Raw genomic sequence first — 105195 nt, 5'->3', positions numbered from 1 at the left:
CACGTCTCTTGCATCTCCTGCACTGGCAGGTAGGGGTTCTTGAGTTTAGCCATTATTATATATCTATTTTTTGTATCCACCTTCTAATTTGTTTTTTTCATAGATACTAGTAAAATAGCTGTTTATAATGAGAGTTCTGTAAAAACTTACCAATTTAGAAGTTTCTCCAGTTTCAAGGATCCACTGTCTAGCCACTGATGAGTCGCATGTTAGCAACTCAAAGCATAAAATTCAAGATGTGTCCCCACAAGAGAGTACAAAGAATGCAGCCTTCACAAGAGCCAGAAAGTTTACTCGTCAAAATAGTTTAAGTAAAGACCTTCATTGTATTTGTTCAGTCACTCAGTCGTTTCTGACTCTTTGTGACCCCATTATATAGACAGGCACAACAAAGGTTGAGATGACAAAGCCTCTTATGGTCAGGGGCCATTTGTGACAAATTTGCTGGCACAGCCAAATGAAACAGCTACTCAGAATCCCAGGCTATTTGACTGGCTGCCAAATGTATATCATATGTATATATTCTGAATGGCAGAGATCAAGCTCTCAAAATACACTAAAAATGCCTAAAATCAGGTAGAAAAATTTACATTTCAAAGGACCAGGGAGAGAAACGCAAGTTTCTCCTGGAAAGCCTTTTGTTTCTTTAAGGTCAAAATTCTGAAAATATGTTTTATCCAATTAGCTTTCTCTAACCAGTTTTGGACAGAGTCCATTTTCAGGGTGAGATTTCCTTTAATTCTCAATTAAGCAATAACTTGTAAGTATAAATTCTGTATGTATATAAATCATAGTAGTAGTAGTGTTAGTCGTTCAGTCATATCCGACTCTACGATCCCATGGACTATAGCCTGCCAGGCTTCTTTGTCCATGGCATTCTCCAGGCAAGAAAACTGGAGTGGACTGCCATTCCCTTCTACAGAGGATCTTCCTGACCCAGGGATCAAACCCGGGTCTCCTGCATTTGCAGGCAGATTCTGGGAAGACCCTATATTAACTGGCAGTTCAGTTCAGTCGCTCAGTCTGTCCAACTCTTTGCAACCCCATGGACTGCAGCACACCAGGCTTCCTTGTCCATCACCATCTCCCGGAGTTTGCTCAAACTCATGTCCATCGAGTCGGTGATGCCATCCAACCATCTCATCCTCTGTCATCCCCCTTCAATCTTTCCCAGCATCAGGGTCTTTTCAAATGAGTCAGTTCTTCGCATCGGATGGCCAAAGTATTGGAGTTTCAGCTTCAGCATCAGTCCTTCCAATGAATATTCAGGACTGATTTCCTTTAGGATGAACTGGTTGGATCTCCTTGCAGTCCAAGGGACTCTCAAGAGTCTTCTCCAACACCACAGTTCAAAAGCATCAATTCTTCAGTGGTCAGCTTTCTTTATAGTCCAGCTCTCACATCCATACGTGACTACTGGAAAAACCATAGCTTTGACTAGACGGACCTTGGTTGACAAACCGTACTGGGGTATTATTAGCAGTTTGGAGGTTGGCAATCTGTCACTCCTTTTTCTGTTATTTTGAAAGTTGTTTCCTATTCAGATATCAGTTTGCCAAGCTAAAACTGCTAATGACAATTTTATGGTGAACCACTGTGCTCTTGTGAGGTTAACGTGTCTAGGTGTCACCCTAGAGTCATCTCCGCTCTCTCGTTTCTCAGTTCCTCCCTCTGGCAGTCTAAAACCACTGTGACTGCTTGGACCACTGAGTGACCAGCTCTCATACGTAATCCCTGGATGAGGAAGTTTCCCCACTCCCTTTTTTTTCCCCCCACACCGCTCGGCTTGTGGTATATTAGTTCTCCGATGGGGGATTGAACCCAGGCCTTTGGCAGTAAAAGGGCCAAGTCCTAACCAGCGAATGATCTGGGAATTCCCACATTTTTTAAGTTAAGTGAGTAAGCTTCCTATGGGATCACTACATAGTATATGAGGATTTACCTCCACCTGTCTTGCAAGTTTCTCAGTTGCCTGAGGAAGCCATTGCTGGCTGCAAGGAGATGTGTCCTTCTTTGGAGCTGAAAGCTCTCATGTGATATTTTCACTTTTATTCTGACAAATTCTATTAAAGGAGCCAATTCAAGGAAGAATGACAGGCCAGTTTCTTACCACTCAGCCAAATGAGTTTTGGCTTTTACTCAATGAGTAAAATTGCCCCAGTATTTTTCAACAGAAGTAACTAAGGTACCTTTTTTTGAAACTAAGTTCAAGGAAATCACGTGGCTTTTGTCTTTTCGTGTGTGTGTGTTTTTTTTCTTCTTTTATTGATGTGGTGTGTCACAGCGATTGATTTTCATATGTTAAAACATTCTTGTGACCCTGGAATTAATCAAACTTTATCTTGGTATGTGGTCTTCTCTATTTATTGTTGGACTCAGTTTACTAGTATTTTGTTTAGGATTTTTACATCTCTGTCAAAGATATTGGCCTGTAATTTTCTTCTATTGTAGTGTCTTTGTTTGGTTTTCCCTCAGGGTTGACCAAAGGGCCGCTGTAATGTGACAAATTGATGGCTGCAACATTCTTTGTTTATTGTTATGGCAGGAAACATCTTTTCATTAATAAAGGAAGGAGGGTGAGGAAGGGAAGGCTTCCAGAAGATGGTATTTATTAATTGAGGGGCTGCGTGGCATTCGAGAACTTAGTTCCTTGATCAAGGATCAAGCCCGTGCCCACTACAGTGGAAGTGCAGAGTCTTACCCACTGGACCATCAGGGAAGTCACTGAAGAAGGGAGTATTTAAGCTACAGTAGTTCCCCCTTATCTACAGGGACAATTTCCCAGACCCCAGTGGATACTGAAACTGAGGATAGCATAGAACCTTATATATGCAATCTTCCCTACACATATCAGGGGAGCAAAATTTGTCACCCCAAAATGTCTCTTTGGCACACGAGTTAGGGGAAACACACTAACTGAAACTGCCCACCCTGGCCAGGCACCATATAACCATTTGTGTGAGTGATTTTTACAGCAGGAAGCCCTGGGAAGGAACATGGAACCACAAGGCACCACCAATCAGAAGAGTTTGGGAAAGGTCAAAAGGAGATGCCGTGTGTCCTTCCACCTCCCAGAATCCTCCTCGCTGGCATCCATCTCGGTCAAGCATTGTATGCGCTGCCAGGAAGCACCCTGAGTCAGAAGGATTGGCCAGAGACAACCTGGAAACTAACCCCATCACCATAAACCTGGAGACTGCGAGCCACGTGGCAGAGCAGTTCTCCTGGGCTTCCTCGCCCTCCTGCTCTCTGCCCAGGGGGCCCCTTCCCAATAACACCTTTTGCTTTGTCAGCACGTGTGCCTCCTCGGACAATTCATTTCTGAGTGTTAGACAAGAGCCCCTTTTCCAGCCCTGAAAGGGGTCCCCCCTTCCTGCAACACATGGATTAATTCAAACGGGAAACAATCAGTTTCCAGAGGACTCAAGAAGACGATTTGTCCTACCTGCCTAAAAGAATTTAGATAGAGGACCTTTTCTCTTCATGTGAATTGCCTTCCTCCCAGTTGAAGTCCCAAACCACTACCCCCAATATCCTCTTTAGTCTTTAGCTGAAGATGGTTTTTAAGGTAAGGGTTTCAGCCATTCTGGAAAGTTACTGAAGTTTCCTGGGTCTCTCTCATGTATACACGTTATTAAACTTTATTAGATTTTCTCCTGCTAATCTATCTCATGTCAGTTCTTTGGCCATCCAGAAAAGCCTAGAAGGGCTTTTAAAGTTTAATGCCTAGAAGGGCTGATAAAGTTTAATTTATAAATTAGGCACAGTAAGAGATTAACAATAGCTAATAATAAAATAGAACAATTATAACAGTATACTATAATAAAAATTATGTGAATGTGGACTCTCTCAAAATGTCTTATTGAACAAATTTAATACTTTTTCAACTTATCACATACTGTGGCTGTAACTTTTGCAGTTCAAGGTGCGACAGCAAAGGCAGCACAAATTTTTTTTCCTTTTTCACAATTTCGCACATAGAAGTTTCAATCTTACTGTAGATCTTAGCAACCCCAGCAAAGGATTTTTTTCTTTCCCTTATTAAGTCTAGAACTTTTACCTTTTCACTTAATGGAAGCACTTCTTGTGCTCTGGGGCCATTATCAAATAAGGGTTACTTAAACACCGTGATACTGAGATAGTTGGTCTGTTAATCAAGTCAGCTACCAGGAGACTACTGGGCAGCATACGCTGGACAAAGGGACGGATGATTCATGTCCCAGGCAGGATGGAGCAAGACAGGGTGAGATGTCATCATGCTATTCAGAGCACTGCAAAATTTTAAATTTATTATTAATTGCTTATTTCTGGAATTTTCTTTTTTTTTCAGTTATTTTTATTAGTTGGAGGCTAATTACTTCACAACATTGCAGTGGGTTTTGTCATACATTGACATGAATCAGCCATGGAGTTACATGTATTCCCCATCCCGATCCGCCCCTTCCACCTCCCTCTCCACCCGATTCCTCTGGGTCTTCCCAGTGCACCAGGCCCGAGCACTTGTCTCATGTATCCCACCTGGGCTGGTGATCTTGGAATTTTCTATTTAATATTTTCAGGCTATGGTTGACCACAAGTAACTGAAACTACGAATAGTGAAACTGTGGATTGGGGTGGGGGGACTACTGTAAAGTTAAAGCTGGCCAAGTGAACAGAATAAGGTGGAAGGTGGGTGGTGACAGAATAAGGCAGAAAACCACAAATAGTTGAGGAAGTAATGGGGACTGAAATGAGGTTAGAAAAGTTAAGTATATTGTACACAACCAGGCATCATTTACTATTTGTTTATCTCCTATGATTCATCTTCAGTTCAGTTCAGTCGCTCAGTCTCTCCGACTCTTTGCAACCCCATGGACTGCAGCACACCAGGCTTCCTTGTCCATCACCATCTCCCGGAGTTTGCTCAAACTCATGTCCATCGAGTCGGTGATGCCATCCAACCATCTCATCCTCTGTCATCCCCCTTCAATCTTTCCCAGCATCAGGGTCTTTTCAAATGAGTCAGTTCTTCGCATCGGATGGCCAAAGTATTGGAGTTTCAGCTTCAGCATCAGTCCTTCCAATGAATATTCAGGACTGATTTCCTTTAGGATGAACTGGTTGGATCTCCTTGCAGTCCAAGGGACTCTCAAGAGTCTTCTCCAACACCACAGTTCAAAAGCATCAATTCTTCAGTTCTCAGTTTTCTTTATGGTTCAACTCTCACATCTACACATGACTACTGGAAAAATCTTAGGTTGAACCAAGAAAAGATTGGCGCTGTATCTGTAGCCTTTTACTTGGGCTGCCAGGTGTTGGGAGATCATTTTCCATACACAAGTCTCTCACATTTCTGCAGTTTTGTGCCAGAGGGACCAAAAGCTTTTGTTCCAGGCTATCTCTTCAAGGGTATTTATATTATCACGGGTCTTGGTAGATAGAGATAATGTCCCCACCGAATCAAAGGGAGGGTTTATTTCCGGTCCAGTATAATAAAGAGAATGTCTTCCAGCAGGCAAAGACTGGCTCTCTTGACCTTAGTGGTCTTTAGCCGTGAGGCAGAATGTGTGTGTGTGTCATCTAGCTAAACAGCTCCATAGTGTCCTGCGGATTTTAGAAAAGGGAAGATGGAGGGGAGGGCAAGAGGAATCAGCAGGTGTGTGAGGTTTGTGCTACTTGCCGAGCTCCAAATAACAAGTCCTTTGCCTCAGAACTAGGAGCCTTATGTTTTCTGTCAACGCCCATGAAACTGTGGCAGGCTAACCCTTCACAGCTCCTGACACTACTAGGTGTTTGCCTTCTTGAAAAGCAAAAGCTTAGGTTTGGGCCTGTTTTTTTTTTTTTTTTTTTTACATGCCCTCAGATCTGATGGATCTTATTCATACTGTGCCCTGGTGCAGTGTTAGCTGAGGTAGGGTTGTAGGCCAGTTGCCTGGTTCATCCCCCTTCAATATTAAAATCCTTTGGCTTATGAATCTGAGCTTTCTATGGAGGCAAAGGGCAGCCAAATAAAAGGTGAATATTTCACTGATATAAAGACAAATGCCAAGAAACAGCTGTGGTCCAGGCCAGGCAGTGCTCAGCTTGCCATATGAAATAGGCTCTTAATAGAAATCGAATAGCAATTAACTCAAACTACTATACGGAGCATAAGCCAGGATAAAAATTTGAAAATTAGTCTGCTATCCAAACATCAGTGAAAGACAGGCCACCCTAGCCAAATAGGATCTGACCATGAGATGATTTAAGCAATGCCCACTTGGGGTGGGCAATGATACACAGACCACCAGTCTCCTGTGAAACCTGTATGCAGTTAAATCCAGACAAGGAACAACTGACTGGTTCAAAATTAGGAAAGGAGTACCACAAGGCTGTATATTGTGGCCCTCCTTATTTAACCTATGTGCAGAGTGCATCATGCGAAATGCTAGGTTGGATGAATCAAAAAATGAAATGAAGATTGCTGAGAGAAATATCAAGAACCTCAAATATATACCACTCTAATGGCAGAAAGTGAAAAGAAACTAAAGAGCCTCTTGATGAGGGCAAAAGAAGAGAATGAAAAAGCTGGCTTAAATCTCAACATTCAAAAAACTAAGATCATGGCATCTGGTCCCCTCACTTCATGGAAAAATAGAAGGGGAAAAAGCGGAAGCAGTGACAAATTTTATTTTCTTGGGCTCCAAAATCACTGCAGACAGTGACTTGCAGCCATGAAATTAAGAGACACTTGCTCCTTAGGGGGAAAGCTATGATAAACCTAGGCAGCATATTAAAAAGCAGAGGCATCACTTTGCTGACAAAAATCTGTATAGGTCAAGCTATGGTTTTCCAGGAGTCATGTACAGATGTGAGAAAGCTGAGTGCCAAAGAATTGATGCTTTTGAACTGTGGTGCTGGAGAAGACTCTTGAGAGTCCCTTGGAGTCAAACCTAAAGGAAATCAACCCTGAATATTCATTGGAAGGACTGATGCTAAAGCTGAAGCTCCAATACTTTGGCCATCTGATGAGAAGAGATGACTCACTGGAAAAGATCCTGATGATGGGAAAGATTAAGGGCAGGAGGAGAAGGGGTTGACAGAGACTGAGATGGTTGGATAACATCACCAACTCAGTGGACCTGAATCTGAGAAAACTCCAGGAGACAGTAAAGGACAGGGAAGCCTGGAGTGCTGCAGTCCATGGGGTTGAAAAGTCAGACATGACTTAGCAGCAACTGAACAACAACAGCAATGATATACAACAGAAGCCTCTATAGGAATCTTCTATTACCTTCTCAAGTATGTACTTATTCAAATTATCAAAATCATTGCTCTAACAGAGCAAGGTAATATAAGTAATCAATAGAAGCAAATGTTAACTTTGGGAAACTTTAGCCTTCAACTTGATTGGTGTGGTTGGTCAACATATTCCACTGATTTGCAGAAACAATATAAACTTTGGGTGTGGGAAGAAGGATAAATTAGGGGCTGGAATTAATATATATATACTACTATTTATACTATGTATAAATATAAATAGATAATCAACAAGGGCCTTCTGTATAACACAGGGAACTATACTCAATATTACGTAATAACCTGTAAAGGTGAAGAATCCTAGAAAAGTATATATATATACATATATATATATGTATGTTTTATGCATGTTTGAATTGCTATGCAGTACGTCTGAAACTTACATAATATTATAAATTAACCATGCTGTTTGTTGTTTAGTCACTAAGTCATGTCCCACATTTTCTCAGTCCCATGGACTGTAACGTGCCAGACTCTCCTCTGTCCAGGGGATTTCCCAGACAAGAATATTGGAGTGGGTTGCCATTTCCTTCTAAATTAAAAAATACAAAACAAAACCTTTTTTTAAAAATAATTAATAAAAGTAAAACACTTGTAACTCTAAAAAAAAGAAATAATATAAACTATTTGAACATTTTAAATTAGTAAAGAGAAGATCACTGTGAAGTGAATGTTTAGGTCATCCATCTCTGAAAGTATCTTTAATAACTCAAATCCTCTCTTCAAAACATTTAAGTCTAAATGATGGAAGGCAGTGAAGATGTAATACATTTTGTGTGGCTCAATGGTTTCTTGATGATCTAATGAATAGTTTTCTTTGGCTTCTCTTATAATTAATATTTGTAAATAATTTAGACGGATATTGAAGAAGGATCAAAGAGATTGTGTTTCTATGTGTCTTCATAGATGGACTTTATCCAAATATGGCATTATCTGAAAAATAAAAGAATAAGCATCTATTACATATCTTATAATACATTTCATAGTTCCAAAATAACCCTGAAGGCAGAGGAGAAGTACTGTTTCATGCTGCTGCTGCTGCTAAGTCACTTCAGTCGTGTCCGACTCTGTGCGACCCCATAGACGTCAGCCCACCAGGCTCCCCCGTCTCTGGGATTCTCCAGGCAAGAACACTGGAGTGGGTTGCCATTTCCTTCTCCGATGAGTGAAAGTGAAAAGTGAAAGTCAAGTCGCTCAGTCGTGTCCGACTCTTAGCGACCCCATGGACTGCAGCCCACCAGGCTCCTCCGTCCATGGGATTTTCCAGGCAAGAGCACTGGAGTGGGCGCCATTGCCACTGTTTCATAGATACAAGGAATAAGGCTTAGAGACACTAAAGGACTAAAAGCATGAGACCACTCAATCACAGAAGCAGAACTTGAACCCAAGTGCAATGGGCTGAATGTTTGTGCTTCTCCAAATTCTTATGCTGAAACTCTAATCCCAATGGGATGGTATTTGGAGGTGGGGCCTTTGGGAGGTAATTAAGTCAAGAGAGTGGAGTCCTCATGAAAGGGATTCATGCCCTTGCAGGAAGAGCCCAAAAAACTAGCCAGCTGTTTCTATTGTGTAACAATACAGCAAGAAAACAGCTCTCTGAAAACTAGGAAAATGGAACTCCCAGAACCCAGTCATGCTGGCACCCTGACTCAGACTTCCAGCCACCAGAACTGTGAGAAATAAAGTTAGTTTTTTAAGCCACTCAGTCTATAGTAACTTGTTAGAGCAGCCCAAACTGAGTAAGACACCAAGTCTTCCATTTTTAAGGCATGGTTAAGTAAGACTCTCCCTCTTTTGACTGACATATCTCCAAACAGAAAATTAAAGAGAGAGCTTCAAAATATCTGTGAGTCTGTTTCTGTTCATTTGAGTTTTATTTTGGATTCCACGTATAAGTGATGTCGTATGGTATTTGTCTTTCTTTTTCTGACTTACTTCACTTAGTAATCTCTATGTCCACCCATGTTGCTGCAAATGGCATTATTTCTTCTTTTTTTGTGGTTGAGGTTGTGCAGGTTCTCTTAGAATTGTGGTGGTTCAGTCACTAAGTCGTGTCTGACTCTTGAGATGCCATGGACTGTAGCTCGCAAAGTGCCTCTGTTAATGGGATTTCCCTGGCAAGAATACAGGAGTGGGTTGCCATTTCCTTCTCCAACGGATCTTCCTGACCCGGGGAAAGAACCCTGGTCTCCTGCATTGCAGGTGGATTCTTTACCAACTGAGCTACCAGGGAAGTGGAATACTTCCTCCTTGTAAAAGAGTTATATTTTGAGCAAAGTTAACATATGACTATTACAGATCAACTTTAAAACACAATGGAGAATCTCAGGTTTCCAGGCCACACTGCATCACCCTCTCTGCCCTGTTTATGAACCGCAGTGGGTCAGGTGTATAGTCACAGCCTTGACATCAAAGAAGTTAAATTTCCAATATGGCAATTATTTTGTTTGTGATCTAACTTAATCATTTGTTGGTTATGTTTATTTTTTTCAAAATAAATGGAAAAATAACATCAGTTGCTTGTCTTGACTTAGAAACAAGTATTTAACAATTAAAGTATTTACCAGCAGTTCTTCTTCCTCCCCACCTGCAAAATAATACCACCAACACCACTCGCCACCTCACCCTAAACTTCCTCCACATTTTATTATTGTGTCTCAGGTTTTTTTGTTTGATATTTGTCATCAAAATAATTTCCACTGTATCTCAATTTTGCATATGACATTTTTGCAGACGTAACAGAAATTGATGAACAAGGAGGCCTCCAGACCCTTCTCAAAATATGGTTCTTAAGCCATCAGGCTCAGTATCACCTCTGCCTGCCTGAGAATGCATATTCCAGTACCCAAACTAGAGCCTATTGAATGAGCCAGTGTGGAGATGATCCTTCAAATCCTGTAAACAGGAGGAAATGAGGATCTCTGGTCTATAGTAGATCTTACTAGCCTAGTTTACGTCAACTAGCCTAGTATACTGATGCTTTTAACTTCAAACAGACTGCCTTTTAACTATCCCAGAGCAATATGTATGAACCTGTTTCAATCCTAGAAATAACTCCTAAGTTTACTTATAGATCCCTCCTGTCAACTGAGTAGGAATCCTACTGCAGCATCTTACTTTTTGGTGGAAAGTGCCTTTTCTCCTTGTGAACGAAGAGACTCAGTTTGACCCAAGAGCTCCTGTCACTGTCGGGAACAGTTTCTTTGACCTGGTCATGAGTAAGGGACTTGTAGGCACCGTGGAAATGCCTCTTTTGAACTCTCAATAAGCTGACTTGATTGCTTCTTTCCACCAGGCAGTTGGATTCTCGCCTTTCGTTTATGTCCTCCAGGAGACGTTTGTCTGTTTTAAGTTTTTTAATTATTTCACTCTTTCTGTTTACAGATGCCATTATGCTGAAAGACTAATCATCAAGTGATTCTTGCTGTCCTGCAAACAAATGCAGAAAAAAAAACACAAAACTATCAATTGCTTGCTTGACCTCAAACCCAATATTCACAATCAGGTATTCACCAGCATCTCCAGTTACTTTATCAAGTGATTACCTCATGTTAGGTATTTCCCCTCCTGCAGATACCACCACCACTGTGCCCCTCCCACAACCTCCCTGTATCTCTTACTATTGCTTTCTAAGGTCTTGATATTTCCTGAGGAGAAAGAAAAGACCAGAGAAAGAGGATACAGTGAGAGAATATATTTTGGTTTTTAAAGCGATACTATGCATTGATTTTTGCTTTTAGGAACTTTCATTGCTTATTCTGATTATAAAGATAATATGAATTTATTATAGGAAATGAAGAAAACACAGCAAAGTAAAAGGTAGAAAAGCTAAAATCACTTGTAATCCAGAAACAGCCAAATTCACATTTTGGATGTTTCTTTACTAATAAATATCCAAAGATATTTCATTATAAAAAGTACAAGGGGGCTCATTGGACGCACCGGCAGCATCCCAGATTGCTGATTTCTTCAGCAGAGCCGGCCCTACGCTTTTACAACCATGTCTAAGGGACCTGCAGTTGGCATTGATCTTGGCACCACCTATTCTTGTGTGGGTGTCTTCCAGCACGGAAAGGTGGAAATAATTGCCAGTGATCAGGGGAACCGAACCACCCCAAGCTATGTCGCCTTTACTGATACCGAACGATTGATCGGTGATGCTGCAAAGAACCAGGTCGCAATGAATCCCACCAACACGGTTTTTGATGCCAAACGACTTATTGGACGAAGATTTGATGATGCTGTTGTCCAGTCTGATATGAAACATTGGCCCTTCATGGTTGTGAATGATGCTGGCAGGCCTAAGGTTCAAGTAGAATACAAGGGAGAGACAAAGAGTTTTTATCCAGAGGAGGTGTCATCCATGGTCCTGACCAAGATGAAGGAAATCGCAGAAGCCTACCTTGGGAAGACTGGTACCAACGCTGTTGTCACAGTACCTGCCTACTTTAATGACTCTCAGCGTCAGGCTACCAAAGATGCTGGAACTATTGCTGGTCTCAACGTACTTCGAATCATCAATGAGCCAACTGCTGCTGCTATTGCCTATGGCTTAGACAAAAAGGTTGGAGCAGAAAGAAATGTGCTGATCTTTGATCTAGGTGGTGGCACTTTTGATGTGTCAATCCTCACTATTGAGGATGGAATCTTTGAGGTCAAATCTACAGCTGGAGATACTAACTTGGGTGGAGAAGACTTTGACAACCGCATGGTCAACCATTTTATTGCAGAATTCAAGCGCAAACACAAGAAGGATATCAGTGAGAACAAGAGGGCTGTCCGTCGTCTCCGTACTGCTTGTGAGCGTGCTGAGTGCACACTCTCTTCCAGCACCCAGGCCAGTATTGAGATTGATTCCCTCTATGAAGGAATCGACTTCTATACCTCTATTACCCGTGCCCGATTTGAAGAATTGAATGCTGACTTGTTCCGTGGCACCCTGGACCCTGTGGAGAAAGCCCTTCGGGATGCCAAGCTGGACAAGTCCCAGATCCACAATATTGTCTTGGTTGGTGGCTCAACCCGCATCCCCAAGATTCAGAAACTTCTCCAGGACTTCTTCAACGGGAAAGAACTGAATAAGAGCATCAACCCTGATGAGGCTGTTGCGTACGGTGCAGCTGTTCAGGCAGCCATTTTGTCTGGAGACAAATATGAAAATGTTCAAGACTTACTGCTGTTGGATGTCACTCCTCTTTCCCTTGGAATTGAAACTGCTGGTGGAGTCATGACTGTCCTCATCAAGCGCAATACCACCATTCCTACCAAGCAGACGCAGACTTTCACCACCTACTCTGACAACCAGCCTGGTGTGCTCATTCAGGTTTATGAAGGTGAGCGTGCCATGACCAAGGATAACAACCTGCTTGGCAAGTTTGAACTCACAGGCATACCTCCTGCCCCACGTGGTGTTCCTCAGATTGAAGTCACTTTTGATATTGATGCCAATGACATTCTCAATGTCTCTGCTGTGGATAAAAGCACAGGTAAAGAGAACAAGATTACCATCACTAATGACAAGGGCCGCTTGAGCAAGGAAGACATTGAACGCATGGTTCAAGAAGCAGAGAAGTACAAAGCTGAAGATGAGAAGCAGCGGGATAAGGTGTCATCAAAGAATTCGCTTGAATCCTATGCCTTCAACATGAAAGCTACTGTTGAGGATGAGAAACTTCAGGGCAAGATTAATGATGAAGACAAACAGAAGATTCTTGACAAGTGTAATGAAATAATCAACTGGCTGGATAAGAACCAGACTGCAGAGAAGGAGGAATTTGAACATCAGCAGAAGGAGCTGGAAAAAGTCTGCAACCCCATCATTACCAAGCTATATCAGAGCGCAGGAGGCATGCCTGGAGGAATGCCAGGAGGAATGCCTGGGGGCTTCCTTGGTGGTGGAGCTCCTCCATCAGGTGGTGCCTCCTCTGGGCCCACTATTGAAGAGGTTGATTAGGCAAGCCTAGCATAGATCTAGCATTGTTCCACACAAAACACGGAAGGACCCAAATTTGTAGCAAATCCCGTGGCAGTTATGAAGTTGAGCTGCTATAGTAAATAACTGGGCATTCTTGATACTTGAACATGGAATGTGTGTGCACATGGAAAAACATTGCACTTTACAAGCACTGTATTGTAAGTGGAAAAATGCAATGTCTTAAATAAAACTGTATTTAAAATTGGCACCAAAAAAAAAAAAAAAAAAAAAAGTACAAGGGGTTCCCTGGCTGTCTAGTGGTCAGAACTCTGAGATTCCACTGGCGAGGCTGCGTTGGATCCCTGCTCAGGGAACTAAGATCCCTCAGGCTTAGCGCTACAGCCAAAAATTAAAAAAACAAATACAGAAGAAGACATCAAACTGATTATACTAAAACACAAATTTTAAACATATGTTTTTAACTATTTAGGAAGATTTTGCTTGTTAGGCCTGTAAATTTGTCTTTTCAAGGATTTGAAGTACTTAAAAATCAGATATGCTAAATTTACAAAGGAAATTTAAAATATTTAAAGGATTTGTATTAACTAAGTTTGTAAATATACTACTCAAGGTGTTTAGTCTTTTCAACTTGGGTTAACTGAATATTAATTTCAGAAAAAAAATAAGGATGATCATTCACACAAAAATAAACTCAATTTAGGGAATTTTCTGGCAATCCAGAGGTTAGCACGTCATGTTTTTACAGCCAGGGGCAGTGGTCTTTCAGTCTCTTGTTGAAGGACTAAGATGTCACAAGCCATGTGGCATAGCCAAATTAAAAAAAAAAAATCTACAATTTATAAATAGAATACAACTCATGTTGATATTAACACTTTCATTTTAGAAAATCAGTATTATCAGCCCCAAAGTCCTACCAACCCAAATGTCCATCAACAGCTGAGTGGATAAATAAATCATGGTATATCCACACAATGGATACTATGCAATTATTAAGAAAAAAAAAAGATAGTCCTATTGATATGCATAATAACATGGCTGACTCTCAGAATAATTGGGTTGAGTAAAGAAAAGTCAGACCCAAAACAGTGGTATTATATGATTCTACTCATAAAATTCTATGAAATGTGAACTATTCTATAGTGACCGAAAGCAGAGAAGTCATTGTCTGGAAATGAGGAGGGGTTAAGGACAATGGCAGCAGGCAGGATTGTAAAGTAATACAAAGTATGAGTAAGATTTTAGTGGTGATGAATATGTTTGTTATCTGGATTGTGGTGATGGTTTCATGTTTTTGCACTTATCAAAGCTAATCAAATTGTATACAGATCATCCTTGATTTAGGGTGGGGTTTCAACCTGATAAACCCATTGTTTATTGAAAATATATTAACTTGAAAATGCATTTCATACACCTAACCTACTAAACATGATAGCTCAGCCTCCCCTCCTTTAATGTGCTAAGACCATGTACATTGGCTTTCAGTTGGGCAAAATCATCTAACACTTATTATAAAACTTATTTTGTAATAAAGTGCTGATTATCAAATGTAGTTAATTGAACATTATACTGAAACTGAAAAACAGAATGGTTGTAATCGTATCAGTCATTTTCACTTTTGATCACATGGCTGACTGGGAGCTGGGAGTGTTGTTCCACGAGTCACTAGCCTGGGAAAAGATCAAAGTTCAAAATTTGAAGTATTTGAAATATGGTTTCTACTGAATACATATTGCTTTTGCACCATCATAAAGCTGAAAAGTTGCACATCAAATCATTGTAAGTTAGGGACCGTCTGCACTTTACACAGACAGTTTATTGTATGTCAATTATAACACAATAAAGCTGTGGAATAAAATTAGGATTAACACTGAGAACATTGCATAAAGCAAGTGGTTAATAAATACTTGTTGAATGAATAAAAAGTATATTATTTATCAGATAATTTCTATTCACTTAACATTGTGAGAAGTTTTCATGTTACTATATGTGTCTTTCGTAATAAAAAAGGTACTCTCTGATGACAGTAGTCTATCATATGGATGTATAATAATTAATTGATTAGTCCCTTTACTGTTAGACTTTTAGATCATTTACCCTTTAACCCTTTCAAGTGCCAAAAATTTTGCAAACTTACAGTGTTTTAGGAAACCCACAAGACATCAGTTTTCCATTCCTAAATACACAAGAGGATAAGAGGTATAATTTCAGAGTTCTCTGGGCTAACAAATAAATCTTACAAGAAAAAAGTCACTTGTAGGAAATAGTTGCTCGGAACAAAAGGAAATGCTTTAACAGAGAATAAAATCCCTGACTTTTTTTCCTCCCTCTGTCCAGAGCCATGAGGAAGACACGGATATTCTGAACAATTGCAAAGAATTGTCTTAGGAAGTTATTGCCATGATAATGATGCAAAACTCAGAGGCATGCAACAATTAACATTTATTCCCCTGCTCAGTGGTGGATTGTTTCGATTCAGGCGAATTTGGTTGGGACTGTCTCCCAGCTGAGGGCTGAGCTCCCACGATTTTAGGACTAAGAGAAACAAGTAAAGCTATTTTTCTCTAATCCAATATCTCAGATGGGATCTAACTCTCCTATACTCATTTCATTTCTGGGAATTTTAAGAACATAAACTCTTTTTCAAGAATATGAGAAGAAAAGCTTTTTTACTGAACGGCAATTGTATTGCACCATCTCTGGCATGTACAGCCTTTCTGCTTTATCTTTCTCTTTCCTGTCTCCCTTGGAAAATCCTTGATTTCAGGCATCATATTATTTACAATAATACAGAGTTGGAGCTCAGTATAATGTAGGAGCTCAATAAAAAGCAGTTGACTTTCCTAAAAGTATAAATCCAGTAATGTTAGCTCACAAACATAAAAGATGTACAACCCACCAAGAAATGATCCCTTGGTTTTCAAGTAAGCAATTCTTTAGGCAAGATGTCAGTTGCAGAAGTGAACAGAGGAGAGAGAAGATACCTTTTCAACAACAGATCTAGCAAGTTTAAACTGAAGGAAGATAAAACATTTTATGCACTCAACACTAAATAATTAAATTGGCCTCAATCTTGCTAACTCTGTTTCGATCACCCAATAATTATCCAAAGTAGTAAAAACAAGATGTGAATGAAATAAATCTACAAATAGCTCCCATCTCATTTTTATCATTAATTTCAAGTTACCTTTACTAGAGATACTAATTTGGTGGAAATTAAACTCCTTGAATTCTGTCTCCTTTACCACTTTTACTGTTTATCATCCTCTCTGCAGGATGTTCAAATGAAAAACAAGGGGGGACATGACTAAAGGAAGTAGAAAATAAGGTCATTGTCTCATGTACTTTTGAGCTAATTTATATTTTGTTAAAAGTCCATTATGTAGATTTGCTGCGAATGAAATATAGATGTCTTAGTCACAAATTCACTAAGAAGATCACAGAATTCAAACTTTTTTACTAATAGACTAATTTATTTGATATCACTGTGCATCCTCACCCTAATGCGTTTTATTTTATTATTTTTAAACTAATTTTTATTGGAGTACAGTTTCTTTATAGTGTGTTAGTTTCTACTGTCCGGCAAAATGAACCAGACATACACACACATCTCTCCTCTCCCCTTTGGACTTCCTTACCATCCAGGTCACTACAGTGCATTAGGAAACAGTCAATCAAGTCCAGGAAGCCCTAGTCCCATACAGGATAAACCCAAGGAGAAACACGCCGAGACACATATTAATAATCAAACTAACAAAAATTAAATACAAAGAAAAATGATTAAAAGCAGCCTGGGAAAATAAAACTCATTACAGATCACACGAACACAGAAGCCAGCTAAAATTAGACATAGCAAGAGTCTAACGGTAAGAGCATGGAATCTGAAGTCAAAAAGATTTGACTCCTGTTCAAGCTATGCTAATTGTGTGGCCTCAGTTAACTTACCTTCTCTGGGCTTCAGTTACCTTACATGTTTAATGGAAATAATACCCAAATCACAGAGAACTATAAGGATTAAATGAACTAATACATTATCAAGAACTTAATAAAACCAAAACTCAATAAATGGTAACTTTAAAATATTTATTAGTCACGGTGAAAACATTTTTGTTCAATTGGATAAATAAATAGTATTTTTGTCCCCTCAGTTATTAATCTGTTTAGTTACTATGTGATCAGGTTCAGCTACATAAGTTGTGGTGGCCAGAGCAAAATGAAAAGGCAAGGGCCCTTGTTGAAAAATCCCTGAGAATTTTAAGATGGTGGCAGAACAGAATTCAACCAAGTGGGCTCCTTCTTAGGGATGGGGGCTTGCGTGACAGTAGAGAGGTGTCACATGTCTATGAAACTGGCTACATGTGTGACATAGGAAAAGTCAGTTCCTATGCTTCAATCACCTAGTTTTAGTGTCTTAAATGGTGATAATTAATGTGCCTAACCTATGACTTTTTAAAGGCATGTATTTTTAAGCATGCATACACAGTCAGTCACTTCAGTCGCTCAGTCGTGTTGACTCTTTGTGACTCCATGGACTGCAGCATGCCAGGCTTCCCTGTCCATCACCAACTCCCGGGGCTTATTCAAACTCACGTCCATCGAGTCGGTGATGCCATCCAACCATCTCATTCTCTGTTGTCCCCTTCTCCTCCTGTCTTCAATCTTTCCCAGCATCAGGGTCTTTTCAGTTCGTCATATCAGGTGGCCAAGTATTGGAGTTTCAGCTTCAACATCAGTCCTTCCAATGAATATTCAGGACTGATCTCCTTTAGGATGGACTGGTTGGATCTCCTTGCAGTACAAGGCACTCTCAAGAGTCTTCTCCAACACCACAATTCAAAAGCATCAATTCTTTGGCGCTCAGCTTTCTTTATGATCCAACTCTCACATCCATACATGACTACTGGAAAAACCATAGCTTTGACTAGATGGACCTTTGTTGGCAAAGTAATGTCTCTGCTTTTTAATATGCTGTTTGGTTTGTCAAGCTATGGTTTGTCATAGTGTTTCTTCCAAGGAGCAAGCGTCATTTAATTTCATGACTACAGTCACCATCTGCAGTGATTTTGGAGCCCAAGAAAATAAAGTCTCTCACTGTTTCCTTTGTTTCCCCATCTATTTGCCATGAAGTGGTGAGACCAGATGCTGTGATCTTAGTTTTCTGAATGTTGAGTTTTAAGTCAACTTTTTCACGCTCCTCTTTCATTTTCATCAATCTTTAGTTCTTCTTCACTTTCTGTCATAAGGGTGGTATCATATGCATATCTGAGGTTAATGATATTTCTCCCAGCAATCTTGATTCCAGTTTATGCTTCATCCAGCCCAGCATTTCACATGATGTACTCTGCATATAAGTTAAATAAGCACGGTGACAATATACAGCCTTGACGTACTCCTTTCCCGATTTGTAACCAGTCTGTTGTTCCATGTCCAGTTCTAACTGTTGCTTCCTGACGTGCATACAGATTTCTCAGGAGGCAGGTCAGGTGGTCTGGTATACCCATTTCCTTAAGAATTTTCCACAGTTTGTTGTGATCCACACAGTCAAAGGCTTTGGCATAGTCAGTAAAGCAGAAGTAGATGTTTTTCTGGAACTCTTGCTTTTTTGATGATCCAGCAGATGTTGGGAATTTGATGTCTGGTTCCTCTGCCTTTTCTAGATCCAGCTTGAACATCTGGAAGTTCACAGTTCACGAACTGTTGAAGCCTGGCTTGGAGAATTTTGATCATTACTTTGCCAGCATGTGAGATAAGTGCAACTGTGCAGTAGTTTGAACATTCTTTGGCTTTGCCTTTCTTTGGGATTGGAATGAAAACTGACCTTTTCCAGTCCTGTGACCACTGCTGAGTTTTCCAAATTTGCTGGCATATTGAGTGCAGCACTTTCACAGCATCATCTTTTAGAATTTGATATAACTCAACTGGAATTCCATCACCTCCACTAGCTTTGTTCGTGGTGATGCTTCCTAAGGCCCACATGACTTCACATTCCAGGATGTCTGGCTCTAGGTGAGTGATCACACCATTGTGATTATCTGGATCATGAAGACCTTTTTTGTATAGTTCTTCTGTGTATTCTTGCCACCTTTTCTTAGTATCTTCTGCTTCTGTTAGCTCCACACCATTTCTGTCCTTTATTGAGCCCATCTTTGCATGAAATGTTCCCTTGGTATCTCTAATTTTCTTGAAGAAATCTCTAGTCTTTCCCATTCTATTGTTTTCCTCTATTTCTTTGCATTGATCACTGAGGAAGGCTTTCTTATCTCTCCTTGTTATTCTTTGGAACTCTGCATTCAAATGGGTATCTCTTTCCTTTTCTTCTTTGCCTTTAGCTTCTTTTTCTCAGCTATTTGTAAGGCCTTCTCAGACAACCATTTTGCCTTTTTGCCTTTTTCTTGGGGATGGTCTTGATCGCTGCTTCCTGTACAATGTCACAAACCTCTGTGCATAGTTCTTCAGGCACTCTATCAGCTCTAATCACTTGAATCTGTTTGTCACTTTCACTGTATAATGTTACACTTTCACTGTAAAAGGGGTTTGATTTAGGTCATACCCAAATCATGCATATATGGTGGATCCTCTGTAGGTTCCACTCTAGGAACCCTCCAGGTCCCACTCGTGGACTCCGTATTTGAAAATTTACCTACTCACTAAAATTTGCTATCCGACAATCAATACTGTGGCGCTTTCACAGTCACCCCCAAACATGCACATAGCAGTGAAAAACCTGGGTCTCCTTGTGTGCACACCACCAGCTAAGGTAGAGCAAGGCTCTCTCTCTGCCTTCTTGTTTCAGCTCTCATATCACAAGGGTGTCGTTGTCCTCATCTTTTTAGGGTCAAATGTGGTGTTTCTTGCATTTTTGTGCTTGGCATTGATTTCACTGTTTAAAATGCCCATCAACTTTCATGCTAAAGTACCGTCTGGTGTTCCTAGATGGCAAGAAGGCTGTGATGTGCCTTATGTGTGTTAGATCAACCTTGTTTAAGAATGAGTTATAGTGCTGTCAACTGTGCATTCAACATCAATGAATCAACAACATATTTTGGGTCTCTAAATTGAAACACTCTTTAAAAAAACTGTACATTGATTGGTTGACAAAATTGCTGTGACCAGAGGCTCTGGTCACAAAGCCACTGTATTTCCTCTAAGAGCCATGGCTCAGTATTTGCTAATTCAATGTTCAGGGCACTTTATAGAATATAATTACCAAAATACCAAGAATCAAATATGTATATATTGAAAGCATATTACTATCTCTGCAGGTATATTGGGTTTTCCAGGTGGCTCAGTGGTAAAGAATCTGCCTGCCAATACAGGAGATGTGGGTTCAATCCCTGGGTCAGGAAGATCCCCTAGAGAAGGAAATGGTAACCCACCCCAGTATTCTTGCCTGGAAAATCCCATGGACAGAGGAGCCTGTTGGGCTACAGTCCACGGGGTTGCATGGGGTCGCGTGTGATTTAGTGACTAAACAACAACAGGTATATTATTATAAATTACCTTCAACATACAGCAACTCAGAGCCTATTGGAAGTCCACTGGTGTGGCTCAGCCTACTGATATGCCTACTGGCAATGGAATATTACGATTTGTGCCATTCTGGCTTTGTTCAGGTCATAGAATCCTGGTTAAGAGAAGTTTTAAAGTCAGAGAGACCATTTAGTTATCAGCCCTTAGTCCCTGAATAAATTACTCAATCTCTCTTAATATCAGTTTCTCCATCTGTAAAATAAGATAAAGATATCTATATCATGAAGCTGTGTTTATGTGTATGTGGTCGAAAGAGAGAGGAGTTGGAATTGTTAAAAAAAAAACAAACCACAAAAAACAGACCTTACATGGCGTCACTTGTGCTAAAGCCCATGATGCCAAACCTAGATTTAATCTCTAATGTAATTGCAGTTTCCACCCCTATCAGACATGCAATTAAAAATCAACTCGTCTGGAATTTTCAGTAAAGTGAACTGCCATGGGGGTGCTCTCCATCCCCCAGAGGAGGAAAAGATAACCCTTGCTTTTCTCTCCCCTCATTCTCCTGATTTAAGCAATCTTTTTTTTCCTTTTGCTAATAGCTCCCTTTCCCACCTTCCTTCCTATGAAAGCCTTCTATTTTATACAGCCCCCCAAGTGCCCTTCTAGTTGCTAGATGGACTGCTTCCCAGTTCATGAATTGCCTAATAAAGCCAATTTCATCTTCAGATTTGCTTGGCTAAGTTTTGTTTTTTAACAGAGTTAAATGAGATATGCATATGAAGCTCTTTTCAATGTGCCCAGCATCAACTTATTACATGCACTGACATTTCTTGAGCACCTTCTCTGGGTCTCTTGCTGATCTGTGCAGAGGGCAAGTATGTACCTGCCCCCAAGGAGCTTATAGTCCAACGGTTTGTGGTAAGTACTTAGTAAATTGTTGCTATTTTTTTATTGATTTTATTAAAACTTCATGTTTCACTTGGGTAATTATTTTATTTGTATGCTTTTTCTAAGAGGACGTCTCCAGCTTCTAAAAAAAAAAAACTTCAGAAATACAAAAAAAATTTTTTTTGTTTTTTTTAATTGACATATAGTTGATTCTCAATATTGTGCCAATCTCTGCTATAAGCAAAGTGACTCAGTTATATGCACGCATTCTTTTTTTGTATTCTTTTCCATTACAGGGTGTTGAATATAATTCCTGTGCTATACATTAAGACCTTGTTGTTTACCCATTCGAAAGATAGGAGTTTGTATCTACCAACTCCACACTTCCAGTCCATCCCTGTCCCCCAACCCCAATCCCTTTGGCAACCACGAGTCTGATCTCTATGAGTCTGTTGCTGTTTTGTAAATAGGTTCATTTGTGCCATGTTTTAGAGTCCACATGTAAGTGATATCATATGGTATTTATCTTTCTCTTTCTGACTTTCTTCACTTAGTATGATAATCTCTAGTTGCATTCATGTTGCTGCAAATGGCATCATTTGTTCATTTTTATGGCCCAGTATATTCCCTTGTACATATGTACCACAACTTCTTTATCCATTCATCTGTCAGTGGACATTTAAGATGTCTCCATGTTTTGGTTATTATGAGTAGAGCCACTAAGAACATCTTTTTTAATTAGTTTTGTCCAGGTATATTCCTAGGAGTGGGGATTGCTGGATCATATGGTAACTCTATTTTTAGTCTGCTGAGGAAGCTCCACACTGTTTTCCACAGTGGCAGTACCAAGAGTGTAGGAGGGTTCCCCTTCCTCCACACCCTTTCCAGCATTTGTTATTTGCAGGCCAAAAGCCATTATTTCTTCACCTGTTCACAGAAATTAGTGATAGAAGAAAGACGGGCGTTGAAGACACCAGTTCACAATGCCAGAGAAGTTAATTCCTTAAAGAATTATATCAAGGGTCAGCAAAAGAAACTAAATCACCTAACTCTAATGAGACTAGAGTACAAAAATCATTAAGACCAACACAGGGCATTTGCTAAAGATAAGAAAGTGTTTTTGTTTTTTTCATTTTTTTAAAACAAAGCTCCCAGATATGCAAAAGACTTATCAAGAGATCTCACCAGTTGGGCACAATCCTGGTACCTGAGGGCAGGGGCTATATTCAAATCCTCCCTTCTCAGAGTGCAACCTGGAGGTAGATTTCTACGTCTTTGAACTTCAACTTCCTTAGTTGTTAAGTGGGGTGGATGTCAGTATTATGAGGATTAAACAACAGATGAAAGGACTTACAAACTATAAAGTACAATCCAAACATTTTGAGTCCTTCTAAAATGTAAAATAGATTAGATTTTTAATTCATAAAGTTATGTATGCTGTGTCCAAGAGTAACATTTTATCTACAACGCGGTTATTTGTAACATAAGAAACCCAACTGGGGACTTCCTTAATGGTAGAGTGGATAGGAATCCCCCTGCCAATGCAGGGGACATGGGTTCCATCCCAGGTCTGGGAAGATTACACATGCCCCAGGGCATCTAAAGCCCGTATGGGTAACTTCTGAAGCCACATGCCCTAGAGTCTGTGCTCCCACAACATCACAACATGAGAAGCCACCACAATGAGAAGCCCGTGCACCACAACAAAAAATAGCAACCCCCATCCCTCCTCCCTGGCTCATCTCAACTGGAGAAACCCTGTGCATATCGACAAGGACCCAGCACAACCAAAAATATTTTTTTTTTTTAAAAAAAGGAAAGAAACCCAATTGAAATAATTCTTTTTTTCTTTTGTCTGTACCACATGACATGTGGATTCTTAGTTACCCAGCCAGGGATCGAACTTGCATCCCCTGCATTGGAAGGCAGGCTCTAAACCACTGGATCACCAGGGAAGTCCCTGGAATAATTCTTAAGCCAACACATTTTCCTTGCTCAAAGATTACTCTTCCAGCAAGTTTCAGGATATATTCTAGAGTATCCCATTTTTATTTTCTTAGACTTGCTAGGGTTGGCTGCCCTCTTTAAGCGGTCAAACTAAATAAACTTGGAAGGAAATAATCAAGAAAAACAGGGTTTATTTGAGATCAAAGAATTGCAATTTGGGACACACAGTTTCAGGTAGCAACCCAAACAGTATCCCATGCGGAGTAAAAGTCAGTGGCTTTTAAAGGTAAAGGGGGTAGGTTTGTATTAGTGATTTTTCTCTCTAATTATTTCCTGAGGCTATTACCAGAGGGAGGTAAAAGTCCTTTACCGTCATGTTTCAGGTCCTCTTGCAGAGTCCTTTGAGTATGTGTGGTTTGACTCAGTTCAGGGTGTGACTGGGTAAGGATGTGCATAAGATCCACCTCCCTAATGGCCTCTTGGCTCCATTAAAAAACCCCTTGAAACTCTCTTACACTGTTAGTGGGAATGCAAACTAGTACAGCCACTATGGAGAACAGTGTGGAGATTCCTTAAAAAAAAAACTGGAAATAGAACTGCCATATGACCCAGCAATCACACTCCTGGGCATACACACCGAGGAAACCAGATCTGAGAGACACATGTACCCCAATGTTCATCACAGCACTGTTTATAATAGCCAGGACATGGAAGCAACCTAGATGCCCATCAGCAGACGAATGGTTAAGAAAGCTGTGGTACATATACACAATGGAATATTACTCAGCCTTTAAAAAGAATGCATATGAATCAGTCCTAATGAGGTGGATGAAACTTCACTTACAGAGTGAAGTAAGCCGGAAAGAAAAACACCAATACAGGATACTAACGCATATATATGGAATTTAGAAAGATGGTAACGATAACCCTATATACAAGACAGAAAAAGAGACACAGATGTATAGAACAGATTTTTGGAGTCTGTGGGAGAAGGTGAGGGTGGGATGATCTGAGAGAATAGCATTGAAACATGTATATTATCAATTCTGAAACAGATCGCCAGTCCAGGTTGGATGCATGAGACAAGTGCTCAGGGCTGGTGCACTAGGAAGACCCAGAGGGAAGGGATGGGGAGGGAGGTGCGGGGGGGGGGGGTTCAGGATGGGGAACACATGTACATCCATGGCTGATTCATGTCAATGTATGGCAAAAACCACTACAATATTGTAATTAGCCTCCAACTAATATAAATAAATGAAAAAAATAAAAAATAAAAACCCCTTGACATAAATAAATGCATTTTATTTCACATTTTATATTTTCCCCTTTTGATCCAGACTTGTCTCTGAAAGCATCACTGACTTCTAGATCCGCTTTGCCTCATATCACTGGGATGGATCTCTCCCAGAAAATTAGATCCCATGCCAGGGGGAATTTTTAATTTCTGCTGGCTATTCCAGAGAGTCAGTGTCATAAGGATTAGGCCACATCTGACCAACAGGGAAGCATTCAGGAAAAGACTTGGGCAGTTTCATCATCCAGAAATTTCATTGTTACCTGAATGTTCAAGTGAATAAGCCTTTAGTTCAGTTCAGAAACTCAGTCATGTCCGACTCTTTGCAACACCATGGACTACAGCATGTCAGGCCTCCCTGTCCATCACCAACTCCCCAAGATTGCTCAAACACATGTCCACTGAGTCAGTGATGCCATCCAATCATCTCATCCTCTATCATCCCCTTCTCCTCCTCCCTCAATCTTTCCCAGCATCAGGATCTTTTCCAATGAGTCAGTTCTTCACATCAGGTGGCCAGAGTATTGGAGCTTCAGCTTCAGCATCAGTTCTTCCTGTGGTTGATTTCCTTAAGGATTTACTAGTTTGATCTCCTTGCAGTCCAAGGGACTCTCCAGAGTCGTCTTCAACACCACACTTCAAAAGCATCAATTCTTTGGTGCTCAGCTTTCCTTATGGTCCAACTCTCACATCTATACATGACTACTGGAAAAACTATAGCTTTGACTAGATGAACCTTTGTTGGGAAAGTAATGTCTCTGCTTTTTAATATGCTGTCTAGGTTGGTCATAACTTTTCTTCCAAGGAGCAAGTGTCTTTTAATTTCAGGGCTGCAGTCACCATCTGCAGTGACTTTGGAGCCCAAGAATAAATAAATAAATAAAGTCTGTCACTGATTCCACTGTTTCCCCATCTATTTGCCATGAAGTGATGGGACCAGATGCCATAAACCTTACTATCACTTCAATCCACTGAGAGACCACAGTCTTGGTGTTTATAGAAGCTTTGGAGCAGGTCTGAGTGAGGAGCAGCATAAGTCTACCTACAAGCACACATAGCAAAATTCTAATAATCATAAATAATATTTGAAGTCCTGATCTTATCTAAGTGCCCAGAGCTGAAAACAGCCAGCTAAAAATGTGGATAGGGAACAGAGAAGCTTTGTGCTATTTTTCTAAAGTTTCAAGTTTTACTTCAGATTCACCAGAAAGTTTCTGTGTGTGTGTGTATGTGTTTAATAGTTATTTATTTGGCTGCACCAGGTCTTAGGGGTGGCCCTTGGGATCTTTACTTGAGGCATGCGAACTCTTAGTTGCAGCTGTGGGACCTAGTTCCCTGACCAGGGATAGAACCTGGGCCTCCTAGGTTCTATCATGCTCCTTGGGAGCATGGAGTCTTAGCCACTGGATCACCAGGGAAGTCCCGAAATTCACTGCAAGTGCTAATCTAGGCGCAGCAGGAGGTGTTGGCTAGGGCATTCTATCAACGGCTGCCCCATGCTGCAAGGAGATAATGAAGCCCTATTTGATTATCTAATACAACCCTCACTGGGGAATCCAGGGATTCCCATTTTTGTTAAGCTAAGCCTCAAGTGGTAGATTTTGTTAATTTAGCCATGGTCCAACAGGTCAGTATGGACTGTACCAGTTCAAGGAACAAATCCTTTCACATGTTAATCAATGGATAGTATGTGAGGGTGTAAAAAGCGGGCAGCCGAGTCTCATCTCGACCAATGAGATTTTGGCTGGATTTCTTTCTCTAACAAGAACTTGAAGTTAAGTGAAATGTTATGGTATAAAAAGGCATTATCCTGTCACATACCAGCTGTGTAAACATTCATAAGCCCATGGTTCTCCTTTGTAATCACATACAAAGGTGGACCCCGAAGGAGTAACATAGTCTCCAGTCAGGAGTGTGATTATTCACATTTCCATTGACAGGTTATGAACTTAGGGATACCTTCTAGCCATGGATCATGTAGTCATTACAGCCAACAACCATCTGGCCCTGGTGCAGCAAAATGCTTAACACAGACTTGTGAGGTTACATTTCTTACAAATTTTGGTCAGCCATTTGCTTCTTGACAGAGGTAAAAGAGAAAAGAAGATCCAAGCAGGTGAAATGTTAGAGGAATAGGACTTAGAGAAATGTTTTGTAACAGTGTCAAACAGAAACAGTAGAGACCATGATCTTATCGTTTTACCCTGTAGACAACTTTAAGGGCTAAGTGCTTAAAATCTAGCAGACCATTGGGAACTAAGGAGAAATTGGTGATCAGGTGTAACCAGGCTTCCCTGGTGGCTCGGACGGTGAAGAATCTACCTGCAAAGCAAGAGACCTGAGTTCAACTCCTGTGTTGGGAAGATCCCCTGGAGAAGAGAATGGCAACCCACTCCAGCATTCTTGCCTGGAGAATTCCATGGACAGAGGAGCCTGGTGGGATGCAGTCCATTGTGTTGGAAAGGGTTGGACATGACTAAGTGACTAACACACATAAGTAGACTGTCCTTAAATCTGGAAGACTCAGGTCATGGAAACATATCCCACCCTCAGAGAGACGTCCTCCAGCCTCTATAGTTTGAGAATGGATCACTGGAAGAATATCTCCCCATTTGCCAGAAAAGTGCCCTCAAGGAAGGTAAAAAATTCAGCTAACATTAAACAAATTCCAACAAAATGCTGACCGGTCACCATCTTGGACATAGTAAAGTCACTAAGTGATATTCTGACACCACCAGCCAATTGAACAGGCCTTCTTTAGCAAGGATATTGAAGTAGGATCATTAAACTCAGTAAATTTATCAGTACAGTAGAGCAGCCCTATTATGAAAAGGATCAGTAATGAGGTTAGAGTAGTGTGTATGTCCCTGGAGAAGGAAATGGCAACCCACTCCAGTATTCTTGCCTAGAGAATTCCCTGAACAGTGGAGCCTGGTGGGCTCCACTATATATAGTCCGTGGCATCACAGAGTCAGACACGACTGAGAGACTAACTTTTCACTTTAGTGTGAATATATATACCAGCCTGGTTCTGAATATTGGGAAAGCTGTGAGCATCAGACATTATCTGCTTTGCTTTCTAGTTAGTTTTCATTTTATTTCTCCAGTCACTTCACAAGTCCAGTTGGGCACTGGAGCCTTTTTAAGTTGAGAAACATGGGAATTCCCAGTGGTTAGGACTCCATGCTTCCAGTGCCAGGGCCCGGGTTCAATACCTGGTTGGTGAACTGAGATTCCCACAAGGTGTGTGGTGTAGCCAGAAAAAAATAGAAACATGAATCCAAAAATTAACACCTTCCAGCGTTGTAGGACAAGAGTTAGTTAAGAGTGCCTCTTATGGTTCTTTTCATCTGGGATGTAAAGAATCTTTTTGAAAAAAATTGTTTTTACTTTAAAAAAAAAAAACAACCTTTTTGAAGGTTTTCCAGTTTTGAAAAAAATTGTTTTTACTTTAAAAAAAAAAAACAACCTTTTTGAAGGTTTTCCAAAACCACCTGCTTATAGAATGTGAATGTGATGTGTGTTGACTCATCTCCCAGGAGCACCCTGTGGAAAGATTGTGCTACGAGGGTATGTTTTTTTTAATCTAAGGCTCTGATTAGTTCTTTGCAGTAATGAAGCATGTCTCCTTTAATTAGTTTAATATGTTGAGAGAAGAAAGAGACAAACGCGTAGGTCTGCTGGTAATGATTTCGAGTGGTGACAGACTGCTTCCCAAAGGAAGTGTAGATTAGACCAAACCCCACAGACTTGCTTCATAATATGGCCAGTAGAATGTATTCCCTGGTCACCATGCAGTTCTGAGGAAACACCCCATGTGGGTGTAATCTTTTCTCTTTTTAAAAAAAAATGTTTATTTATTCATTTATTTTTGGTTGCCCTGGGTCTTTGTTGCTACACTTGGGCTTTCTGCAGTTTCAGAAAGCAAAGCAGGGGCTACTCTCTAGCTGTGAATGGGCTTCTCGTGGCGGCAGCTTCTCTTGTGGAGCACGGGCTCTGGGCGTGCGGGCTTCGGTCGTTATGGTGCACCAGGTTCATTGCTCCGAGGCAGCAGAATCTTCCCAGACCAGGGATCGAACCCATGTTCTCTACATAGACAGGTGGATTCTTATCCACTGTACTACTGGAGAAGTGCCTAACCTTTTCTTACAATATTTCTACAATATTGAAAAAACAATATTTCTTCAATCCAATGAGGAAACATACATATCATAACAAGCACAAGTTTATAACCTTGGGAAGAAGACAATGGAATTAAATCCATGTGCCATATCTTAAAAGGCCCTTTGTGGTGGTGGTGGTTTAGTTGCTAAGTGGTGTCCAACTCTTGCCACTGCACAGACCACCAGGCTCCTATTTCCATGGGATTTTCCCAGGCAAGAATATTGGAGTGGTTGCCATTTCCTACTCCAGAGGATCTTCCAGACCCAGGATCAAACCCATGGACCTACATCTCCTGAATCTGCATTCAGGCAGATTCTTTACCCCTGAGCCACTGGGGAACAAATCAAAACATCCAGGGACAGTTTGGATAGTTTTCCCTGTTTTTTTTTTTTTAAAGGGTGTACAGCACAAGCTAATTTTGCCTCCTTCAAGGCTTTAAAAATACTTCTTGGGACTTCCCTGGTGATGCAGTAGATAAGAATCTGTCTGCCAATGCAGGGGACACAATTTCAACCTTTGATCCGGGAAGATCCCATATGCCGCAGAGCAATTAAACCTGGGTATCACAACTAAAGAGCCTGTACTCTAGAGCCCGAGTGCTGCAACTACTGAAGCCCATGTGCCTAGAAGCCTGTGCTCTGCAACAAGAGAAGCCACAGCAGTGAGAAGCCCTCCCACTGCAACAAAGAGTAGCCCCTGCTTGCCAAAACTAGAGAAAGTCCACGCAGAAAGCAACAAAGACATGGCGCAACCAACAGTAAATAAATAAAATAAAATAACTAATCAAAAAAATTTTCCCAACAGTATTGTCTCATTTATCACAGCCCAGTGAGTAATCTGATGAGTCATTGCCATCAGGACATGGACTCTGGCAAGACAGGTCTTCTTCCGGGGCCATACCATAGATTAGTTAATCGGCTAAAAATACAGCTATCATCAGCCCAATAAAACCTTTGTGCACTGCCTTCAGTGGGGCTTCTTTGATCACTTCCATTAGATCCTCTTTGAGAATGTAGACAAAACTTAATAAAACCTTTCAGGTTGGGTGGCTCATAGGTGGCTGTTCTTGCAGCCTGATCAACCAGATTATTTCCTTTGGTTTCATCTGAATTTAATTTGAATGTCCAGGCACCTTCATGATGACCAGGACAGATGGAAGTTGGATTGATTCCAACAATTCATTCACCCAATTTTCATTCTCAATCTGGTTTCCTAGAATCTTTGTTTCCAAAGTGCCAAGGTTAGAAACTACCACAAAGTGACTGTCTGTATAGATATTCACAGTTTTACCTTCTTTTTGGGTGTGCAAGCTCAGTTAGAGCTTGGAGCCCTGCTTGCTGGGCTGAAGCAGCAGTGGTCAGTGGTGCTTCTTCAATTACTTCAAAGAAGGAAGTGATTGCACACAATGTTTTCCTTTGCCATTGTTCATATAAGAAACATCAGTAAACTTAAACTTAAGTAAACTTAAATTTCAGTGTTAGCTAGGTATTTCTTGTAAGTCAGCTCCAGGGCCAGATAGTGATGAGGAGTCTGGTCAGTAGGTAAAGGGGGAAGGTTTGTAGGGTTAAGGTTGTCGCCCTGGGAAAGGGTTTTGTGAGAAGTTAGTAACAGCATTTCATGTGAGGTAATATGGCTTACAGAAAGGCATTGAGTGTGATAAGAACTGAGAAAAGTTTCTATTGCTCGGGGAACATAGGTGATGAGTGGACAGCCCATAACCATTTCCTGAGTTGATTTTGTAGAGCTGCTTTTGAAATAGCTCTTAGGCACGGGGGAAGACCTCTGGCTACAGGGTCTAATTATTGACCGCAATGACCAAGGACTCAGTGTTGACCTCTCTGCCTTTTTGTAAACACTCCTAAGGCATTCTCCTCCCTTCCCTACACAAAGAAGGGGAAAGGGAAGCTGGTAACTAGGAAGGCCTAGAACAGATACTCTGAGGATTTCCCTGGTGGTACAGTGATTAAGAATCTGCCTGCCAATTCAGGGGACATGGGTTCGATCCCTGGTACGGGAAGATTCCACATGCGTCAGAGCAATTAAGTCCATGCACTACAACTACTGAACCTGCTCTCTAGAGCCTGAGAGCCGCAACTACTAGAGCCCGCATGCTCTAGGGCCCTCGAGCCACAGCTTATGAGCCCCTGTAACCCAACCACTGAAGCCTTTGAGCCTAAAATCTGTGCCCTGCAACAAGAAAAGCCACCGAAAAGGGAAGCCTGCACACTGCAAAGAGTGGCCCCTGCTTACTGCAACTGGAGAAAGTCCAGAACAACCAAAAATAAAGTAAATAAATAAGTAAAATTTAAATATAAAGCAGGTGGTTTGAGAAGTCTGATATTCAGGATCTGAAGAGTCATACAGGTGTTTTCTTTCCAATTTAAAGGATCTAGTCCTTCAGCTTTGAGCAACATATAGAGTGGGCTATTAAGGAGAATCAGGTATCCAGTTCCCATAGTATCCAGCCAGGCTCCAGAATCCTTGATGTTGTCTTTTGGTCTGTGGCTACTGGAAATTTAAGACACTGAATCCTACTGGGTCTAAAAGGAGTCCTTGATCTGAGATCAGGTATCCCAGGTATTTGACCGGCATTTGAACAACTTGTAATTTCTCTTTAGAAACCTAATGAACTATAGTTGCTAATGGCTTGAGGAGACTGATGTCGTTTTGCTTACTTGTTTCCTTAGAAAAGGAACAGAGAAGAAGCTTATCAACATGTTGTAAGAGCGTAGATAGACCCTTGTGGAAAAAATGACATCTACTAAATCGCTGTCCAGGATCTGTGAAAAGTAGGAAGGCTTTCAGTCTAGCTAGGTGTATTGTTGTTCTTCCCTCATGAAAGCTAATAAAAATTGACTTTCAGAATCCACAGAGATGCTGCAAAAGCCACCACAGAGGTCTGGTGCAGGGCCTGTGGGACCTTGTGTCTCATATTCCCTTGTGATTGGTTTGAAGTGAAGTGAAAGTTGCTCAGTCATGTCCAGCTCTTTGCAACCCCATGGACTATACAGTCCATGGAATTCTCCAGGCCAGAATACTGGAGTGGGAAGCCTTTCCCTTCTCCAGGTGATCTTCCCAACCCAGGGATCAAACCCAGGTCTCCTGCATTGCAGGTGGGTTCTTTACCAGCTGAGCCACGAGGGAAATTCCTGCCCAGGCCTCATGGATATTGATTAATGCTTGGAAGAAGTTTACCAGGATCAATTTGAATTTGAATTGGGGGAACTGGATGAATCCACGCAATGTCCGTTGTGAATTTTGCCCAGCATTTCTCAGGGACTTCTTTGAGGAGTGTTAACTTTCTGTTCTTTCAAGCTCGTCCTAAGGGCAGAAACTGCTAATAATAGAACTGAGGAGCTGGAATGCCAGGAGTTGTCCAGGGAACTGAATCAATCTTGAGAATAATTTCCCATTTTAAGAAAAAGAGATGACAGTGTGATACTGTTGCAACAAAAAGGAAAAAAAAAAAAAAAAAAGAGGAATGAGGCTTTTTTCTTTCCCTTTCCTGAGAACAAAGAAGATAAAGAGAATAGTGAGCAGGCCTGAACCCTCCTATTTTTTTTTTTTTTTTTTTTACTTTAACTGCTCCTAACTCTGCATGTCTGTAACTAAGTTTGCTTTTCTGCCCTCTAACTCTGCAGGATCTACACTTTGCACCTACTTCCTTTTGACTCTAGGCTAACTACATCCTGTATCTGTGTTTTCCCTTAAAACACCCTTTGCCTTGTAGTTACATATCAAAAAGGCCACAGAACTACCGAACTGCCAGACTCATCACTGGATTACTGATGCCAGTCTGTGACTGTCTTTGTAAAGGGCAAGAGGAAGAAATCAAGATCTGAACACTTTTGTTACTCATCACCAACTCCTGACTGCGAGCCCTCGTCTTATATGAGCCCCCAGACTCCTTGGGGAAGCAGGAGAGGGAGGAATAGTTCTTAAGGCACGAACCTACTGTGTTCCCCCTCTCCGCCAGCTGAGAAATAAAGCCACCTTTCTATTTCCTCCAAACTCTGTTTCTGCACTTTTTATTCAGCTTCACTGAGCAGAAAAAGCCAAGATTCTGGCCAGCAACAAAGAAAAAAGGTTTCTTTCTGGGAAGTTGACAGGAGCAGAACTGACCAGAGGTAAGGAATGATTGTCCTGGAGGGAGCCCAGTTGGAAAAGGAAGGGAGGGGACTTGTAAACTATGGAGGGTTTTCAGGATATTCTCACTGTTTGAATTATCTCAGTGCAGGGAGGAAAGGGTTGTTTGAGACTGGTGGCGTTGAACACAGAAAGTGTGGCTCCAGTGTCAGTGAAGACAAGAAGGAGCTCACTTCCAATGGTAAGTGAATTGTCACTCTGTTCTTAGAGCAAGCACAGTCCATAAGAAGAACTAAAGGTTTAACTTGGGAGGATTGTTTAAGTGTTTTAGTTTAAGGCAATCCTTTTTCCAATGGCCAGGTTTCTTATTCAAATGTCAGACATTTTTAGAGTTTGAAGGCTTTGATTTGGTTTGTTGAAGCCTCTGGGAGGAGTCTGATAGCTGTTGAACCAGTAAATTTATGATTTTAGTGGTCTTTAGTTTATTTGAATTGTGAACGAAAAAAGTGAAAATGTTAGTTGCTTAGTCGTGTCCTACTCTTTGAGACCCCATGGAGCCCACACCAGGCTCCTCTGTCTATGGAATTCTCCAGGCAAGAATACTGGAGTGTGTAGCCATTTCCTTCTCCAGGGGCTCTTCCTGACCCAAGAATACAATTTTAGTCTCCCGCATTGCAGGCAGAGTCCAATAGGTTTGCTAAATTAACCAAATCAGGAGTTGCCATGGTTTTTCAATTAAGTTAGGCTTATTTTGCCCAAATTGAGATCTTCACCTGGGCCATTTAGGAACATGGAGTTAAAGACTCCATTATCTAAAAGGAGTCCAGGGTTTTCCTTAGAAACAATGTCAAGTCTGTTGTAATGTCATGCACAGGTTTGTTAGTCCTTGAGTGCATGCTGTGATTTTATTCCAATCAACAGGTTTTAGGAAGGCCTGAGAAATAGCTTCATATAAAATTTTGCTATTTCTTGGGCTTTAGGGCTATCAGGTGGCAGGATACAATGCAGATCCTCTAAAGGAGGATTCCAGTCAGCTTTAGCCATGACCCCCCAACAAAACTGATAAAGATCAGGAAACAAAGGCTCATAGATTTGAATGACAATGTTAAATTCCTTTGTAAAATGGTGAGGGCCCACAGTTACCTCGGAAAGTTCTTTGACTATAGCTAGCAACTCTTAGTCCAAAGTATATAACGTACATTTTAAAAGGTGCCCTCATTACTGGGTTTCAATTTAAATGTAAGGGGTTTTCTATTTATTTTTCAGCCGCGCTACACAGCTTGCAGGATCTTAGTTCTCTGCCCAGGGATGCAACCCGTGCCCCCTGCAGTGGAAGTGGGGAGTCCTAACCACTGGACTGCCAGGGAATTCCCTAAACGTTGAGTTTGAATTGGTTGAATGAAGGAGATTGGGGGTGGAGGCTGAAGAAGGGGGCCTCAAGGTTTTGGGGTAAAATGGGAGTTCAGCAAGAGAAGAAGAAAAGGAGGGAGATGGGGTAGATGTGGAGGACAGACTTGAGGAGCAGGAACGGGTGACAGATTATAACTCTTTTGTAATTGAGAAACCTTTTCACAAAGTTTAGAACTTGTATCTTGGAAGGAAGTTGTTTTGCTGTATCTCACTGTTCACTGAACCCAGGGTAGGCAAGGCACGAGCGGGGAAGCTGGAAGAAAACTCAAGGAGCTGCAGACATTTATTCTCTTCTGACTGGTAGAGCAGCCATAGCAGCAGAACGCTGTACTCTCGCCGCTTGTGGTTGACCCAGCAGACGCAGCCATAATGCACCCTCAAGGGCGTTTCAGGTGGAGCTTATATAAGCACGCAGAACAAACGTGGCCCCGGGCCAAGCGGGGGGGGGGTCATCGTGGCACGCATGCGCAGTGCTACAAATGCGCTCAGCCATTACATAATCATTATTTACCAAACGTGTGGCGAGAGCGAGAGGCTGTGGGGTGAGAGCCTGACCGCCGCCATCTTGGCTAGCTGGGTCTTTCCCTACAGATTGGATTTCCCTACAGATTGGGATTTCCCTGATAGCTCAGTTGGTAAAGAATCCGCCTGCAGTGCAGGAGACCCCGGTTTGATTCCTGGGTCGGGAAGACCCCGTGGAGAAGGGATAGGCGACCCACTCCAGTATTCTGGCCTGAAGAACTCCATGGACTGTATAGTCCACAGGGCCGCAAAGAGTCAGACATGACTGAGGGACTCTCACTTCACAGAATTGATTGGGGAGTTGAAGAATTGCAGTTAAGGTCGCATAGATTCTGGTAGCAACCCAAACAGTGTCCTGCTGGGAAGTAAAAGTCAGGAGCTCTTAAAGGCAAGGAAAGAAGGTTCGTATTACCAAGACTTTTAAGTGGAATTGGAGGCAGAAGCTAGGCTAAACAGGTTTGGGTGCCAGGGCTGACACTAGCGGGCAGGGAAAGCTCACCTCCTGACTGTGACAGGTTTCAGGTGTTCTGGCAGTGGTTTGGCCCAGTTCAAAGGTCATAGTTCCATCCTTGTGTGAGGTTCACCTAGTTAATGGCCTCCAGGCTCCATTTTAAAACACCTTGCTATCAGTGAATTCATTTTCTTTCACATGAGAAATGGAACATTTCCTGCCGTATCAGTAAACAAGGATGTCACAGTCATCAGCAATTGCAGTCCTCCACAGTGAGCTAGTCATCCCCAAAGGAACTCAGGAAGGAGAGTAATACCTGCCATCTAGCAGCCATTAGGCTGCAGCCATTCCCTACAGTGAGCCCTGAGGAACTCAGGATGTGAAAAACACTAGATGCTGGCCCCAAATAGCTGAGGTGCATGTCAAAGGAATGGTTTCAATGAGCCCAGACTCTTGCATTCCCATACACAGAAATGCGCTAAATTCCTTAACCTGGGTTATCTGGTTTTCTTTAATTTACAAAAAAACTTCTGATTTCAGACTACCTGTCCGTTGTTGCAAAACATCTATATAACCTGGCTCTCCCGCAACACACACACACACCTCCCTCCCCCATCTTCCTGCATACCCCCCCTTCCCCACCGCTGCCTTCTCAGAGTCACTCTCTCAGGATCACTGAAGATGCTACCTCTAAAAATTTTCGCCAAATTAAACATAACTTTCAGGTTGCGGTATTTTTTCAGTTGACACACATTTCACAAAACCTTACCAAGTTTATTCCCACTCTAAGGTTATAGGATACAGTACTAGGCATGTGGCCAACTATGTAAAATTAAACTGTTTTAGTTACATTTCAGAAGGGGAAGAGGACATGATTTTTTTTTCAGGACATGATTTATCATGTAATACAGATCAAATTTTAAAATTGAGGTTCATATGACCCACTCCTTGGTTTTGATTAACTTGCTGGAACAGCTCACAGAACTCAGGCACACAATCTACTTACTATCTACTGGTTTATTGCAAAAGAATAAGATAAAGGATACAGATGAACATCAAGATGGAATAGATGCATAGGGCAGGGTATGTGGGGAAGGATGTGGATTTTCCATGCTTTCTCAGGAGCACCACTCTTCCACACCTTCAGGTGTTTGCCTGGTGTTAAAGAAACTCTCCTAATCCAGTACCTTTGGGATTTTGTATAGAGGCTCCAAAATCACTGCAGATGGTGATTGCAGCCATGAAATTAAAAGACGCTTACTCCTTGGAAGGAAAGTTATGTGTTAGAAAAAACGCCGCGGGAGGAAAAAAGCCGCCTCTAATGACCGGTGGTAAAGGCCTTTATTGAGCGGTCGCTCCTGAGCAGAACTCCAGGGTGCGGGTGAGTGAGGAGACAAAGGGAGTCTGCGAGGTATGAGGGGGTGGGGAGGGGTTTTATAGCCAGGGCCAGCGTCCAAGCCAGGTCTTTTCATATAAGGAAGAAAGCGCGGGCTACAGTGGCGGTCAGTGTCCGAGGGCTCCGGGTCGGTACCTGATTGGACCAGGCTGCAGGGGGTCGGTCCCGGAAGTTTAGCCAGCCTCCAGAATTTGCCTTGTGGCACTTTCCCGGGGCATGCCCCGACCTTTCATTATGATCAACCTAGACAGCATATTAAAAAGCAGAGACATTACTTTGCCAACAAAGGCTATGGTTTTCCAGTGGTCATGTATGGATGTGAGAGTTGGACTATAAAGAAGGCTGAGCATTGAAGAATGAATCCTTTTGAACTGTGGTGTTGGAGAAGACTCTTGAGAGTCCCTTGGACTGCAAGGAGATCCAACCAGTGCATCCTGAAGGAGATCAATCCTGGGTGTTCATTGGAAGGACTGACACTGAAGCTGAAACTCCAATACTTTGGCCACCTGATGCGAAGAACTAACTCATTGGAAAAGACCCTGATGCTGGGAAAGATTGAGGGCAGAGGAAGCGGACGACAGATGATAACATGGTTGAATGGCATCACCGACTCAATGGACATGGGTTTGGGTGGACTCCGGGAGCTGGTGATGGACAGGGAGGCCTGGCATGCTGCGGTTCATGGGGTGGCAAAGAGTCGGACACAACCGAGTGACTGAACTGAACTGAACTGATGGAGGCTTTCTCATATAGGCATGATTGATCATTTCATTTCTATCCCCTCTCTCCTGTCTGGAGAATAGGAGGTGAGGCTGAAAATTCCAAGCTTCTTATCATGGCTTGGTCTTTCTGGTGACCAGTCCTGCGAGGGGCCCACCAAGAGTTGCCTCATTAGAAGTGACTAGTGACACTGCTGTTACCCAGGAAATTCCAAGGGATTTATCAACTTTGTGTTAGGAACCAGGGACAAGGACCAAATATTAAAACAAAGATGTTCCTAGTGCTCTTACCACTTAGGAAATTATAAGAATTTTAGGAGATCTGTGTCAAGAACAGTGTGTGCAGCAGGGTGGTGACAGAGACTGATACGTATTTTATGATCCCACAGCTATAAAACAGTTTCTTTGCAAGCAGTATTTTACTGTTTAAGGAAATTTGTTTTAACCAAAAGTTTCAGACTTACTAAGTTTGTAAGTCGTGTTTAAAATGCTTTAAATGATCTGTCTTGTTAGACTTTTAGCATTGGTGCCTGGGTAGATGTAGCATTTGCTACTTTAATTGTGTGAGTACTCCCATTATGGTCAATTTCAAGCTACCTACATGATGTCACTGAAGCTGAGGTAGAAATCTGATATTAGCCGGAGAAGGCAATGGCATTGCACTCCAGTACTCTTGCCTGGAAAATCCCATGGATGGAAGAGCCTGGTAGGCTGCAGTCCACGGGGTCGCTAAGAGTCGGACACGACTGAGTGACTTCACTTTCACTTTTCACTTTCATGCATTGGAGAGGGAAATGGCAACCCACTCCAGTGTTCTTGCCTGGAGAATCCCAAGGACGGGGGAGCCTGGTGGGCTGCTGTCTGTGGGGTCGCACAGAGTCGAACACGACTGAAGTGACTTAGCAGCAGCAGCAACCACTTTTTGTTTTTCTGAGCACAAAATCCTCCCTCACCATTAAAAAACAAACAAAATAAATTCAAATGAATACAGCTGGAGTAGGGGAGCAGTCAGTCAGAGATAAATGTGTGAATGGAAAACTTTAAATTTGTTGTTCTCACCATCTTTAAAACCAACATGCCAACTAGAAATCTGATAAATTCATTTAGGTAAACGAAATAGGAACAAGATGTAACATGGACAATTTACTGTGATTTGACATTGGTTATACTTAAATCACTCAATAGCTAAATTTTAAGCGAGATAGGAAAGGCAGGACCAAATTTAGCAAATCTGTGGGAGGTTTTAGGGCAGGATGTTCTTCCCACTGCAGCACTGAATTCCTAGCACACCTACACAAAAAGGTACACGTAGTTTCCACCATCCTCCAATGCCACTACAATGGTATGCATGAATTACTTGGCTGATGCTCTCAAGAGCATCAGCAATGTCAAGGAGACCCAAATGCCAAATTCTTATCAGGCATTGCTTCAAAGTCATTGCCCAGTTTCTAACTGATGCTGAAGTATGGTTACATTGGTCAATTTTAAGTCATTAATGGTCACAGAGCTGGGAAAATTGTGAACGTTATGGGTGGTTAAACAAATGTGGAGTGATCAGTCCTAGATTTGGTGTGCAACTCAAAGATCTAGAAATATGGCAGAATAATCTGCTCTATCCTGTCTGTTTGGTATCATTGTACACTAAGTCCCCTACATACAAACAAGTTCCATTTCGAGAGCACGTTCATAGGTCTAATTGGTTTATAAGTCAAACAAATTAGCCTAAGTACCCAGCTAACACAGTCATCTATATAGTACTGTACTGTAACAGATTTATAATACTTTTCATACTAATAATGCATAAAAACAAACACAAAAAATAAAGAAAACATTTTTAATCTTATGGGACAATACCTTGAAAAACACAGTAGTACAGTTAGCATTCAGGGGCTGGCACTAAGCAAGAAGAGTTTCTGACTGGAGGAGGGAGTGGAGATAGGAGATGGTAAAATTGAAGGATTATCAGCAATAGGAGGTGGAGGGCAAGCTGCAATTTCATTCATGTCTGATGCCTCTTTGAAAGTTCACAGCTTGATGTTTCATATGTAGGGGACCTCCAGTACTGATGGACTCAACTGGTACCATGGATGAAGAAAAAAATGAAAACACACAGAAGGGAAAACCCTAGGATTCTTTTTCTAGGAAGGTAGCCTATACATACAGATAAGTCACTTCAATGGGGCAGGGAGGGGTACATTTCAATGGGGGAAAGTACATCTGGGAGGATTCTAATTTCCAGCTTTCTCCACCTCTTTATTCCCAACTTAACCTTTCTACAGAATAGAACAGCATTGCCTTGGCTACTCAGGGAAACACATGGTAACAGTGGTTCCAACGAAAACAGTGCTGCTAAAATCTACCCCTGCTCCATGACACGTGGATTTGACATCTAGTGACTTTGTTCTGGTTTGTAACATACCCTCTTAGTCTTCAGGAAACCTTTGCTCAGGAACAGCCACATCACTCTTAATAGTATCTTGGACCTTGGCTCCTGGGTATCATTCAGATCTCACATTGCTGAACTATTACGTATTCAGATCTATCTCAGACTCGGCATTCCACATCCATAAAGTGGCTCAATCTCCTCTTGACTCCCAACCAAGTGATGGTCTCAGTACTGTCCTCTCTGGCAGAGATGAAGGTTTGTGTCATGTTATATATCCAAACATGTGATACTGTATAAAGTATGATTCATACCTAACCTGGTTAATAAGTACCTACCACTGAAGCCTCAAGAGAGAGGAGGCAAGGGTTAAGAGATTAGAATGATAATACAGAGAGATACTACTGAGTTTTCTCCTTTCTGTACCTCGTTCGTTACTTTCTGGAACTTTGTTGAAAGAACATATGAATTTTGTCAAATCCTTTCATAGGAAATATCTTACTTTTCATAAATGAAAGAAATTTAAAGTCAGAAGAAATCTTAAATCTCACATAGCTCACTTTTCCCTGGAGTTTGGAAATTCTATCCACGACATACCTAGTCCAACACAGATTGCCTCTAACTCTTGTCTAGATATGTCACATGTTGTCTAGATATGTCAACTCTTGTCTAGGTATGTCAACTGTTGGCTTCCTCCTATGAGGTAAGTGTAATTAGTATATGCCATTGCATGCTACCCTTTAGGGACATCCTCAGATCATCTTCCAGGGAGGAGGTCTACCACTATAAATTCGGTCTAAAGATCCTGTTATACAGAGTGAAGTAAGTCAGAAAGAGAAAACAAATATTGTATATTAACACATATATATGGAATCTAGAAAAATGGTACTGATGAACCAGTACCAATGATAACTGATGAATATTTGCAGGCAGACATAGAGAACGGACTTGTGGACACAGCAGGGGAAGGAGAGGGTGGGATGAATTGAGAGAGTAGTGCTGAAACATATGTATTACCACATATAAAATAGCTAGCTAGTGGGAAGTTGCTGTCTAACATAAGGAGCTCAAAACAGTGCTCTGTAACAACCTAGAGGGGTAAGATGGCATGGGGCGGGGGGGCAGGTGGGAGGTTCAAGAAGGAGGGCAGATTCACAGCCATAAGTGTGAGTTGTGGCAAAAATTGTTGTGTGGCAGAAACCAATACAACATTGTAAAGCAATTATCCTCCAAGTATAAAAACAATAATAATTAAAAAAAAAAGAATTCACCTTCTAATACAAGGGGTATGGGTTTGACCCCTGACTGGGGCGCTAAGATCCCACATGCCTCACCACCAAAAAACAAAACGTAATATTGTAACTAATTCAATAAAGACTTTAAAAATGGTCCACGTTAAAAAAAAAAAAAAAGACAAGATGGGATCAAATCTAAGAACACATGAGAATGAGCTATGACTTTGAGGAGACATGAGCTGATAATAATGGCTCTGGACAACATTTTACTGAGTATTACTATATATCAGGGGTCAAGACAAATTTAAGTTCTTTATATTTATTAGCCATTTATTTCTCACAACAATCTTATGAAGAATATTGTCCCCCCCTTTCCCTGTGGAAACTGAGGCACAGAGTAACTAATCCAGTCATGCAACTAGTAAGTCCAACAGCTAGGGTTTGAGTCCAGTTCGTTTGGCTCTGGAGCCTGGGCCCTCAAGTGTGTGCCCATGTTACTTCGCTTCAGTCATGTCCCATTCTTTGCGATCCTATGGACTGTAGCCCGCCAGGCTCCTCTGTCCATGGGATTCTCCAGGCAAGAATACTGGAGTGGGTTGCCATGCCCTCCTCCAGGGGATCCTCCTAACCCAGGGATCGAACCCACGTCTCTCATATCTCCTGCATTGGCAGGCAGGTTCTTTACCCCTAGCACCACCTGGGAAACCTATAGTAGACTATCTCAATAACTGTAACTAAGAATACCTAAATCATGTGCCAGGTGTTCTCTCCTCACTTAATGCTCATATTAACAGTCTTATAAGGCATGTACTATTACAGATCAGCTCAGTGAACTTGCCCAAGTTCACACAGTTATGTGAATACTGAAGCTGAAATTCAACTCCAAGTAGCCAGGCTTGAGGTCTGATACTCTTCTTTACTATTCTAAATCCTCTTGCTGCTATGCTCCATTATGATGACAGAGTCAGATACAGAATTTCGTTAAGTGCAGGGAAGGCAAAAGATAAGGTGGGCAAGAATAAGACAGGCTCGAGCTGGTGATAGTGTGTAAGGCAATTTTTTATTTTGCTGGCCAGGCTGCATGGCACGGAGAATCTTAGTTCCCCAGCCAGGGATCAAACCTGTGCTCCCTGCAGTGGAACCGTGGTGTCTTAACCACTGGATTGCCAGGGAATTCCACCATGGAGGGAAATTAGATACCATGCTAACTGGTGTCCAGGACACTCAGAGGACTCCCAATCCCATTCCTTCTTGCTAAGGACCATAGAAAATACAAGTTATTTTTAAACAGATGGAGCCTCAACAATCAGAGAGAAGCACCTCCCTGCAGGGCATTCTGGAAGCTGCCTCTGTGCTGAAAGGAGAGTTATCTTTCCAATCTGGCAGAAGACAATCTCCAACCTTCACTGGATAATGGGGAAATAGAGCCTTCACTGGATAATGGAGAAAATGGGGCCCTAATGTATTTTGCTACTTTTTGATTTCAAGAAGGGGGTGAGAAGTTTGTAGATACCTGACTGTTTACTGTGAACATGTGGATTGGAGGTACTAATGGGGCAAGTAAAGAAAGGTGCATTTAAAATTCTACCCATTGCTGGGGATCATTTTGAAATGTATAGAAATATGGAAAAAGGAAAACACTATATTGTGCACCTGGAATTAACATGTTGTAGGTCATTATACTTCAAAAAAAAAAAAGATCTAAAATTAAATTCTATACACCAGATTCACTTTCTGAACAATTGGTTTTTTGTTTTTTTGGTGAACTATGTAGAAGGTTTCCTAGTACATGAAGGTATGTAAAAAGCCTCAGAATAATGAATAGTAAGTTGTGCTGAATATTATGCAAAGCAATTAGTTCGTTTCTCAGAAATCCATAAAATAGACTTTTTAACAGAATGAAGTCCTTTGGATTTAGTTATTCGTTTGTTCACTCGGGGACATCACTAAGTTATCTAAAATAATATCTAAATCAAAGTTTAGAAAATCATATTTGTAGAAGAAATTTGCAAGTTTTTTAAAAAAAGAAATAGATTCACTTACAAAGTAAGTAATTATTTAAAATATACAAAGCTTGTTAGTTGCAATCATTCAGTACATATTTATTGAAAACCTACTGGTAGGTACTGGTCCAAGTTCTCAGTAAGCAGCAACAGCATCAATGTAACAAACTTTCAGCCCTGCCTTCAAGGAACTTACATTTTAGTGGGGAAGGAGGAAATAACCAAAAAAAGAAAAGAAATGTAAAATAAAGGACATTTTAGAGTGTGCTAAGCATTAAGGAGAAAAATAAAGCAGGGGAGGCAGTTAGGGTGGAGTGTGCAATTTACGTAGGATGACTAAGGAAGACATTAAAATTCCTTAAGGTTTAGGATTATGTAGTTTTCACCTTCACTGAGAAGTATCTGATAATAGATTTATATGCTACCAAAATAATGATGTTAAGAAGCAATAAAAAGAAAGTGTATCAGGTTTTAGCATTCTCGGTAGCAACACTTTTTAATATTAAATCCATTGTGAAATACCCCTAGTTTCAATTTCCCTTTAATAATGAATACGTGTCTAGAAAAATGGTCCATAGATAGATAGTGGGAAGCTGGTGTACGCACAGGGAGCTCAGCTAGGTGCTCTGTGATGACCTAGAGCCCTGTGATGGGGAGCTGCCCATAGGCTCAAAACAGAGGGGATATATACATACATATTGCTGCAGTCCATGGGGTCCCAAAGGGTCAGACACAACTGAGTGACTGAACAACAACAAATAGGTGATTCACATTGTTGTATAGCATAAATAAACAAAACACTGTAAAGCAATCACACTCCAACTAGAACAAATAAATAATGTGAAAGTGAAAGTCGTTCAGTCCACTCCGACTCACTCTGATCCCATGGACTGTAGCAGGCTAAGCTCCTCTGTCCATGGAATTCCCCAGGCAAGAATACTGGAGTTGATACCCATTCCCTTTTTCAGGTCTCTTCCTGACCCAAGGATCAACCCCAGGTCTCCCTCATCCCAGGCAGATTCTTTACCAGGGAAGCCACTTGGAGTCTTTTCCTTTTTTCTTCAAATTTAGTTTCCCAAGAAGTAGCAGGGCTGAGATTTTCTGTTGTCCAAAAAGACTTACAAGGCCACGTGCTCTCTTTAGAGCAGGGAATATGTCTGCTTTCTATTTTTTTATTCCCCAGAGCCCATGATGGTGTGGGGAACATTCCTTTCAAAGCAAGTTTGGCACCTGGAAGCCAAAGAATGAGTTCAGTTAACTACTAACTGCAAGTGTTGGTGCAAGCGAGACCGTTAAGCAACTGGGCCTGCTCAGACACAACACATCCCCAGGAAATTCCAATTTCACAAGAGCAGATTTCTGAAGAAATCTCTTTACTCGGAACAGAATGCTTTCTTGCGTTTTTCCAATGCCGAGATAGTACGAATCATGAAACCTGGTCCAGTCTGCTCTCCAGGCAGGGTCTGATATCGACAGACAGCTGCACTGGGCTAAGGAGGCCAAGTTCGTCCTCTGCCAGCATCAGACTTGGCGCTAGGGGAGCCCCTCTAAGCGGAGAGACTGATGGCCGCCTCTTTGTCTCTGCCCTGTCTCCTACCCCCTCGCTCCCCTCCCAAGTTACTCGATCCAAGGGTCGCCTCTCGCCCGTCCGTCCGCCCATCCCCGAGTCTGAGGACTTCTGCCCACGGCATCCTTCACGGGGGCGATCACCCAGCCGCGCGACCTCCAGCGTGGCCTTCCTCCTCCGCCACCCGGCAAAATCTGCCCCGCCCTGCCCCTCAGGACGCGCTCCGATTGGCTCTCGTGGGCGAGGGCGCTCGCTGATTGGCCCGCGAGCCGTCACCTCGCGGTGACGCTGCGTTCGACTACCCGGCCTGGCACCCGGGGGGACGCACGCCCGGGCCGCGAGTGGGGACCAGGACCTCGCCTGCGGACTCAGGCGGCGCGGCTTTGCTGCTTTCGGTTCACACCCAGGCTCCCCCGGCTGGGGAGACCGTCGCAGGAGCGCCGGGCCGAGGGGTAGGAGTTTTGGGGGGTGGGGTGCAAGGAGGGCCTCGGGGCGCCGTCTGGGGGAGGGGTGCAGGGCTGGGAGGAGAGCGGGGGCGCCCGGCGGCTCCGGGGAGCCCAGGGACATGGCGCGGCCGGACGATGAGGAGGGGACCGCGGTGGCGAACGGACACCCGCCCGCGAATGGATACCTCCTGGTCCCGGGGGACACGCCGGCCGGAAAGGTGAGCGCGGAGACGCAGAACGGGCCCACGGCCGGCTGCCTGGCCTTGAGCGGGGTTTCTCGGGACAGACCCAAGACCGCCGCCTCGGGAACCCCGGACGGGCCGAAGACTCCGCTGGCCCCGGAGGAGGAGACCCAGGCCCGGCTGCTGCCCAAGGACCCGGGCGAGGAGACCCCGGGGGGCGAGGGCACCCTGGTGCCCCGGATCGCGCTCTCCCCGAGGCGCTTTGTCGTGCTCCTGATTTTCAGCGCCTACTCCCTGGTGAACGCCTTCCAGTGGATCCAGTACAGCATCATCAGCAACGTCTTCGAGGGCTTCTACAACGTCTCCTCGCTGCACATCGACTGGCTGTCCATGGTGTACATGCTGGCCTACGTGCCCCTCATCTTCCCGGCCACCTGGCTGCTGGATACCAGAGGCCTGCGGCTCACCGCCCTACTGGGCTCCGGCCTCAACTGCCTGGGCGCCTGGATCAAGTGCGGCAGCGTGCAGCAGCATCTCTTCTGGGTCTCCATGCTGGGCCAGTGCCTGTGCTCCGTGGCCCAGGTGTTCATCCTCGGCTTGCCCTCCCACATCGCTTCAGTGTGGTTTGGGCCGAAGGAAGTGTCCACAGCTTGCGCCACCGCCGTGCTAGGGAATCAGGTAAGGACTGGGTGATAGGTGAAAATCGAATCCTTAAGGACCAGATAAAACGGTTTAGGCCGCGGGGTCTAGGTATATGGATGAACCCTTAGGAGGCATTCTATAAAGGAAGGAGAGGAGATAAGTAGTCATAAAATAGAAAGCAGTCTTGGATGAAAGAGGGGGTTTGGTTTATTTGTGGAAACAGAACTTTCAAACCCAGTTTAAAATGACTACCTTGTTATCTCTGAGAATTACCTATAAAGTAATTAATGGTATATGCCCATAAATGCATAACACTTATGAGTGCAGCAGTGAAGGAGACTAGGATAGGTATTATATTTGTCACCAGTGTATTCTTTGCAAAAGGAAGGTGTTGGAGTCAAGAATTTTGTTCTTAGTTTGAGTGGTCAGTGTGAACAACTTCTGTTTAATTTTACGTATTAGCAGTCAGTGGAGTGCCTGGTACATAGCAGACGTTTATAAACGATTGCCAAATATTCTAATGATAAGGACCTCACAGCATTACTGTGTCCAGTTACCAACTTTTGATGGTGAGAAAATGCAAGATAAATCACAGATCATGGAATTCATTGTAAAAAGGTGGCTTATTTTGCCAAGTCTCCATTAAGGTGTTTCGTAGACTTTACCAACACCATAGGTTCAAATTCCATTAGCATTTCAGTAGCATTATTAGGTAAAATATGTGTATGTGTGTTTGTGTGCACACACGCATGTGTGTTATTTGCAAAATGGTCCTTTTAATGTAATTTAAATTTTGCATATGGAGTCCTATGATGGTTTATGTAAATTATATTGAGTGTTCATTCAGCTTGAGAAGAATCAAGTTAAAAAGCTATAACAAAAACATCACCTCTCTCTATGCATATATCACTACATGTAGCTATGTAACCCACTCCAGTACTCTTGCCTGGAGCATTCCAGAGGAGCCTGGTGGGCTACAGTCCAATGGTTGCACAGAGTCCCACAGGACTCAAGTGACTAAGCAGTAGCAGTAGCAGCTGTGTAACAAAGGAATGTTACTCTCTTGCTTCTGGTCTAACACTTGTTTCAAGATCACAGTAAAATCTATTTAAAATCGTGTAAAGAGGAACTCCACATGTGGGCCTACTGCTTTTATTTATTTCCTTTAAAAGTACAGAAGAAGGGATAGTTTGAAATGTAGTTGTATATTGAAAGTAACTTGTGACATATTTTAGTTGGTTGCTTCTGCATGTTTGGATAGGAACTGTTTCTTTAAAATATTTCTCATTTACAAAATTATACTCAAGATTGATGCTTCATTGAGCATGATAGAAATATCAACTCCTTGCCTCTGGATTATCTATTCCATGAATAGTAAATAGAAATGTTTTCTTATAGGTTGATTTCCCTCTGACACTTAGCATCATTCTGGGCCTTCCTCCTACCTTCTCCCTAAGTGTTCTCATCCTTTCTTGTCTCTAGTAGCTGTGCAGTTGCTCACAACCCCCAGCTCTGCATCTTTAGCCAACCAGAGATTGCCCCAGCAGTGAAAGCATGGAGTCATAACACTGGACCATCAGGGAATTCCCAAGAGAACCTTTTTTATTTATTTATTTGGCTAGTCTTAGCTCTGACGTGTGGGATCTAGTTCCCTGACCAGAGATGGAACCTGCACCCTCTGCGTTGGAAGCTTGGAATCAACCACTGGGCCACCAGGGACTTTGTAAAACATAGATCAGATCATGTCATAACTGTGCTTTGAACTCTCCAGTGATTTTTCATAGTAATTAAAATAAAATCTAAATTCTTTACTCTGACAAAACGTTACTAATATGTTTTTGGTTGCTTAAACAACACTAAGCTTGCATTTTGCATAAGGGCCTTTGCAAAAACATTCTTTCTGCCTGGAAGGTTCTTCTTCATAGGATCACATTGTTACAACTTTATTATCACTCTGCTCTCAGTTTAAATTCATTTTAAATATCATTCAGTGGCATTTCCTGAGGATCCCATTTAAAGTTGCCCAGTCAGTCTGTTATTACACCATTGTTCTTTAATCCTGTGTGTAGTGGTTATCACTGTCTGATATATTTATAAAAGTGTTAGTCACTCAGTCATGTCCAACTCTTTGTGACCCCATGAACTGTAGCCCACCAGGCTCCTCTGTCCATGGAATTCTCCAGGCAAGAATACTGAAGTGAGTTGTCATTTCCTTCTCCATGGTATCTTCCTGACCCAGGGATCAAACCCAGATCTCCCACATTGCAGGCAGATTCTTTACCATCTGTGTCATAGTAATTGGTAATAATTATTAATCTCCCATCCCCACCATTAGATGCTTGATTTCATTAAGTAGGCACATAGTCTGAATGTACAGCATTTACTATAGTGCCTGGCACATTGTAGTTTCTCCGAAAGAATGTATTCAATAAATTAATGAGCTTCAGACTCATATAGGTACTGGTCAGCCAGATATTAACACTTGACTCTCCCACATGACCCCACCAATCAAAATTTGCCTTGTCTTCTAGCTCATTGCTCTCCATTTCTACGGCCGCATCTTAGCCTTGGCCACCTGCAGCTGTCACCTAGAGCTTTGCTAACTGATTTGCCTATCTGCAGCTCTTGCTTTCTTCCCTCTAATTCTCCATATTCATTGAGTGTGGTCTTTCTAATGTGCAGATCTGTCCTGGGCACTCGCTTGCCCCGCCTGCATTGTCTTCCATTGCCCTTAGGGGAAAAAAGTCAAACTCTTTTAAGGTGACAAAGTCAGACTTCCTGTTCTGCCTTCTGCCAGTTGCTCAGCATCACCTATCTGCAGCCCTTGTTCCTCACAAACAAATGCTTCCTCTGCTCTGAGGGAAATTGTGCACTACTTTGAGTTTCTCAGGGCTTCCCTGGTGGCTGAGACAGTAAAGAATTTGCCTGCAGTGCAGGAGACCTGGGTTTGATCAGTTTCACATAAGGTCATGCTCTCTGTTTTCTGTGAACATGATGTCCTTGACTGGGAACATTTCTTGTTCACTTGGCTAACTCTAACTTCTTATCCGGATCTTTGCCCCTTCAGAAATTTTTCCGGAACCCCAAGTCTATATAAGATGCTCCTCCAAAGTACTGTCTTGACTAAGGTGACCATATGTTCCAACTGGCCTGGAATAGTTCAGGTGTACACCTGTTGTCCAGCACAACTGCTCATGGAGTCCCCTTTACTCTGACTAGTATTCTTGCTTGGATGATCAATTACCCGATCCTGACAGTCTTGACAGCCTCTCCTTCTCATCACAGTTCTGCACTTACCACACTCGTCATTACACATTTAATTATCTCTATCCAGCTTTTTATAGGGAGAAAGTGAAATATTTGGTAAATGTTACTGTCTCTGCCTCAGCCTCCTTTTTGAAACCTATCTTGGCCCTTCTCACCTTCAAAGAATAGGATCTCTTGCTCCGTTGAAGCTCCTTTAATATCTTGGTTTTATTTCTCTTGTTGTGATTATCATAGTCAGACCAATTTTATTTTACTGAGGTGAAATTCACATGAAATTAGTCATTTTTAAGTGTACATCTGTGTGGCATTTAATGCATTCACAGTGTTGTACAGCCATCACCTCTAGTTCCCAAACATTTTCATCTGCCCTCAAAGAAGACCCAGTTCAACTAAGCAATCACTCCTCATTTTCCCCCTCTCTCTAGCCCCTCGAAACCACTAATCTGCTTTTTCCCTATGGATTTCCCTAGTCTAATACTGAATATAAATAAAATCATACAGTATGTGACCTTTTGTGTCTGGCTTCTTTTAGCATGTTTTCAAAGTTCACCCATGCTACAGCATCTCTCGGTATTTCATTCTCTAAATGATGTTTCATTGAATAATATACCATGTTTTGTTTATTCATTGATGGATAGTTTGATTGTTTCCACCTTTTGGCTATTGCAAATAGGACTGCTTTGGATATTCATGTGCAATATTCAATACCTGTTTTCAGTTTGGGGGGTATATACCTAAGAGAGGAATTACTAGGTTATATAGTAATTCTATGTTTAACTTTTTAAGGAACTGCCAAGTTGTTTTCCTTGGTAACCGTGCTGTTTGCAATCTTATTAACATTGTACAAGAGTTCCAGTTTCTTCACATCATAACAACATTTGTTATTTTCTGGGTTTTTAAAAAAAATTATAGCCATTCTTGAGATTAATCCTTTGTCTGTTGCTTCATCTGCTATTATTTTCTCCCATTCTGAAGGCTGTCTTTTCACCTTGCTTATAGTTTCCTTTGTTGTGCAAAAGCTTTTAAGTTTAATTAGGTCCCATTTGTTTATTTTTGCTTTTATTTCCAATATTCTGGGAGGTGGGTCATAGAGGATCCTGCTGTGATTTATGTCAGAGAGTGTTTTGCCTATGTTGTCCTCTAGGAGTTTTATAGTTTCTGGTCTTACATTTAGATCTTTAATCCATTTTGAGTTTATTTTTGTATATGGTGTTAGAAAGTGTTCTAGTTTCATTCTTTTACAAGTGGTTGACCAGTTTTCCCAGCACCACTTGTTAAAGAGGTTGTCTTTTTTCTGTTGTATATCCTTGCTTCCTTTGTTGAAGATAAGGTGTCCATAGGTACGTGGATTTATCTCTGGATTTTCTATTTTGTTCCAATTGATCTATATTTCTGTCTTTGTGCCAGTACCATACTGTCTTGATGACTGTGGCTTTGTAGTAGAGCATGAAGTCAGGCAGGTTGATTCCTCCAGTCCCATTCTTCTTTCTCAAGATTACTTTGGCTATTCAAGGTTTTTTGTATTTCCATACAAACTGTGAAATTATTTGTTCTAGTTCTGGGAAAAATACTGTTGGTAGCTTGATAGGGATTGCATTGAATCTATAGATTACTTTGGGTAGTATAGTCATTTTCACAATATTGATTCTTCCAATCCATGAACACGGTATATTTCTCCATCTATTTGTGTCCTCTTTGAACATGCTTCTGAATAACCAACAAATCATAGAAGAAATCAAAAAAGAAATCAAAATATGCATAGAAATGAATGAAAATGAAAACACAACAACCCAAAACCTATGGGACACTGTAAAAGCAGTGCTAAGGGGAAGGTTCATAGCAATACCAGCTTACTTCAAGAAACAAGAAAAAAGTCAAATAAATAACCTAACTCTACACCTAAAGCAACTAGAGAAGGAAGAAATGAAGAACCTGAGGGTTAGTAGAAGGAAAGAAATCTTAAAAATTAGGGCAGAAAGAAATGCAAAAGAGACCATAGCAAAAATCAACAAAGCTAAAAGCTGGTTTTTTGAAAAGGTAAATAAAATTGACAAACCATTAGCCAGACTCATCAAGAAACAAAGGAAGAAGAACCAAATCAACAAAATTAGAAATGAAAATGGAGAGATCACAACAGACAACACTGAAATACAAAGGATCATAAGAGACTACTACCAGCAGCTATATGCCAATAAAATGAACAACTTGGAAGAAATCAACAAATTCTTAGAAAAGTATAACTTTCTAAAACTGAACCAGGAAGAAATAGGAGATCTTAACAGACCCATCACAAGCATGGAAATCGAAACTGTAATCAGAAATCTTCCAGCAAACAAAAGCCCAGAACCAGATGGCTTCACAGCTGAATTCTACCAAAAATTTAGAGAAGAGCTAACACCTATCTTACTCAAACTCTTCCAGAAAATTGCAGAAGAAGGCAAACTTCCAAACTCATTCTATGAGGCCACCATCACCCTAATACCAAAACCAGACAAAGATGCCACAAAAAAAAGAAAACTACAGGCCAATATCACTGATGAACATGGATGCAAAAATGCTTAACAAAATTCTAGCAAACAGAATCCAACAACATATTAAAAAGATCATACATCATGACCACGTGGGCTTTATCCCAGGAATACAAGGATTCTTTAATATCCGCAAATCAATCAATGTAATATACCATGTTACAAATTGAAAGATAAAAACCATATGATTATCTCAATAAATGCAGAAAAAGCCTTTGACAAAATTCAACATCCATTTATGATAAAAACTCTCCAGAAAGCAGGAATAGAAGGAACATACCTCAACATAATAAAAGCTATATATGACAAACCCACAGCAAACATTATCCTCAATGGTGAAAAATTGAAAGCATTTCCCTTAAAGTCAGGAACAAGACAAGGGTGCCCACTCTCACCACTGCTATTCAACATAGTTTTGGAAGTGTTGGCCACAGCAATCAGAGCAGAAAAAGAAAGAAAAGGAATCCAGATAGAAAAAGAAGAAGTAAAACTCTCACTGTTTACAGACAACATGATCCTCTACATAGAAAACCCTAAAGACTCTACCAGAAAATTACTAGAGCTAATCAGTGAATACAGTAATGTTGCAGGATATAAAATTAACACACAGAAATCCCTTGCATTCCTATACACTGAGAAAACAGAAAGAGAAATTAAGGAAACAATACCATTCACCATTGCAACAAAAAGAATAAAATACTTAGGAGTATATCTACCTAAAGAAACGAAAGAAACGACCAAAAATATGCAAGCAACTCCTGCAGCTCAATTCCAGAAAAATAAATGACCCAATCAAAAAATGGGCCAAAGAACTGAGCAGACATTTCTCCAAAGAAGACATACAGATGGCTAACAAACACATTAAAAGATGCTCAACATCACTCATTATCAGAGAAATGCAAATCAAAACCATAATGAGGTACCATTACACGCCAGTCAGGATGGCTGCTATCCAAAAGTCTACAAGCAATAAATGCTGGAGAGGGTGTGGAGAAAAGGGAACCCTCTTACACTGTTGGTGGGAATGCAAACTAGTACAGCCACTATGGAGAACAGTGTGGAGATTCCTTAAAAACCTGGAAATAGAACTGCCATATGACCCAGCAATCCCACTCCTGGGCACACATACCGAGGAAACCAGATCTGAAAGAGACACGTGCACCCCAATGTTCATCGCAGCACTGTTTATAATAGCCAGGACATGGAAGCAACCTAGATGCCCATCAGCAGATGAATGGATAAGGAAGCTATGATACATATACACAATGGAACATTACTCAGCCTTTAAAAAGAATTCATTTGAATCAGTTCTAGTGAGATGGATGAAACAGGAGCCCATTATACAGAGTGAAGTAAGCCAGAAAGATAAAGACCAATACAGTATACTAACTCATATATATGGAATTTTAAAAAATGGTAATGATAACCCTATATGCAAAACAGAAAAAGAGACACAGATGTACAGAACAGACTTTTGGACTCTGTGGGAGAAGGCGAGGGTGGGATGTTCTGAGAGGACAGCATTGAAACAAGTATACTATCAAGGGTGAAACAGATCACCAGCCCAGGTTGGATGCATGAGACAAGTGCTCAGGGCTGGTGCACTGGGAATACCCAGGATGGGGAGGGAAGTGGGTGGGGGGATCAGGATGGGGAATACATGTAAATCCATGGCTGATTCATGTCAATGTATGGCAAAACCACTACAATATTGTAAAGTAATTAGCCTCCAACTAATAAAAATAAATGAAAAAAAATAAATTATAGCCATTCTAGTGTATATAGTTTTGATTTGCATTTCCCCAATAACTAATAATATTGAGCATTTTTTCCTGTGCTTGTTGGGCATTTGTATATCTTCTTTGGAAAAAAGTCTGTTCAGGTCCTTTGCCCATTTTTGAATTGGGATGTTTGTCTTTTTTGTTGTTGAGTTGTAAGAGTTCTCTATATGTTCTGCATAGTAGAGAGTTATCAAATATATGCTTTACAGATATTTTTTCCCATTCTTAGCTTGTCTTTTCTCAGCATTTTGTGTGTGTGTGCATGTATATTTTTATTCTCTTTTCTGATTTAAGTAGCCAAAGGGTAAGGAGTGTATCTTACACAACTTTATAGCAGCATCATTTGAGTGATTGCAGCTTAGTAAATGTTTATTGAATAGGGAAGACATTTGTCAGCAATTTTCCTTTAATAGTAGAATGGTAAAAACACATAAGAACATGGTTCTTTAGAGCTTATGAAAGCACCTTACACATACTTGTGGGTTTTTTTATGTTGTATTAATTACCTTTTTCCCTATTTATAATAAGAAGAATTAACAGAACTGTTCCTTTTACAGCTTGGAACTGCAGTTGGCTTTTTGCTGCCACCAGTTTTAGTGCCCAACACACAGAATGACACGCAACTGCTGTCGTGTAATATCAGCACCATGTTTTATGGAACATCAGCTGTCGCCACACTTTTATTTATTTTAACAGTAATTGGTAAGTGAGTTACTTTCCCTAAAGCTTAACTAGATAAGTGCATGACAAACATAGGAAAATAAAAATAACCAACCCTGAAAACTTGTACTGATAATATCTCAAGTGCTATTTGCCTCTTTCATTCTTGCTGTTCACTTTCTTGATTAGATCATGAATGCTGCAACCCTAGGGATATGCTGTGGTCCATTACATCTGTCTTAATATTGTACAGGGTTGGAAGACTAATTCATCTCATTTATCTCCCTACTAATTTTTCTTTCCTGAGAACTGTTGGTTTCAAGCATCTTACCTCCCTCCTCTTTGCATATCCGTCTACACATTCTGCATCTTAGACGCTAACCTCGCCAGGAATAAGTTCTTGTCATGCTTTGCAATGATGCAAATAGGCTGTCACCTTCCTTTGAATGATAAATCCTTCCAGGGATCCCCAATTTAACAATTAACTGGATCTGACAATGTTGGCCAGAGAATGATCGTGGGCAGCAGCAAGCCGCTCAGCAGAATTTCAAACTGTGGCAACTGTCTGCTTGTTAGGCCGCTCCAGCAGAGCTCTGCTGTTACCACTCGTCCCCGAGTCCTCCCGTCCGGGCCTGTCTCTTGAAGCAGTCAGTCAGGATCAGCTGCAAGCAGCCATCATCAGTTTGGAAGACGGTTTGGGAAGGTCTGCTATTTAAAGTTTGTTTTTCATGGGAAATAGTTTTGATTTCAGGGGAAAGAGTAGGTGAGGCTTACTTAAAGTAATGCAGCTGCTAGTGTGACTTTTGGGCACTCAGCATATCTTAAATGGATTTGAAGAAGAAAGGAACCATAAAGATGAATGGCTATCTTTTAATCATTAAAATTTATAGTTAAATTTCATTACAGCTAGAGTTTTAAATTTTATATATTAATTTTTACCATGGTTATTATAGTAATGAAAAATACAAGTTTTATGATCACCAGATTAAAAAATCCTCAGTTTTCAGAGAAAATTTATGTTTTGATAGAGATCGCCTTTAGAGATGAACTGCTGGACCCAGGGAGAGGGAACTCAGGCCACATATTTAATTTCCCTTAAAATAATGAAGAAAATATTCTCTTGGTAGCATTTAAAGTATTCTGACATGTCCAGGCCACCTATGGTTGGTTTTCATGTTCCAGTTAGGAAGTAGCATATTTGCTGTGTGCTGAGTACTGAAAAAGGACAAATTATGCCTTGTAGTCTTTTGGCAGTGTAACAAAATTTTAAAAGAAATCTTTATTTTTTAAAAAAACAAACAAACAAAAAAAACAACAAATACCTCTACCTACTTTTCTGGTATCCATATTTGATTTGCTGGATGAAATATGAAATATAGTTTATATACATTTTGCATAAATGAATCTTCTATTAGCAATAGGAATTATTAAAATATAAAATCCTCTTTCCTTTGATTGCTGTGTATCTTTGCATAAATTCTGGTTTTCCTTTTTTATTGCCTCAATTGCTTATCTCTTTGGAAGAAGTGAGAGTAATAGATTGTATATAAGATATCTCTAGATATAAAATCATATATATGACACATATGTATTTAAACATATATATATATATGAGATGCTACAAAAGCAAGATTTTTATTTGTCAAAGGAGTAGGACAAAAAATAATAATAGGTGTGACCATTGGCATATCACCCTGTGTTATTTAAGAAATTAAAAGAGAGCTATTCATGTATATAATTACTTATTTATATACTTATGGCTTATGAATAGACAGTGGAAGTGGAAATGGGAGGGAAGAATGAAAAAAAATGGAATGGAAATGAAATAGGAATAAAAAGCTTGTTGTCAAGTTTTGTTTGGTGACCTGTAATCTTATGATACTAGACATAGTATATAAAAGCAAGATAATATACAGTTGTGTTATGCAGGTCTAGTTTAAAATTGTGACATTTAAATGTAAAATGTACCTGTTTTCCTTATAACTAAATAATTCCTCTTGAGGAAAATCTGGTTTACTTTAAAAACCCACTTTCAAAAATAAATAAATAAATAAAAATAAAAACCCACTTTCTTAAAATTCCTCAATTATTGAGGCAATCCTACTTCCTTCTAAATTCTACCCATAAGTACTTTGGAAACCCAACCAAATCTTATAAAATAATTTAATTTTGCTGATGCTTTTCAGCAATGTGACATATATCAAATTGGTATTGAGCATTCTTCTAAAATACTAACTTGAGGATTCATGCCATGTAACCTTATTACCCTCTGTAAGTGTAATCCATCTAGCATTTCTAAGAATTAACCCCAACCTTCCACTGAATTTCATACTAATACCCCATTTTTATTGGGAGAACACTATTATAGTCTCTAACATTTGATTTATATGCCCTAAATATGTTTAAAAGCATACTACATGGTATATTTCATTTAATCTTCACAACCCTATAAGGGCAGCACTATATTATCATTTCTATTTTATAGATGAGGAAACTGGGGCACAGAATTTAAGTAAATTTAACTTACACATGGTCACAGTTAATAAATGCTAAAGACAAAAATTTGCGCCTAGGCAGTCTAATTTCATTAATAAAATATTACTTATATAAACATATCATTTTAATTTTTACTTAGTCTGATTTTTTGTTTCAATTCAGATTCCTTTTGTGTAAATGGTAATGCTATTGTATTTGAAAGTTGTTCTTATGCAGATCAGTAAACTGTATCACTTAAGTATGTCAGTTAAAATCCTTATCATCCTGATTCACTGAAATGAGTAGATGACAGAAATCAAAAGTTAACGGCAGTAAAAATACTTAATATTAAAATTTTAAAATATATGAGTATATAGCATATATACATAATTTTACTTTTTGATTCTTATATTCAAAATATTTATATATTGGTTGCTATTATAAACTTCTAATAGAAATACATTTTACATAGTCTATAAGAATTTTAAGTCCTGAGAAAAGTCTCTGATTTTATTTTATTTTTAAAAATTATTTATTTATGGCCACACTGCACGGCATGTGGTATCTTAGTTCCCTGACTAGGGATAGAACCATTGCCCCCTGCAGTGGATGTGCCGAGTCCTAACCACTGGACTGCCAGGGAGTTCACTGAAAATTCTGATTTTTAAAAATAAATATTCCTCAAAAGGACAATGCTCAATAATTACAAAATTCTTTTACATCATTTATATCGTGTAATCCTCATACTAGCTTGTTGTTATTATCTCCATTTTATGGATGAGAAAGCTGTATAGCTGAGAAGCAGGAATTGATTTCTTCAGAGTCATATAGTAAGTTGATGCAGAGCCAGGGTTAAAACCTGTGTTTGTCTTATAATAAGTTAATATGTGTAATGTCTGCTTGAATCACACAGGTACAAATAATGAAATCAAAAGATAATATTATAATCTGATTTTAAAAAATAGAAGTGGTCCTAAATACAGTAGATTTGTTACTTATTCATCACAGGAGAAAAAGTTTGAATGTGTTGCCCAAAAACCCTTTGGCTACTTTCCATGCCTATTGCCAAAGGTGGAGAGTAACAGTTTTATTAGTTAATTATTTTATTTGCACAACTATTTGGTGGGGAGAAGGTAGAAGTCTGTTTTTCAAAGGAGAAAGGAAAAGGCATATTTTATCTTTTGAAAGGAATAATGCAGCATAAAAAGGGTGATAGATCAATGGTTTTTTGATTCTCCTTTTTCTTCATAGACTGAAGCCTGACTTTACTGTATTGCTTAGCTTGTAGATAAAGGCTTGATTTTGTCCCGGAGAGCAGCTAACTTCCTGAAACTAAGAGATAATCCTTGTGTTGAGAAAACGAGTCTAATGGAATTATAGACTACCAGAACTTGTTTTCATCTTGCATTTGAGTTCAAATCTGAGCCATTTAGACTTATTTTACCATAGTAAATAAAAAATCTTAAGAGACTTAAGACTCACTGAACACCCATGACTACATCTTAAGCATAGTTTTTACATTCTGCAATGTTGTTTTAAACCGTGTGAGTTCTGTTTTACCAATATTAATAAAAAGAGATATCTCCTTTGCATCTTAACTAGGATGCAAAGAGTCTTTCAGGAGAGGACAACAGACGTCCTCAACAGTGCAAGGAGCAGATAGGGTGAGAGGAAGAGGAGGGATTGCAGCTACTTAAACATTTTATGTCTACCAGCCCTCCAGTGTAAGGATGTTAAAAAGTAAATACGTATGAGTTATGTCTCCTCTTGAATTAGTTGTAAGACCTATAATAATAGAAGTCTTTTAGCTTGGTGTTTTCTTTGTATCATAATTAATCCATGGTTTGATGAGCAAAGAACTGTAATTTTTCAGTTTTTTAGCAGCAGATAGAATTAGAGAATTAAAATACTGTGTACAAGTTTAAGAACAGTTTCTTTCTCTTGCAGTAATTTTCAGACCTGGCTGGGTGTTGAGTTTTGCGTTTAATACAGATTCTAAGGTTCTGTTCTAGACATTCTGATTCATTGAGCCTTTGGTAGACTCTCAAAATCTGTATTTTTAAAAAATTTCTACGTGATTACAATCGACAGTCAGGTCCATCAGATCTAGCCCACTGTCAAACTGCAAAGCAGGGCTTCTTTGTTGGAAGAAAGAAATAGCCACTGTTTAAAGAGAAAGAGGAAGTTCTAATATTTTAGAAAATATTACTTCATTATTAATCCATCAGTGACATCTAAGATGAAAAAGTTCTAGAGATCTGCTGTATAACATTATGCCTATAGTTAACAATACTTATTATACACTTAAAAGTTTGCTAAGAGGACAGATTTCAAGTTAAATATTCTTGTATCAGTAAAAAAATACCAGTGGCAAGTAACATTGGTGGAAATTGAGATATGATTATGTGAAAACTATGTAACCATGTTGATGCTTGCCAACATCATTGAGTGCCAACATCAGACCATTTTAGATTCAGTGAAATACAGCATTTCCCATCTATTTTAATTTAAAATTTTGAGTCAATACCAAAACTAGATTTTAATTTCTGGAGTACCAGTCTTAGCAGATCAGCTCTTCTAGCAAAAAGTCTTGATTCCCAGCTAGCAAAACCCTACAGAAATCTCCTTTGCCATCTGTTGCAGGAAGTTGGTAGATCCTCCCTTGCTCAGCAAAAGGGCAGTCTCTAAATGTCTGGCTGAGACAAACTGCATAGAAATGAGCAGTACTAGAACTTAAGATCTCAGAAACCATGTATCATACTTTTATTTCTCTCAGCTCTACCCCTGGATTTTCCATATGCAGCCAACGTGGGTCAGCAAGCAGGACTTAGCTCTGCTCCAATGAATCCTCTTGGACCCTTTCAGTTCTAGAAATAATAAACTTTATATCAGGTTTCAGAAGAAAAGAGGTACTAACTCAAGCCAGTCATGTAAAAGCTCAGTAAGATATTGGCTTACTCATATCTAACCTTATCTCTAATTACAAATTGAACCAAATTTAGAAATAGAATACTTCACATAATAAAAATTAATCTTGCTTAACTAAAATTGGAATAATCCCTGGGCAAAGTTTAACATAGTATTATGGATGGTTTTGTAGTTCAGTTATGTGAATTGGCCAAATCTCTGAGGTTTAGTCAGTCTCAGAGGGTTGAGATGATAATACCAAACTATTCTTCACTTAGAAATTAGTGAAAATGAACAGCCTTACCACAAAAGATTTTTTAGTACCTCTTTAAACTTAAACTAAATTTAGTCTGCTCACTAAGGAAGACACGTATATTGAATTATCTTTTCATATATGTTTCCAGCATTCAAAGAAAAACCGCAATATCCTCCAAGCCAGGCTCAAGCAGTTCTCCAAGATAGTCCACCTGGAGAGTACTCCTATGTGAAATCAATAAGGAACCTATTTAAAAACATTCCTTTTGTCCTTTTATTGATCAGTTATGGTAAGTGGTTTTCTTTTATTTTTGTTCATGTCTGTGTAAACCTTTGAGCATTGCAGATTCTTTTCCTTTAGTGGTTTGAGTTTTAATTAATGAGATAATGAAATAGGTTTATTAACTCTATAATAATAACATAGTCATAAACTTAAATTTTGAACTAAAAGCAAAAACTTCAGAATTGGCTTTTTTACTTGTTTTTAAAACAATAAAAACAAGTTATAGCTATTAAAGACAGAAGCACTTTCTTCTTTAATGAGTTCTCCCAGGGTATTTTTAGGTCCTTTATGAATTACAGTTCTGACCGCCATAAGGAAAATGTCATTAATAATTCCTTTCTTTGGCCTTATGCAAACTGTCATCTAACTGGAGTATTCTGTCAAAATCTCACCCTTCTAGATCTTGCAGCGTAGCAGGCAGATATTCCTCCTAACACTGTAGCTTTGACTGAGGCACCAACACATTTGTTCTAACTGTTTATTCTTTATTTCTTATATTAACACTGTTTGTTAACCAGTACCCCCTATTTCTGTCTTACTTGCCTTCAGATGTCACTGTGATTGTCTTTATATTTTCAGGTGTGGGGAGGGGGTGCACTAGAGGAAAATTCACCCCGTAGCTGAGGAAGAAGCATTTGATAGACTACAGTATCCATTGGTTAAAGACTCTTAGCCATCTGTGAGAAAAACAAACTTTCTGAACCTGACAGAGTTTATCTGCAAAAACCCTGTAGCAAACATCTTTCCAAAGACAGAAGCTCAGAAGCATTACCCTTGAGAATCAATAAGAAGTATCCGTTAGAACAAGGATGCTTATTGTCACCACTTCTGCTCAGCATCCAACTGAAAGTCCTGGCTGGCCCACTAATACAGGAAAAATTAAAAGTACATGAATTGGAAAGGTAAAAGATGCTTTATTCACAGATAACATGACTATATATAGCAGAGGTCAGCAGACTGTCTTATGAGCCAAATCTGGCCACTGCCTGTTTTTATAAATAACATTTTATTTACTTTCATATTTTCTACTATGGCTGCTTTTGAACTACACGAGCAGCACCAAGTAGCCACATCAGAGACCATACAGCCTGCAAAGCTAAAAGTATTTACTGTCTCCTGTTACAGAAAATGCTTGCTAACCCCGTGGTCTACAGAATAGTGCAAGAGAATCTACATTCTCTGTTAGAACTAATAATATTAAATACATAACAACGTGAAAGTATCAACTGCATTCCTATAGAAAGATACTTCTTATAATAGCAGCCAGAAGCATAAGGTGCCTGGGAACAAATCTACTAAAGAGAACTTCATGTAGATCAACTATGCTGGCACTGTGCTCAGTTGCTCGGTCATGTCCGACTCCTCGCGACCCCCTGGACTGCAGTCTGCCAGGCTCCTCCATCCATGGGATTCTGTAGGCAAGAATACTGGAGTGGGTTGCCATGCCCTCCTCCAGAGGGTCTTCCCAACCCAGGGATGGAACCTGAGTTTTCTGCGTCTCCTGCATTGGCAGGTGGGTTCTTTACCAGTGAGCCCCCTCAGGAGCCCCCGAATCAGCTTTACTTAAACTTAAAGGAAGAACTTTATACATTATAAAACCCTAAAAGATGTAAGAGAAGACCTAAATTAAGTGGAGGGATATACCATGTTTATGGAGGACTCAACATTGTAATAATGCCAGTTAACCTTACAGGACCACTGTATTAACAAACGCCAGTTGTAGATTTGGGTTGATGGAAAGGTCAGACACATACAGAGGCTCTGGAAACTGAACCGAGTTTACTTGTAGAAGGAATTAGAAAGAATGAGTTCAGAAACACTGTAGAGAGTTCAACAGTATTCCCTAGAACAGCTGGAGAAGCTTGTTGACTTGATGTTCATCGCCAAAGGGGTCTTAATGTCTAAATGAGTAAGGGTCATATCCCACCTTTTAGAAGGGTACTTGTCTGCTCCATCCATGCCTAATATTATTATGTAGAAAAGATTGGGGCAGACTTGCACATAGAATAGTTTGGCTAGGTACCACACTCCTAGGACAGGTTTTCAGTGTCCAAAACTCAAGAAACCAGAAAGACTGAGAAACTGTTTTGTTTTTTGTTTTTTTTTTGGCATCAGGGCTATTTGGAGAAACTTGTTATCACTTATATCCCAACTGTAGCTACTTGCTATCTGAAACTCAGACAAGTATCTCACTTTAGATTCAGGGTTCAATACTCGTTGCTATTATAATTCTTTATCCAGACTCTGGCTGTCCTCACTGAGTCTGGAGTAGGAGTGAGACCACCATAGGGTACCGTGCAGTAGAGGACACTCAAGCCTCAGCACAGGCCTCATTTGTTTTCCTTGGCCTCCTCAGCCTAAGCTGACTGGGTCTCTGTGCATTCCTGAACCCAATGGGAAGTGAATAACAAAGGCTCGCTACCCAGGGGTTTTTGATAAGATCTCTGGACATAGGCCTCATCTAGCAATCTCCAACTTAAAACAGGGTTTGTAATGGAACTTGGCTAATTGTAAGATTCCTGTGAAAGAAGTAAGGGCCAAGAGCAACAAAGATAGTTTTGATAAAGAACAAGGTGAGGAATTAATTCTCAGATATCAAGGTTTCTAGAGCAGTGGTAATGAGATGCCATGCATTAGTAAGGGATAGACAGTTAGACAGTCACAAAGAGTTGGACACGACTGAGCGCCTGAACTGAACTGAGACAGTTAGATCACTGGAACACAATAAAGAACCCAGGGGCCTACCCCTGTGTATCAGTTGGCATAGGCTAGGTTAGCAATGAAACCCCACCAAAAAAAAAAATGGCCTAACACATCAAATGGCACAGCATGCCAATGCTGCAGTCCACTGTGAACAGGCCACAAGTCACTCGGAGATCCAGGCTGATATCTCAAAACATGCTTCCATGATTACTAAGAAAAGGAGAACTAGCACTTTGGCTCACTTTTGTAATCATATGGCCTTGCCACCAAGTGCCTACGTAGAGAAAAACGAGAATATTTGCAAACAGCAGAAGATCCCCTGGAGAAGGAAAGGGCAATCCACTCCAGTATTCTTGCCTGGGAAATCCCTTGGACAGAGGAGCCTGGCAGGCTCTACGGGGTCACAAAAGGGTCAGACACGACTTAGCGACTGAACAACAACAAGGTGATGACTAGAACATTATGCATATATGAAAACTTGGTGTTTGTAGAAGAGAAACTACATGGTAACTTATCTTGGAAGAATCGATTATCCATAAAGGAGAAATAATGTGAAGTTAGAACATGAATTGTGGATTAAAGACCAAAGGGTAAAAATCAGAACTTGAATGCTTTTTTGGTTTTTTGTTTTTTGGCCGTGAAGCCTGGCAGGTGGGATCTTAGTTTCCTGACCAGGGATCAAACCCACTCCTGCAGTCAAAGTGCAGAGTCTTAAACCTAGGGAAGTCACCCGAACTTTAACGTTTTAGAAGCAAATATAGGAAACCATCTTTAGTATTCTTAAAAGAATTTTCTAAGGCAAAAGGAAAAAAAACCCTAAATTAAAAAATTGATAAATATGATTAAAGTAATGATATTTTCTAGAAAGACATGACATAAACCATGAGAAAATGTCTGCAATGCATGTAACCAACAAAGGCTTTGCACCTACAATATAAAAGTGACTCCTGCTAATCACTTAGAAAAGAGCAAACCATCCAGGGAAATCAGAGGCATTTATATGTTTGTGTGTGTGTGTTGCTCATATATGATGCTCAGCCTTACTAGGAATCGAGGAAATGCAAATCAAAACCAGAGTGAGATACAATATCGCACACATTTAAATTGGCAAAAAAATTTTTTAAAAAATCTGATGAAGACAAATTTATCAAGAATGTAGAAAGGAACTCTGTTGGTAGTATAAACTGGTACAACCATTTTGAAGGGCAGTTTGACTATATCCAGAAAGTAGAAGTTTTACTTCTAGATTTTTGCTTAGAGAAACCCTTATATACATAAGAACAAAAGCAATATTTATTGCAATATTGTTTTAAATAGTGAAAAACTGGAAGAAGCCTTAAAGTATCTATTGACTTAGGACAGAGATAGTTAAATTGAAGTATATTCACACAGTGGACTATTATACACCACAGAAAACTGATAAGGTAGAACTAAAAGTATCAATATGGATAAATCTCAAAACCATGATATTGAGTGATATGAGCAAATTGCAGACTGATACAATGCCATATTATTCATATAAAATTTAAATACAGGCAACTAATTCTGTTGTTTATTGACACACATATGTTGTAATATCTACAGTGATAAATATGAAGGTCAGGGTAGGGATTACCTCTGAGGAAGAATAGGATTAAAGAAGATCTGAAAAAATGAATCTGAAGCAAAGATGGCAAAATGTTAACGTTTGTCAAAGAGTGATGAGTAAGGGTATTTGTTAAATTATTCTCTGTACTATTTTGTATGCTTGAACTATTTAATAATAGAAAAATAATAAGCTTAAATTTCAGCTCGGTTAAGAGACTTAGACCTAAAGTGATACAACATATGTGGAGAAACTCCATGATTCAAACCTTGTCACATGCTTCCTGATAGCCAGCTGTTTTTAACTTTCCCTTTTAAAGCATTCTTTAATTGACATTGTCTTCCTAATTCCTTGTACGTCTTTGATGCAGGGGCGAGATGGCTGCAACAGGGGTTCTGTCTTAACGCTTTAGCGTTCAACTAGCGTAGGTGCTCAGGAAGCAATCAGTTGCTTGATTGCTGTTATACAGTGTTATGCATGGGACTGTGATTTCTGGCCCGTATGTCTGAATCTAAATAATAGTAAATGATGTAATGACAGAATTCTACAATCGTAATCTCTGCTAAGTTTGGATGTTAACATTGATCAGTCTACCTCTTGAAAGGGAATAGTGAGAGGTCTCAATTTTTTCTGTCAACTGTCTAAGAAGACACTGTATTTTCACAAGTGTTGCAGAGTGCTCCATATCACTTTGTAAACTGGTACATGGCACATTGATAGTTTTCTCTTTATTATTGTAGGTATCATGACTGGAGCATTTTATTCAGTCTCAACATTATTAAATCAAATGATACTGACACATTATGAGGTAAGCTTCTTCCAATATTGTGTTGCATGCCTGGCCAAGAACTTTTCTTCAGCAATATAATTCCTGTGAGCATGATCATAAGACTTAAGCTGTATGACCTTGTTGCTATAAAAGATTTATACTTGTTTCAATTGAAATTATGTTTAATCCAATTTATAAAACAACATAGAAAGCAGGAGTCATTATTGTTTTGACAATACCTCTGTCTTTTTCTTTATTGTTTTTTAAAGGGATAGTGTGACTGGTTATATGAGACAAGACCAAAAATATGTAAAAGAAACCAACACAAATATAAAAAAGTAAATATCAAGCCCTGATCTCTCTTTCCTTTTGAAAAGAGAAAGCAGTTATATGTAAAAGCTATCAGATTAACTTTCTTTTCAGACACCTATGAATTGCTTAAGAATTCTAACAAAAATCATTGTCCTTCTAACCAAGGAGGATCAAGAAAAATTACCTTTTTGATTTCTCCCATATGTCAGGTTTTGTTTCATTTTTTTTTTGCTTTAATGTAGAATGTCCATTCACCCTAAAACACGTACTGAATTCTTCATGTTATATTGTATGCTTAATTGTATCTGCTCATTTCCATTGACATGAGAAGGTATGGGAATGTGAAGGATCTTTTTGAATTTGAGGTGTCTAATCAACTTCTTTTGAAAAAAATTTTAAGGGCGAAGAAGTGAATGCTGGAAGGATTGGGCTAACACTAGTATTAGCTGGAATGGTGGGATCTATTCTTTGTGGCTTATGGCTGGATTATACCAAAACATACAAGTAAGTGAAAGCAGGCAAATGTATGGTGTACAACCTAAGGTATTTTGGTTTTAAAGGAATCTTTACTTTTCATTCTAAGAAACTTAAAAAGTATTATTATCACTGAAAGACTTGCATTCTAGACACTCTTAGGTTCCCTTCACTTCTGAATGTTTCAGTGGTCTCTGTATGATCTTACTGGTCATGTTTATTTCAACTTTGAGAACTTGGATACCTTATGAACTCTCCTCTCCTCTAATAGTACTCATATATACCACTCCAGAATAGATCAGTTCTATTCTAAAAGGAGCCCTTTCTGAGAAACATTTGACTTTTGATAGAGACTTTATATTGCTGTTTTCCATGTTGTGAGCTTAAAAAGTTTTTTCCTATCAAAAAATTATTAGTGAAAAAAAAAAAAATTATTAGTGAGCATAAGGCATTTTGATAAGAAGTTTTTGGCCAAAATGCCCTAAAACTGTAATAACACTTGACTATAATACTGTAATAGGTAATATGAAGATTCTATATTAATTGCGTACTATATGGAACCAGAAAAATGCTAATACAAAAGAAAAAGTGAGTAATACCAACTGGGAGACTGAGAAATGTGCTTTCCGAGACAGCATCTTTTGCACTGGGCCTTAAAAGAACAGCTACATCTAAAAAAAAAGTAGAAGAATAGCTGCATTTCTTAACAGACAGAAATTTCTCATATGTTTGGGAGAAATGAATGAATGGAACTGTGAATGAATGAAGTAATGGAACTGTGCCCTCTACACCTTTCAAGGCCTAAGATATATTTGATATCATTATCTAAGCCCTTTCAAAGTACCTCTGATCTTAAAATTCTCCAAATAGTTCTCACATGATTTAAAACAGCACTTACTGGGGCTTCATTGTAATGTAATGGTAGCTTAGAATGAAACCCATTAAATTTGTAGATGAAGAGAGTATGTGTAAAGGATTTATATTTATCAATAGTCTTTGGTCCATTTCATAATTAGGAAACGGATTGGCATACAGATGTTCTTTGTTGCCCTGGCTTTCTTCTCAGGATAACTGCCATTCATTCACCAAGCTCTTGTTACATGCATCACTCTTAGCTAAGAATCGTGGGAAGCAATATTTGATCCCTGTCTTTAGGACCTTTGCAGTCTAATTGGGAAAAATTAAGGTGTTCATGCATGTAAAGTTCAATAATCATATAACAGACAGACTAAAATAGAAGTCAAGTGTCAATCATGTACATAGAAAATGATTTGGGAGTTTGGAAAAAAGGAAAATCTTGTAAGCTACAGTGGTTAGGAAAAGTATTGTGGAAGAGGCAGAATTGGATCTGAATCTTGAAATACAGATAGGGAACCATCCGTATCCCATTTGTTGCCATAAAAATGATTTTTATCCTTATGGGTATTCCTTTGTCTGAGCATTGGGTATGAGGTGACTTTTGTTGTTGGCTGCAAACTGAAACTTTTGAAACTTCAATTTAATCTTCCAAGTCCATGCCTGGTGGAACCATTTTCCATAGATAAGACGGGGTGAGTCTTGAAATCTGAAGAATTTATTACCATATGGACAGAACAGAATTAGCCACATGGTTTTTAATGTGCCTAAGAAAATCAGACAGAACATTAACAATTCTGTTGTTTTTGTTTTAGACACACTACTCTGACCGTTTACATTCTGTCTTTTGTTGGAATGGTTATCTTTACTTTCACACTGGACCTTGGACACATTATCATCGTGTTTGTCACTGGAGGGTTGCTTGGGTAAGCATTGCACGTGTTAAAAGGAATGATAGTGTGTTGTTAGCATTCTGAAGTATTACTGCTGTGGCTTTTCATTTTTTTAAAGTTTATCCAGAAGCCCTTTAATTTTTTAAACTTTAAAAAAGATCTGTCTTGTGCACATAAATGTATAATTCTTTGTGTGTTAGCCTCTCAGTCATGTCTGACTCTTTGAGACCCCATGGACTATAGTCTGCCAGGCTCCTCTGTCCTTGGGATTCTCCAGGCAAGAATACTGGAGTGGGTTGCCATTTCCTTCTCCATAATTTTGTAGAACTATAAAAAATAATTCAAGATTATTTTTTGCTATGCTGTAGGTGAAAAATGGATGAGACTTACCTAATCCAAAGTCTCTTTACTTGGCTAGAAAGACAACTGACATAGAAAACTAGGAGTATATTTTTCTCTGGAAAAAAATTAGAAATTGTTTTGCTTCCTAGTTCATGGTTTTGCTTCGCAGTTCTCCTGTCCTCAGGTTAATTGGTGAATCATAATAGTGCCTTCCTTTCACACACCAACCTCAAAACTTTCACTTATTTGATAATTTTAACAAGTCTGAGAAGTAAAGCAGTTGCATCAACAGGTGATATTGTTCTTCCAATGATTTCTTCTGTGATTTTGAATTTATTTTCTATAGTTTCTTCATGACTGGTTACCTCCCCTTGGGTTTCGAATTTGCTGTTGAAATCACTTACCCTGAGTCTGAAGGGACTTCATCAGGTCTTCTCAATGCTGCCGCACAGGTAAACCTCTGATTCCTCTTAAATCTGAGACCATTAGTTTACCAAATATTCTAATGGATAATGAATTTGACTGTAGCTTTTGTTTTTAAAAATTCCACCTTTCAATAAATGTTTCTGGAAGCCAAATCATATGAATAAAATAGTTAAGAAAAGTTCTGGGGGAAATACAGTGTTTGTTTTTAAAAGCAATCTTAATAAAATATTTCTCATTTTATTTTAGATATTTGGAATCTTATTCACGTTGGCTCAAGGAAAGCTTACATCAGTATATGGTCCTAGAACAGGGAACATTTTCCTCTGTGTTTGGATGTTTGTAGGCATCATTTTAACAGGTAAATCAGGGTGTATGCCTGCCCGAAGTACTGTGTCACATTGTCTTTGTATATTTAATTTTCATTTTTGTTGCTTCTCAAGACTTGGCAGAACTCAAGGGGAAAAAAATGAAATAAAAGGCAGGATATTGTTTCCCCCTTCAGGAATATGAATCTATGGATTCATTTTTGAGGTTTCAAATTCAATACAATTACCATGCCTGGAAAACAAAACCGTTTTAACAAGTGTTAGTAAAGACTTGGAATGGACAGGACTGGCCTCAGGTTCCGATTTTGCTGCTCGTTAGCTGTGTGACTTTAGACAAGTTACCCAACCTCTCTTGTTGTCCTTTTCTCGTTTATATTAATAGGATGTTAAAAGCTTGCCTTTAGGACTCTACCAGAAAATTACTAGAGCTAATCAATGAATATAGTAAAGTTGGAGGATATAAAATTAACACACAGAAATCCCTTGCATTCCTATATACTAACAATGAAAAAACAGACAGAGAAATTAAGGAAACAATACCATTCACCATTGCAACAAAAAGAATAAAATACTTAGGAGTATATCTACCTAAAGAAACAAAGGACCTATACATAGAAAACTATAAAACACTGATGAAAGAAATCAAAGAGGACACAAACAGATGGAGAAACATACCGTGTTCATGGATTGGAAGAATTAATATTGTCAAAATGGCTATTCTACCCAAAGCAGTCTATAGATTCAGTGCAATCCCTATCAAGCTACCAACGGTATTTTTCACAGAACTAGACCAAAGAATTTCACAATTTGTATGGAAATACAAAAAACCTCGAATAGCCAAAGTAATCTTGAGAAAGAAGAATGGAGCTGGAGGAATCAACCTGCCTGACTTCAGACTCTACTACAAAGCCACAGTCATCAAGACAGTATGGTACTGGCACAAAGACAGAAATATAGATCAATGGAACAGAATAGAAAGCCCAGAGATAAATCCACGAACCTATGGACACCTTATCTTTGACAAAGGAGGCAAGGATATACAATGGAAAAAAGACAACCTCTTTAACAAGTGGTGCTGGGAAAACTGGTCAACCACTTGTAAAAGAATGAAACTAGAACACTTTCTAACACCATACACCAAAATAAACTCAAAATGGATTAAAGATCTAAATGTAAGACCAGAAACTATAAAACTCCTAGAGGAGAACATAGGCAAAACACTCTCCGACATAAATCAAAGCAAGATCCTCTATGACCCACCTCCCAGAACATTGGAAATAAAAGCAAAACTAAACAAATGGGACCTAATGAAACTTAAAAGCTTTTGCACTACAAAGGAAACTATAAGTAAGGTGAAAAGACAGCCCTCAGATTGGGAGAAAATAATAGCAAATGAAGAAACAGACAAAGGATTAATCTCAAAAATATACAAGCAACTCCTGAAGCTCAATTCCAGAAAAATAAATGACCCAATCAAAAAATGGGCCAAAGAACTAAACAGACATTTCTCCAAAGAAGACATACAGATGGCTAACAAACACATGAAAAGATGCTCAACATCACTCATTATTAGAGAAATGCAAATCAAAACCACAATGAGGTACCATTACACACCAGTCAGGATGGCTGCTATCCAAAAGTCTACAAGCAATAAATGCTGGAGAGGGTGTGGAGAAAAGGGAACCCTCTTACACTGTTGGTGGGAATGCAAACTAGTACAGCCGCTATGGAAAACAGTGTGGAGATTTCTTAAAAACCTGGAAATAGAACTGCCATATGACCCAGCAATCCCACTTCTGGGCATACACACTGAGGAAACCAGATCTGAAAGAGACACATGCACCCCACTGTTCATCGCAGCACTGTTTATAATAGCCAGGACATGGAAGCAACCTAGATGCCCATCAGCAGATGAATGGATAAAGAAGCTGTGGTACATATACACCATGGAATATTACTCAGCCATTAAAAAGAATTCATTTGAACCAGTCCTAATGAGATGGATGAAGCTGGAGCCCCTTATACAGAGTGAAGTAAGCCAGAAAGATAAAGAACATTACAGCATACTGACACATGTATATGGAATTTAGAAAGGTGATAACGATAACCCTATATGCAGAACAGAAAAAGAGACACAGAAATACAGAACAGACTTTTGAACTTTGTGGGAGAATGTGAGGGTGGGATATTTCAAAAGAACAGTATGTATACTATCTATGGTGAAACAGATCACCAGCCCAGGTGGGATGCACGAGACAAGTGCTCCGGCCTGGTGCACTGGGAAGACCCAGAGGAATCGGGTGGAGAGGGAGGTGGGAGGGGGGATCGGGATTGGGAATACATGTAAATCCATGGCTGATTCATATCAATGTATGACAAAACCCACTGGGAAAAAAAAATAATAATAATAAAAAAAAAATAATAATAATAATAAATAATAAATAAAAAAAATAAAAGCTTGCCTTTAGGGCTCACTATGAGGACTAACTGAGATGGTTGATGAAAAGCTCCTGGCAGGGTCTGGCACCTAGGGCCTGTCTGAGCATGCAGGCTGTTATTGTAACCCGGCCTCCCTGGGCTCAGTCCCACCTGCCCACACGTGCTCCACTGGGTTCCACCCCTGGTTGGAGAACTAAGATTTGACAAGTCAAGGGGCATGGCCAAAAGAAACAGAAGCAAGACTTATATCCAGTAGTGCTTCCAGGTCCATGTTAGCTTCTAGTGTGATTTTACTTTGTTAGTTTCTTTCTGCATTCCTTGTCTACATGAGAGACAGAAGCCATGGAGACTCGGAGAGGGATTGTTTTTTGTTTTTTTTTTTGATCTGCTATAACTTAATTCAAGGATGGAGTCTTAACAGGAAGGTGTGAATCAAGGCTTCTTTCTATTATTTGTTGAACACCTGGTCATCCTTTTTGAAACCCCCAGTATGAGCTCTTAGCAGTAATAAGCACTTACTTTGGAAATATATAGCCACTTAAGGTCACTCATTTATTCATTGCACTCAAAGGGACTGAGGGCACTGTTTCCTCAAAGAAAAAATCCTACCAAGGAAGCGTTTCCCCCCATTCTCTTCAGTTAGTAAAAGGAAACACATAAAACAATGTTTTGTAACTGAAGGTATGTAAGGTAGTAAACAAACTGCCTTGACTACTGATCTGTCATAAGTGGTTCCTTATTGATTCTCAGTTTCTAGGAAAGTAACACATAGGTATCAAATAGAGTGTTATTGTTGCACCAAAAAAGAGAACAGTTTTGTGTTCTCTATTCACTTTATCTCATAGTAAGATTCATAAATGTTAATTCAAACAGATCAAGTACAGAAAATTAAGTGTAAAAAAAAAAACTTTAAAATCAGCTTTACATTGACAGTTTTACTATTTAAAAATGCTAATTAATGTCTCTCATGTGTTGAGTGTTTTACTGGAGAGAGTATGATGGATTTGTATCCGATAGTCATTTGTATAGACAAAGGAAAGTGGACTGAGAGATTCCTGAGGTGTGCTGAAGGTGATACCTTTTCTTTTTTACATTTTTTTCTGGGAATTGTTGGCAGGTCTTATTTTGACAGAGGAATTACCATTTAAATGCAGTGCATTCTGTTTTCCAGTGTTGACTGTTCTCTGTGAAGCAGTACGCTTCACATATATAATATATATCCACTCCTTAGCCCATTTATGCACATTGAAAAAAAATGTTTCTAAACATGTCATAGTGTTTCTCGGTCCTTTGATTAATATTAATGGTAGAGAGATACGCAGTTTCCCCCTGTAAAAAATGAGTAGCATCTTTGATTTAGTGGACTTGTAGAACAGAGACAGGCAGACCAATTGATGTCAATCACTGGTGCAGTTTAGAGAGTGAGTGAGTGAGTGATTGATTTTTGGCTGCGCCAAATCTTCATTGCTGTGCATAGGCTTCCTCTAGTTGGAGCAACCGGGGGCAACTCTCCGTTGGTGTGCGAGCTTCTCGTTGCGGTGGCTTCTCTTGTTGCAGAGCATGGGCTCGAGGGCACGCGGGCTTCAGTAGTTGCAGCACGTGGCTCAGTGGTTGCATCTCACGGGCTCAGAGCACAAGCTCGGTAGTTGTGGTGCGTGGGCTTAGTTGCTCTCCGGCATGTGAGATCTTCCCAAATCAGGGGCGGAATCCATGTTTCCTGCACTGACAGGCGGATTCTTACCCACTGGACCACCAGGGAAGCCCAAGAGTGATGTTTTAATATCAAGCTGCTTGTAATTGGGAGCTCGTTACATCACCAGTTTCTTTAAAATCATTTAAATGCAGTCAGAAAGGCCATTTTACATATATCCATGTATCTTTGCATAAATATCTGAATTTCTAAAATGTTGCTACCAGTAACAGAATTCTAAGGGGTAGTGTGAATTTCTAAGGAAGCAGTAGTCTAACTTTTAAGACTGATTTTACTTTTACCTTTCAACTTTGCTTTATGACCAATTAGATTATTTAACTACCCACCAATCTGTACCTTTTCTTATTTTACACTCTCTGTGTAGTCTGTGGCTTTAACTACCACATTAACGCTAGTAATTTTCAAATCTGTACCTCCAGACCCTGATCTCTTTTACATTTCAGACCAATATGCCTAATCATATATTTATCCTTGACCTGAATGTCCCACGAGATTTTATGCTCAACCTGTCCAGAACAGAACTTAACCATCTTCACACCACACCTGTCCTTTTTGTATTTTCGGTTTCAGTAACTAGGACCAAAGACAGTGAAAGTGTGGGTCACTCTGTCATGTCTGATTCTTTGTGACCCCATGGACTATAGCTGATACCAGGCTCCTCTGTCCATGGAATTCTCCAGGCAAGAATACTGGAGTGGGTTGCCATCCCCTTCTCCAGGGGATCTTTCTGACCCAAGGATCAAACCTGGGTCTCCAGCATTTGCAGACAGATTCTTTACAGTCTGAGCTACCAGGAAAGCCACCATCCATTCAATTGCCCAAACAAGTCTCCCACTTCCCCCTCCCCAACCCCCATTTTTCATATCCTTTCAAACCACTGAGTCTTACTGGTTCGATTCTAAAATATCTCTGAATTCTGTCCCTGTATCACCATTTCTCACATATTCAGGCCTTACCATCTCCAGCAGGATGAAGGGCTCTTGACTGGCTTTGCTGCCTCTAGCCTTGTTGCAGATCACACCCCCACACACAGCTGCCTGACTGAGCTCCCTCACACACAGCCCGACTGTGTCCTCCCCACTCACTCCCAGTGTCCTGCCCACCCAGCCTCCTCTCTTGCCGTCTCCCGTCTCCCTCCTGTACTTGATGCTCCACTTGATCGCAGACCTCCACGGGTGCCGAGAATACGCTCTACTCTTCCTGTCCTGATCTCTCGGCACGTACTGGTTTCGTACTGGTTTCCGCCTGCCTGGAATGCCTTCCCCTCCCTTCTCCTCTACTTGACAAGTTCCCACTCGTTTTCTCAAATTTCAGTTCAAACACGTCTCCTCTTTAGGTAAGCTTTTCCTTATTTCCTTCGGCTGACACAGACGTTTTCCCCATGCTTCCACGATATCTTGTCCACGCCTACATTACTGGCGTTGCTATACAATGTTAAAACTGTCTGCACGTGTTTCCCATAGATTGTGGTTGTTCAGTCACTCCGTTGTGTCTGACTCATTTGCAACCCCATGGATTGTCGCCCACCAGGCTCCTCTGTCCATGGGATTTCCCAGGCAAGAATACTGGAATGGGTGCCATTCCCTTCTCCAGGGGATCTTCCCGACCCAGGGATCAAACCCTTGTCTCCTGATTGCAGACAGATTCTTTACCATCTGAGCCTCCAGAGAAGCCCTTCCCTAGATTAGAGGGTCCTTTAGGGAAAGAATTGCTCTTTTCATCCTTGTGTCTTGGTTCTTGGCATCCTGTATTTGTTCACTAATGAACAACTTGCTAATTAAGTTAATGACTTAGGTAGTGTTCTTTTTTCAGGCTACAAGAATGTTATGGAATATTATGGTACTATAGTGTGCTACATTTGACAATATCAAAAAAGATTTTGCACTGCTTAGAAGAAAGTATATTTATACATACTCTGTGGTAACTTCATTGATCCTTCTCTGTTTGCAGCATTAATCAAGTCTGATCTGAAAAGGCACAATATAAATAAAGGAATTACAAATGGTGATGTTAAAGCTGTAAGTAGTGAATATTTTTATGATTATACTATTGAGAAATGTGTGCATAGTATAAGTGTAAACCCATCCATGTAGTCAGCTTGTTTTTTAATTCCTGAGTCAACTGTGGATCTGTCATAATGACATATGCCAGATATGTAATGTAAATTTTTTATCTTCTTATTCTTTCTACAGGTACCAGTTGATAGCCCCACAGATCAAGAATCAAAAACTATCCTGATGTCCAAACAGTCAGAGTCAGCAATTTGACGTGAAGGAAAAGTTAACATCATGTGATAACTGAGTAGTAAAGCCTGGTTTATAGGTTATGGAAAATGGACACTTACTTGAAAATTATTATGTGACTCCTAAATGCAGTTACTGTTTTTATTTAATTATTAATTTAAAGTACTTTTGCTGACATCATTTTAACATAGAAAATAGAAGCTTAGGAGGCTTTCTAAAATGATAATATGGAGGTCCACACCCTTCAAATTGCATAGGAGTACATGCAATTTGTTTATATAAATATGCTATCTAGTGGAACCAAGTGAACAGTATATTCCTAATTATCTCCCTTTCCATCCTTGATAGCTCATTTGGTAAAGAATCTGCCTGCAATGCGGGAGACCTGGGTTTGGCCCCTGGGTTGGGAAGATCCCCTGGAGAAAGGATAGGCTACCCACTCCAGTATCCTTGGGCTTCCCTATGGCTCAGCTGGTAAAGAATCCGCCTGCAATGCGGGAGACCTGGGTTTGATCCCTGGGTTGGGAAGATCCCCTGGAGAAGGGAAAGGCTACCCACTCCAGTACTCTGGCCTGGAGAATTCCATGGACCATCCATGGAGTCGCTAAGAGTCAGACACGACTGAGCGACTTTCACTTCACTTCACTTGGCATTGTTCATACCAACTGTCTAAGCCCCTCAGTGTGAAAACAGTATACCAATGCGATACTTTTAACCCACCAAATGACATTGTTGGGATGAGACTCTCAGGTGACCTCTATGAGTTTCCCCATTTCTTACCATTCTCATTAGAAACTGCTTTGTAACAGGTACTGTCTGTGGTCAACTGTCAGTGTGTAGACGGAACTCATAACTTTGGTCTTAGGCTTATGTTCTCATTAAGCAAAGAAGCCCAGACACACACTCGTCGCCCTGAGTTCGTCTCTGTGCTGCCTTCCCAGTCATTGTAAGAAAGCTAACACTATATTTACTATATTTTTTTCACACCAACTTGAAATTGAGTAGTTTTGTATGCATCATCTTTTTTACTTCCCGCCCCCTTCAGTATGTAACTTTCTTGTAAAAACATTTCACCCTGTGTTTCCCGGACTTTCTCATGGTTTCTTGTATCATACCTTATACTTTGGCCTTGACGATTCCTGAGATAAGGAAATCTCTAATAACTTCAGGGAGACCGGGTGTTCCCAATTAGGGGAGACCTCTTGAAATGCTGTTTGTGGTGATTCTACATCGTTTCTTCAGACCACTCTCCTCCCCCGAGACCTGTGCCCACGAGTGGCGCCCTCTGTGCGCTGGGCTCGGGGACTCCTTTCTTCACCACGGAGTGCGCATAGGCTCCGACCTGCTGGAACAGCCTGCTGTTTTCCGTGCTCAGGGTAAGGAGAACAGGACCAGATGTGTTTCCACAGTGCCTACCACTGCACCTCGTTTACAGGGAGAATCTCAGTGTTCACATCCTGGCTCTCTAAGCTGAGAGGGAACATCTTTAGAGTAATGACATTGAAACAGCCATAATATTTGTGTTATGTCCACATAAACACAAAAAGCCAATCAGGTATTCCCTTGAATGCCCTTGAAGTGAATTAGCAATTCTGATCTGGGCGCGCTATGTGCATTGCTTAATATTAAAATTATAGCAGTCTCCGTAACCAAACGACTGTGAATTATGTGGAATCGTACCCTGGAGAACGTGTTACCAGAAGAACTTAGCTGGGAATCAGGAACTTCAGGTCTGAGTCCTGGTGGATCTGTTTCTAGCTTCTCTGTAAATCTCCAGGCAGCATTTTCCTCATCTGTATATAATGAATGTAAAATCTGATCTCAAAGATCATTTTTTGAATCTTAAATGCACTCATCAGGGGATAGACCAAATCATTGTACCATAGGAACTTAAATCTAGCTGGAGGAAAATTCCCTGGACAATTGAATAAACAACTGTGGTTGTTACCTTGTAGATACAGGGAATTTAAAGTCTGTTTTCAGCCTTTTTGTTCAGTTGGTGTTAGCTCAGGCAGATGATGCTGTATCATTAACTTCCTTAGATAGTCACATCACAGATTTTATGGCCAAAAATATATTTTAAGGTCCCTCCTTTAAATGATTGTTTCTATTTTTAAACTGTCAATGTTTCAAATAATCATGTCCTTGTCAAGTTCCTGAGGTTTTGAACAAATTACAGATAAAAGTTGGAATGTTTTATTCCTGAAAAGCATATATACATATATGTCATGTGTATTTGTCCTAGTTGATTAGAAAAAGAATGAAATATTATGTTGTAGAACACAAAATGAATTGATAAGTTTTTTGTATTTTTAGTTAAATTTGTAATGTGTCAAACAAGAATATCATATAATTCTATGTTGTATCTTTGAAAAATGGAGTTGGGTAACTCACTTGTGTACATTTTAGTTGAGTGATTTGAGAAAGAAACTGGATGTTTTCAAAGTATTTTGAAATGTTGCAAATATAGCTTTTGCCTTTTGTGAATGTTGGAAAAATATCTTTAAAAATGTGTTTTAAAAATATGTGTAAACTTATAGAGTATTGCCAGAAGAATCCCTGTCTGTCTTAAGTCATTTTTTATGTTCTAATTTCTGCTCTTTGTACTATTTAGCTATATGCTTGTTCTTCAGTATTTCAGACCTCAGATAAATTTATTTTTTTAATGTTAATTTTGTATGGCTTTTTCTTTTTTTTTTTTTTAAGTTCTGATACTTCAGTACACTTGGGGAATAGAAAAAGGGTTATAAGATTTCAGAATGGGCCAAGAGAGAAGTGGTTTGTGGATTACCAGGTAACAAATCTCACCAGGGTCAGGGCCAGGGCCAGGGCCAGGGTCAGGGCCAAGGCCAGGGCCAGGTCAGGGCCAGGGTCAGAGCTGAGCCACAAAGGAGCCAGGGCTCAGTCTCTCCCCTTGCTTCGGTGTCTGCCTCTCACTGGCCAGCCTGGCGGCCCTGCCATGAGCCATCATGGACACTCCACCTAAGCTCCAGACTGTTCTCTGCCTTTTTTCTCCTTCTAGCATGTGCCTGTGTGAGACCTTATAGCCTAGAATATGTGTCACTGTTCCTAAAGGCCTTGTTGCATAATAAAAACAATTTACAGGTTTCTTCATTGAAAATACATGTTCATGCTTCATAACATTAAATGAGATCATACATGAAAAACATTTAGATACAGTCAACACTCAAAAAGTTGGGTATTATTTTAATCCATTAATGACTGGTAACTAGCAGCAGTTGCTACTTATGTGTATTTAGATTTGAAGAGAGGCATTCAGGTGACTTACATCAAAAGAATACCAGTGAGGGAAATATGAGGTCCTGTGGAGGATCTACAGAGAAGATAATTAGGGAGCAGGGCAGCGGAGGCTGTTCTATTGAAATCAGACCAGGCCCGGGGGCTGCCCACTCCAAATCCTCCCAAAGCTAGTCTTGTGTCCTAATAAATAGGTTACTGTCTGTTAAGGAAATTGTAATGAAAACTAGAAGCCAGATAAAAGATTAGTCTACAGCAGAGACTCCCAAAGTTTGTTTTTTTTTTTTTTAATTGTTTGGCTGTGATGGGTCTTAGATGAGGCATGTGGGGTCTAGTTCCCTGACCAGGGCTCAAACCTGAGTCCCCTGCGTTGGGAGTGTAGCGACTCAGCTGCTGGACCACCAGGGAAGTCCCTCCCTAAGGTTTTGATCTCAGAATTCTTACACCCTTAAAAATCCTTGAGGATCCCAAAGAACTTCTGTTTTATGAGTTATATGTCAATATGAATTATATTAGAAACAAAACCAAAACTGTTCATTTAAAAATAACTATATCTTGACATAAATTTCATTATTATGAGAATAACCTTTCTAAAACAAAACAAAGGTAGTGAGACAAGTGACCCTTTAATGTTTAAAGAGTACAAAACTCTCCAATGTCTAGTGTCATAGAAGATAGCTGGATTCTTAGATTCTTCATTCAAACTGTAAAGATTCCCTATTTTGACATGTTTGAAGAAAAGTCTTGCACGTATATGGACTTGGAAAAGTATTTCACTAGTCTTTTCAGATAATTGTGGGTATTCCTAGCATTTTACTAGTCTTTTCAGATAATTGTGGATACTCCTTAATACTATACCAAAATCTGAATTGGTAGTGTCTTAAAGGTTAGTTGCTGTGAAATCTGAAACCAGAGTTCCTACTTTGTTATGTTAAAACCTAATGTTCTCTCTTGTTCTATAAAAATATTTCATAGTATTATGCACTTTGAAAATGGGATTTCACTGAAGTATGCAGCTTTTGCAAATATTGATATATTTCATCATATGATGCCAGACAAATCACCTCTGATCTCATTAGAAAGTCTTTCAAGTACCGGGAAGCAGTCAGGCCCACATGCATATTCTAAGTCTTGTTGTGGCAGATGCAGGATTTCCAAAACGCTAATTTTATTTTGAAAACTTGGTTCTCATCACTGGGTAAAAATTTCTGCCAGTTGTTTCTTGAAGTGACTCACTTTGTGGTTCCTTGAGAAAATACCTGCCAATGCCCATGTCTGGGTAACTGTAATTTATGTCAGTCATTATTTCAAGTGAAAATGATGGTCTACGAAAATCAGGCTGTAGATCAGCTTGTGACTCAAATAATTGTACGTGGGCTTTTCCTCCAAACAACCCTCATACTTTGGTGTGTGGCAGAGTGTGTTATGCATACATGCCACGTCATCACAAAATATTAAAAAGTCACATACCCGAGGACTGGGATACAATAGCTGTTATTCCTTCATCGAGGACATTCTTAGGTAAAATGGAGTTTTTTAGAAACTGCAAAGGCATGATAGTGAAAAATCCAGTGGCCACCAGTAGCATGGTTTGATGTCACAGCCGTTTTTGGGCTAAGATACCAGCAGTTATTTACATCACCACATTTGCAAATGTCACCCAGTAAAAAAATGTAAACAACATCTTTGTATTATTATAAGAGTTTTGACATGGATTCCCTGTAAAGAGTCTTGAGGACTCTCAAGTCTCTTTCTGCCAATCACACTTGGAGAATCACTGTTCTAGAGAAGAGACTGGCTTTCGATCAACGATTGACAGTGTGAGAAAAAAAAGAAGAGTGGACATGTGGATATGGGGGGGAGTGTGGGATGAACTGGGAGGTTGGAACTGACATATATACACTATCATGTGTAAAACAGATAGTGGGAAGCTGCTGCATAATGCCGGGAGCTCATTCTGGTGCTGTGTGATGACCTGGAAGGGTGGGATGGGGGCGGGGGGGAGGTCCCAGGGGGAGGGCATGTATGTATACATGTTGCTGATTCACTTTGTTTGACAGCAGAAGCTAACACAACATTGTAAAGCAGTTGTTTGTTGTTGTTTAATTGCTCGGTTGTATCCAACTCGTTTGAGACCCCATGGACTGTAGCCCACCAGGCTCCTCTGTCCATGGGATTTTCCAGGCAAGAATACTGGAGTGGGTTGCTGTTTCCTTCTGCAGGGGATCTTCCTGACCCAGGGATCGAACCCACAGCTCCTGCATTGGCAGCTGGATTCTTTACTACTGAGTGACCAGGGAAGCCCAAAGCAATTATACTTCCCAATCAAAAAAAAAAAGAAGGGCAGAAAGTAAGAGGGGGTCAAGGATCAAAGGTCTCTAATGAGTAGACAGGAGAAAGGAGACTCACTGCAGACAGAAAAACCTGTGAGGAAGAAAGGCAGAACTGGGGATTTTTATCAGTCGTCCTATAGTAAGTAGACTTCAGCATCTCAGCCCTTTCCTTCATTATCTATTTGGCTTCAGCGAGTCTGAGTTTCAGCATGCTGGTCTTCCCCTGCAGCACCCGGCCTCTCTAGTTGTGGACTCAGTAATTGTGACATGCAGGCTTAGTTTCCCCACAGCATGTGGGATCTTAGTTCCCAGACCAGGGATCAGACCCGTGTCACCTGCATTACCCAGCAGATTCTTAACCACCGGGGAAATTGTTAAGCCCTTTCTTAGATCCTATCGAGAAACACCAAAATGACATTTAGATTTTCAGTAAAACGAAAGACTTCCATTCAGAAAAAAGTACCATTCTCATTTTCCACTGCAGGCAAAGGTACACAGGTAAGGGGCACATTTCTGAAATCAGATCTCCTATAACCTGCCTGCCCAACCTCAGCTTCTGGGACCAAGATGCCTGTCCCACCCACTTTTGCAGGTGGAACCAGTCATTCATTCTTGAGGGTGACCATCACCCTGAAGTAACTCGGAGTGGCCTTGACACCGTCCTGAGCATGGAAGACGCTTCTATGACTTCTCACAGGAGATACAATACCTTTGGGTCCGTAAAGAGAGAGAAGGTTTCAAGGTGCGCTGACCTCGTCTTAAATCTGTACTGAGATCTATGGATGTCCTGTGAGCAGGTTTGAATCAGAAGAAAGAGGACATGGGTCTAGAGGCCCTAAAGCCTTGAGAAAAGAAGGGAATGGGGTTCAGGAGAGAGGGGGAAACGACTCATAAGGTAAAGTATATGAACTTCACGTCCCATTGAGAAAAATGACAGCCTCTGTTTAGTCCTGTCCCGTGTATTCATTTGCACTTTTCCCTTCATTGCTATTGTTTTAAGTCCATGATGAAATGGTCACTGGAAGGAGAACTGCCCAAAACCAGGAGACATTTGATTTCCGGTTGCAGCCTCGAGGTTTTGGTTGACACATGCTGCTTGAGCAGACCTCTCTTCGTCAGGAAAACATCTGATTCCTCCAGGGACTAAAATGGACCCAACCCCCTGAGATTAGTGGACAAAGTACATTTTCATAAAGCTTCATAACGCATAAGAGTAAAACTGACATGAGTGACAATGATCTCTTTTTCAGTCAAAAGCTCAATCCTTCAAAACATTAGTTCAGTCGCTCAGTTGTGTCCGACTCTTTGTGACCCCATGGGCTGCAGCATGCCAGGCTTCCCTGTCCATCACCAAACATATTTGACCCTTCAAACATATTTTGACCCAAAACCAAGAGAGGTGAACTCCAGATCGTCAGCTGGAGTGGGATTTATGGATGGACAAAGCTTCCCCATTACATAATCAGCAGCTCAGTATTAGAGGAGTCCCTGAGGACAGTACACCTGGGCATAGATTCATCACCTCCAAACCTATGCAGTGCTTGCTGCTATTATGCATGACACTTTTTTTGTATAGTTAGATCATATTTTAAAATTTTTATATTTTTGGCTGCAATGGGTCTTCATTGCTGCACTAGCTTTCTCTGGTTGCATAGAGTAGGGGCTACTCTTCATTGTGATGCGCAGGCTTCTCATTGAAATAACTTCTCTTGTTGCAGAACACAGGCTCCAGGTTCCTTGGCTTGAGTAGTTGGAGCATACAGACTTAGTTGCTCCGAGGCCTGTGTGATCTCCCCAGACAGGGATCGAACCTGTGTTCCCTGCATTGGCAGGTAGATTCTTAACCACTGGACTACCAGGGATGTCTAGACTATATTACTGATGTGCATTATTTTATTGCCTCTGCAGTACTGTGAGCCTTTTGAAAGCACCCATCATGGAATGTTGGGTTAAAACACGAGCAGCCTTTGGGAGCCTAAAGTCTTAGGTATGATGAAACCCAACTGCTGATAGTCTTAGGGCAGTAATAGAAACCCTCTGAATTTCTGTTTCTTCCTTTACAAGATGGGATAATATTTCCTTGTTTGTAGGTTTGTGGTGAGGATTAAATTTATGTAGAAAGTTGCTTCTGAACAAATGAGACTCATTATTATTCTCATTGACAGTATAAATAGGGACTTATTATAGATAACACTTGAGAAGCAGTTGACTGGGAGAACTGAAGTTTAAGTGTTTGAATTTCATGTTATTCATAGCAGCTGCCAGTGAAATTATTAATATCCAAAGGATTTAGATATTAATACTTCTGTGTGCAAGTGGGTGCAGTCCTGGGCACTGTGACCAGCACATGAAACTAATGAATTCCGGAGAGATCTAGATCTGAGCAAACACGATAGGAGTCAACGGACTTCGGCGCCAAAGAACAAAACTGAGACCTTCTTGTGGGCAGGGGAAAAAAAAAATGGTTTTTATGTGTATTGCACAACCCACAACAAAGGAAATTAAATCACAAACTAGGAAGGAAGCTACTGACAAGTCCACTGCCCGTCCACAACTCTTCATTTCTCCTTGTTCCCTTTCAACTCACATGCATGAGTAATCGTCCATAGACATAAGGCAATTTGTATACTCAACATAATATCATAAGCACTTCGCATATTACTACATGGCCTTTGTAACCATTTTATTGAGATATAATTGACATATAACATTGTATTTAAGGTGAACAACATGATTTGATTTCTATATTGTTAAATGATTACCACAGTAAGTTTAGTTAACATATATCACCTCACACAGTTACATTTTTTTTCTTGTGATGAGACCTTATAAGATCTACTCTCTTAGCAACTTTCAAACAACCATTATTTTAAATCATTGTGTAATATTCCAATGAGACTGATACACTATAATTTACTGAACGGTTCCTTACTCGGGGCCATTCATTTGTTCACTTAGTCAGCATTTACAGAGCATTTACAATTGTGTCAGAGTTTACACCAGGAACTGGAAATATAAAGCAGTGTCCCGCCCTCAAAATGCTCAAAGACAGGAAAAATCATCAGGGTCCACAGCACTTGATCTAGACCACCCACGTGCAGTTGACAACAGACCCCCAAGGAGGTGGCATCCCTCCACGGTGCTCTCAGCTCTTACCTAGGGAGGCACACAAGGGTTTTCCCTTCTTTGGAATGGAGGAGGATTAGCATACTTGCCTTTGAGGCCCCGATTTCATTGTTTTAGGCCCCAGGGCCTCTGCGCCCAGCCCAGCACTCCCTCACCCTCACCTTCTGGGTTGTCAAAACCCTCTCCACTCCCTCCATCTCAATGAGACAGGGAGCCCTGAAGGGTAATCCTGGGTTATATTTGCATTTTAAATGGATAAGGCTCAAACAGTCTCCGCTGTCTGAGAAGACAGACTAGGCGAGGCTTTGCTCCCTGTGTCCCTGAAGTCACTTTGCTTTAGGCTCGTGTCTCTTGTACCTCCGAGTAAATCTATCTTTTCCTTAACGCTGAGAGCCTTGCTGCCAGACCCGCACCAGGCACAGCGCAAAGAGAGCCAGTTCTACCCCAAACTGGGGGGAGGACGCCCTCTACTGGTCATCTCATAAACTGCCTCAGTTCAGTTCCGCTCAGTCGCTCAGTATCCGACTCTCTGCGATCCCATGAACTGCAGCATGCCAGGCCTCCCTGTCCATCACACACTCCCAGAGTCCACTCAAACTCATGTCCATTGAGTCGGTGATGCCATTCAACCATCTCATCCTCTGTCGTCCCCTTCTCCTCCCGCTTTCAATCTTTCCCAGCATCAGGGTCTTTTCAAATGAGTCAGTTTTTTGCATCAGGTGGCCAAAGTATTGGAGTTTCAGTTTCAGCATCAGTTCTTCTAAGGAATATTCGGGACTGATCTCCTTTACGATGGACTGGTTGGATCTCCTTGCAGTCCAAGGGACTCTCAGGAGTCTCCTCCAACAGCACAGTTCAAAAGCATCAATTCTTTGGCACTCAGCTTTCTTTATAGTTCAACCCTCACATCCATACATGACCACTGGAAAAATCATAGCTTTGACTAGATGGAACTTTGTTGGCAAAGTAATATCTTTGCTTTTTTAAGATGCTGTCTAGGTTGTACTGTTTCAGATTCACTGCCAAAATTTCACTGGGGATGGCAGTGTGTGTTTGTGGGGTGGGGCATAGGATGTGCTGGTTTATTTCAGCCATATCCAAGCCAGCAAGAGCTACTTAACCCAAACACACACACACACATGCACACACATGAGTGTCTGTCCCGCCACGCAGGGCAACAGCAATCTCTCACCTGTCTAGTGATGCTTCCAAGCCAAACAATGGGATGGGTAGTGAATGTCCTGACTCCTCTTAACTGCCCGGGACAATTTCTGTAAAATGGAGCCCAGCTCAGCGATTCTTCCCTGGAGGCTGCTCCCGTGCCCCTGGGGGTCCCTCGGGCCACGCTGTTCCAGACTCAGCCCGGTGTCCCAACAGTGGGCTTCCTTCCGCTGACCGCTCACAGCTGGGCAGTGGACTCTTACCCTTCTCCACTCCTGCCGACCAAATATCAAGTAGTGGCCTGTGCGGAACGAAACTTTTTTATTATGTTGGGCAAAAGGATTTGCACGCAGCTTAGTCTCTAAACCGGGTTACCAGAGGACTCGTGGAAACACGCTCTCCACGTTGGGATAAACGCTTGTCTGCACCTGGAAGATGAGCCTCCTTCAACAGGGGACATTCCTCGGCGTTTCTCCCGGTCAGGTGTCTCTCAGGTAGGCTCCCAAACCCTTTTCCCCTGCCGGCACACCTAGAAAAGGGTCCTCTTTGTACAACACCCTGGGGCAGAGGGTGGGGCTGCTCTGAAGGCCCCAGGCCCCAGGCCCCGCCTCCCACACCAGGGCTCACTCTCCCGGCAGGCCTCATCCAGACGCTCAGCATCCCGGGCCTGCCTCGGAATCCCCTGGAGTGGGGGGCCTTGTTAAACCCCAGCGTGCTGTGCCCCACCCGCGAGGTTCTGATTCTGCAGGTGGGAGGTGGGGCCTGAGGACCGGTGTCCCGCACAAGCGCCCAGGTGGTGCACCGCAGCAGGTCTGCGGCCCACACTTCGAGAGCTCCGCTCCACAGAAGCTGCCTCTGATCTCGCTTCCCTGGGTGGCCTGAGCACACGGTGCCTCTTTAGGGGGTCTCCCCAGGCTCAGCCTCCCCCTCAACAACCCCGTACCTGCTCCCCTAGCTTGCCCCAGAAACCCTTCCTCCAGCCTCACTGGAAACAGGACCTGGCTGTTTCTTTCATGATCCAGAGGGGAGGCTTCTGTCTTTTCCCTGTGAAGAGGAACAAGGTAGAGATTGGGTTTCTTAACCGTCTGGACGGCCCTGAGCCGGGCAGGTGCATTTGTGGCCATGGAGGGGACGCACGCAGATGGCACCGCTGGCCCATCTCCAGCCTGCTCGGGACACACGGCCTCGGGCACCTGTGTGGAAACAACCCAAGCACCCATGCGAGACACGGGGGGGCCAGGCTGGTCCCTGGAGAGAGTCAGCTGTCGCTCTTCCCTATCAGATGCTTATCTTCCTCCCTTCCCCTTGCTTTTGGACCACTTCAGAGAACAGGGTGGATCTGAGATGGGGGCAGCGGACTTTGCTTCTAGGAAAGGAGGGTTGGAAAAACCAGCCTCTAGGAAAGCAGCTTTCTCCCCGGTGAAGATGGCATTAACGTACATCTGGTTCCCGCAGTATCCTGATCACCATGAATCGAGGATGGCAAGCAACACGCTTACCTGTTTTGGAGAAAAGGTAGCAAAGGAGAGAAGAGACTCTGTCCCAGAGACTGGGCACAAAATCCAGCACTTTCAACAGGCCAAACTCCTGGGCTTGATGCTAAGGCCTCCTGAGCAAGTAAAGGAGGGAAAAAGGGACTTCCCTGGCGGTCCAGGGGTTAAGACTCCACGCTTCCACAGCAGGCAAGCACAATGCGACCATAAAATTAAAAAAAAAAAAAATTAAAGGAGGGAAAGAGATGTTTGTGGTCTCACTTCTTAAGTTCTAGGAGTCACCTAGTGATCCCGGCATGGCCACGCTGGGTCAGACTCACACAAAACAACCACTTCCCAGAATTACGTATTCACTTCTTGAACTACCAAGTATGGGTTCGCCCAACCCTTCCTCTGCCTGTTTATGTTTTCTCTGTTTTATTCATAAGGACAATGAATTGTATGATTAGGACTTCCATTTTTTTCTTCTTCTTTAAATGACCTCTTAAGATCTTCTCTGGGTTTCTGTCTCACAGGTTAATTATGGGGTTTATTCATTTATCCATTCAACAAACATTAGATAGTAATTTCGGGCCAGGGTTGCAGAGCCAAGTGAGACCTGCTGCCAGGTCTGGTAGTCTGGTGAGGACAGACATATGGAGAATTTAAATGGTGAGAAAGTGCTGAGGAGGGGATCTGAGCTGAGTGCTGAGGCACATGAGCGAGGATGAACTCTGTGGATGGGGCTGGGGAAGGCTCTGAGCGGAGCCGCTGTTGGAGCTGTGTCTGGCAGGAGCATCTCCAGGCCCCTGTGGGACCTCCCCCGAGTTTTCTGTCTTCTCCAAACAAGAGCTTAGCAAAAGCTGCCCTGGGCAAAAGCTCTGCCCTTAGCACATGCATTTGAAACCCTACCTCCCCAGTGCTGTTTTTATTCTCGTGTTTCCTTCCGCACTAGCTCAGTTGACTTTCCCAAAAGGAATATGTGGCTGGTATATTTGGTGTGTTCCTGTCACTTCATTGCCTCCTAGGAACAAGTGAGCACTTTAAAATTGGGAAAGATTCTCCTGAATTTGAAGGGTTTATAGGAACTCTAGCTGGGCAGGGGACCAGATCCCATGAAACACCCTTTCCAAAACTCAAATTCAGTTTGTACAACAATAACCAGGGATGCTTACAATGAAAAACAAAACAAAACCGAATGAAAAAAAACTCATGGGTTGTTCCAGCCCACTCCCAGAAATTGATTCTTTAGACCCAGGATGCTGCCATGGAATTTTTCACAAGCAACTGGCCATCTTTGCCTCTGCAGGTTCTTACCACTTATTTGGAGGACTACTTGGGCTGCTGCTAAGTGAAGAGATTCCTCCAGAAAACGAGGTTCAGGGGGTGGGGAGAGGGGCTTGGAGGATCCAGTGAAGCCTCTGGCTTAAGAAGGAGCCAGAGAACCACTTGGGGCATCGTCCACAGCTGGGAAAAAGCTCACTGAAGGCCTCACTGCAGAAGGGTCCACAGGAACATCACTGATCCATCAGCAAGCATGCTGGTCAGGTTCCCGACTGAAGGGCTAAGGTCCTTCTAGAGGAGGAGACAATAACATACCCCATCTGCTGAGAGCATTACAGTTCACAAAGGGCTTCACTGCATGATCTCATCTGACCATCATAGTCACCACATGTGAGAGGCAGGTTTTGATTCCTGTAACCCTGGCAGCACCAAGAGATGCTGGGAGAGACTTCAGCATCACCCTGGCCGGCTCCCCATTCTCCAACCCACCCCCAACAAGCGTACCATCTAAGCAAGATGGTGTACGTGTGCTTGTTGACAATATCCCAGCATCTCATTTTAGGGCCCCAAGCGCCTCCTATAATAAACTCTGAAGCCTCACTGATCACAGCCATTTTGCAGAGGGGTAAACTCAGGCTCAGCCTTGCCAAAAGTTGCGTAGCTAGGAAAAAATGGAGCTGGGACTAGGACAGATTCGCAAGGCAGGCCTCTCCCTTGCCTCATATGAGCTGCCTCCTTGGGGAAAGGAGGGTCAGAAAACCCAAGCGGGGAGAGGCAGGAACAACCCCAGCCTCAGGCTCTGACCTGAGGGATGACCCAGAGGGAGGCCCGTCCCTAAGGTGTCGGCGTGGATGGTCAGCCTGGTGGGCATCATGGGCTGGCTTTCTTAGCCCCGGCACCAATCTGCTGCTGGCACTCCTGCCTCTAGCACCCATGGCACAGTTGCCTGGACTGCTCTCGGGCATCGGGCCCCCTGCAAACTCTCACTAGTGTGCTAAGGCAACCCCCTTTCTATGTAGACTCCACCCTCTGAGACTTGTAGCAAGGATCTGGGTCAGTGACGGAAGTCAGACATAGAGAGGTGGACACTCTGGGCTGCTAATTATGACAATGATCATAAGCCACACTTCTTGTTCTGTTCAGTTGCTCAATTGTGTCTGACTCTTTGCAACCCCATGGACTGCAGCACATCAAGTTCCTCTGTCCTTCACCATCTCCCAGAGCTTGCTCAAACTCATGTCCATTGAGTAGATGACGCTGTCTACCATCTCATCCCCCGCTGCCCGCTTCTCCTTTGGCCTTTGGTCTTTCCCAGTATCAGGGTCTTTTCCATTAGGTCAACTCTGCATCAGGTGGCCAAAGTATTGGAGCTTCAGCTTCAGCAACAGTCCTTCCAATGATTAGTCAGGGTTGACTTCCTCAAGGAGAAAATCGATCACATTGGTGATTCCCAAGCCTGGAGATCTGGGGATCTTTTGGCATAAAGTTGAACAAGCCATGCCTACTTGCTCCTGTGTCAGATACCCGGAGGGAGCTGGAGGTTCATATATGTTAGGCTCTTTGATAACACCTATACGTTGAATAAAGTTTGAAGTTTAAACCCACCCATGCTTCTCCTGTGTTTATCTTAGTGATGGTTGTGTAGTTTAGGGTCTGCAGCAGAAAATGTATTTTAAAAAGCTACCTTGGCTCTTTCTCGTCCGGTCCCAGGCGCTTCAGGATCTGCAGGCCCCAGTGCGGACATGGCCAAGTCCAAGAACCACACCACGTACAAACAGTCCCCAAAATGGCACAGAAACAGCATCAAGAAATCAAGGATATGAGTCTCTTAAGGTGGTGGACCCCAAGTTCCTGAGGATCATGCACTTTGCCAAGAAATACAGCAAGAAGGGCCGGAAGAAGATGCCAACAACGCCAAGGCCACAAGTGCAGGTACTGAGGCTATCAAGGCCCTCGTGAAGCCCAAGGAAGTCAAGCCCAAGATCCCAATGGGCGGCAGCCACAAGCTCAGCCAACTTGCCTACACCGCTCACCCCAAGCTCAGGAAACGTGCCTGTGCCCGCATCATCAAGGGTCTCAGGCTCCGCTGGCCAAAGTCCCAGGCCAAGTCTTCAACCAAGGCCAGGGGACGTGCAGCTGCGGCTCTGGCTCCCAAGGGTGCCGAGGCCCACACCAAAGGTCTGGAGAAGAGAACTTCATCTGCTGGTGTGAAGACAGAAGGACCCATGTGACCCCTGGGCTGCTGTCTGCATAGGGCTGATGTCCTCCTGTGCTATCTGAGCAAATAAACCTGCAACAGGATAAAAACAAAACAAAAACTTACCTTGCTTTCCAGTGGCCTGCAGCGTGAGGTGTCTGTGGTCCACCCGATGGACCCAGGAGACAGCGGGGCATCTGGGCACGACATCAACCATCCCAGGCTCGGCTCAGGTCCACTTGGCTGGCCACCTGCACGTGGGGCTCGAGGGGCCCCATCCGTCCCTCCCCTGGCCGAGCTGAGCTACTGCTCTTCCTTCTGTTTCACACCCCCCACCTCAGACTCTGCTCTGCAAACCATCGCTGGGGTTGGGTGGGGTTGATGGCAGCCCTGGGAGGGTGGAGACGGGCACCTTTTGGATGTAGTTTTGCCCTGGGATGGAGAGGCTCTCCCTCTGACCTGGGAACACAAGCCCGTGTCCCTGGTTTTGGAGTTGGCTGGAGCATCCTCCCTTGTCAGCGCTGCTGTTGAGCCCCCAAAGAAGATGCTGGCGGCTGAAGGCAGGGCAGCTAGGCAAGGATGCTCTCTTGCTGTGGGATCCCCATGGGTTTCTGGGTCTGAGAACTGCCTGGCATGATAGGCAGCCCAGAAGGGCTCTGCAGTGGGGAGGTGGGCAGCAGGCAGAGACGGACAGAGCGCACAGCCTTCGGTGTCAGCTCTCACTAGCTGACTACCTGGAGGCAGGTTACTCAGCTCTCTGAGCCATCATGCTGGGAATTCAGTGTGGGTGGGTTAAATGAGGCGGAGATGGCGGGCTCCCCACACAACTCAGGACGCCCGGCCGATGCTGGTTCCCGTGCCCTTCCCCTTCTCTTAGAGTCTGCGTCTCCAGCGCACAGTCAGGGCAAGCCGGATGTCAGGACCAAAGGGACAGCCTTCCCAGCAAGCTGGCCTCCTCCCCAGGACCCCCCACAGCTGCCAGCTCCTTCCTTAAAAAACAGAGCCAGTGCCCTGGAGCACGGGCAGGGGCAAAGGAAACAGCGAGAGGTCTTTGTCTCTGGACATTCGCTCCTGGCTGAGCTCAGGCGGCAGCCCCATCTCTGCAATGCTGGTCACACAGGCTGCAGGAGGCTGAGCCTGGAGGGGTCATCTCTTGTCCTCTCCCCAAGTTCCTGGCAGAGGCCCAGGGAGGGCCAAACCAGGTGAGTGGCCTTGCTCAGAGGGTCTGGATAGAGCTGTGTGCTCGCCCAGGGACGAGGCGGCTCTGCTTCTCCTGGAACCCCCTAAACATGACAGCAGCTTTTGGACCCTGGCCCCTGATGGGTCATCGTCTGAACACTGAGGCCTCTTCCAGCCCACTCTGCCAGGTCCCCATGAAATGTAAACACAGGTGGGCTTGCCCTTCTGGAAACAGACTTTGGGTTTGGCTCTGGGCTGGACTCTAGGTCTTTAAAACTGTCCATGAAGCAGCCTTGGGTGAACAGCCTGTGTGGCCTGTGGACTCCCCAGTGTTTTCCATTATTGTTTCCTCACTGATGGATTATATGAGCTGTACTGAGAGCTTCCTTGGCGGCTCAGATGGTAAGCCGTCTGCCTACAATGCGGCAGACCCGGGTTCAATCCCTGGGTTGGGAAGATCTCCTGGAGAAGGAAATGGCAACCCACTCTAGTATTCTTGCCTGGAAAATCCCTTGGATGGAGGAACCTGGTAGGCTATAGTCCATGGGGTTGCAAAGACACCACTGAGCGACTTCACTTTCACTTTCACTGCCTCCTCAGTCGTCTGTCCCCCTTGTTGTTCACTCTGTGGCCACTGGGTGGCAGAGTGAGGCACCGTCCTATTGGCGCCCTCCAGCTGGGGCTCCATCACTTCATGGCAAATAGATGGGGAAACAATGGAAACAGTGACAGACTTTATTTTCTTGGGCTCCAAAATCACTGCAGATTGTGACTGCAGCCAGGAAATTAAAAGACACTTGCTCCTTGGAAGAAAAGCTATGACCAACCCAGACAGCATATTAAAAAGCAGAGACGTTACTTTACCGACAAAGGTCTGTATAGTCGAAGCTATCATTTTTCCAGTAGTCATGTATGGATGTGAGAGTTGGACCACAAAGAAAGCTGAGCACTGAAGAATTCATAACTTTTGAACTGTGGTGTTTAAGAAGAGTCTTGAGTGTCCCTTGGACTGCAAGAAGATCAAACCAGTCAATCCTAAAGGAAATCAGTCATCAGTCCTGAATAATCATTAGAAGGACTGATGCTGAAGCTGAAGCTCCAATACTTTGGCCACCTGATGTGAAGAGTTGACTCATTTGAAAAGACCCTGATGCTGGGAGGGATTGAGAGCAGGAGGAGAAGGGGACGACAGAGGATGAGATGGCTGGATGGCATCACCGACTCAATGGACATGAGTTTGAGTAGACTCCAAGAGTTGGTAATAGATGGGGGGGCCTGGCATGCTGCAGTCCATGGGGTGGCAAAGAGCCGGACACGACTGAGCAACTGAACCGAACTGATCGGGTGCTCCACGGATACAGCCCAGATTCTCAGACTTGAAGTATCACCCAAGGACTTGTTCAACTGCTTTTGTCCTGCCTCTTGCTGTGTGAATCTGGCAGGTTACTAACCTCTCTGAGCCAATTTTCTGATTCAGCAGTCCGAAGTGGGGCTGAGAATTTGTATTTCTATCAAGTTTCCAGGTGATATGGCAGCTGCTGTTCAGGGGACAGTGTCAGGGGCTAAAAGTCCCTCCCTTGCTCCTGGGAGTGCAGTGGCCTGGGATCAAACGCTCTGATCTCGTAAAAAGTGGGTAGAGGTGACCATGCATGGCCGTCCTTCAGGAAGGCTCTGGTGCTGGCATTTCCCACCCCATCCCCCTCCCAACATCCTTTATCACCATCCCTAGGGCGTATCTCCACTGAAGCACTCAATGGCCAAACAGTTAACCTGTCTGTAACCATGGAAGCCCAACATCAGGTAGATGCCATTGAAGAGAGAACAGAAATTGGAGGAAAGTAACAGGAGAAGGTGACAGAGGACAGAAACAGCCGCGCACATGTGCACTGGCCCCAGGGTGATGCCAGACGGGACAACGCCGACCTGTACTGGGGTTTCAGCTGGGAGGCAATCCAAGAGGGCCCCTCCTGCCCTTCTTCACTGCACCTTTCCCAGGCTCCTTGTGGCATGTGACGGGGCTCTGGCTCAAGGCACCCCAGGACTTTGACAACCCCATGGCACACAAGCTGAGAGAGACAGAGAGAGAAATGGAGAGAGAAACACAGAGCGAGGGAAAGAGAAAATAATCTGGAAGCTTTTTGGATCAGGGCGGGAATGGCATCACTTCCACCGACATTCCACTGGTAAGAACCCAGTCGCATGCCACAAGGAGCCTGCAGAAGGTGCTGTGAACAAGGGCAGAAAGTGGCTCTAGGATTTTCTCCCATCTCAAAAGTGCAAGTGTTAGTCGCTCAGTCATGTCCCATGGACTCTTTGAGACCCCCCAGGGACTGTAGCCCACCAGGCTCCTCTGTCCATGGAATTCTCCAGGCAGGGATACTAGAGTGGTTTGCCATTTCCTTCTCCAGGGAAACTTCCTGATCCAGGGATTTAACCCAGGTCTCCTGCATTGCAGGCAGATTCTTTACCATCTGAGCCACCAGGGAAGCCCCAGTCCTTCATGGCTGCATGGAGCAGAGCACCCCCTTCCCCACACCCATTAGGACTTTATGAGAGAACAATGAACTCCCACTGAATTAATCTGCTGAAATCTCAGACTCGATCTATCTACCTGCAACAGAATGCAGCATTCCCCAACCAATGTATCAGACACGAATGGGAAGGGAGAAAGACAGTAGACGCCCCCACAACATACAGCCCTGCCGGTCACTCCATTAGTTTGATGAGAACAAGCTCATCTGACATCTCGGGCTCTAGCACGGTAACAATCACCACCTATGGAGTGTGCTCATGCGCCACACTGCTTTCCTTTCAGGAATTCATTTTATCCCTTGTAAGAATGTGAGAGGTGGTACAACTGTAATCCCTGTTTTGAAGATGCAGATCTGAGGTGGGCAGCCAGTGTACCATTAAGTACTGTACCCAAGGTCATGCAGTGATCACCTCTGGTAAGAGGCAGCGGCAAGATCTGACTCCAGGCTGCCTGTCTGTGGCCCACATGCTCTAAACTGCACCAAACCCTCCCGAAAGACTCAAGGCCCAGTCCTTGGCTGTGGGGAGCTTAAACTGAGCTGGGAAGACATCATGGTGTATACTTGAGAGTATGGATTTGGGGTGGAGGAAAAGAACTTGTCTAACCCTAAGATGGCTTGCTAAATGCAAATGTGATGACCCCACAGTTGAAGGAAGAGGTTGGGAGTAAGGGAAGATGGGATTAATGCAACAGGAACAGATCCCTGGTAACCTTAGGAGTTTGATGAAACAGTGTGTCAGTTTGGAGAACCCTATATGAATCTACAGATTCCCCAACTTCCCTTCCCCTCCTGCTCTCCACACCATCCTGCATCCTCCTCTTCAGCTTCGCGATTTCAGGTCTTTCCCAAGAGCTGAACCCAGAAGTGGGTCTGTCTCCTTCACTGCTGTATCCCCAGCCCCTCGAACGGGGCTAGGCCTATAGTAGGTGCTCAGTATTTGTGGGATAAATTGATGGGGAGAAATATAGCTGGCAGGGGCTTGGCAGCAAGAGTTTGTTCACTTGGAGCCTCAAATCTTTGAACGTTATGGGCCGTGGAATCTCAAGAGGCCATCTGGTCCATGCCTTGCTTCCACTGAGGGCTGTCTGCCAATCATCCCGTCTCTTCTTTCCTTAAAGACCTAATACATGACAGCAGGGTTGATAGAGGCTTTGAGAGACCACGTAGTCTGGGTGATCTCCGCTTGGATCTGTACAGTGTTCCAGTTTATGGTATACCAATGCCTGAACCTGCTCTTGGAAAGATTCTGATTTGATTGGTCTGGGCTGTTGCCCAGGTATCAGAATTTTTAGTAGCTCCCTGGGTGCTCCTCATGTGCTGCTGAGGCTTAGAACTAGAGAACTAACCCAATCCCTTTGTTTTATAGACCAAGCCTCAGAGAAGGGAAGGGGCATGCCCAGGATTACTCAGCCAGTTCTTGAAGGGATGAGCCCCAAGTCCAGTGAGCGCGCTTCTCTACTCCAAAGGCCTCCCCATCATCTCTTCTGAAAATGCATTTTTTGATCTCCTGGTTTTTGTGGCTGAAAGTGATTCCTAAGGTTAGACCCTTTAAACCTTTCCTTGATCTTCCCAGAGTGGATTCAGCTTTAACCCAGAGTTTCAATCCAGTCCAAAAGCAGTTTCACCCAGGTCCTCCTTCTTGCTCTGGATGGTCCTCCCTTTATGACAACATGCAGGTTCTTCAGCGTCTTGGGGAGGTCTCCCCGCACGCCTGGGGAGCGTCTCTGCTCCACAAGCTTTCCCTGCTCAGTTCCGTTCTGGGTTTCTTTCCTCCACTCAGTTGCCTTTAATGCACTTACTCTTCTCCAGGCTAAAGTCCTCCCAGAGAACCCCCCGCCCACTGCGCTGTCCCCGCAGGAAAGACCTGGCAGACAGTGCCTTTTGCATTTCTCCTCCTTGATGACTCCCCTCTGGCTCTGCAAAGGGAAAGCTGGCCCCAGAAAACTGCCTCTGTCCTCCTCCCAGCTGGCACACAGCTAACTTGAGTCATGCCCTTGGAACACACATAATCGGATCTCATTTGTTAAAAAAAATAAAACAAAACCAAAAAAAAAAAAAAAAAAACCCCAGCAGTGCAAAACACACACTGATAAAGGCTTTGGCGAAAGATGATACAAAGTAGACCGACTGTTCCTTAACCAGGAGCGCAGTAAACACCCTCTTCCTGGGAGAGCCTCCCAGAGGGTATTTTGGGCAGCCGGGAGAGTTTTTAACCCTCATTAGCTCCAACTAAAAATGGACCCACTGGAATTTCTACAGGCAGCTATTAAGCAGGAGTAGAACTCGCAGGGCATTATTACCAACACGGTGACTAATTATGCCTCCCAAGCCAGGGGGGTGGGGTAGGGGGGGTGGGGGCGGGGGACAGAGGATGCTGTTGGGTTCCTGCCTTCCAGGGGGTGAAATCACTGCTCTCTCATCCTTGACAATTTCTCCATCTCCCAACCAGGCCTCTGGGCTGTCCAGGTCACCCTCTGGTGAACTTGGCTGATAGTTTCTCTTTCAAGAATGTTACAGCCAACCTGGGAAGACCCAGAGGGATGGGATGGGGAGGGAGGTGGGAGGGGGGATTAGGATGGGGAACACATGTAAATCCATGGCTGATTCATGTCAATGTATGGCAAAAACCACTACAATATTGTAAAGCAATTAGCCTCCAACTAATAAAAATAAATGAAAAAAAAAAAAGAATGTTACAGCCAACCAAGCCATCCGTGCCCCGCAGCTAAGGAGCTCACACACTCATCATTGAGATGTCTGATGATGTTCAGCAAGTGCTAAGCCCAGCAGGGGCTCCACACACAGCTAACTCCTCCTCTGCCAGTTGCTTCCTCCTGCCTGGTCTTATTTAATCCTTCCACAACTCCTGCGAGGTGGCTGTCATTGGATCAATTTTCAGAAGAGCAAACGAGTTCAAGGTTACGTGGCTCGGCTGAGTCTGCACAGTATTCTTTGCACGGACTGTACCTGGAAACCCTTCTCGATCATGATATGGTGATCGTTTTCCTGAAGGCAGGGGACTTAGAGACGCCACAGGAACATCTCAAAAGGCAGAGAACCATGTCCAAGGAGAGAGGAAGGAAGAGAAGAGAGGGTTAAAAAAAAAAAATCATCTACTCCAGAGGGGCACTATATATCAGACATGGCCCGTAGATATGTTTTAATTGGCCTACACACTCTTTTATGATGGAATTTGTTGCCAATGTTTGAAAAGCCAGAACATTTTCCCCAAAGATCCAGACTTCCAAGTTTGTCTCTTTTACTTTTTTTGGCGTGCCAGGCCTTAGTTGCAGCATGCTGGATCTAGTTTCCTGATCAGGGATTGAACCCAGGACCCCTGCGTGGGCAGGCGGATTCTTAACCACTGGACTACCAGGGAAGTCCCCCAGGCTTGTCCTGAAAAACTGTAATCACTTGGCCAACCATTGGTGGAGGCAGACTAAGGCTTCCTTCCTCTTTACAGAGGACAGCACTCTCCAGCGTGCCACCGTGCCCACTCGGCCAGCATCACCTATTTCTGTTCCTTGCCTGACACGTTGACAATTGCGTTTATGGCCCCTGATCTATTTCCACCGACCCCCTCCCTGTAAGAAAAACAGGACCCGGTGAGGTGACAAGATCAAAGGCACACGGGGTGACCTAAGACAACTTAGCTTCCCTATGCTGCAGTTTCCTCACCTGTAAGATGGACATATTGATGGTGCTTGCCTTAACTTGGGCTGATAGAACAACATACCACAGTCTTGATGGATGAAACAACAGACATTTATTTGCTCAGAGTTCTGGAGGGCAGGAAGTCCATGATCCAGGTGCCAGTAAATTTAGTTTCTGGTGAGAGCTCTCTTCCTGGCTTAAGGCGGTCACCTTTTTGCGATGTCCTCACATGGCCTTTCCTCAGTACGTACACTGCAGGGAAGGGCAAGCTATCTGATGCCTCTTCTTGTGAGGATACTGACCCTATTGGGTCAGGGCCCCACCCTATGATCTCACTTAACCTTAATCCTTTCTGTAGGGACTCCATCTCCAAATATGGCCACATAGTTAGGGCTTCAGCGTACAAATTTGAGGGGGGACACAAATCAGTCCTCAACATTCAAAACACTAAGATCATGGCTCAGCGACAGACTTTATTTTCTCAGGCTCCAAAATCACTGCAGACGGTGATTGCAGCCACGAAATTAAAAGACGCTTGCTCCTTGGAAGGAAAGCTATGACAAACCTAGACAGTAGGTTAAAAAGCAGAGACATCATTTTGCTGACCAAAGCCCCTATAGTCAAAGCTATGGTTTTTCCAGTAGTCATGTATGGATGTGAGAGTTGGACTATAAAGAAAGCTGAGCACCGAATAACTGATGCTTTTGAACTGTGGTGTTGGAGAAGACTTTTGAGAGTCCCTTGAACTGCAATAAGATCAAACCAGTCAATCCTAAAAGAAATCAATCCTCAATATATGTTGGAAGGCTGATGCTGAAGCTGAAGCTCCAATACATTGGGCAACTGATTCAAAGAGCCAACTCACTGGAAAAGATCCTGATGCTGGGAAAAACTGAAGGCAAAAGGAGAAGGGGATGACAGAGGATGAGATGGTTGGATGGCATCACTGATTCAATGGACATGAATTTGAGCAAACTCCGGGAGAGAGTGAAGGACAGGGAGGCCTGGCATGCTGCAGTCCACGGGGTGGCAAAGAGTCGGACGTGATTGAGTGGCTGAACAACAACAACAGTTCAGTCCATATTGGTGCCCATTTCCTAGGGCTGCTGTGTGAGGCTGGACTGAGTCCATGAGGGAAAAGCACTCAGCGTCTGGCGCATCATATGTTCTAAGTAAATGTCAGCAATAACATGTGACAATAACAGTGAGGGCGTAGGCTTCCTCTTTAGCTTTTTGTAGCACTTCCTCTGCCAAGAGAGATGCTTGTCACGGTCTCTCAACTGCTCCCCAGACAACTGTCTTTCATAAGGTCGAAGAAGGTATTAGCATTGAGGAAGGAAGACACGTTGGCACGTGTCTAATGCTGACTCTTTCCTTAGGTTGGACACTCAGGGAGCCTCCAGGAGGCTCCTTGGTCATCTCCTCTGGGAAAGCTGAACACCTCCCCGTGTAACTGGGCTCACACTCCCTCTTCAGTATCCCTGGGCAGACAGTCAGCCTGTAAATGTGCTTAGCTTATGGCCCAGATACACAAATGCCTGGTTTTCCTTCTTGTGTTAAGTCCGTGTCCCATCTTTCCTGTCTTTCCTTTTCATCTCTGGGTGTGGGAGATTCCCTGGAAGGCACCGGGCCTGCGTCCGGGCCCTGGAGATCCAGGTGTACTAGTCAACTCGGTTTGCTCCACAATCCACTCTCTGCTCTGCGTTGTGCCGGAGGCTGTCCTTGGTGGACTGGGTTCCCGTCTCCTGCCCTCACCTGCTCATTCAGGCCTCAGGCTGGTAACAGCTTCTGGGTTCTGCACCATCCTTGATGGTCCCCTTCATCTCCCCTCTCCTCTTTCAACAGGCCCTTCAAAAAATACTTTTCACTTAAACCTGTTCAAGAGTCCCACCTGTCTTCTGCTTGATCCCTGACTCATATAGAAGGAACCTTATCTGTACAAAGATTTTCAAGGCACAGTAGAGAGGTCTGAACCCAGAAAAACTGCTCAGTGGTGGGGTGGTGGGTCAGGCACTCATTCTGCTCAGGGATGATTGTCCTGCTCCAATTTCCAAGACTATTCCACATACATACCCTGTGGCATTCACCAAACACCTGAGCTGGCTACCTGCCTCAGACGGGAATGCTGCAGACAGCTAAGATTGGCAGATGGAGTGCCCTTTGTATCACCTGGGTTCCTGGACCTTCAGAAACACCCCAGGGTAGGTCCTGTAGGACCCGATCATGCGTCTTCATAGCAATTGCCTTAGGTCTCATTCATCAGCCGGGGCAGGCCTGGGTCACCGCACTTCCATATTCGTTTGGGAAATGGATGTTATCTTGTTAAATTGCTTCTGTCTTCCTATAGTGCCCGAGAGCCAAAAGGGGAGCTTCCTGACATAACCCCAGCTGTCCCAAGGCATCTGAGCAGTGACTCCTCTCTGCATGAATCTCAGGAAACGCCCAAAAGCCAAATTCAAGTATTTGCAAGATGGCTGCTGCTAGAGACTGTATTTTTTTTTACCTATTTATTTACTTCCTTATGGCTGCACTGGGTCTTCACTGCAGTACACGGGCTTCTCATTGTGGTGGCTTCTTGTTGTGGCTCCCGAGTTCTAGAACACGGGCTTAGTAGTTGTGGCATGCAGGCTTAGATGCTGCGTGGCATGTGGTATCTTCCCGGACTAGGGATCGAGCCCATGTTGCCTTCACTTGCAAGCGGATTCCTCACCACTGAACCACCAAGGAAATCCCGACTCAATTTTTGTGTCCGTCCAAAATTCATATGTCAAATCCTTAATTCCCAGTGCAATGGTATTAGGAGAGCAGATGGGACCTTGGGCAGTGATTAGGTCATAAGGGTGGAGCCCTCATGAATGGGATTAGTGTCCTTGTAAAAGAGGCCCTGCAGAGCTTGTGTGTCCCCTCCACCAGGTGAGGACATGCTGAGAAGCTGGCTGTGCAGGAACCAGAAAGTGGGTCCTCACCAGTGTCTAGAATCTGCCAGCACCTTGAACTTGGACTTCCCAGCCTCTGGAACTGTGAGAAATCAATGTGTGTTGTTTATGAGTCATGCAGTGCATGGTCTTTTTGTGAAGGGGTGGGCACAGAGTCTCTGACTGCACCATCAGGAGTGACAAGAGGTTTCTTCTCTGAAGGCTGCCATTGTCATTTCACAGCAGGTGATCCTCTTCCTCTCCGGGAAAAATAGTAGCTGAAATCCAAGAAAGTCTTAAATTTCTGCTCCCTCTAGCCAAATGTCCTCAGAGCACCCCAGCACCCCAAACCTGGCAGGAAGAACCGTCGTCCAGGGCCCGAAGCTGCCAGTGGATCATTCGGGCCCCAGTGTGGTCTCTCCCTGGTGCCTCCCTGGTCTGAGTCACTTTGCTTTCATTTCTCCTCTGTGCTCCCCCTCCTCTGGTGATCCTTCTCCAAGGCATTGGTTAGAAAAACTAATGAACCTGAAATTCAAGGGACTTCTCTAGGAGGCAAAGGTTTGAAACATCACGACAGTAAAACATTTTGATCATAAGAACATCTGGGTCTTGACTGTGATGACCATTTAAATCCACATTCTTCTTGCTATTAAAAAAAAAAAGAATAGAAGAAAAGAGTTGGATTAAGAGAATCTAGGTATAATTTCTAGTTCTAACACTTATTAACTGTATCATCTTATGCAAGTTACCTAACCTTCTAAACCTCAGTTACTTCCTTTGAAAGATGGGAATAATAACACCTGCCTTCCAGGCTTAGTGTAATAGATGGTTATTATGTTTTCAGGAGTTAGTCAGTCCTCCTGCTCACCTTTCAAAAACTTTTTACTCAGAAATAATTTCGAACTCACAGAAAAGTGGCAGGAATAAGAATAGTGCAAAAATTGTCCACATACTCTTTACCATTAACATTTCACTTTAAATCTTTTATTATTTTCTTCTACACACGCACCCAGAGTGAGGTTTCTTTCTGAACCACTTGAGAGCAAGTTACACATTTAATAGCCCTTTCCCCTGTATACCTCAACGTATATTTTCTTTTTAAAATAAATTATTTATTTCTTTGCTTATTTCTTTATTTTTATTTAACCATTTTTTGCTCGCCCTCGGCCTTCGTTGCTGCTCTCAGGCTTCCTCCAGCTGCCGTGAGCGGGGTCGACTCCCCGTCACTGTGCCTGGGCTTCTCACTGTGGTGGCCTCTCTCCTTGTAGAGCACAGGCTTTAGGCAGACAGGCTTCAGTAGTTTCGGCTCACAGGGTTACTTGCTCTGTGGCACGTGGAATCTTCCTGGACCAGAACCCATGTCCCCTGCATTGGCAGGTGGATTTTTATCCACTGTACCACCAGGGATGTCCCCTAAGTACATTTTCTGAGAAAATAAACCAGGATATCCTCTCACATCACTATAGTACAATCACTAACTTCCATAAAGCTGACAAAGACACAAGACTTTTATCTAATTGAACATCTAGATTCCAGCTTTGTCAACTGACCAGCTAATGTCATCTACACCATTTTTTCCCTCTTAGGTCAGGATCTAGTTTATGATCAGATATCACATTTAGCCATCATGTTTTTCTTTTTTTTCTTTTTTTTTTTTATTATTATTATTTTTTTATTTATTTTTTTTTTCCAGTGGGTTTTGTCATACATTGATATGAATCAGCCATGGATTTACATGTATTCCCAATCCCGATCCCCCCTCCCACCTCCCTCTCCACCCGATTCCTCTGGGTCTTCCCAGTGCACCAGGCCGGAGCACTTGTCTCGTGCATCCCACCTGGGCTGGTGATCTGTTTCACCATAGATAGCATACATGCTGTTCTTTTGAAATATCCCACCCTCACATTCTCCTACAAAGTTCAAAAGTCTGTTCTGTATTTCTGTGTCTCTTTTTCTGTTCTGCATATAGGGTTATCGTTATCACCTTTCTAAATTCCATATACATGTGTCAGTATGCTGTAATGTTCTTTATCTTTCTGGCTTACTTCACTCTGTATAAGGGGCTCCAGCTTCATCCATCTCATTAGGACTGGTTCAAATGAATTCTTTTTAATGGCTGAGTAATATTCCATGGTGTATATGTACCACAGCTTCCTTATCCATTCATCTGCTGATGGGCATCTAGGTTGCTTCCATGTCCTGGCTATTATAAACAGTGCTGCGATGAACATTGGGGTGCACGTGTCTCTTTCAGATCTGGTTTCCTCAGTGTGTATGCCCAGAAGTGGGATTGCTGGGTCATATGGCAGTTCTATTTCCAGTTTTTTAAGAAATCTCCACACTGTTTTCCATAGCGGCTGTACTAGTTTGCATTCCCACCAACAGTGTAAGAGGGTTCCCTTTTCTCCACACCCTCTCCAGCATTTATTGCTTGTAGACTTTTGGATAGCAGCCATCCTGACTGGCGTGTAATGGTACCTCATTGTGGTTTTGATTTGCATTTCTCTAATAATGAGTGATGTTGAACATCTTTTCATGTGTTTGTTAGCCATCTGTATGTCTTCTTTGGAGAAATGTCTGTTTAGTTCTTTGGCCCATTTTTTGATTGGGTCATTTATTTTTCTGGAATTGAGCTGCAGGAGTTGCTTGTATATTTTTGAGATTAATCCTTTGTCTGTTTCTTCATTTGCTATTATTTTCTCCCAATCTGAGGGCTGTCTTTTCACCTTACTTATAGTTTCCTTTGTAGTGCAAAAGCTTTTAAGTTTCATTAGGTCCCATTTGTTTAGTTTTGCTTTTATTTCCAATATTCTGGGAGGTGGGTCATAGAGGATCTTGCTTTGATTTATGTCGGAGAGTGTTTTGCCTATGTTCTCCTCTAGGAGTTTTATAGTTTCTGGTCTTACATTTAGATCTTTAATCCATTTTGAGTTTATTTTGGTGTATGGTGTTAGAAAGTGTTCTAGTTTCATTCTTTTACAAGTGGTTGACCAGTTTTCCCAGCACCACTCGTTAAAGAGGTTGTCTTTTTTCCATTGTATATCCTTGCCTCCTTTGTCAAAGATAAGGTGTCCATAGGTTCGTGGATTTATCTCTGGGCTTTCTATTCTGTTCCATTGATTTATATTTCTGTCTTTGTGCCAGTACCATACTGTCTTGATTTTTTTTTTTTTTTTTGGCCTTGCCACGGGGCTTGTGGGATGACCACCAGAGAAGTCTTTCCTCAATCTGGAACATTTCCACAGATTTTCTTTGTCTTTTATTACATTGACAGTTTAAAAATACAGCTTTTTGAATGGAATTTTCCTTATTTTGGATTGGTATGATGTTTGATGTTTCTTCATAATTAGATTCATGTTAAGGATGCTAGTCAGACTGTTGTATAGGGGATGTTGTGTTCTCTGAATATCACATTTGGAGACATGTGATATACATCTGCCCATAATTGGTGATAATAACTTTGACCACCTGGTCAAGGTGCTGCATTACTCCACTGAATAGTTACCACTTTCCCTTGAAACTTATGAGCAATCTGAAGTAAGACACTTAAGATGATGCAGATATCCTGCTTCTCATTGAAATGTCCCCCCAGCATGCATTTATGACTCTGGCCTGAAAAAAATCTACCATGAGGATTGCAAAGTGATGATTTTCTAACTCTGGTATTCCGTTCACATTTACATTCTACTGTAAACAAGATTCTTCCCTTCTACACCACTTATTTGTGTATTTATTTATAATCAATATAGACTTGTGGATTTCTATTTTTCCACCAGCTGTCTATCTGGTTACCCTGGGGAGGGCTGCCGTCTTGCAGGCTCAGCATCAGTCTTTGCTGTTGGCTGGCTGAGCTTCCTCAACAATGGCAATAGCCGTGCACCAGATCTGGTTTCAATTTAGAAATGAGGTAAGGGTCTATGATTTTTCACTATGGTGACTGAAGTTGGCCTTCTGCTCATAGCTTTCTGTTCTTTCTAATTATACAAATGAAGTAATACTTTAATCAGCTGCTCACCTATCACCCCGTTTGACTGGGATGGTTCTAGTGTACACTTATTTCCCCCATGTAATCATTACTAGCACCCTTTTCACTCTTGAAAGTGGCTCAATTTAGACAATATGTGTGTGTGCATGCTAAGTCACTTCAGTCGTGTCCAGCTCTCTGTGACCCCATGGACTATAGCCCATTAGGGTCCTCTGTCCGTGGGATTCTCCAGGCAAGAATACTGGAGTGGGTTACCATGCTTTCCTCCAGGGGATCTTCCCAACCCAGGAATGGAACCATGTCTCTTATGTCTCCTGCATTGGTAGGTGGGTTCTTTACCACTGGAAAGCCCAATTTAGACAATAAATTCCATGAATATCCTCCCCTTAGGAACACAATGATTTATTATCCAAACACCAGGGATTCCTGCAGATAAAGTCACCCTGGTCTTCCCTCCTCCTTGCTGTCCATCGTGGGAAGTATTCCACCTTGTCCTTTATGACCATGTGCTCCTACCTGGGCTTTGCAGTTCTGTGATTTTTATCATCTCCACTAAAATTATGAAGCTCAGTTCCACAGCAGCTTCCCCCATACATCAACCTTAAACTACAAGGACACTCATTATGTCATGCTCAAAAAAAAAAAAAAAAAATCTTCCTTACTAGTACACTCTATTGCTTCAGTGAAGAGTGTGTCCTCTGGGCTGGCCCAGGGAACTAGTCAGGTGGCAGATTCTTGAGCCATATATAATAAACGCTTCTAATAGTCCCTCCTTCCTGAATCTTCAGAACCCTTCCTCAACACTGCACATGGAAGTCTGGCTTCTCCACTTTGCTTACTGTAGG

The 105195-nt window shown here is 42.1% G+C and overlaps 3 protein-coding genes, 1 long non-coding RNA gene and 1 pseudogene across 4 annotated transcripts; 4 read left to right on the top strand and 1 right to left on the bottom strand.

The window, feature by feature from the left end:
- Positions 1–8191: 8191 nt before the first annotated feature.
- SPATA45 (spermatogenesis associated 45) lies at positions 8192–44927 on the bottom strand. The gene is made up of 3 exons (XM_061160981.1): positions 44803–44927; positions 10396–10707; positions 8192–8211 (listed from the first exon to the last, which is right to left on the bottom strand). The coding sequence occupies exons 2-3, from the start codon at positions 10667–10669 to the stop codon at positions 8192–8194; spliced, it is 294 nt and encodes a 97-aa protein (XP_061016964.1). The 5' UTR covers positions 10670–10707; positions 44803–44927.
- LOC133069406 (heat shock cognate 71 kDa protein-like) lies at positions 11209–13484 on the top strand. The gene has a single exon (XM_061160979.1). It carries the CDS (start codon positions 11279–11281, stop codon positions 13229–13231), a length of 1953 nt encoding a protein of 650 aa, XP_061016962.1. The 5' UTR covers positions 11209–11278; the 3' UTR covers positions 13232–13484.
- Positions 44928–45240: 313 nt separating the features above from the next.
- On the top strand, positions 45241–77739 carry FLVCR1 (FLVCR choline and heme transporter 1). The gene is made up of 10 exons (XM_061160980.1): positions 45241–46054; positions 54152–54296; positions 60041–60181; positions 65203–65270; positions 65944–66047; positions 67688–67798; positions 68454–68559; positions 68780–68891; positions 74960–75027; positions 75202–77739. The coding sequence occupies exons 1-10, from the start codon at positions 45314–45316 to the stop codon at positions 75274–75276; spliced, it is 1671 nt and encodes a 556-aa protein (XP_061016963.1). The 5' UTR covers positions 45241–45313; the 3' UTR covers positions 75277–77739.
- Positions 77740–80570: 2831 nt separating this feature from the next.
- LOC133069409 (uncharacterized) lies at positions 80571–83459 on the top strand. Its single transcript, XR_009695850.1, has 4 exons — positions 80571–82023; positions 82562–82675; positions 82752–82830; positions 83099–83459. It is a non-coding gene; the product is annotated as an uncharacterized LOC133069409 (long non-coding RNA).
- Positions 83460–89628: 6169 nt separating this feature from the next.
- LOC133068893 (large ribosomal subunit protein eL29-like) lies at positions 89629–90117 on the top strand (annotated as a pseudogene).
- The last annotated feature ends 15078 nt before the right edge of the window (positions 90118–105195 follow it).

The sequence above is a fragment of the Dama dama genome, chromosome 14 (genome assembly GCF_033118175.1).
Source record: "Dama dama isolate Ldn47 chromosome 14, ASM3311817v1, whole genome shotgun sequence".
NCBI lineage: Eukaryota > Metazoa > Chordata > Mammalia > Artiodactyla > Cervidae > Dama > Dama dama.
This window is presented reverse-complemented; position numbering and strand designations above follow the sequence as displayed.

What these genes read in the sequence shown, in the direction of transcription:
- LOC133069406 (XM_061160979.1), top strand. Translation starts at nt 11,279, where the DNA reads ATGTCTAAGGGACCTGCAGTTGGCATTGATCTTGGCACCACCTATTCT.
- SPATA45 (XM_061160981.1), bottom strand. Translation starts at nt 10,669, where the DNA reads ATGGCATCTGTAAACAGAAAGAGTGAAATAATTAAAAAACTTAAAACA. An exon ending in AAGGCACTTTCCACCAAAAA is followed by an intron (nt 8,212 to 10,395) that starts GTAAGATGCTGC and finishes TTTATTTTTCAG; the next exon opens with ATAATGCCATATTTGGATAA.
- FLVCR1 (XM_061160980.1), top strand. Translation starts at nt 45,314, where the DNA reads ATGGCGCGGCCGGACGATGAGGAGGGGACCGCGGTGGCGAACGGACAC. An exon ending in TGATACTGACACATTATGAG is followed by an intron (nt 65,271 to 65,943) that starts GTAAGCTTCTTC and finishes AAAAATTTTAAG; the next exon opens with GGCGAAGAAGTGAATGCTGG. An exon ending in TGTAGGCATCATTTTAACAG is followed by an intron (nt 68,892 to 74,959) that starts GTAAATCAGGGT and finishes CTCTGTTTGCAG; the next exon opens with CATTAATCAAGTCTGATCTG.